The following is a 117,343-nucleotide window of genomic DNA, read 5'->3' on the forward strand; positions in this document are numbered from 1 at the left end:
CATGTATTATTCTAAATATATATATTTTTTTAAAATAATGCTTAAACAAAGTAATAAATTGTACCACTATAAAAAACCAACTTCATCACCATCCCGCACAAAGTTAAACCAGAAGATAATTGAAACTATAAACCACATTGAAGAAAAAACTTAACGACCTGTTGCTCAATTACAAAACGCAAATACAAACAATCTTTCAAAAGATTAAACAAAAAACTTTTAATAGCCATTATAACAAATTTCTAACAAGAACAATCTTTCCAAATAAGCATTTTGACAAATTTCTAATAGGAACAATTTTTCCAATGATTGTAAGAAAATTTCTTAATAGGAACAATCTTTCCTTTGCAACATCATTTTCAACACAACTCAACCTACCACTAAATTTATTGCAGAAAGTTGAAATTGCCTTTAAGCTCTAAAAGATTTAATGGCCTTTGCAACATTTAGGAAATCATGAGCCTAAGAAAAAGGAATAATATATTCTAAGTAGAGAATCTTTAATCAAAACTCAAAATCCCAAGTATTCAACTCAAATTTAAATATCCATACAATCACATAGAAAATAAGCAAAAAAAAAAAAAAATCATTTCATACTACTCCCGTAATCAGATCTTTAACCCAAAATTTCCATCAAATACCAACATGATTGAGATTAACGCTATAGAAACACCTAAAAGCCTTAGTTATTATCATAACGCTAATTTTCAGAACATCCAACCAAAAATCATTCACCAAATTTAGATTAACATCATGATACAACCACTCAAATGCCAAAAAATTACAAGATGCTTAAAATGACAAAGTGAAAGACATCCTGTGGGCAAAGTTGAGAGATGGGTGGCTGTTGATCATTAATTAGGAAGTTTGGTTGAATAGGAAAATAAAGGACAAAGGTTAATGGTCATAACCATGCCTTCCAACAAAGGGTTATAAAAGAGATAGCTAGGATATTTTCATTTTATTTTTTACTCGGTTGGTGGTTGCTTGGTTTTAATTTTGGATAATGGTGGGAAGAATGGCCGCTTAAAAAAATTAGAATTTAGAGGGCAAGAATTTTCTTTTTTCACTTTTTTTTTTTTTTGTGGGAGGTGTGAATAATTTTTTGTCTTTTCAATATAAAAATAAGAATTAGTCAAAATTACTACATTATACATAATTATTTTTGAAGCTATTACATAATTTACCATTAACCAATTAAAAACATTATTAGCATAGAAGTAATGACTATTTATCAGTGAAAAATCTAATAGTGTCACAAATAATACCATAATTATGACTAAATAACAAGTTGTCACAATTACTTATGGAATTATTCCCACTAGAAATACAATAATAGTGATTAATTTATATATCATCACTATACACATTAACAATAGAGACCACTTCATGTATTGTCACTATTACATTTCATTCCCACCAAAATTCAACATGAAGCCAATTTGTATACTTTACTAGTGACAACTTTACTGTGACTAACAATTTTTTGACTCCATTAATATATTAACAATGACAATTTAATTATGATAAAGATTAAAACATCACAATTATTAATATAGTAGTGACCAACTAATAAGACATCATAGTTATTGTGTCGTGTAAAAATTTCGTCATAAAAAATCTTATATTTGTGACGAAAGTGCTCATTGTCACAAGAAAATCGTTCCTAAAAGACTTAATTATTGGCATGGCCCTCCTAAGTTGATCATTAACAAGGATTGAGAGAAGTAATGCAAGATTTCCAAACTTCTTTTGGAAGGCCTCCTTGGCAATGACACCCCATTGGTTCCAAATATTAACTAAATCACTAAAATCATTTTGTTTGATACTGAGATGGATTTTGGTGAGTAGAGTAGACACATAATTAGCTGACAAGCAATCACCTCCTTTATGTTGAGCTTCTTCAAACTTCATTCTTAAGCATATAAGGAACTTTGATAGGCTCTTTACGGATGTAATTAAGATTCTTTTTGCTAAGATTATTTTGTGGCAATTAGTCCTTATGATAAATCTAACGATGCATGCATGCATAATAAAGTAAAGAAGAAAAAGAGGTTAGTCAACATAACATAATATATACAAGGAACATATTATATAAGAAACGATATAAAAGGTTAGCATGCAAATTATATATACAAGGAATAATAAATTTATAAGAATAATAATAACTACCCCATCATGTGTTCTATTTACGTTTTTCTAACAAAAAAGAGGGAAAGGTTCTAACTTAGGTTTGGATCCTCAGGGTTCATGTATATGTTGGGTTCAAAGGCTTGACAATATAAACGCTTCCAAATTGTTCCTTACATCATCGCCTATTATAGACTAGTAAGGCACCACAATCCTCGTTCACCATTATAAGCTCGAACGAAATGGTTCAATTTAAGTGGAAATATTTGCTAGTTTACACGAAGCTTATCACTTGATGAAAGTGTAGGTACTCGCTCCCTCTTAATAAAGGACAAAATCCAAGTCTAGAGCTTATGCATGAATGCAAAAGTGGTGTGTGTAAAAAGATATGCCATACAATAAAATAAATTGATGCATATAAAAAATCTATGAAACAAAAAAAAAAAAAAACAAATAAATTAGTAACATGAAAATCATAAATAATTACATAATAAAACCATCAAAGCAAGGCTTAAGATAACATATAACTAACCAATGACTTGACTCTCTAATGTCCCTAGTGGAGTTACAAAACTATTGTAATGTTTAGGTTGGGAACCTACTCATTAGACATAAAAATCTATAAAGTCACCACCAATCTTTTTTTATCTAGGTATGATTGGCCATTTATGTGAATCTATCCTTTTTAGAGTTAACCTAAGTGTAAACTAAGGGTCCCTAATATAGATACTTCATTTTGTCCAAGAATTTTTCTAGAATCAAAATGGGCTTCGACTGTAAAATGGGCCCAATTAGGAAACTTTAGGCCTAATGGGATAAAAGCCCAAAAATTTTAATTTTAATTTTAATTCGATTTTGATTTGATTTTTTTTTTTATCTAATTTAGTCCCAAGTAAAACAAAAAAAAAAAAAAAGTCAAAAGTCAAAAGTCTTAAAAAAAGTAAAAAAAAAAAGGAAATCAAATAAACAAAAATGTGGGATTATTATGAAAAAGGAAATCCATAAATTCAGTTGTGAATTCGACTTTGGAATCAATCAAATCAAATCCTAAAAGTTAATTAAATCAAATCATAATTAAAATATAGATTCAGTTGATTTTTTCCCAATTAAAAGGGATTGAATCCCTATAAAAAGAAAAGACATAAATCATATAAGGAACAATCACTAGCAATAAGAATTTTTTGAGTTCTTGGGTGTTTTGATCTTGAGTGTTTTTGGGATTGGAAAATTTTTGGAGGTTTTAATTTTGTTCTAAGCTCTGATCTTTTTTTGGGATTTTGGTTTATTTTTTGTTTGGTATGGAGTTCTAGTCGATTTTTGGATTTTTGGGCTAATCTAGAAATTTTTTAAAAATATTTTGGGACTTTGGAATTGCTGAATTTGGGGTTTGGTTTTGGTTCTTGGGAATTCAGTGTGGAAATCTCAATTTATGGGTTTTGGGATTGATTCAAATTTTTTGTGTTTTTGGAATCTGTTTAAAACTTTAATTTCTGGATTATTGGTATTTTAATTTGATTTTTTAAATTGGGTTCTAATTTCTAAGTTTGATTCTAATATAGGAATTTTTGGGCTTTGGGAAATTTTCTAGGTTTGGATTTTAAGTGCTAGAAATTTTCTGGGTTTAGTTTGATTTTTTCAGCAAAGGTTTGAATTTCTTGATGAGTTTCATGGTGACTAAAGGATTTTGGCAATGGTTTCTAGGTTTCTAGGTTGTTTGGGGTTGGTTTGAATATTCCAACAGCCGTTTAAAGTTTTTGACACTAGAATATATGTTCATCTTAGTTGGTTGAATTTTATGGCAAGGGATTTTAGAGAGAAAAATAAGAAAAATAAATTTAGAAAGAGAAGTAGCGAAAGCAAGTTTGAGGAAAAGAAGGATTTTTTGCTTTTATACCAACTCAATACAATGCTGTTTGGGACTTAGGATTCACGTCCTAGCTTGAATGGATTTGTGCATGAACTCGTTTGGTGACTTGACTCAATTGTAGATTTTTTTTCCATTTTATTTTTATTTTTTTCCTTTTATTTATTTCCATTTTCTGATTTTTTTTCACTGTGTATTATTATTATTATTATTAGTATTACTACTACTATTACTACTACTACTACTACTATTATTACTTATCAAATTAAAGAATGAAGAAAAGAAAAAAAATTGGTAAGATTATTTATGATGTTTTATTTATTTATTTATTATTGTTATTATTATTTTTTTGCATGATTATTAATTAATTGCATGTTAATTTATATTAATTGCATGACAATTGATATATTATATTATTGCATGATATACTATAATATTGCATGATGTTATTTACATGATAATTTTTTTTTAAAAATAAAGTTTTAATTTTATCAAACTATTGGAAGACTTAATGAATTTTCTTGAAACAAATAATTTTTTAATCCTACTAACATATTGGAGGATAATTTTTGACAGAAAATCTTACCAATATATTGGAAGATATTTCTAAAATTAAATTTTTTTTATAAGAATTAGATTTTGAATCTCTGATGATGAAATTACTAAGAGTATTGCAAATAACAATTTTTATATAAATTTTTAGGCGAGAAATTTTTTTCTAAATTTTACTAACATATTGGAGAATTTATATAAGAATTTTTTATATCAAGATTCTAAGTCTCATTTTATAATGAATAAAGTTTTTTGCAAAAATTAAATAAATATGATGACAAAGCCTTTTCAAAATAGAACAATAGTCTCAATGAATACTCCTGAGGTGAGAAAATTATCTTAAATTGCTACCAAACTATTAAAGTAAGTTTATGATCAATTTTCAATAATTAAACTACTTGGTAAATTATAAATATGTTTTAAAGCTTGGATAACTTGAAATCGAACTGGTACCATCCTTTGGATAGCTACTATAAGAGTACTATAACCTTCCTCACATATAAACACACTTCCAAACCTAAATCTAGTTTTGCATACTAGAATCTACCATTTAAAGATACCTAAGTCAAGCTTAGGATTCTTTTTTAAAATTAGACAGATTCAGTTAGGTAACCAATCGCACCTAAACAAAAAATATTGATGTGACTCCTTTAATCCATGTCTAACGATAGGTCCACAAATTTATATGTTATGATAGTTTAGTAACTCCATTAGGAATGCCGAGAGTCAAGCCAGTAAATAATTTCTTGTTATCCAAGCCCAATTTAATAAATTTAAGAAATTTTCTTGTTTGTGTTTTATTTATTGATTTGTTATTATTATTATTATTATTATTATTTATATTTGTTATTCATTTGCATATGCATAACATGAGCTCTATACTCGAATTCTATCCCTTATGAAAAAGTAAAGTACCCAAGCATTCGTGAGATTTCATGTCTCTATATGGGCTAGCAAAATACTTTCATTCAAATTGAACCCTTTTTGTGTGTAGTCTATGATGGACAAGGATTGGGGTGCCTTATTAGTCTATAATGGACAATGATGTAAGGAACAATTTGGGAACCCTTAGACTATCAAACCTTTAAACCTAGCAAGTAAATAAACCTTAAAAGTCTGAACCTAAGTTAGAGCCTTACCTTTCCTTGTGTTACAAAATCATAAATAGGACATATGATGAGATATTTATTCTGCTTGTACATTTACATATTGTTTTTTTCATATATTATTTGCACACTAACCCTTTATGTTGTTCTTTGTATATATTATATGCATACTAATCTTTTTTTTACTATGCATGCATTCACATAATTAGATTTATCATAAAGAGTAATTGCCATAAAATAATTTTAGCAAAAAAAAATCTTATTTACATCTATTAAGGGCCAGCGAAATCCTCCACTAGCTTGAAAAAAGAGTCTGAAAAGTTGAAACTTGCAAACAAAAGGTTAAAAAGGGAAGTTTAAGCACTCAAACAAGAAAAAGATGAATGGAAAAATTTGTTCACTGACCTTAATACAACACAGTTATCCACCACTGAAGAGTTGGCCTAACTTTTAAAAGAAAATGGACAGTTACAAGCAAAGCTGCAAGAAAGGGAGGAAGCATTCTCTAAAGCATAAAGGCCATCCAAATGTTGAATGAGACTGTGGTTGAAATTGGAATAGAAATATGGGTTGTGAATGAAGAATGTGAGCAAATAAATGAAGCATATGTGATAAAGTATGACCAGTTGGAGTCTTTGCTTGACTAAATCACTATGACTAGTTAAAAAGCCAAGGACATAGTAGAAAAGGTTGAAGAATGGAAAACAAAGGTGTCTTCAGTGAGAGCACATGGCCAAGAACTGTTAGATTTTCTTAATGAAGTATAAAGCCATTATCGAAAAAATAAGGATTTTTTTCCTTAATAAATTCTAGACTTTTCATGGATGTAATATTAGATTTTGTTAAAAATGACTTTAATTCAATTAAGATTTTCTTTGTTAATAATCGTTATGTGGTAAATTCTTCTTATTGCATTCATTGCATCCATACATTCTTGCATTCATTCTTATTATATAATTGAATGATTTCATGAACGTCATTATAAATATGCACCTTAATTATGGTAAATCAAGGCTTTAAAATAGCTTGACCAACTCACCATCAGTATAACACCTGAGCTTAAGCCTTAAGAATGGAGCAAGATAATGCAAGTTGTGTTGAGAAGTTAGAGAAGGCTCTAGAGGAAATTAAAGGGGAGTTAAACAAAATCTCAAAGCACTAGGCAAGCTAAACAAAAAAAAAGGTAGTAGAGCAAGATATTGGCCCTAAAGACCATCTATCGCAAGTTGTTGTTGACCATCTATGTCCTTCTACCTATGGCCCATATTAGGCCCAATCCACCTAATGCATTCTTCTACAACAATTAACATTACCTACAAGACATACATATCCTGATATGCCTTTTACGTCTACTTAAGGGTAATTTGAAAGTTTTGTTAATCCTATCTTCACCAAAAAGGCAATTGAACCAATTCCAATTCTACTCCCCAACTTAGATGACCCAAAAGAAAATGAGAAGTTGAAATTGAAGGCAGTTAAAAGTTTAAAAGACTTGAAAGTAAAACAAAAGATGCACTTGTTAAAAGAGATACTATGGCCCATTAAGGGCATAGACTTTTATAGCTCTATGGATGCCACTAAACTTTGCTTGATTCTAGATGTTGTGATTCCTCAAAATTCAAGGTGCCTGAGTTTGAAAAGTATGATGGTATTAAATGTCATATCACACATGTTATTATGTATTGTTGATAAATGATCACCTACACTGGTGATGAGATATTATTAATGCACGTGTTCAAAGGTAGCCTTATTGGTTCGACTGTAAAATGATATGTCTAGCTAGACTATACTCGTATTCATTCTTGAAAAAAGTTAGCTTGGACATTTATTAATCAATACTATTACATTATTGACTTGGCTCCTGATCACCTTTCTTTACAAAGCATGGAGAAAAAGTCAATAAAATCTTTCAAAAAATATGTCCAACGATAGAGGGATATGACTTTTCAAGTTCAACCTTCTTTGACTAAGAAATAAATAATTATCTTGTTCATAAGCACCTTGAAAACACTCTATTATGAAAGATGATAGGGAACGTAATAAAAAACTTTGTTGATATGATGATCTTAGAGGAGATTATTGAAAATGGCATCAAGAATGACAAGCTTGAGAAAAGAGAGGCCAACAGTACTTAAAAATGTGGGATGCCTAAGCAGAAAGAAGTTGAAGCCTAAGCTAGAAGTTTTGAGGGGTAATAGTTCAGAAGCTATGCTTTATATCCATAACTTGTTCATCCTGCTTACCACCCTACTATTAATAATATTGTATAAGTCCCTTAGCAACCTCATTACCTAACCATGAACAACATCTCTCTAAGTTCTTATCAACCAGTCTTTCAAGCACTTACATATGGGCCTAGTCCCGTCACTACATCATTTCAAAGCCTAATAATCAAGTGAGTGGTTTGAGAAGATCAAGGAACAACCAAGGGAAGCTCGCATTGATCTTATACCTATCACATATATCAAGCTCTTTCTAAAATTGGTTAAGAATGACCTAGTATCTTTAGTTTGGAAATCATTGAAGCCTCTTTTTCCTAAATGGGATAATATTAATGCCACATGTAATTACCATAATAGAAATATGGGTCATTCTATATAAACTTCCCTGCTTTCAAGCATAAGGGACAAAATTTGATCCGAATAGGCTCGATGAGCTTCAATGAATTAGGATAGCTAAATGTCGACAAAGGCCTTTTTCTTGATCATCCAATGGCATAATTTTAGGAAAGATATGAAAAGGTTTATTGGAACTACTTGTCATTTTAAGATTTCTTTGGAATAATTATTTCTTTATGTACTAGGATTTAATTTTATTTTTCATCATTTTAATAAAAGTGACAGATATGATGCATTTTCATGATATTTCCTCTTTTGTATGAATCACCATTATATACTTTTATCTTTTCACATATTTCCTATATCCATTCCCAATTTCCAAATAATGAATGTTCACACAATCATGACAATAGTTAAGGATTCAATTTTAAAAACATCATTCATGATGATATAATTGATAAATCAAGATTGTTAATTCATTAAGATTGCTGAATAACGAAAGATAAATCTGGCAAAGATTTTCACTTATTGAAAGGTGAAAATGATGTAGTACATGATCTTTGCAATGGTTCATGCACAAGTTTGTTCTTGTTCAATAAATATTCTTCATTGAGAGTATTCATGTTTGAAATGAGAAAAGACCATATTTTTTTTACCTTTCACAAAAAGTAAAATTATCCTTTACCACCTCATTTGAGCCTATTATAGTTTTCTTTCAAGAAACCCTAACCAAGAATCACCCTCCACACTGGGAGGTAAAGTTTGATAAGCTTGGAAAGTGAAAATCTATAGTGATTTCAAGGGCAAAGCCTTTTTGTGCTTAAATTTTTCTTGAAAAATGATGAAAAGTGAAAAAAAAAAGAGAAAATAAGTAGAAAAAGACAAAAAGTAAAAAATGAGAAAAAAAAAAATTGATGGAACAAAATGTCAAGGTGCTCTACATGAAAGAAGTAATCTTTGGTTTGATTACCTTTCAAATATATTTTGGGCCTCTTTTATCCATTTCTTTCATAACCTTTCACCCTAGCCTACGTTACATCCTTTAATAGTTTATTTTAATCGAATATGAATACTCGAATTGGAGAATCATGAGTTAAATAAGGCAAGTTTACAATTTAATAATTTTGGATTTTGGTGTCATTGATGGATCAATGGAAAAAGAAATAAAGTGAAAAAGATGAAAAGGAGATGTGCAAAAAAAAAAAAAAAGCAAAAAAAGAAATGTAAAAAAAAAGAGAAAAAAAAAGAAAAATGAAGATTTAAATTAAAACCTCGAAAGGGCAATTTAAGTAAAAATGAAGACTTGAAAACAATTTCATTTAAGGATCACAGAGATATGGATAATGTTTGGCTTTAAGATTAAGAATATCAATAGAATGTGTTTTTGAGAAAGAATTATGAGATGGAGCTTAAAATTGTCTGAATAGTTATTATTATGGATGTTGATATCTTATTTAAATAGTCACAACATTTTGATTTCATTCATCTTTGATATGTTCTTGACTAGATTTTCTTTTGATAATGAATACCTATTTTTCTTGTTTTTTACCAAATGTACATCTCCAGAATGAATTAAGAAAATATTTCATTTTTTCATTAATTAGAATAATGATAAATATGTAAATGATAATGTCCATAAAAAATTCTTCCATTCCTTTGAAAGAAATCCAAGATGACATGAGTGAAAAAAGCTTGAGAATTGATTCGAAAAGGGCAAATAAGATGACTTAGTGATTAATACAATGACAAATTAGTCAACATAACCTATGAGTTGTGATCAGATGAGAAAAATAACATAGATCAATTGATGAAATTTTATCTAAGATCATTAGTGCTTAGAAGCTAAAAAAGAATATACGAGATGGTGGAGTCTTGAAAACCTTGTTACCTCAATCGAAATTTAATCGCATTGATTTATAGATATCTGCATAACACACATTGTGTTTGCATTATTGTTTGAACAAGTATATGTACATAATTTGGTGAATATTTAAATCTTTGATAATTGTATTTGCATCATGGTTGGGGCATACATTTGTATCGTGTAGAGAACATTTGAATCATAGTATGGCATCTGCATTATTGTTTAAGATAATCATTTGCATCATTTAGTGAGAATCTGGATTTTCGTATTTGTATCATTTAGAAAGCATTTGCATGGCATTCATCACATACAAGATTTTTGACTTTGTTGGGAGAAAATGCTTCATAGTGAGATTTTTCATAACAAGGAAAACATTCCAAATTTTTTATAAAGCCTTTCTTTAAAAGAGCATTTTTCAAAAATAATTATGATTTAAAATACCTTCGAGCATAATCACTAATTTTTTTTTAATGAGAATTTTTAAAATTTTGGATGTGAAATCCTAAAATTTTTCAAATGAGAACCTTTGAAGTTTGGGTATGAAATCATAAAGTTTTTGCATGAAAATCTTTGAAATTTTGGATGTAAAACACTAAAGTTTTTCAAATGTGAATATTTGAAGTTTCGAATGTGAATCATCAAGTTATTCAAATGAAAATCTTTTGGGTTTGAACCTCTAAGATTTTAGAATGAGAATTTTTAAATTTTGGATGTCAACTTTGAAATCTTTAATGTGAATCCATGAATTTTTCAAATATGAAACTTTAAATTTTCGATGTAAATCACTAGCAAAAATCTTTTGAATGCAAATCTTTGAATCTTATAGGTCAATTTAGAAATTTTGAATCTTTACAATAATGAAATTGAAATTCATGCGAATCTTTAAGCTTTGCAAACCTTTCAAGGCTTGCAAATCTTTGAAATTCTTGTAAAACTAAATTTCTTACAAATCTTTAAAGTCTTGTGAACCTTTGAAGATTTGTGAATCTTTAAAATTCTTGCAAATCTAAAGTTCTTGCGAAATTCTTGCAAATCTTTAAACTCTTGTGAATTTTTAAATTTTTGAAAATTGAATTCTTGCAAACTTGAAGTTCTTGCGAACCTAAAATTCTTGAAAATTTGAAAATTCTTGTGAAAATGAATTTTTGGCGAAATTGAAAATTCTTACGAATCTTAAAATTCTTGTAAAATTGAAAATTTTTATGAATCTAAAATTCTTATAAATTTGAAATTCTTGCAAACATTTAAATTCTTATAAAATTGAATTCTTGTGAAATCTAAAAATCTTACGAATCTTTCATTCTTATTCTTGTAAATCTAAAAATCTTGCAACTCTTAAAGTCTTAGAATCTGTCAATGAAACCTTGTGAATCTTTAAAGTTTTGTGAACCTTTGAATTTATTGATAAAATTTCTAAATTGTGAATCTTTGCTAAAATTTTTGAATTTTCAATTTTTTCCAAACCTAAACAAATGGATTTTTTTTTTATCTTTATATAGTTTCTATATCATAGAAAATGCACAAAAAAGGGCAATTCCAGACTTTCCATTTTGTCCGAGAATTTTTTAAAAATTGAAATGGGCTTTGACTATAAAGTGGACCCGATTGGGAAGCTTTGGGCCTAATGGGATAAAAGCCTGTAAATTTTTAATTTTAATTTGATTTCGATTTTATTTTGCTTTTGATCTAATTTCATCAAAAGTAAAAAAAAAAAAAAAAAAAAAAAGCAAGAAAAATCTAAAGTAAAAAAAAAGTCACAACAAAAAAGAAAATCAGATAAACAAAAATGTGGGATTATTATGAAAATGTAAACCCATGGATTCAATCATGAATTCGATTTTGGAATCAATCAAATCAAATCCCAGAAACTAATGAAATGAAATCACAATTAAAATACAAATTCGGTTGATTTTTTTTTCCAAATTAAAAAGGATTGAATCTCTATAAAAAGAAAAGACAAAAATCATATAGGAACAATCACGAGCAAGCAAACAATAGCAAATAAGAATTTTTTGAGTTTTTGGGTGTTTTTATCTTGAGTGTTTTTGGAATTGGGAAATTTTTAGAGGTTTTAATTTTTTTTCTAACCTTTCATCATTTTCTGGGATTTTAGTTTGATTTTTTGTGTGGTGGAGAGTTCTAGTTGATTTCTAGATTTCTAAGCTAATCTAGAAATTTTTTTGAAGTTTCTGGGACTTTTGAATTCCTAGATTTGGGGTTTGGTTTTGGTTTTAGAAATTCAGTGTGGGAAACCTTAATTTTTAGGTTTTGGGATTGATTCAAATTTTTTGTATTTTTGGGATATGTTTAAAACTTTAATTTATAGGTTATTGGTCTTTTAATTTGATTTTTGGAATTGGGTTGTAATTTTTGGGTTTGATTCTAATATGTGAATTTCTAGGCTTTGGGAAATTTTTTGGGTTTGGATTTCAATTGCTGGAAATTTTTTAGGTTTAGTTTGACTTTTCTAACAAAGATTTGAATTTCTCAGTAAGTTTCATAATGACTGGAGGATTTTGGCAATGGTTTTTAGGTTGTTTCGAGGTTGGTTTGAATATTTTGACCATTGTTTAAAGTATTTAGTATCGAAATCTAGGTTCATCTTGGCTAGTCGAATTTCACTGTAGCGGTTTTAGAAAGGGAGGAGAAAAATAAATTTAGAGAAAGAAGTAGTAGAAGCAAGTCTGAGGAAAAGTAGGATTTTTTTTTTTTTTTGCTTTTATACCAACCCATTATGATGTTGTTTTGAGACTCAAGATTTGCATCCTAACCCGAGTGGATCCAAGCGTGAGCCCGCTTGGTGACCCAACCCAATTATAGGTTTTTCTTTTTTCATTTTTTTTATTTCTTTTTTTATTTTTTCTCTTTATTTATTTCTATTTTTTTATTTTTTTACTATATGCATTATTATTATTATTATTATTATTATTATTATTATTATTATTATTATTAAATTAAAGAATGAAAAAAAGAAAAAGAAAATTAGATAAGATTATTCAAGATGTTTTATATATTTATTTATTATTTTTATTATTATTTTTTATATGATTATTAATTAATTACATGATAATTTATATATTATGTTATTGCATGATATACTATATTATTGCATGATAATTTTTGTTTATTTTAATTGATTTTTTTCTTTCAAATTTAAAAAAGGGTTTTGAAAAAAATAAATTTCCAATTCCATCAAACTATTGGAGGATTTAAATCTTGAATTAAGTCTTATCAAACTATTGGACGACTTAATGAATTTTCTTGAAACAAATAATTTTTTAATTCTACCAATATATTGGAAGATAATTTTTGACAAAAAAATCTTACCAACATGTTAGAAGATATTCTTAAAAATAAATTATTCTTATATAAATTAGATTTTGAATTTCTAATGATGGAATCACTAAGAGCATTGTAAATAGCAATTTCTATATAAATTCTTAGGGGAGAAAATATTTTTTAAAATTTTACCAATATATTGAAGAATTTATATAAGAATTTTCGATGTCAAGATTCTAAGTCTCATTTTATATTGAATAAAAGTTTTTTTACAAAAATTAAATGAATCCGACGATGGAGCCTCTTTAGAGTGAAACACTAGTCTCATGAATACTCTTAAGGTGAAAAAATTATCTTAAATTGCTATTAACTATTGAGGTAATTTTATGATCAATTTTCAATAATTAAACTACTCAGTAAATTATAAATACATTTTAAGGCTTGAAAAACTTGAAATCAAACTGGTACCATCTTTTGGATGGGCACTGTGAGGGTGTAATATTTTTTCTCATATGTAACCGCACTCTTGAATTTAAATATGGTTTCATAGACTAGAATTTACTATTTAAAGATACCTAAGCCATGCTTAAGATTCTTTTTTAAAATTAGACAACTTCAGTTAGATAACCAATTGCACCTAAACAAAAAAGATTGGTGGTGACTCATTTTATCCATGTCTAGCAATAGATTTACGGATCTATACATTATGACACCCAAAAAGAATATATTCTAATCTACATCAACAAAACAAAGTTTGAGAGTCGATTATGTGCAAGGAAGGTTTTAGCATCCTTTTACACTCAAAATTGATACCAAATTAACTATGTGTTATCTTACCTAAGCCTTGATCAAAGATGATTTTATCATGCAAATTATCAATTCCAATCCTTATATTTATTTACTCACCATGGTGATACAAAAAATTTTATCAAGATATCATGCAATGATGCAATAAATATCATGTCGAAAATATCATGCAATAAATAAAATCATGCCATACAATAAACAACAAACATGCAAAAATATCATGCAATAATATTAAAATATCATGCAAAAATTATCATGCAAAGAGATTAACCATGCAAATATAATATTAATCATGCAAACATAATATAATCATACTATTATTATAAATTATCATGCATAAATACAAATAAATATATTAATAATCATACAATTAATTAATAATCATGTAAATAAACATGCCATTAAATATATAATAGTGCACTTGTAGACATCTCATTTTGTCTAAAAAATTTTGACAAAATAAAAATGGGCCTTTATCACGAATTGGGTTATAATAAATTTTTGGGCCTTAAGGATAAAAGCTTGAAAATCTTATCTTAATTTTAATTTTGATTTTAATTTGATTTTAATTTTAATTAGTTTTGATTTTAGTTTGATTTTGCTTTTAATTTAATTTAATTTTAGTTTTTGTTTAATTTTTGGTTAAAAAAAGAAAGGTCAGAGAATAAAAAGAAGAAAGTGGAAAATCTTTTAGGTCTTGATTCAATTGAATGCTAAGATTTATTGGCCAATTATGAGAAATTAACTTGGAGTTAAATTCATGCAGAAAATAATACGAAATTGTGAAATCCTAGATTCAATAGAATTAAAATTTTCCAAGTTTGAAGAGATTCAAGCCCTATAAAAGGCACCTCCAATGTGCAAAGAAACGAGGGAAACGAGGGCAATAACGGGAGGCAATTCACAAAAAAAGTAGGGAGAAACGAGGCAATAGCAGGAAGCATCAAGTAGTCGCAGCTTCCAAAAATAATTGCCAGCAACAAGAAGTGCTCATTGAGCCACATACAGGCAGTGACGTAACCAAGAAACAAAGAATAGAACTTTCAAAACAAAAATGAGTTTAGTATTCAAATAGCTTGACCCGCAGGTATGTTTTAATTTTTTGTTTTTATTAATTGTGATGTGGTCTGCATTTTTTAGGTTTTATATTTTTACATGAATAATTATTTTATGTATGATTTATATATATTATGATTAATTATACATTTATTTGCATGATGATTATATATTTATTTGCATGTTTTATACTGTTAATTACATGATAATATATTTATTTGCATGTCTTATATTGTTAATTGCTTGATTATATATTTAATTGCATGATTATATATTTAATTACATGTTTTATATTATTAATTGCATGATAATATATTTAATTGTATGATTTATAACTTTAATTGCATGATCATATATTTAACTGCATATTTTACATTGTTAATTGCATGATTAGATATTTAATGGCATGTTTTATATTGTTAATTGCAAGATTATACATTTAATGTATGTCTATTTGCATGATTGTTAATTTATTTGTTTGTGTGATTGTATGATTATTAATATATTTATTTGTGTGATTATTATTATTGCATGATTTTATATTTATTGCATGATATGATATAATATTAATTTTGAATGATATCTAATTACATATTTTTGTATTTATTGTATGCATAATTGCATGATTATATTACTAACATATTTGTGTAATTGTATTAGATTTGCATGATATTATGTATTTACACGATTATTATTATTGCATGATAATTAATATATTTGCATGACATTCTTGCATTAATATTTTAGCATGATCTAGGCTTGATATTATTACATGATATTTGATATGAGTTATAATATATTTGCATAATAGTTTGTGCATGATATGATTTAATATTTATTGCATAATTACATGATTACTTGATATTTTGATAGAATTTTTGTACCACTATGTTTTGTAAATAAATAAAATGATTGAAATTGATTTTTGATTTACATGATAAAACAATCTTTGATTAAAAGCTTAGGTAAGATAACACATAATTAATTTGGTACCAATTTTGGGTGCAAAGGGGTGCTAATACCTTTCCTACACGTTAACTAACTCATGAACCTTAGTTCTATTGATGTGAACCAGAACCTATTCTTTTTAGGGACTCTCAACTTAAGCTTAGGATAACTTTAAAAATGATAGATCCACAGATGTGGCCAATTACACCTAGGTAAAAAATATTTGTAGCAACTTCATGATTTTTGTGTCTAATTGGTAGGTTCTCCCAACCTAGACATTATGATAGCAATTAACAATATAAATCATCCAATTAAATTTATAATCATGCAAATAATAATATATAAATCATGCAAATAGACATGCAATTAACCCTTTTTTTTTCTCATCCTTTAAAATTCAAATATATAATTAATAAATTATAGAATAATAAAAAAGATAGAAAATAAAAATATGAAAAGAAACAAAAAATAGAAAAATAAGAAAGAAAATAAAATAAAATTGAAAAATGAAAAAGAAAAAGAAAAGTAGAACGATGCAATTTAGGTCGAATCTTACTAGGTTGGCACGCGAGTCACATGTAGATCTAGGTCCCTAAAATAGCATCAGTTAGTGCTTGTATAAAAGCCTAAAATTTTGTTTGTCTCATACCTGCCTCGTTTCTTCTCTCTCTAGATTAATTTTCTCTGATCTCTCTTTAAACCTTCAAACGTATTTCCAAAAACTAGCCAAAAGTGTAGATTTTGACACCAAAAAATTTAACCGATCATCGTGAAATTTGAACTCTTCTAGAAGTAAACAAGAACCCAAATCCAACTGTTGCCTTTTCCATCCAACCACCATAAATCTCATCGAAAACTTCAAATATTCGTCGAAAGATTCAAACTTAAACCCAAAAAATGCAAAAATTTTCAAAAAAACCAAAAATTCAATCTCAATTCTAAAACAACCCCAAAAACTTAAACAAACTCAAAATTAAATTGAACAACCTAGGAACTTTAGTAAATTTCAAATTAACCCAAACCCAAAAAAAAAAAAAAAACAAATGAATCCAGAAATTCAAACAAATTTAACCAAAATCCAAAAATTCCAAAACGATTCTAAATTAGAACAATTCCAATTCCCAAATTTTAGAACAAACTTCTAGATTCTTCCAACAATTTCAAAGATCAGAACCAAATTCAAAAGACCTCAGAACTAGGATCTTGAATTCCCAAAACCCAAGAATTGAACTTAAAAAATTTGACGCATTTGCTTGATTGCTTATTGTTTTTACCTACTTCTTACTTCTTGTTCCTTATGATTTTTTCACAGATTGAAAGGTCGTTATATAGTGATTGAATCTTTAAAGACTTTTAATTCTTATAGAATCAATGAAAATTTTCAAGATCCAATTATTTGTGATCTTCCCCTTTTTGAGTGAATTGCAACCCAAGTTTTCCAAAAACAATTTAGTCAATAAATTTCACAACTTCAAGTGAATCTAAGATCTCATCTAAATCCCAAATTTTCCCAACAACAAAGCCCCAAGTTTTTTTTTCTTTTTTTATACTTTTGACTTTGACCTAAAACAAAAATTAAAATAAAATTAAAATTAAAATCAAAATCAAAATCAAATTAAAATTAAAACTAAAACCAAAATTAAAATCAAATCAAAATCAAAATCAAATTTAAAATTAAGATTAAGATCTTTTAGCTTTTAACGTTTGGGCCCAAAAAAATTTTTATTAAGACCCAATTCGCAATCAAGGCACATTTCAATCTCATTAAATTTTCTCGAACAAAATAAGGTGTCTACAATGTTTTTAAAAAGACTATGTTTGACAACTCATTCATTTGATAAAAAATTTATTGAAGGGCTCTCTTTGATTGAAAAAAAAATCTACAAAAAAACTATGTTTTTGAAAGTAGAAACATAGTCTTTGATTGAAAAAAAAAATTACAAAGACTATGCTTTTGTAAGTGTAGACACCAAATTTGTTATGATATTTTCTAATCAAGTTTCGGTTTAATATATGTCAAATATTGGGTCCTTAGGTCAAGGCCAGATTTTAATTCAATAAGGTTAGGACCCGATTTGGATCGGGCCTAAGGCTCAATTTCGTTCTTTAGGCCCAAAGCTTACTTATCTTTTATTTTATTTTAACATTAATATTAATTTATTAATTAAACAAAAAAAATAAAAAAAATAAAACAAACAAATATAAAAACAAACAAAAAATTAAAAATTAAAAAAATAGAAATAAGGGGTTGGTGTATGGCACCGTTGCTGCCCCTGTCCAGCCCATTGTTTAGTTTCCTCACCAACCACCCGACCAGCTATCCCTACCTTAACCAACTCCCTATCTAACCCTTTTATCCAGTCCCCTCACCAGCCACCTGACCAGCCAACCTACAACTTACCTTTGTAGCCACCCCTACAGCCACCACCTACTCACCATCCCAGACACCTAACCTCTTATAAGGCATCTAACTTCCACACCTAAAAACCTCTATCAGATGGATTTTCGAACACACCCAAAAACTCCAAACACCGTTCCTTCCCACACCTAAAAACCTTAAGCCATTCCATACCTAGAAACCCAAACGCTTAATCCATTAAAAACCAAGAAAAAAAGACACTATAAAAACTTGAAAAAAAAAAGGCAATATAGTCTTTTCCGCTTAGGGAAGGAACCATCAGCGCCAAAGCCTTCCTATAACAAAAAAAAAAAAATCGTCAGTTTAAGTTTTCAAAAAAAAAAAAGAACTCAAAAACTTCAAGTCTCGATCTACGTCGATTAGGGTTGTCTATCACAAAAAAAAAAAGAGATCGAATCTAAGAAGAGGATGTCAAGAAAAATTTTTAAAGGTTTTTTTACATTTTTTGGTCAGCGACGACAACCGACAACCACCAATAGTGATGCCAATAGCGACTTCAGACAACGGCTGGCGCAGTGGCACCATGCCTGTTTCTAGCAAAGCTAGAGAGAGTTTTTTTTTTAGCTGAAAATTTTTTTTTTGAATGAAGGGTGAAATGAATTAAAAAAAAAATTGACCTTTATAGAAAAAAATGAATAAGCAAAACGATGCCGTTTTGGGCATAGGAAGGATCTGCACATGCTCGTAACCTAATCCGAGATCCACATAACTTGACCCGTCAACCCACTTTAGCCAGCCTTCAATTGATCCAGATGAACCGCCAATGAATCAGTTTGAATTGGTCTGAATCTTCGACTCACTAAATCGACTAGATCAATCGTTGATCAGACCATTGACTGACTGGTTCATGTAATTTTTTTTACATTTTTTAAAAATATTTTTATATCATTTTAACTTTATTATTATTATTATTATTTATGCATGTTTTAAAACTGTTAGAATTTGTTAATAATTAATAATGATAAGTATATGTTGTTAGAATAAGTATATGTTGTTTTATAATAATTAATAATAATAATAATTATAATAATTTGTTAGAATAAGTATATGTTGTTTTATAATAATTAATAATATGACAATAATAATGATAATAATATTAATAAAAAAGTGATTTTAAAACTTTTAATTCCTTTTAGTACTTTTTTTAACCCAAGTGTTAAATAAAAAATAATAAATAATTATAATATAAAATATAAAATGATTATAAAATTAACTAGTAATAAAAAAAAATTCTCTGTCTAGATATTGGAGGGAATATAATCATACTTTAAATAATGATAATTTTACTTAGATATTGGGGAATTATTATTATAAAAAAAAACACTAAATAAATTGATAATATTATTAATATCAGATTTTCATAAAAAAAATTTAACAATTTTTTTAAAAAATCATAAAAATCAAACTTGCTCCGAAAGTCCGCTTAGATGTTAATGGTTTTTTAGAGATGTTTGCCTTTTTTTTTTTAACTTAAACCCCAAGCCTCAAATCCTAAAATCAAAACCCTTAAACCCTCTAAATCCTAAAATCGAAACCTTAAACCCTCTAAATCCTAAAATCAAAGCCCCAAGCCTCAAACCTTAAAATCAAAATCCTAAAACTTTCAAACCCTAAAATTAAAGCCCCAAGCATTAAACCTTTAAATCAAAACCCTAAAACTCTCAAACCCTAAAATCAAAACTCCAAACTTCAAACCCTAAAATCAAGCCCTAAACCTTTTAAAATCTAAAACCAAAACCCTAAACCCAAAACTTTCCAAACCCTAAAACTCAAGCCTTAAAACCTTTAAACCTTAAAATCGAAACCATAAACCCTAAAATCAAAACCTTAAACTCCAAACCCTAAAATCCAAAAACTTTAAAATTTGAAATCCCAAACTTTAAAATCATAAACCCTAAATGCAGCACACAACCTCGAATCATTATAAAAAAGTTGCCAAATCTTAAAACCTTGACCTAAACCTATACTCAAAATTATTTTAAAACTCTAAGGATACGTGTGAAAATCTCACATGGAATGATTTCTTCTCGAATGTCACCTAAATGATGAGGTATTTAGGAAACTTTATTTCATTAAGTTTTTCATACAAATCCCTAATTCATATTAATAATGGGATTAACAAATAAAAAGATAATAGTAAATTGGGGTCTTAAATATAAACAATTGCACCTAAGCTTTGCCTAGATGTTAGAGAGCCGAGGTGACCTTATTATACTTAAGAGCTAAACTTTAAAATTGCATTTCATCATTGTACATAACATTCATTGGCATATACACGTTATCATGTTATTGTTGGCAAACGTTTGCATTTCCCTGTCTTTAATTTTATTTATTACTTGATAAATAAATGTTTCATAACAAGGGTAATACGTATTTTAAATTTGTGACAATATAAAATAAAACAAAAATAACATTCTGAAGGAAATAATTCTTGGTATTTTGCCTAGATATTGGAAAGTCATCAATAATTATCTTTCACTAAGAATTTTTTTTTTCATTTTAAGGAGTATTGCGTCAAATCTTAAGCGAAAAAAGTTATTTTAAATTTTTTCTAGATGTTGGAGAATTTTAAGATAATTCTTTAACTTAAAAGATTTTCTCAAAATTCTTAAATAAAGAGTTTTAACAAAATATTTTTTTTTAAATGAAAAGGATTATTATTAAATTTCAAATTAAAACTATTTCATCCAACACCAGAAATAGCACATAATTAAATTGGTACCAATTTATGGGCATTGTGAGAGTGCTAATCCTTCCCCATACGTAACCGACTCTTGGACCTAACCTAGTTTTCGTAGACCAAAATTTATTTTTTTGATAAACTTTAAACCCACTTTTATAGTTTTATTAAATAGATAAGCTTTTTTGTGGCCAATCACACCCTAAAAAAGATTGGTAATGACTCTTTTTATTTTTTTTCAATTTTAAAATTTTTTACGTCTGGCGGTCACAATACCGTTACGACAGTAAGTTAAAACATGGTTTTTTATTAAAAAATTTATAAAGACTATGTTTATGAATGATGATATGTAGTCTTTGATTGAAAAAAAAAATTACAATGATTACATTTTTTAAAGTAAAAACGTAGTCTTTGGTTGAAAAAAAATTCATAAGATAAATTTTGCTCATGTCCTTTCCACAATGCTAATCATTTAAGCTGCTAGTGGCAGTTTCATGCTTTTTTTTTTTTTGGCTTTTTGGTTTTTTTTTTTTTTTTTTTTTTTGCTTTGCAAAAATATGTAAGAAACAAAGGGGGTAGTTATTCCTTGATTTAACCAAAAAAAGAATAAGAAAGAGGTAGGTAAAAGGTTTAGATTGTAAATCTATCTATACTAATAATTAAAACTATCTCCATAGTCTTTGAAGCATTGATTTGAGGACAGCTATTCAATGTATTTAAAAAGAATTCAGTGTTAGATTTGGGGATAAAAAGTATAAGATTGTTGTATTTATTTATAGATATTGTTTGTATTTAAAAAGAGTTGAAGATTATTTTAGGAGATAAAAACGTTGGATTGGGGTGGTTGTTGTTAGTTGTCTATTAGTGTTATAACAACTCATTCATGTGATAAAAAATTCAATTGAATGGTTCTTTTTTATTGAAAAAAATTTATAAAGACTACATTTTTTAAAATAGAAACATAGTTTTTTATTGAAAAAAAATTATAAAGACTATGTTTTGTAATTAGAAGCATGGTCTTTGATTGAAAAAAAACATTTACGAAGACTACAATTGTGAAAGTTGATATGTAGTCATTCATTGAAAAAATAAATTTATAAATACTACATTTTTTTAAAAGTAAAAAGTAATATTTGATTAAAAAAATTGTAAAGATTACGTCTTTGTAAGTAAAAATGTAATCTTTGATTGAAAAAATTTTTCTACAAAGACTACATTACATGTATAGAAATGTAATCTTTGATTAAAAAGAATTTACAAAGATTGCGTTTCTTAAAATAGAAACTAATTCTTTTATATCTTACATCTTTTATATTACTTTTAATAATTAAAGTAATAAAAAAATTATTAAGAGTAATAAAGAAGATGTTAGAATTGACTGATAGAAATGGTGGTAGGTGGGATGGGTGCGAGCCCGTCTATCTTTTTTCTTTTGAAAAACAAAATAATTTGTTTTTCTTTCTTTCTTTTTCATAATTTTTTTTATTTTTTTATTTTTTATCCATACAATAAATTTTACGAATTGCAAACTTCCATTCACCATCTCTTAGGCTATTCACGTCGCACTCTCTCCTTAAAGCTCTTTTTTTTTTTTTTTTTTTTCATTTTCTTTACTTCCTTTCCCTGCATCTATCTTTCACCAACTTCACCATTGAGTTGTTTTTCTTATCTTTTTCCTTTCTTTCTTTTCTCTTCATATTCTTCTTCGTGACAAATCGGTATCAATCAATCAATATCTACCTATCCATAAGTTAAAATTTACTCATTTTTACTATCTTTAATCAATTCTAAAACCATTCGCATAGCATTACTAGCTTTCTTCTTTTTCTTTTACAAGAAAATTTTAACTTTTTTCATTAAAAAAATGAGATGGGCTGGAAATGATGACTAAAAGATGGGGAGAAAAAATAAAAGATTCAGGAGTAATTACAGAAATATAATAGGTGAGATAAAAGACTTTAAAAGGAAAAAAATTTGAATGGATTTTACGGAACAATCGATAATATTAGTCTTCCTATTTTGACCAAGTTTTACCTCCCGTTAAAGTATTACGCTGTAACATTATTTATCCCCTTCAATTTTTTTTCTTTAATTTTTTAAAATTTTTTAATCATAAAGATGGTCATGACGTTCGGAATTTCTCTTTTAACAAAACTACAAAATAGAGTATTAAGATAAAATTATATATTAATTAATATTATTATAAAATAAATAATTAAAATTTTTAATTTTTAAATTAATAAAAATATAATTATTTTTATCTAAATATTTACTTAAATATAAATAATAATTAATGCTAAAAAAATTTATGTATATTTAATATTTTAACATTTTAAATTAATCAAAATATATATAATAATTTTTTATCTTAATATTATTTGAATATAAAATTATAATATATTGAAAAAATATATTTTATATATTTTATATTTTTAAGTAATTATAATTTTTTAACTAATTATTTTTACATATTAAAATTTTCTTTTAGCTAATTATTTTTATAATAAAAAATAATAAATATTTTATATATTAAACAATTATTTTTATGAATTATTTTTTATCAAGACATAAATATTAAATATTTATGTTATATTATCTTATTTTGTAATTTTCTTTTTTATTTGTATTTTCTTCATGTGATTTTATTTTTCACTTGCAGGAGAACTTTTTTTACCTTTTCCCATTCTTTACTTTGAAACTCTGCTCTTGAATTTTTCTTTAGATTTTCACTCTTAAAAGAGACTATAGGCCGTCATTCTTTGTATTTTTTGGATTCTCCGTTTCTTTCGATTTTGATTCTTGCTTTTTCATTTTTTGGTTTTATATTTATTTAATTCTATTTTTTACCTCTGTAAGAGAAACTTTTTTTTCGATTTTTCTTTGCGTTTAAATTGCTATTATGTCTTCTAATTTATTGGTGGGATGGGCTCCTAATAACATGGGGTTTTCAACCAAGAGATGGAGAAGGCTTTGGTTTGGGTTTTTTTTTTTTTAATATCATTATTTTTTAGTTATTTTTTTTATTTTCTTTTAATTTGTGTTACGATAAGGGTCAAAAAGAGGTTCCCTGTTCTATTTTTCTAATTATTTTTTCTTGATTTTTCTGTAGTGGTTATGGGCAATTTTATCAATTTTACTTTGTAAGTTCTTGCTCATTCTCATGTCAAAGCAAAAGAATGCTTATCTATGTTTTTGTTTCTATGCTTTGAAAGCATTTACTGTGAATCATAATGTTGAAATCGACTTTTCATCGACTTTTCATTGACTCTAAACTGTAGCCAAAAAATGCGATAGAGTTGTTATAACTTATAAATATGCTGGCGGGTTTTTCTATTCCATTTTCATAAATCATTCTCAGCTTTAGTTTTTCCCTATTTTTCTTCTAGGTTTAGTTTTGTCCCTCTTTTCATTTTTTTTTTTTTTTTGCATTTATGATTTCTATTAGTTTATTCCATTTTGCTATGTCTATTTGATATTTGTTTAAGATTTTTTGAATTCAAAAAGGACATCTTATCTTAGCATTTCATGTGTTGCACTTTTTTGTTATTTTGACTAATAATCATTTGATTTTATAGAATGACTCTATTTTCATTTTTATTGTATTTCATTTATTATTGATTCTTGATTCATGTAGCTTTTTTCAATATTTATTTTTTCATGTAATGTTGGTTATTTTTTTGAAGATTGCTCGAGCATTTGATGGTCTTTGTTGTGTAGTTAAAAAATGGAGGTCTTTTATTTAACTACTTCAAATGAGTGCTTAGTGATTGTTTGACATTTTTTATTTTTCTTTATTTTTTATTTTGTGTTTTTTTATTGTTTACATGCATTTTTTTTTCTTTTTACTGCCTGTTTAATAGACTTTCTTGCTTATAGGTGCTTACCAATTATTTTTTTGTTTGAAGTATTTATTTATATTCATTTTGATAGCTAAATTATGTGCTTCTTAGTTGTCTTTGGGTGGTTATCATCAGTCAACTACGTTCAATAGGTTAGAAATGATGGAATATCTTAAAACTCGAAGAATTTGAAATAGACAAAATTAAGATATCTTATCTGTTTTACCATCATTTAATCCAAATATGTCTCGTAATTTTAGAGAAAGACATTCAATCAATGTAAAAAAAACAAAGTAATTTGGTGATTTTATTTTTTTTACTTTATTTTTTATTCAATTTTTTAAATTAGATTACCATTGCTTGACACAAAATTTTACTTTCCTTCCTTTCTTTATGTTGCAGTTTTGCTTACTTTTATTAATACATATTTTTTGGTGATTTTTCACAGGTGTTAGATAAGTAACTTATATTTCATTAACTTTATTTTATTTTTGTGAAAAATCAATTCCTAACCAGATTTGATTAGCTATTATTCATTTAGTATTTTGGTTATTTTCTAAATAAAAAGGATTTGGTTCATTGACCAAATTCTTACTAGGTAGTTTCCATTAATTGTTAGAGGATTTTTAGGTGATTTGTTATTATCTTTAGGACATCAAGGGATTTACCAGATTTGATATTTTAGTTATATATATATATATATATATATCTTTTTATACTCTAGAAAGTTTCTTAAGAATTTATAAATAAAATTTTCATGAATTTTTTTATGGTATCAGAGTGTTCATCTTGAATCATCAAAATATATATTTTTTTCCTTTCTATGTACGCCATGGCCAGCAGCACAAGTATGTCTAAGCCCTCTATTTTGTCTATCACTGGTCACAAACTCAATGGACAAAATTTTATCTAATGGTCTCAATCAGTGATGATGTTTGTCTGTGAAAAAAGTAAGGAACATTATCTCATAGGAATAATTATTTCACCCAACAATGATGACCCGAAGTACCAAACCTGGAAGTTAGAGAATAACATGGTAATGTCATGGTTGATCAATTGTATGACCAATAAGATTGGTGAGAATTTCATATACTACAAAACTATCAAAGAGATTTGAGATGCTGCAAAAAAAATCTACTCTAACATAGACAATATGTCTGCAATATTTGAGATCAAAAGCACTCTACATGACCTGCAACAAGAAGACTTCTCTATCACGAAATATTTTAATTCCTTAACTCGTTATTGTTACCAATTAGATATCTTTAAAGAAATTTCATGGAAGTGCCCTAACGATAGCCAACAATATAGGAAAATAGTGGAGAAGAACCGAGTTTGTAAGTTTTTACTTAGTCTAAACAAAAGCCTTGATGATGTTTGTAAGAGAATTCTTAGCATCAAGCCATTACCTAGCATCCGAGAAGTTTTCTCTGAGGTTCGTTGAGAAAAGAGTAGAAGGAAAGTGATGTTGGGGATCAAAATTCAACCCTTGCTACATGAAGACCAAAATCCTACCAAAGTGGTGAAAATCGATAAAAAAAGTAATAGATCTTAGTGTGACCATTGTCAGAAGGCAGGACACACACAAAAAAATTGTTGGCAAATCCATGGGAAACCTATTGACTACAAACCACGTTCTACTAGAAATTGAGAGAGTCATGGAAATTTTGCCACCACTAAGACAACTCTAACACCCCCAGAATCAAGCCTGTTTAGCAAAAAGTAGTTGGAACTCTCTGTTACACAAAAAAGTAACTCTCTCAATGTTCTACTTGTGGAAAGTGGAAAATCAAGATCTTGGATTGATTATTTAGGTGCATTGGACCACATGACTAGTGATGCATCAGTGTTCCATGAATACAACCCATGTTCTGAAAACCTCACGTTCAAATAATAGATGGGTCACTTTCCTGGGTAGTCAGGACAAGTTCAATCATTATTTCAAATGACATAACACTTGAATTTGTTCTTCATGTCCCTAATTTAGATTGCAACTTTTTGTCTATTAGTAAAATTATGAGAGATCTTAATTGTGTTACTAAATTTCTTTCTAATATGTGTGAATTTTAGGGCTTAAATTCAGGGAAAAAGATTGGCAATGTTAGGATATGCTAGACTTTATCTCCTTAGAGATGAAGAATCTAAGAGACAATCATAAAAAGTGCTTTTTCGATTTCATCTTCTAGTAAGAGTAAAGAAAATACAATCATGTTATGGCACTATCATTTAGGACATCCAAATTTCTTATACCTCAAAAAATTATTCCCTGATTTATGCAATAAAGGTTTCAAATCTTATCAATGTGAAATTTGTCAGTTTTCAAACACATTCGCAATTCATATCCAAGTCAACCATACAAATCAACTCATCCTTTTTTTATGATCTATAGTGATGTTTGGGCACCATCGAGGGATTACAATATTACAAGCTCTACATGGTTTGTTACCTTCATTGATGATCACACCAAAGTTACATGGTTGTTCCTCTTAAAAGACAAGTCAGAGGCTAATTCAATATTTAAAAATTTTAACAAGATTATGCAAACTCAATTTCAAGCAAAAATTCAGGTGTTCAGAACAGATAATGGCCAAGAATACTATCACTCATTTCTTGGATCTTACTTGTTAAATCAAAGAATTATTCATCAAAGCTCATGTACTGAAACTCCTCAACAAAACGGAGATGTTGAGCAAAAGAATAAACACCAATAGAAGTTGTAAGATCTATGATGCTAGCCTCTTACGTCCTAAAACATTTATAAAGAGAGGTAATCCTAACAGCAGTCTTTTTCATCAATAAGATGCCTTCTCGAGTACTAAAATTTCAAACCCTTTGTCAAAGTCTTCTCAAAGCCTACCCCCATGCCCAAATCATTTCCTCCATACTAGTCAAAGTGTTCAAATGTACTCCCTTTATTCATATACACCAATAACAACACAATAAACTAGACCCCAAATCATTCAGGTTTATATTTCTTGCTTACTCACCTAACCAAAAAAGTTACAAATGGTATTCACCAACTACCATAAAGTTTTACACTTTTATGGATGTTTTCTTTAAGAATCAGCCATTCTATCCCAAAGCCAATATTTAGGGAGAAAGTTCTGAGGAATATCAACTTTGAGAGATTAAGCCACCATCTGATCCTTCCTTTACTTGTCTACCAATTCAAATTCCCATTCAAATAATTCTTCTTCTTTTTTTAAGTCAACTAGTCATCTTGAGTCTCTAAAATCTCCAGAAACTGAGCAAAAAACAAGCAATGGTAGCTCGAGTAATGCTAAAGCTGAATTTCAGGCTACGTCTCATGGAATTTATGAAGGAATTTGGCTTGAGAGAATGCTACAGGAACAAAAGAAGTCAACTGGGAATTCAATGAAACTATTTTGTAATATTAAAACAGCTATTAATATTGCCAAAACCCTATTCATCATGATTGAACAAAAGATGTAGAGATTGATCACCACTTCATCAAAGATAAGATTGAAGAAGATGCAGTCAAATTGGTCTACACACTAACAGAACATCAGACAGCTAACATTCTCACCAAGGCTCTTCATCATGGCAATTTCGAGAATTTGAAGTCCAAGTTGGGTATGATTGATATCTACCACCCAACTTGAAGGGGTGTAAAAAACTAATTCCTAACCAGATTTGATTAGCTATCATTCATTTAGTATTTTGGTTGTTTCCTAAATAAAAAGAATTTGGTTCATTGACCAAATTCCTACTTGATAGTTTTCATTTTTGTTAGAGGAATTTTAAGTGATTTGTTATTATCTCTAGGATATTATGGGATTTGCCAGATTTGATGTCTTAGTTATATATATCCTCTTGTACTCTAGAAAATTTCTTAAGAATTCATAAATAAAATTCTCATGAATTTTTCCAATTTCCTTATTATATCTATGTTTATTTCAAATTTTGCACGTTAAGATTTTTTGTATAGTTGGTTAGCTAATCTTTTTTTTTAATTTTTGTTGATTATAGATAATTATTTATGTATGATTAGTGTAAATTTACGCATCTTCTACTAATATTTTCTAAGAAAATTTTACCTTTGTTTTTTGGCATGAAATTTGCTGTCAAGTTCTTTAAGTTGTTCATGAAGCTTCAAGTTCAGCTGGCTTCCTTTTTTTATAATTATGGGTAAAAAGTGATCACATGTTTTTAAAATTAAGGATTTTTACATGTAATATAACGAAGTTCATTGTTTCATTTTTAATTTTGTTCTTTTTTTTTTTTTTGTTCTGCAACAAATTTTTTAGCTGAATTTGTTAGTGAAATGAGTTGAACTATTTGTTCAGCTTATGCGAGGAATATTATTGTTCACTTTATTCTGATATACCAAATCATAAGCTGAAATTATAAATAGATTGTGTCATAATGCTTTTGAGGAATATAAACCAAACTTTTGGATTATGTGATGACATCAAACTATTAGTTACATAATTTGTGTTAAATTTCATTCGAGTTACGATTATACCTATTGCACATACTGATGAAAAGTCTTCGTTTCCAATGAAAAAATCTTCATTTCTAAGATCATTTTTCAAATATGGTAAATGGCCTTTTCTTTTTAATAGAAGGCAATTTTCAGTCAAATTACGACAATAAACGAAATAAACCAAAACAAAACTCTAGACACTATTGGTATATATTTGCCATAAACTATTTTTACATATGGTCAATTATATATTGCTCTATCGCGAGCAACATCCTGATAAGGACTAAAAATACTGACCTTCAATGAACATAACCAAGCAATGAATGAGATTAAAAATATTATGCACAGGAAAAAAATTGATAACTTGCATTGAATTTTAAGGCGTTTTGTTTAATATGTTCTTTTTACGTTACAATACTCAATTTTTTTTCTTTATACTTTTATTTACCCTTTTCTTTGTTGCAATTAAGTGCTTATGTTTGTCACTTGCACTTAATTGTAGCTATTAAATACTGATCAATCCCAAGGTAAAAACTTTTTATTTTTCAATTTCTTTTTAAATTAGTCCAAAAATATTTTATATTTAAATGGTGAAACATAATAATCTGACTATGACTATAGGTAACCATATTGAAAGAGTAAAAAATTGTGTATTAGTTAAATATCAAATTAAATAATATGGCCATATGTTTGTTGACTTAAGAAAATATTGTAGCTGTTGCTAGGTGTATGAATTTGTATTTACATTGACATTTTTTAATAAATTAAGAGAATGTTACTGAAATATATCAGTATTTTTTGCATTGATCTCCAATTTTTAGGAATATGTTTTTATATTTAAGATACTAGAAAGATGTTTGCTTCAAGGGCACATGGACCTTTCTTGATGCCAACTTTATCACAACAAGGAGATTTCCCCGTGGCCTTACTTTCAAGTTAATTTCATGTCTTTTGCTTTTCTTTTTTTTTTTTCTCTTTTCTTATCTATTTTTTTTTATTGCTTTCAATTATGCATAACACTAACGCCTGTGCTCTTAAAATAAAACAACCATTTCATATTATTTTTTATTGTCTATTCACATGAAAATTACACTGTAAAATAGAATTGAACATTATCATTTAATTTTTAATTATTAATATTATTTCAAGCTCTAACATACTATCCATGTTAATAGTGGATATTGTTTTGATAAACAAATTTATTGTCCATGATTGTTTGGTGTTTTATCAAGTACGATTTCATACTTTGCCACAAAGGAAAAAAAAAATTTTTTTTTTGTAACTTGCAATATTTTGTGGTGTTAATATTTCATGTCTATGATATGAAACCTTAAAACAAAGCACTTTTTGTTCATGGACTATTATTGTAATCCGATGATGGAACTTCAAATCAATTTTGGTTAATTCATGAATATTCAAATTTTATAATACAATGTTTTTTTTTATTATTTTATCATTGATATTTTAATTATCATATTATTATTCTATTAAATATTATATTATTTACCTATAAATTTATCAAATTAAACTTATATGACCGCAGCAAAACGAGGGACATTTCTAGTGATTATAAATAGTCTCCAATTTTCACTGACAAAACTCATTGTTAAATAATACTGAATCCAAACCAGAACCAACAATGAAAAAGATTGTATGTACAGTAAGTGGTGCACAAGAAGAAAGAGTTTAATTTTTTTTTTTTTTAGTATAAAGAGGTTGCAATCTGAGTTAAGAAAAAAGTTGCATGTGTTGGGATATAAACTTTAAACTTGTGGAGATTTGAACCTCATTTGTATTAGATATCACTTTTTAAAAGTAATTACATGAATCAATTGAGTTAAATTTTGATTTGAAAAATCTAATTCTTTTGCCTAGAAAGAAAAGACACTTAAAAAAGAAAGTATAATTAAAGACATAAAAGGTGTAAATGTGCTTTTTTATATGAACCCATACAATGATAACCCTATAGTATTCTTTATTTTTGTAATTATAGGGAACATTTATAGTGTGTATACATATATATATATATCATCTATATATTAAAGTGCGAATTATAAAAATATTAATAGTGATCGATTAAAATATTTTAAATAAAATTTTAATTCTTAAAATATTAAAAGTGAGTGATTCAAGTACCCTTCATAAAATTTTTAATAAATTTTAATTTAAATATTTTTATTATTAAAATTTTTTATTATTATTAACTTTTTTTATATAAAATAAAAATATTGATTAATCATAGTTGATTTCTCATTTCTGGTCTACTTAATTAATTAGCTGTCATTCAAAGCATTTATTTCATGTTTTTGTTGTTTCCTTCTTCATTGCTATAAATAATTAATATGTAGGTAACACTAACATAAAGTTCAATTTGGTAGAAAAACTTAACTTGAAATCAAAATGAAAAATTTTAGTCATACTTTCGGTTTGATTTTTATAAGCAAATAAAACACTAAAATAGTATAAACATCAATGAGAGATCAAACTTGGCACTGTTATTTTTTTTATAATTTCATTGTAATTCATTATTGTGTTTTAGAAGTAATTGAATGTGCACGTGTGTTTTATTTTTTATTATTATTTTAATAACTTCGTTATTGGTTTTCACTTCATATTAAATTTGTTGAAATTTAAAAATAAAAGTGTATTCTATAATTAAAATAGAGGTTTAATGAAAATTTTAATTTTAAATAGATACTCTTTTCATTATTTGTTCCAATTTTATAAATTTATTTTTATGTATAGTTAAAATTTTTTTAATTTAAACTTGAAAAATACATTAATAATTAACTAAATTCTTTATTAAATTGCATCACTAAATCTTAAAAGATATATAACATATATGTCGTACAAAACTTTTAAGTCATATGATGATATGCTTCTAACTAACATAGACTGTTAAGATCGAAGCCAATTAATAATATTAATAGTGAATTTGTCATTCCTTTCAATACGAGTAAATATAATTATTTTTTAACATTTAAAGATATTAACTCTAAAAGTATAGACCTAAATATTCTAATAAATTTTTAAATTAATAAAATTATATTTAAATATATATAACTTTTATTAATTTATTTTAAATTAACTAAAATAAAAAATAAAGTTTATGTAAAATTAATTTATTTAAAATTATAGTTCTAAAACTATTAAAGGTGATTGACTAAAATATTTTTAGTAATTTTTTTATAAATTTTAATTTAAATTTTTTTTATTAGTAGATTTTTTTATAATTAGACTCAAAAATGCTAAAAGTGCTTTTTTTGTCATACACTAAAAGTGATTGACTAAAATACTCTTAATAAAATTTTAATTCCAAAAATATTAAAATTAATTGATTAAAATACTAAAAATAAAAATAGAATGAATCAAAACTTATTACTATGCATAGCAATAAGAAAATTATATGGAGTTTAAATTTTATTGTTGTAAAAACAATTGCACATGTAGTTTATATTGATAAATAAATTCAATAAAGTTAATCATAATTTAGTCATTAAAACATATTTGGTTTTTCTATCTTTTGCATTTCAATTTTTTGTTTTTAATTGATTTGCTAATTATATATGTATGTTAATAATTTTATTATTTGTATATTTTATGAGTGGATCATTTGATCATTCTTTTGTACAAATCATTTGATCATTGATAATATAATTAAATCATTTTAGTCACTTGGAAGGGTTAGCATCATAAATGATCCTTAAATTGTAGTGAAATGTCCAAGGTGGTACCTGAACTTAAAAAATTCCTAATGTGATATCTAAATTATGAATATATAATTAATGTGGTACTCACTTCTGATACGATTAGTTTTAAATAATAACATGTGACGAAAACAAACAACCATCCAAGTATTACATTGGTTAACATATTTATAATTCAGGTAGCATATTAAAGATTTTTAAAGTTCAAGTACCACTTTGAACATTACATTATACTTCAAGGGTCATTCACAACATTAACCCCACTTGGAATAAATTTTTAATATATATATCATTCTTATAGTTTAACTTAATCTCGATAATTAATTTATCTTTTGTATTTTTTCTCTAGAATTTTATAATTTTATTCCCATGACCAAAAAAACCAATATCAAATTAAATACAAACCAATTGCACACACCTTCCACAAACAATTAGTACTATGTGATTCATTGAACATTTTGAACACTTTAATTGGACTTTCCATAGAATTAGATAATTCAAAAGGTGGTGGAATTATCAATTGTAGACACCGTAATTGGTCGAGCCTAAGCCCATGGGCCTAGTTCAATAGGGTCTAAATTACTAAGCCCAATTATCTATTTTTATTTTATTTTTTAGTTTATATTATTTTATTTTATTATTTTTGGTTTTATCTTTTGTTGATTAATTTATTTATTTGTTTTATTTGATTTTTTTCATTTGACTTATCTTTAGCTTTTTGCATTGTCAAACTAGGTGATAGCAGATATAATAAAAACGGAAAAAAAAACAAAAAATAAAAAATAATAAAGATTCTGCCACGAATTGGTTGGCAAGATTGTAGTTGGATTGTAACAGATAAATCTTATGTTTGTGATAATACAAAATTTTTATCAAAGGAGGAGGCATAGTCCATCAGGAACTTTTCTGCCTACTCTCTATAAATTCACACGTTAATCAAGTAGAAAGGAGGTAAAAACACAAACATAGATAAAAAGACAAAGAAAAGCACACGAAAGTAGCCAAAAATTTTTAGGAGAATTTTTTAAGAAAATTTAGCAATTTTTTTTTTAGGAAATTTTTGAAAAATTTTCAGATTCAAACAAAATTTTTTTTATTAAACTTACATTTTTTAGTAAAATTTTCTAGTTTTCGATGACTTTTCCTAGTTTTCAGTGAAGCATTCAACTAGAATTCTTTCATTCTAAAAAGAGAGGGAGAGAAAAGAGAAAGAAGAGAGGGAAGGGACAAAAGGAAATCTGGCAAAAAAGAAGATTTTGGCCTTTTATATAAGTGTGAAACGGCATTGTTTTGAAGATTAAAAAAAAACCAAGATCTGCATGTTTTATCGCTGGGCTACCCAACCCGAGTGTTTGACCTTCATTCAACCCACGTCCCTGTCTTTGGCTCCAGCTGAGCCAAGCTGCAAATCAAGCCACTAAGTCAAGTTTCTGGAGCCATTTCTGCCTAAAGCCGAGCCATGTCGCAATCGCCAAGCTGAACTGTTTATGTTTTGATTTTTTTAATTATTATTTTATTTATTTAGTTAGTTATTTTATTTATTTAAAATATTTTTGTATGATTAAATTTTAGAAAAAAATAGAAAATATAAAACAAGAATAAAAATGTTTTTTTAGAATAAATAATAATTATCCAATGATGAAATTTTAGATATTTCAAATGGTAAATTTCTAAGAGATTCCTAGGCAAAAAATTTTTCTAAATTTGTTCCAAATGGTGGAATAATTTAAAGAAAGTTTCAATATCAATAATTAATATTTTATTTTCAATTCAAAAAAGCAAAAATTAAAAAAATAAAAATTTAATAAAATTTTTGGAATTAAATACTAATTATCCAATGATGAGATTCTTAGAAATTTTAAATGATAAATTTTTTAAGAAATCTTTAGGTGAAAATTTTTTCTAAATTGTCCTAAATTGTGGAATAATTTAGATGAAATTTTAATAAAAGTAATTGTATTTGGTCCCAAAAATTAAAAAATAAAAAAATTTTTAAATTGACCCAAATGGTGAAAAAATTTTAAAATAATAAATAAAAATAAATTTCGAGGATGAAATTCTTAGTAATCACAAATTGTTGATTATCTAAGAAATTTCTAGGTAAAAAGATATTTCTAATTTTGGCCCAAATGGTGAAAGAATTAGATATATTTTCAACAAAAAAAAATATAAAAAATTCTTAATATAAAATAATTAAATCTTTTTTCGATGACGGAGCCTTTTCATGAAAATAAATGAGATTCTTGAATACTCTTAAGGTGAAAAAATATTTTTAAAAAATCTACTAAATTGATAGAGAATCTTAAAATTTATTTCTAATATTTAAACATTAAAATTTAAAACTATTAGAATCAAAACTTTAGGATAAATTTAAAATAAAATGCTACCTTCCTTCAAATAAGTATGTCAGGGTGCTGTAACCTTCCCCATATATAACCGAACTCCAAAACTTTGTTTTAGTTTGTAGACCTAAACTTATTCTTTTAGGAACCATTAGTCAAGCTTAAGAGCTCTTTAAAAAGATAAATTCATTAGGTAGCCAATTACATCTAGTTCAAAAAAGATTTATGGTAACTCCTTTTGTTAAGTCTAACTATAGATTTAAATATCTATATGTTATGACATCAGTAACTCTCAAGACCAAATTGCCATAAGAATTATTCACCTTTACTAATTATATACTTAAAAAATATAAACATAATGCATAGTTTATTAATTTCATTGTTAGCTTAAAACTTTTTTCAATTTTTTATATGCAATTGTATTTTACTAATAGGTTTGAAAATATATACACTAATCATTCAATAAAATTATCAGTAAAGCTTTTCTTAATATGTACAATTTCACCTTAGACAAAAAAAATATAAGAATATCTTTAAAATATTAACTTAATAAATATTTTATATATTTATGTAATTTTAATACTTGCGTTAATATAGTAAGTTATGATTTTAATTTATAATTACATGTTAAACTACGAATAGCAAATTAAGAGTATTTACTCATTGTTTTTCAAGTCGTCTACACTTAAAACCCTTTTTTTTTTTTTACTTTTCTTCTCTATTTTACAAATTACATCATTTAGTATACATTGCAATTACTTTTTTTTTGGATACACGCAAATCAACAATAATGTAATAGTAGATAATTGATAACTTATTAATTAATCATTGAAAATTTAAAAGTAATCAGTATAATTTAGTAGTAATCATCAATAATTTAATAATTAATCGATAATAACTTAATAGTAAATTATGGATAACTTGGTAGTAAATTAGTGATAACTTAATAATAAATAAATGATTATTTAGTAGTCAATAATTGATAATTTAGTAGTAAATCAATAATAATATATAGTTTTATGTAATAGTTTAATAGTAAATCAATTATAATATAGTTGTAAATGTTTAACAATATAGTAGTAAATTAATAATAACTTATTAAAAAAATAAGTAATAACTTACTAGGTAATCATTGATAACTTAGTAATACATGAATGATAACTTAATAATAAATTAGTAATAACTTTATAATAAATTATCAATAACTTAGTAGTAAATCATCAATATTTTAATGGTAAATCATTCATATTTTAATGGTAAATCATTAATAAATTATTAGTAAATCATAAATAATTTATTACTAATATAAATCATTGATAACTTAGTAGTAAATCATTGAAAACGTAATAATCAATCAATGATAACTTAATTATCAATCATTGTAACTTTTTTTATACTTAAAATTACCAAAAATTTAACCTTGGTTACTATTGCTGGCCATGCAAGAGTACCGTAAGTGTACTGGCCACACAAGTAGTATAGACTAGAGATATTCCGAGTTATCATCTTCTCATGGATTGGGTTTCTAGCCTATGATGAACTATTGTCATTGGACATTTAAGCTATATTTGGATTTAGGGAAAATTTTTGTTTAATAAAACTAAATTAATAAAATTAAACCTACATTAATAACTAATTAAACCTAAAAATTATGCCAAATGAAACTTTAACCCTAATTACTAATAAATTATGAAAATTTCCTAAATTAACCCTAAAACTTACTAAAAGTGGAAAGTTACTTAAAATAGAAAATTCTAAAAAAAGAAAGAATCTAAAACCTAACTAAAAAGGTTCCAAATTAAAACATAGACATTATAAAGTAAAATACAATAATTATTCATGCATAATATGAAATTAAATTGAACAAAAAGAAATAAAATTGCAATTTATCCTAAATAATAACCTAACCCATAAATGACATGTCAATGACTGAACATAAAGGTAAATGATATGGAACTAAAATCCTAAAATGAACTAAACGAAATTTTTGGGCTATGGCATACACAAATGTAAGAAATTATAAATCTAAATTATCATGCAAATTAACAATAATTAAAACCAAATAAACATGTAAATGAAGCTTAAATTGACTAACAAACAAGCATAAATGCAAGCATAATTGGAAAGGCAAGTTAAAGGCACAAATTAAAGACCAAATTTAGCAAATTTAGGGGCTGGAACAAAACCTGGAACAGCAGCAAAAATTAGTCCCTAAAACCAAGTAAAAAGACAAATGCAAGGTCAAACATTTTATAAATAAACCCTCAGTGGACGTAGACATTACCCTACCATTCAAGACCATAAATACACATGATTTAAACATGAAAATGACCTAATATGTATCATTTAACTACTGCACCCAAAATTAAAAACTTATCCTAACCAAAAATTTAAAATAGAAAATGAAAAGATTGAATTTCAAGTAGGCATTTCATCAAACACTTAAAATAGTGACATGTAAACAACTAAAAAAAAATGCAGCCTAAGCTATATGGCAGCAAATGACATAAACAAGACTTGAATAATAACCTAAAGATGAACTTTTATAGTGCTGGAAATAGCCAACAGTAAACTACACATTACCTAAAAAGAAAAATAATAAAATAAAACATAATGGATCACTAAGTGAACCTACGAGCTTTAATGTAAGGAAACATAACATGAGATGCATGGCAACATTAAAACAAACATCATGAACTTAAAATAGACTTAAAATGCATCAAAAAAGCTATAAGAACCAACCCCTAAAAACCGATTAGAATGTGGACAAAAATAATTTTGAAAATGCATCATGATAAATAAGAACAATATGGACCGCTTGCATAACTCAAGATACGTGCATGATATTTGTTATAACGTATAAATTCATAGATCTATTGCTAGACATAGATTTAAAGAGTTGTTACCAATCTTTTTTTATGTAAGTGTATTGCCCATTTAACTAAATTTATCCCATTTTAAAGAGAAGTTTCAAGCTTAACTTAGGTATCTTTAAATGATAGATTCTAATCTACAAAACTAAATTTAAGTTTAAAAGTATAGTTATACATGAGAAAAGTCATAACACCCTCTCAGCGTCCATCCAAATGATAGTACTAATTTGATTTCATATTATCCAAGCCTTAAAATATCTTTATAATTTACCAAATAATTTAATTATTGAAAATTGATCTTAAAATTACTTTAATAGTTTGGTAGCAATTTAAGATAATTTTCTCACCTCAAGATTATTCATAGAGACTAGTGTTCCATTTTGAAGAGACTCTATCTTTGGATTCATTTCTTTTGTAAAGATAAAATTTAGAACTTTGGTAATGAAATTCTTATCTGAACTCTCCATTATGTTAGTAAATTTTAGACAAGATTTTCACACATAAGAATTTACATAGAGATTATTATTTGCAACACTCTTAGTAATTCTATCATTGAAGATTCACAGTCTATTTTTATAAAAACAATTTATTTTCATAAAGATTTTCAAATATGTTGGTAAGATTTTTTGTTAAAGATTATCATCCAATATGTTGATAGGATTGAAAAATTACTTATTTCAAGAAAGTCCATTAAGTCCTCCAATAGTTTGGTAAGACTTAATTCAAGATTTAAATCATCCAATAGTTTGGCATTATTGAAAAAATTTTTAAATACCTTTTCTTAAATTTGAAAAAAAATTAAAATAAACAAAAATTATCATGCTAATAATATAACTATCATGCAATAATATAATATATAAATTATCATGCAATTAATTAATAATCATGCAACAATATAAATAAATATATTAATCTTACCAAATTTCTTTTCCTCATCTTTTTAAATGTAATTAATAATAATAATAATAATAATAATAATAATAATAATGATAACAACAACAACAACATAGTAAAAAATTAATCAAAAAATGGAAAATAATAAAGAAAAAAATCAAAAAATCAAAAACAAAAATAAAAATAAAATAAAATAAAAAAGAAAAAACCAACGAGCGGGTCAGGTTGGAACATGGGTCAACCAAGTCACACATGGGTCAGGAACACTTCAAAATGATGTCAATTTGGCTCAATATAAAAGGTAAAATCCTTTTTTTTTTTCAGACCTATCTTCTCTTCTCTTTCTTTTTAGTTTAGTTTTTCTCTGATTTCTTTCTAAAAGTTCTTACAAAATTCAATCAACCAAGCATATCCCAGATTTTGAAGCTGAAAACTTCAAACAGCCACTAGAATATTCAAACCAACCTAGAAACAACCACCTAAAATTCTCCAACCACCATGACCTAATCAAAAAATTCAAACCTTCGAGCCTGAAAACCCAAAATTCAAACCAAATTCCCAGAAAATCAAAAACAAATTCTAGAAATTCACCAAATTCTTATAACCAGCCTAACAAAAATCAAAATCAAATCCAAACCCAGAAGGCCTCAAGGATTAAACCAAAAATCTTCCAATAATTCCCAGAATCCAAAATTGAACCAAAATTTAAAATTTAAAATTTAACTTCAATAGTCATCCCAGGACTCAGAGAATCAAAATCCAAAATTTTCAAAATTAATTCCAAAATAAAACTACACCCAAGATGATTCCCACAAATCACTAGAATATTGACCTAGAACCCAAAATCAAAACCTTAAACTTTTAACAATGAATTCCTAGAGCGAAACCCAGAAATTAAAACCACTGAATTCCAGAATCAAAACCTAGTCTGTATATGCATTTTTGTGTATTGCTTGATTTTTGCCAATTGCCTCCTATATAATCTTTGTATATTTTCTATATTTCTCCCCTTTATGTTTTTGTTTGATTGGGTTTGTATAGGACTTTTTACAAAAATTTTTGAAATTTTCATCGAATGCCAAGGATTTCATGGCCTGATTTATTCTTTCAAAGTTTCTTTTTTACCCCATGGTTTAGTTTCTGAAGTTATTAATTAAATTATTTCATAAACCTGATTACTTAATTAGTAAAAAGAATGAAAATTTTTGTACCTTGATATGAAAATTTTTATACCTTGATATGACTCTCGTGGATAAATAAGGTAAGAAAAACTGCAAAGAAGGTAAATAATTGATTGCTTTTCGGAAATTTGATATGATTATAACAATATGCATGCTCATCTTGGTGATGATTCTTCGCTAGTTGGGTTACATGCAGGTAATTATGTAGTTAGAATGATATCAATCTCCATTTTAAAGTAAAATACATTGAGAATTTTATTTGTAATTGAGGCAGTGTTGGAAATTAACATAGCATAAGTAACTTTTTTTTATACAACTTAAAAATTAATTCATTAAAAAAATCAACTATGAAAACAAATGAAAGAACAAAAAAAAAACAAACAAACAAACAAATGGATCTAATAAAAAAATTAAAAGTGAACCTAAACAAAATAAAAGTATTGAAACATATCTTCAAATCAACACATACCACACATAAGGCTATTATTCCTATTTATAATGAAATTGAATGTTAAAAATTAAAATTAAAATTTAATTCGGTAATTTAAGATAAATAATAATAATAATAGATAAATTTAATTATTCATTAATTTAAATTTATTTATGTAAAGCAAGCAACAAATACTATTTAAGGTAATGTTGCTAGTCCCGTAAATGAGAAAACTGAAAGGAGGTGTTAAAACTGTTATAACTATTATCAATGACCTTTCCTTAGCGTTGACCTTTAAAATCTAAATGATGTCTCACATCCAAATGGTCTGTAAGTTTTTGAGTTTTTTCCTAAACAAAGGTACTTTGATATCTTATTTCTTTAAGTGGGATACTTTTAAACTTTATTTTTAAAAACATATAGTATTATACAATTCAATTCCATGTCAGCATGCAATCCCACGTCACTTTCTTTTTTTATCTTCTCTCCCTTTTACCATTATAACTATTCATCTCTTAAAAAATACATAAAGCTTATTAGATAGAAGACAATCATTGCAACATTGTAACATGCCCTAACAACAAGTATAAACTTACCTTGTTATTTGATAATACTTATCAAAACCAAAAACCATTAATTGAAAAAGGTGCGGGACTTTGAGGCCAAGCATAGAATGTTCCTGGATTCTTGAGAGCACCAAATAATTTTGGGCATCTTCTGGAGTAGATCTAGAGAGTATTGGAGTTTCAATCTGTATCCAAATAATCTCTTTTTTTTGTGCCAACAAGAACCTATTCATCTATTTCTTTTTTTTTTAAATAATTATTCATCTCTTTTTAAATCTTTATTTTTTGGGCAAGAGTTAGGATCTCCTTCACGAAATTTTTTGAATGATTCTAAAAATATAAAACCATCACACCATGATAATTCACTTCCCATCAAATAAATGCTCTTCAAATTTTATTTTATAGTTTTTTTAAAAAAATTTTTATTTCTTCCTTGTTATACATCTTTTGGTTTTAATCTTAGATTTTTCCCTTCTCTCTTTCCCTCTCAACATAATTTGCAATAGTATTTGTCTATATTCCATGGAGTCTCTCCCTTTTATTTTTCCATCTACTTTCTTCACAGCCTTGCTGCTAAATTCAGTTCCAATTTCAGAGAGTTAAGGTCCTGAAGTATTGTCAGGATAATGTTATACTTTCACTGGGTTCCTCGCTAACAAAATTCGTAAACAAGAAAGTTTCTTTTAGACATTTCATTGAACACCCTTTAAACATCAATAGTTTGATTTTAGTAAATAACAATGCATGAATATTTTAATTCAAATGAAAAGAAGATAAAGAGAGGACGATATGATGAATGAAAAAAGAAGAGAAGATGAGGCTTTTTCAATATATGTGTATTTTAGAATTTTTTGACTGAGTTAAAACTAATTAAATAATTTATCATTTATTTTATTTTTATATAATTTGTCATATATATCTGACATGGATTCCAAGTGTATTGAGAATTAAGTTTAAAACTATTCTAATTTATAAATAAGATTATAGGGTGCCTTATCATAAGAAAAAACTCGTAAGTTTTTTCTACATGTAATAATAATTACCAAATTATCGTTCCATTTATAGAAAAACAGCGTTGATATAAAGGTAAATGTATATAAAAGAAAAGTCCTTAATCCTTAGTTCTTACTTTAGATAGTTGAATTTCTAACTCTTTCTACGAATCATCCAATAAAACACAAATCAGCTGATTATTTCACAAACATGTAAGTGATATAGTTACACATTAAATTTTTTCTTAGACAAAAAATGATGGGTGACTGTGATGTGAGTGAAACAACAAAAAATTTTCACGGACACCTTCCATTCCTATTTCAGATGCAAAGTTGGAAATGGTAACAATAAAATTATAGGTAACTATGACTGGGATTGATAATGCCCTGTGTTGTTGTCATGTTATATTTATAACGCAATGTTTACATGATAAAGATTACATATATGAATACAAATGTGATATACAAGGTATATATGATTGAATTCAAACTTAAGCTTCCATGTTCAGCTACTTTCATAACTTCAACTGGATTTGATTTCAAATCTCTTTCCCCTTCGATGTACCTTCACAAGTTGGTGGAACCATTTGTGACACTAATCTTAGGCAACAGAAACTGAAATGGAGCTTTGAGTAGTGGCTTTGTAAGTGCGTCTGCTAGCTGATAGACTGTTGAAGCATGTGTAACTTGTAGTTGTCCTCGGTTGACCTTTTCTCCAACAAAGAAAAATTGCGAGCCAAAGGTTTCATATCCTTGTATATATAGAACTGACATTATCACAATTGACGTGGTGAATCGAAAATGTTAAGTTTGAGCTCATTTAATAAGGATTGAATTCAGGAGACTTCTGAAACAGTTGCAGCTATGGCCCTATCTCTGCCACAGTGGAGGATCTAGCCGCTGCTTTTGGTTTCTTTGAGCATAAGGAAATAGGTATTGTCAGTCGGTATGCATTGAGTTTTTTCTTGGTTCTGTTGGACGTATTACAGCCAAAACCTAGACCCAAAAGCAATCTTTTCAACTCCATTGTCAAGGCCCAAACCCAATCATATTTATAAGAGGAATCCCATAAACATGCAAGGTCATAGATATCATACTAATCAAACACCAAAATATTATATTAATTCAAAATAAAACTCCAAACGGTCTTCAAAAATTATAGTTTACAAAACCGAGTTTTTGAAATTCACGTGTTACACTTGATCAAAAAATACAATAGTATTCTAATTTTATTAAACATTTCAAGTTCTATGATAATAAAGGATAGATGAAGTCTTGCAACATAATCTTTTGTCAACCACTTAATAAGCGACCAGCATCCTCTCAATTGGATTAAGCATGCCACAAAACATTCAAAATATTAACTAAATGATTCGAAAATATTTTAAGTAATCTTGTATTTACAAACATATTTTCACAAACCAGATTCTTAGATTACAAAACGAAATAAAATATTACAAAATTATAAATTTTATTAGTTTTCCGTAACATACTACAACCACACATAACTCCTATGGTATAAGTCAAAATCAGAATTGTCCTTTTAGTGCAATGAGACAAAGGTTTATCAAAAGCAATTGGATCAATACACTAACAATCATAATTAATTTGTTAGTACAATGGAACAAAACAAAAATTATAGTAATCCCTTTAATGTAATGGGACAGAAGTATATCACCAATAGTATGATGAATAAAAATTATTATTCTCAACCAGTGACATGATTCAGAACCTGTATTTATATCACAAAGTATATGTCAACATGGCCAACATTTAAACCCCATTGGCAAGGTCAAAGCATTGACATACTAGAAGACAAAATAAATCACATTTTTAGATTACCCAAATATAGAAAACAATATTCATACATTTTTGCAAAACTTATCTCGTACAAAGCTAATTTATATTTTTCTTTTTCTTTTCAAAATATCTTATACAAAGATCACAATTCGTAGCTAGATACATATACGCATATTTGATACACAAATAAACTCATGTTCAAAGTCAAAACAAAAGCACATATAGATTTAAAGCAAAAACATCACATATAGACATAGCTTGCATGCTTAACCTAATTTAATAAACCAAAGGGATAAAATATTATATATAATATACCAAAATCCAAATTCACATTAAGGTTGATTTTGAGGGAAAAAAAAATCAAAAGGATATCAAATCACTTATCTAATGCGCTAACTAAAACTTAAGCAGCAAATCACAGATTTAGAGAAATATTTGAAAACCAAATTTAAATCAAAAACATAAATTTAACAAGACAAACTTTTCATTGGTTATCCTAAGCAAATTGAGTTATGTGAAAGCATTCATAACTAATTGGAATTATTTGAAAGTATTTTTGAAATATAAAAATAAATTTTCTTTAAATATAGCAAAATTCCTAAAATTGAAAAAAAAACATGAAGTTAAGATTTAAAAACACAAAAATTAGTAGTAATATAAATTTTTATAAATATTTAATTTTAATATTTAATAGTTATCATTTTTGTATGTTTGAATCTAATTTATTAGTCATTTAACAAAACTAATAGCATGAAATTAATACAGTAAAAATATATTAAAATAAATAAAAATTTATTAAAAATAATATGACTAAAATTTATATAATTTATAACTAAATATATCAATTGTTGGTTGAAAATCATTTTTAAAATAATTAAAAACAAAATTTTCTCAACTCTGAAATTTTTTTCATTTTGCAAAACACAAATTTAAAGTAAGAATGTAATATTTAGAATTTTGTTTCGACAAAAATGATTTTTAATTTTTGTTTAATGAAAACATTTTTCATTTTCATTTTCTATTTTCATTTTCTGAAAACATTTTTTATTTTTTGAATTTTAGAAAACATGTTTGGTACACAAAATGAAATTTTGTTTTCAAAAATGAAAATTATGAAAATGTATTTGGCATGTTCATTTTCAAAATGAAAATTATGAAAATAATAATTAAATAATTAATTAAATTGCAACTTTTAAAAAAATTTAATTAAATAATAAAAGCAAATTGCAATTAAAATAAATAAAAAATTCAAATAAAAATTAATTCATAATATTAATAAAAAATGTACTTTGATATTTTACAACTTACATCACCTCTTAATTGTTTTATTTTTTGAAATCTCAATTTTGCTTATAACTATTTCATAAAGATATAGCAATCTCTTCTCTAACTTGAGCCATTTCAGCTGTTTATAACATATCAAATGCTATTTTGCTCATTGTTTGAACTAGTAGAAGTTGCTTCTATGCTATCAAATTCTTACATGTTTTTTCTTTAACCCTCTTCAAACAATTCATCTTTTTCGACTTCCAACCTAATGAAATTATGCACAATACAACATGCTTTTGGTATATGACATTGTTTTCTAAGATGATAATTAGGCATATCCCTCAATATGGCAAATTTTTTTGTCAGTACTTCGATACTTCATTCAATCACATTACGAATAGAAGAATGTCTTATATTAAATAATTCTTCCTTCCCTCTTAGTTGGTACTTACTTATAAAGTCTCGTGCATGATATCTTTTTCCATGAAATGCCGCTAAAAGTCCAGGTATGGTTGGCTATTCGGCATCCATTACATAATATTTACCTACAATATCATAAGAAATATGAAAATTACATAAACAACATTAACCAATTAAGTAGTTGATAGAAATAATTATATCAATTAAAATGTATCAACGCTTGGCACAGTAGAATTACTTAATATCGCATTAAAAAAAACTCTTGTGCCATGAGCAGTTCCCTCCCATCTAGCACACACAAATGTAAAAAGCATGTCATGAGAGCAAGCTACCATTACATTCTATGACATATTTTGCTTTCTATTTTGAAATGGTACTTGCTTCAATGCATGAGCCTAAGTAGATATTTCAACATCATTAATAGCTCTAATACAATCTTTAATTAATAAAAATATATAAATATACAAATTATAGTTCAACTCAGGCTCTCTTCTCGTCATACATTAGTGTAGACAATAATTTGGGGAAGAACAACTCAATAATTTATACCATAAATTGGATAAGTAACTAGTGAAAACTAGCTCAACCATCTTAATCATACGGTAGTATAAATAAGTATCATATTGGAGTTAATCTAGGAAGGAAGACCGGAGGATTAAAAGGCATCAAAGTTTGAAACTTTTTTGGTGTATCATATTTTTCTATGAGCAATTATTGATCAAATACAAACTCTTACTATTTCCTCAGTTGTAATAACATTTCTATGGTCGATAATTAATTGAACTTCTATGGTTGATAATTAATTGAACTCGTTCCAACTCTTTGTGCAAATTCCCCATTTAATTGGGTTTGGACGTATGATTTTTTTTTTTCTTCATTCTGATTAAGATTCTATGTTTAAGAACTATTTTTTGTTATAATAAATTGTTTTACCAAAATAATTAATTGTTAGCATATTGATCCAATCAAAACTTTTACCATAATTTGTTGGAGATCAATTTAAATGTAACCATAACTTGCTTGCTACTGAATATCTGTAGTGTTTTAGATAGATACTTGCTAGCTTTTATTTTTTTGGTTGGAAATAATCTTGCTGGAATATAGTATGTTTGTTAAGTTGGACCAATATTTGGTGATGTGATAGAGTATATTCTGATTGTGTTTGTTGAGTTGAAATTTCAGGATTTCTTGTTGATGGTAAACTAAATTAATCCTAAGTGTTATGGGATGTCAGCAATTGTAAAATTTTATTGCGTTATTGTGAAAATTGACCAGTTTTTTATTGACCTTACGTTAGAACAAGTTTGTAAAGGGAATAAGATAAATTGGGTGTTCAACGAATAGGTATAGGTTCATATGGTTGAATCATTCAATGAAAAATAGGCAAACATAATGCAAAATACAAAAACAAAAAAACAAAAGGATTATAGTTTACGAGAAGAGAAGTAATTGAAAATGGAGTTAAAATTTTTTGGTCTATTTTAGAGAGAGGAAAAGTGAAAATCCTTTTAGAAAGAGAAAACAATCTTACAAGCGAGTTGCGAATGTAGAGGTATTATTTTGTAGACTTATGATTCGAACAACTTTTTTTTTTTCAAATTTTGATTTGTTTTTATTTTCTTAAAAATATTTTTTATTTTTTCAACCAAACAAGTTTTTTAATTTATTTTCTATTTTCAGTGAAAATGAAAATGAAAAACAGCTTTATTTTCATAAACCAAACACACTAAATTTTGAAGGCCAAAACTTTGTAAATCATTTCAAATAGTTCATATTTTTTGAATTATAGATTCATAAAATTTATTTTAAAGTTTCGATTCTCTTAACCAATAGATCATCTAAATACACCAATTATACCACTAAAAAATATATTTGTTTTACTATAAAAATATAACCTAAACTGTTAAATGCCCATTTTTTCAACCAATGAAATAGAGAATTTCGACGACGCAAAATTGAGTTACCAAAACTATTGAATGCCCATTTTTTCACAACTTTAAAAATTAGTAACTCTTAAAATATACAACCAAATAGGTGCAACAAAAACCAGTGAAGAAGTCTAGAAAAGAGCTTTCGATAGGTACCAAATATGATACCAAAAGACCACCGGAAAACTGTCAATAAGATTTTTTTTTTTTCTTCTATTTTGTTTTTTATTTTATACTAATAACACTCATGGGCTAAATCAACTGATTAGCTTATAATAAACTTGGCTTTAGATTTTAAAAATTTATCCTTGAAGGAGTATAATTTACAAGGCAATGGAAAATGTGTTTTCAGTCTTGTGTGTAATGTTGTTTTGTGTATTTTCAAAGAAATTTACATGATATTTTGGATAAGGTTTCTTTATTTCGTTTATAACACATATATTCGAATTTTATTGCCATAAATTTCTCTTAATAAAAAAATTTATAAATTAATATCTCTTCTAGGGGAATTCTGTTTTTAAAATCTGCCCTCACCGCAAATTTAATTTAAAAACAAAAACCTTGTCATATCATACCCAACAATATGCAGTCCCCGCTTCAGCTTTGAAATTTCACCATTTTCTCTTCTGGTCAATTGGCACCGGCATTATTATTATTTTAAAAAATATATATATTTGAGGTAGATAAATTATTTAGTTTTATAAATTAAGATAAAATATGTCGTATTTGATAATTTAAAATAAATAATTATAAATTATATATTTGAAATGATATTAATAAATAATCACTTATAAAATTTAAATTTAAAATTTTTTTATTAAAAAATACGAACTTTAATCTATTGATCCAATCATTTAATAGTGGCACCGGCATTATTATCAACAATAAAATACCGGAATCCAGGCAGCTAAATCATGGAAAAACCAACAGCTAGCCATCTTTTTGATGCATCTAAATCTATCACCCGAATTCTAGGTTCAGCTAGACTCTAAAAGACTATGGTTTTGAAGAAAGCGTGACATAAAAGTTAAACAGAGTCACGTTTGACAATTGCAGAAGATTTCAAGTCAATGGAAGCTTCATATAATTTCGCTTTCTGCCTCATAAGCTCATGTAATGTAAGTTTCTCTAACTTGATCCAACAGCCAATTCAATTCTGTTGAATGTCAAAAGTTTTCCAAAACAGAAAGAGGAAGCAAATAAAGCCACAACAAAACAAACAAGTTTGCAGGCAAGCTTTTATTACACATGCCTGTATGACTTGAGAGTCCAGTTCAGCCCCAGTTGTTGCCTGTTGGGTTTCGGTGAAGGTCACCTAAATCCATGTTCCCTGCCGAAAGTGAGCCAGCCTGGACATTGTCAACGACCATAAACACCCCTAACCCCGAGCAAGCACACCCACTTTCATTTATACATTCGAAGAGGTAACTTGAGGCTACAATTTAATGGCTACTACTCATGGTACATGTTATATCGGATAAATTATATGATTAGTAACTTATTTATACTTATTTTTTAAATAATTAATAAACTATTAAACTTTTTAATTTAATTATTAAAGTAATAAATTTTGAATAAATATTTTTTTTATCATTTAACCGTTAATCATATATTAACATGACATTATTTAATAGCTAATGTACTAATATCACATCAGGTATTATTAAAAACTAATAGTTAAATGATAAAATAAAATACTTAAAATTTATTAATTAAATTAAAAACTTTAATAATTAAACAATTATTTTAAAAAATAATCATAATTAAATAACCAATAATATATTTTACCTACACTATAACCATACAAAGATAAAATCTGTAAATCAGATCCAATTTTTGAGTACCTTTTAGAAAAACCTTGTTGGGCCTAATTTTTTACCCATGACAGCAACATGTAATGAATGAAGCTCGGTGGTCTTCCCTCGTGGCTTTACATGACTGCAACTTTTAGCCCCACTTTTGACTCTCTTGATCTGGAACTGGATGCAAGGGAAATAAACTTTGAAATTGGAATTTGCATGTGAGGGACAAAATCATTATGCAGCCTAGCTATAGAGAGTACCGTTCTCTGGAAAATTATCAGCATGACAAAATTCATGGTTAGGCTATAAATGACACTCGGGTGATAATCCAAACCGCCATAGTCTAGACGGATTAACCATGCTTCTATCCATTCCCTATTCTGATATTTTTGACTTTCAAATCCCAATACCCAATCACTGTCAACTATTTACATGTTAGAACATTGGTTCCAAAGCCTTAATTAAAAGTGGGCATTTTATGTCTATGAATTTTTTAATTTTAACATAAAGTTAACATTTAAAAGTTACGAATTTTAATGAACTTAAAAATAAATATATGTGAAGGTGCATAAATCATCCTCCCAAATCTAGTTTCATCAGACAATCATCATTTAACCTGGCAATTGGCATAATCAAAGTCTTTGTAAAAAGCAGTGGAGATGCAATTTGTTTGGATACTTTTCGTTACTTTTTTTCTCTGAAAAAGTAGAAATTTGTACAGTAATACAGAGGCACCGCATACTAAATTTGTTAAACAATTCGCCAAGTCCTGCGTATGCAGTTTCTCCTCGGTTCCAATCCAAAAACAACCCTCTTTATTATCATGCCAACCACCGTCCTTTGTTTTTTTAGATAGAAAAATTCATAAATGTAAGCTTCTCAATATCAATGCATTTTTATGAGTAAACCGAAGGAAGAGTACTAAATGGAAATCGAAAAAAGAAGAGAAATAAAATCTGGGGCCCATGATGGGGAAATTGGTTAATAGCGACATGAATGATAAAATTCATATGAACTACTCTCATTTACTGGCCTTTCTCAACCCCATCCTCTTTCGAGAGGCCACATTCTAGTCACTTTCGGTCGGCTTATAAAGGCTAACTCAGTGCTCAAAGCTTCATAGTACGATCCCATGCTAAAGAAAAAAAAAATGGATGCTTATAGCAGAAGGCTACTGTTTTTGATCTTTGCATTTGCATCAGTAAGTGGAGGGTATGCGCAAGAACCAACCACTCTTGTTCCAGCAATCATAACCTTTGGTGACTCTGTGGTAGATGTCGGCAACAATGACTATCTCCCCACCATCTTCAAGGCTAATTACCCGCCTTACGGAAGGGACTTCCCAAACCATAAGCCTACCGGGAGGTTTTGCAATGGAAAATTAGCCACTGACATCACTGGTAAGTAGAAGGCTAGTCAGCTGTCTTTTTTCCTTTAAGTAGCTGAAATAGAATGATAAAAATTTTTACTGAAATTCCTTCTTGCAGCTGAAACTCTGGGGTTTACAACCTATCCACCAGCATATCTTAGCCCAGAAGCATCAGGGAAGAACCTTCTCATTGGAGCCAATTTTGCTTCAGCTGGATCTGGCTATGATGACAAAGCTGCCATGATCAATGTGACATTTGAATCTTTAATCTTATGAAAATCTTATAGTCTGAATCTCAACGTTAATAGCCTTGCAGTATAAAGTTTCGACTTTCCTTTTTTTTTAATCTCCTTTTTTTTCATATTATTTGCAGCATGCTATCACATTGACCCGGCAGGTAGAGTATTTCAAGGAGTATCAGGCAAAGCTAGCAAAGGTCGCTGGCAGTAGCAAATCAGCATCCATCATTAAGGATGCACTGTATTTATTGAGCGCTGGAAGCGGTGACTTTCTCCAGAACTACTATGTCAATCCTTTACTTAACCAAGCCTATACTCCAGACCAATACGGCTCATTCCTTATTGATACCTTCACAAGTTTTGTCAAGGTATATAATTGCTTGCTTCGTTCTGGTAAATCACTTTTATTAATTGTGCGAGCACAAGCATGGCACACTCCATGGAATTGTTATTATCGCTTTGAACAGCTGAATCTTTAATAAATTTTGGGTGCTTTGATTGACAAACAGAACTTGTATGGCTTGGGAGCCAGGAAAATTGGAGCTACTTCTCTCCCACCATTAGGTTGTGTTCCCTTAGCAAGAACATTGTTTGGTTACCACGAGAAGGGATGTGTCTCCAGGTTCAACACCGATGCCCAGCAATTCAATAAAAAGCTAAACTCGGCTGCAGCCAATCTCCAGAAGCAGCATCCTGATCTTAAGATTGTGGTTTTTGACATTTTCAAGGCACTTAACGATATTGTTAAATCTCCATCAAACTATGGTAAGGACTAAGGAAAGAGCTTTCTCCATGTATTAGCCTAGTAAAAACTCTTTCAAATGATGAATAGAATTGATACATAAGCAATTGATTGTGAGTAAACTCACGACTCTGCTTTGGTAGGGTTTGTGGAAGCAACAAGAGGCTGCTGTGGAACAGGGACAGTAGAGACAACCGCATTCTTGTGCAATCCAAACACACCTGGAACTTGTTCCAACGCCACCCAGTATGTGTTTTGGGACAGTGTTCACCCATCTCAGGCTGCTAATCAGGTCCTTGCTGATGCATTGATTGTTCAGGGCATTGCCCTCATTTGATTCCCAAGGACAGTCTACTAGGCCTTGGTAAACTTTACTAAGCCTGCTAGTAGTGTTTTTCCGTAAGCTTGATCAAAAAATTATTCATACTGCAGAATATTGTCTTTCTAATCATGTATGCCAGAAAATTCAATGTCTATCAAGATGATTTTAATTAGTTATGTGACATACTGTTAAAGAAATTGCGACCAAGGATCTTCAAGTTGATTGAGGAAAATGAAATTGACATTCCTTTTTCTCCATGTATCCTCCTGTTTTGTTTTCCTTTACTTTTTTCTGTCTACAATTCCTAAATGTATCTTAGGACCAAAAAATGAAATGATACAATGTTGGGAAAAATTGAACCTCAAAGAAAAAGATGTAGAAGAGAGTATATGAAAAGGCCGCACAATCAGAAAGCTCCAGATGTTCTTCAGAAAACAATCAATAGAAGGGCACATGGGTCGCCAAATGACCAGAAAGCATATAGCAATGATTCATACATCAACAGCAAGTGATTGGCAAAATTGAAAAACTACTAAGGAAAACAGTACTCATGTTAGAAATGTATAATGACACCAGCTAATAGCTCAAGCAACAGGCAGATTGGGGGTTGGCTAAAATAACAGCATCACTACAGGTCCTAGCATTTGCCTCCTTCAACCCTTGAACTGACTTGTCTTGCACGGCCAAGGAATTTGGAGAATTAAGTAGATTGAGTACATCAGAATTCTTCATCTCCTGCAGCACTCCTGTTACCTTCGCTGCATATTCAGGCAGAGAGAGGGAGAGAGAGAGAATTTATTAGATAACATTAAAAAGAATAGGCATGTATACATTGACACATTCTCCTAAAAGAAGATATTCTACTAGGAAATATAGATCTCAAGCATGAAGATTCTCTACAAATGGGTGTGTTACATTTTCATTGTTCTTCTTATAGTTTACGGGGGATGTTGCAGCAGTAAGAGATTGGATAGCTGCTACTGCAACAGAGGAATTTTCTGCCGGCTCACACGTTTTGTTCCCCTTGTTCCTGAAGGCTACTTTCTAACTCCCAGAATCGACATGGTAAGCAAATAACAAAAGGAAATGGTATATGAAAACTTGTTATGAGATTCCATTAGCAAATATCAAGAGTCTCCAAATTAAAAATCTATCATTTGAAGGAAAAAGGTATCTCATACATGATGTTTGTACACCCACTGGTCCCAATCTCTTCTGATCCAAGAATTGCCCGGATGCATTTGTCTCATGAGATCCTGTTAAATCATGAGCAATGCATGAATAAATTCCAGAATGGAGCTGCAGAATAAAAAACTAGTTTCTAAGAAAACCAAGAGACATGCTTACGCATGAGAAGTTTTGCTGGTCCTGTGTTGTAGCAAAAGGATACTGAATGCCCAAGTTTGCAACAAAATGCTGACATAAGGATGGCTGGCTCGGGAGAGGGAAAAGAGGAGCGCAAGGAGGGGAATTGAAGTAAAGTGGGTGGAACTGAGGAGTAACAGCACTGCAACTAGATTGATAAGAGGACTGCATGGGGATGTTTTGTACAAAGTAGTTCTGCAATGCCTTAAAGCGATCTTGTTTGCGCTGAGCTACTGCCACATACAGATTCATTCCCTCAAAAAAAATTCCTAAGCAATTGCAAATTCACATTAGTAACCACAAAATGTCCCACAAAAATCTTCAAAAGAAATCACAACTCAAATTATGAGGACATAGGAAAAGAGGCAGAGAGAAATTTGTCTCACCATTAAGCCCATGCAAAGCTGCCATCGCTTCTTCAGAAGAGGAGAAGCACACAAAGCCAAATCCCTTACTCATTCCACTTTCATGGCGCATCACCCTTGCTGAGGTTATTTGTCCAAATTGGGCAAAAAGTTGTTTTAATTTTTTGTCATCAATGGATAGATTGAGGTTCTTCACATAGAGATTTGAAGCCTTCAATTTCTCAAAACGGCCGTTGAAGTTGTCCTTGTACGTATGTTTCAATAGCTCTGTCCTTTCAGCCTTCTTTTGAGCCCTTCCAACAAACAAATTCTTTGAACCTGATTAAAAAATCAATTTTACTTATGTAAATGATTGATCTTTTTTTATGAATTGCTAAATTTTAAACAAGGGGAAACAAAAGAGTCATAACAAGACAACTTTTACCCAGTTGTACACCATTCATGACCTCCAGAGCCTTCTTAGCATCATCTGGGGATTTAAAGCTGACAAACCCAAAACCTCTTGAGCTCCCCTTGCCATCCTTCATGATTACAGCGCTGCAAACCTTCCCATATCTAGAAAACATTTCTTCAAGGAGATCCTCTGTTATTCCATCAGCCAAATTTTTCACATATAGATTAGTGAACTTCTCTTTTTCAGCAGCTGCTGTCCTCTCGCTCTTCCTGACAAATTTGGACACATATCTGCCAAGGAAGTGCAACAAACAAATCAGGCATTAGCTTAACAAATCAACAAAGCAAAAAGATTAAAGAAATAAATGAAAACCCTTTCCATCCAGAGGTTAGAGTGGAAACAAACAAAAGTAGAAATGTCTGGAGGGAAAACAGAGCTGAATGACAGAGAAACTTTATGTATAGAATCAAAAGCAAACAGGAAACAACTGAAGTAAGTTGCATGCTAAAACATGAAAAGGATGGATACAAGAACCATCACAAAATAAAAGCACCAATGTAAGTTAATCAAAATTATAAACCCAAAATGCAAGAATTCAGCTGTCCATGGAGGAAAAGAGAGACAAATACAAGCAAATTATTCATTTTTGTCTGTTGGACTGATTTTGCAGGAGAAGAACCTACAATCCAGGATAGAGTATAGAACCTCCATCTTTCTGCATCTTAATGAAATTGTACTACCATCTGACGTCATTTAAGTGACTATTTTGGAGGCTGCGAAATCACACTAAGTGTAACTATGTAAGGTAGGAGATCTTAGGCCTCATCTACATCTTGGAAAGAGCCATCAGTTTATTCTTATCATCAACTCCTTTCTTCCTCTGTCCATTTTCAAGAATCATAATAAAACTCAGAGGAACAACATCATTCGGGCATTTACACCTTGGAATTTGGAAGTTAGGAATTAGGATAATCAAGAGAACTATAGCTCCTCAAATGAGCATAATAAGGAAGCCACAATCAGAAAAGATTTTGACCCATAATCTAACAGTTAATACAACTATACAAATATATTACAAAGGAGATATAAAGGTTGAAAAAGAATACGAGAGAAATGAGATCAGAATACTTACAACTTCTTCCCTTCAAGCATAGTATTATGGAGAGCGGTCATGGCAGCCATAGCTGATTCCTCAGAATCAAACTGTACAAATCCAAAACCTTTACTCTTGCCATTTTCTTCGGCAGTTTTACAAGAAAGAATAGTCCCATAACGGCAGAAGATTCCCTCCAAGCCAGAAGAGCTGATAGAAGGCTCCAGGTTCTTGACAAAGAGATTGGCAAGACCAATCTTTCTAGGGAAAGGATCTCTATGACACCACATTATCCTCACTGGTTTTCCCTTCAGGTCAGTGTGGTTTAGACAAGCTAAAGCTTTAGATGCTGATCAAAACAAAGGATAACATTAATATATATGATTCTACAGAAAACAGAAACGCATAAAAAATAAAAAGGAAGACAAAGAAACCTAGAATTCTTGAAAAAATAGTCCACAAAAGAAATCGTTCGAGAAAAAGCGAAAAGAAAACAAGGCAAGAAGCTAAGAACTAACCAAACAATATGAACAATGAAACTGCCAAGCTTAGTTGAACAGATTCAGAGAAAACAATGTGAACCAAACAAGAAATTTATGTGAAATACAAGCTTTTTTTACCTAATGAAATGAAGGAAACTCATGCTGAAAACTGAGTTCAAGAAAACAAATGCATGAAAGCAAAGAAACAAGTTAAAGAGAGACAAAACAAAAAAAAAAAAAAAGAAACCCAAATTTTTAACATGAAACAAAATGAAGAAAAAAACTCTCCTGGAGAAGTCGAGAAACAGAGAAAAGAGAGCTTTAAAAAGATCTCAAGAAACGAAGAACCCAAGAAAGCAAAAACGAGAGAGTTACCATGAGAATGAGTCAAGAAGTTGACGTAGCCATAACGAAGAGACTTTCTCGTACGGAGGCATCGGCAAAGGCGAAGAGAAGCGACTGGTGCAACGGCAGAGAATTTGTTAAAGAGGTCAGCCTCTGTAACATCCGGGTCCAAATCACCCACGTACAATGACGCTCTCTGCATAGAATTCCACCCTCCTCCTGCAACTGTTGGCGCCGTTAGCGGCAATGGCGGAAGAGACGACGACGGTGATCGTTCTGACGCCATTTCGTTGTTTCGTTTGCTTAAACCCAGAGAGAGAGAGAGAGAGAGAAAGGAAAGAGATGGAGGGGTTTTGCTTTTGGTTCGTTATAACGGTGAGGTGGTGGTTTGTGTAGTAGGGCAATGGCGATTTGGATTATTATTTTGTACGGACCTAACGCGAATGGAGGCACTTTCATACTTGAACACTCGCTTCATCCTTTTGACACGTGTTTTATTATGAGATATTAAAATATTTAATGTAATATTTAAAGTTTAAAATTTTTTTTAATATAATACTTTAATTACAATTTTATAAATTAATATAATATTTACTGTTGATGTAATTAATTTTAATTTTTAAAATTTATATATCATATTAAATATTTTATTATAATCAATCGTAACTTTAATAATTTTTATAAAGTTCAATATCAATATGAGTTTCATATTTTTCAACTTAAAAAACTAATAGTACTATTATTTCATTTTTCAAATAAATTTGGTAATTTTAAATGTGTACGATGACATCATATCAAAATGATTAAAAAAAATTTAAAATTTTGATAAAAATTATATATAAATTTAATAAAAATTAAAATATATATTTTATATTTAGTATATTAATACAAATTATAAAACAATAATTTATATATTTTATACGTATTTAATATAAAATAAATACGATATAAATATACAAATTATTATTTTTAAATTTATATATTAATGATAGAGTTTTCAATCGAATTGTCATGTAATTCATTTAAAAATTAAATAATTAATTTCTAACAGTAAAGTATATATTGAAATGGTAATTTAATGTTAAATGCTTTTTTAGGTATTTCTATTTTGATTTCCAGCCATAAAAAGTGACATGTTACATTTGGACTGACCATGTGCAATGACAAGCTATACATATCACTATACTGTCAACTAATATTTTAAATGATGCTTGCCGCTTTCCTGTGAAACTTTGCTCTTGGTGTTCCTGGTTCTTTTAAAACTTCTGCAAACTTCACCAAGTCGGATTTCGGAAAGCAACTGGAATCTTGTTCGCGTTGGGGGTCAAGAGGAGAGTCAGAAGCATCATCCTTTCCTAACATGAATCTTTGATATCCATAAGAACTGCAGTCGCTATTCCTTCGAAACTTTTCGACATCTTTGATATGATCAGAGTTTAAACTCTTCCATCTTGGTACATCCAAAGAGGTTCTGGATGAAATCTGAGATGGAATTTTAACTCTATCACTATGGCTTTGTAGCATGGTTACGGAAGCATTCCCTCTACCTGAACTCCAAATTGGAGAATGGACTTCTTCTGGATGATCAGTTTTGCTTGTTGATGAAGCCTGGCTCTGATGATGACCATCTTTTCCCTGCATTAGTATACTAAGATTCTTGAAAAACTTCATTTTTCCTGAATTGGTGGTTTTTGTAGCAGATGAATTCTCAAATGAAGAATCATCTAACTCTCCAGTATCAGTACCATAGGAAGCTTGGGAAGAAGACCATTTATCACAATCAAAATCTGTGGTATCCATCCCCGTATCCCCCATTCCTTCAGTATGTGCATATTCAAGTATTAGTTTTTTGGCTTTCTCCTCCGACTTTGGGCTTAGGCTTTTGCTTAGATCTCTAGCAACTGTTTTACCAGTAGGGGGTTGATAATTCCTCAGCTCGTATCGTAAGCAAGCATTTATCCAACGGAGATACACCATTTCTTCAACATCAGCGCATCTATCTGCTTGGAGCTGCTCATTTTGCTTTGTCAAATCTTCGTTTTCTTGCTTCAAACGGTTGCTCATTTCATTGAATGCTTCTCTCTGCAAACAAACGCACCCAGAAAAATAAATCCAAGAACAATAATATTAGTAACAATGTAAAGGAAGAAGATTCACCAGAAATGAACTGACTACCTCAGGATCCTCCAAAAGAGAATTTGCAAGGATTTGGGACAAGTCCAACTTCCGAGCCAGTTCAGAATTTTCTATCTCCAATCTCCTATTAGATTTCCTCAATTCTTCTGCCTCACCCTCCAAAACCTTTAGCCTTTGTAAATTTGATTCAATATCTTGATTATTTGCAGGAGCCTTGAGTTCTTGCTCTTGCAATCTAGAAACCCTTTTTTGAAGGTTTAGGATCTGCTCCCTGTTCTGCTCAGCCTCATGTTTAAGTTTCTTCTTAAGCAGCTTAATTCTGGATCTCGCACTTTCAAGCTCAGCTACAACTTTCGCATGATCAGCGACTTGGCCCTCTAATCTTTGGTTTTCTGACTGTAAGGACTCAATCTTTAAAGTGAAAAGCTTAACCTCCATATTGTTTATCTTCAATCGGTTTTGGAGCTCAAAAACTGTTGTTTCTTGTTCTTTACAGCCATAATACTCCAGCAGCTGGACCTCGAGATTCTTCTCCCTCTCCCTAAGCACTCTTACCATATTTCTGAGGTGCTTGATCTCTTGCTCATAATCATCCTTTTCAGCACTAATAAATATTCTTGAAGTGTCTAGATCTGACTTTGGTCTTTCTACTTCCTGCTTAGGTGAAGGCCCAGCACAGACAGAAAAGTCAAATTCCTCAACAAGATCATTAAACTCTGGCAAGAGAAATAAATCTGCACCATGTCTAATGCTAGAGGAAAGACAAACAGAAGCATTATCAACACTAGTTCGTTGCATAGACATTTCTTCCTGCCAGAGGGAAACCAAAATATCATATTCAGGAAATAGAATCAGCATAGGCATATATATACCTAGAAACTAACATCATGCGCCACATATTCAGTGCCCTAGTCATATTTACACTAGATTCACAACTGTTATGAAATTGAAAGGTTTTTGCAGATATAATCATTTAATCCCCAAATTGGATAAGTATGAAGAGGGAGGTTAATCTTACCCAAACATGACAGAAAATTTGACTTTTTACCCTAATGAGGATGGAATGGGTATGATTTTAAATTTTCTACTGGGCACAAGCACGAAAATGGATAATATAGCACCTGCCCCTTGCTCGTACCTCATATATATTTATATATTTAATAAATTAATTTCTTATTTAATAATATAAATTTTATTTTAGATTAATTAAAATTAATATATTTGTATTTTAAAAATATACATTTATAAAAAAAATTACATAAATGTGCAAGATAAAAATTTTAAAAAAAAGTTAAAAAAATAATTTTTATTAAAAAAAAAGCTACAAGTACAAAGATTACCAATATCCATTAAATACCTACATGGGATAGAGCTAAGAATGAATTTGAAATACTCGTTAAATATGAATACGACGATTGATATAACATGGGAACGAATTTGGAATACCTATTAAGTATAGGTATGGCAATTGATATAACATAAAAAACCAGTGATGGAGATGGAGATGGAGATGAGAAATGATATACCTGTTCCATACCCTACCCATCGACATCTCTAAGAATGAATAGGTAAATATTGAATAAAAATTGATTAAGGCATAAAGCAGACGTGCAAAAGCCTGCTGGTACATCTAAATCATATAATGAAAGGCATATTTGAGCAGATGATTTAGGAGGCCCCTGTAAGTTCCCAATTTTCTCATACTTTCCCACGATTGCCTTACAGACCAAAAAATGCAGGCTTCATCTTGTGCTTTAGTTGAATAAAGTAGATAATTATTCCAACTATCAATGGCCCTTTCATTTCCACTAAGATCAGCCAGTTTTATTTTACGGTATTTTGGTCCATTAAAACAGATAATCATACTGTTAAATACAATTTAAAGATTTATACAAGGCAAGTTTCCTTTCTACTTGTTAGGAAAAACTATATAAATATAAGGCTTACCCCTCCCCTTTTCTCCAGTTGATGAAATACCAACAAGAGATGTCACCAAGGAGGGAACAAAAGGTATATGAATTTAGTATTATCTAAACTAACAAAATTTGAAATTGATCCAAAAACGACAGTAAATGTTTTAGACTTTACTATTACCCAAGAAAACTTACAGGGTCAGAAGTTGGTGATATCTTTAAGGCCTGAAAATCATCTTCACTCTGATCATTTCCGCCGGAACCAAACTCACTGCGACAATCTGTATGATCAAAATAATAACCAAGCTCAAAATCCAAAAAAATTAATCAACACCAAAAATGATCAAGAAAAGGCTAAAACGCAAACCTGAAACATGCAGTGATGGAGGAGGAGGAGGAGGAGGCAAAGATGGTTTGGTCTTTCGGGTCCTAAGTCGAGAAAAAAGAAATCCAGCAAAAGAAAGAGCAACAGCCACCCCAAATTTCACCAAAAGAGGCCTTAAATCTCTCTTTTCTTTTAACATCATAACTACAAACATTTAATTTCGATAATAGTATTTATGAACCCAGATAAAGCGAGAATAATAGGTCCTCTTCTTCATCATCTTCCATCTACATAGTCAAAAACTTAAAATTAAAAGAAAAGAGCAACAACAACAACAACAACAACTAATGATGAACAAAGTAAGGCAACAAAATTCATATGATCCATTTCATAATTAAAATCTAAGAGGCAACACAAACATAGTTTGAACTACATATCCAAAATTAGAAAGATTGACAAATATACAGATAAGAAAAGAAATTGATTATTCATAATCAAATAAGCCAATATTAGCGACCTAAAGATAATATAAACTCAAAAAGGAAAAAACCCAAAAACCAAAACATAATAATAATAATTGTTTAACCCACCTCAAATTAACAGCATGGAAAAAATAAAGTCAGAATAAGGAAAATAAGATAAACCCATTTTAATTTAAGTAAAACCCATTGTGTAAGAGAAACAGAGGACTTACTATTAAAGGAAGGATCCTCAAATGCTTCAAAGATCAATAAGAATCAACACAACAGTAACGTCTTTGCTTATTTTATTTTGTTTTAAAAATTTCTAATACGAATTGGGGCTTTTTTGAGGGGGTTAATTTGGGTGTCTGATATAGAGCAAAACAGGGCATTTTATTACAGTTGCACATGATGAAATATGATATTGTATGAATAAGTTAACGTTTGGGTCATTTTTGGTTTCTGTCTTTTTTCATGTTTGAATGTGATGTTTAAAAAAGTAGGTTGAAAAAGAGGGAAAGAGAATGGAGAGTTTGATTTTGTTTGTTAATGGTGTATAGTAAGTCTGGATTCTTGGCTGATTTGATTCCAAGTAGAACCGCTGCAATTGAAACCAAAAAAGATGCCCCAATATTTTTTAAAGTTGGTTCCTTTAATTAATTGTTGATCACATTTGATATGTTTGGATCGCCGGGATTCTTAAGTCCGCGCCCAAATACTATCCGATATTTTTTATTTTTATTTGATAATGATAATAATTTAGAATAAAATATTACACATTAATTATTAAATCAAATTTAAAATCTTTAAAATAATATTTTCGTTGAAACATACATGGGTGAAGCATGTATTGGTAATTTAGTTTTTTTAACATGTATTTTTTAAAATAAAAGACTGGTTGCTTTTATTACTTAATTAGCTTAATAATAATAACAATAATAAATAGGTTTAGTTTTTTTTTTATAATTTTTTTTATAAGAAAATTTTGAAAAGAAATAAGTTATTTAATTTTTTAAATCAAAATAAAATATATTATACTTGACAACTTAAAATAAATAATTATAAATCGTATATTCGAGATGATTTTAATAATTGTTCATCAAAAAAAATTTAGATCCAAAACTTTTTCATCAAAAAAAAAATTAATCAATTGAAACAACTATTTATCAATACTATAAATTTTGGACTTTGGATTTTGCTTTCATATATTTTTTACGGTTGAATTTATTCCTCAAAAAAAATTTAAATATATAATAAAGTTGAGATTTAGATTAATAATTATATAATTTATTAATAAAATATTAAATTCATAATTTTAATGATTAAAATTTAATTCACGTCAATATCAAAGGTAAAAAACTGGAGACTTTACAGATGGAGTCATAAATCGGTGGAAGACACGTGACCATAACAGCATGTAAGCCAATGTAAACACGAAACTATAATGTGAACGTTGATCCACGAAACTCCCACAATTGTTCGTGATTAGGCATGCATATTTGTCACGGATCGAGACTTAAGTTTTAAATTCACGTAATTTTGAGATTTGAATATTCACCCTTTCAATATTTCAGATCAATCTTTCTGTTACAGTTCATATCCTTGTGAGGTATTATTCGTTCTGACCCATTTGATCTCATCCGGGACATTCTCTAACACGCAACCTTACATTCTCTAACACCCAACCTCGTGACGTCCTCGTTACAGAGGTTGGTTATCCTGTCTATCTCCCTCGAGATGCTTGACGTGAATCAAACAGTTTAGGACTGGTTCTGATACCACTTGTCACAGGTCAAGACTTAAGCTTCAAATCTGCGTGGCTCCGAGATCCGAGCATTCACCCTTTCCGTGTCTCAGATCAGCCTGACCGCCACGGTTCACACCTTTATAAGGTATTGTCCGCTTTGATCCCCTGACCTCACGGTTTTATCCTACAAAAGATGACTCACAAAACGAAAATGATGTGAACCTTTTTATACCTCAGTGACCCTCCTATTATGTTCGATGTGGGATTCATGACTCCTCCTTAAGTCCGTGACATGTTGATGTGCCTGGCTACACTAGTGTCTAAACTTGATAATTTAAATTTAAATAGGAAGATGATATGAAAATAAAATATAAAATTAATATAATTATAATTATATTATAATTATTATATATAAATTAATAAAATAAAATTTTACATTTTATATTTTTATATTAATATAAATTATAATCCATAATTTTTATATAAAATATAATATAAATACATAAATTTTAATATTTTATATGATATAAATTCACAAATTACTAAATCTAATAGTATCAAGTGATAAGAAAACAAGTAATTGAGAAATACAATTGCTTTTACTAATTTTTCTCATTTAATATGATAATAATGTATTAATTAGATATTTTAATTATAATTTTCCATTTATGAATAAAAATTATTCAATAATTATAGTCATATCAGGTTACAAATATTAGAAACAAATTAACGAAATAAGTAATATGATTGAAAGAACTTATATTTTAAGTTTTATTTGTTTCAAGAAAAATGACTTAAAGAAAATAATTTTTAAAATTTTTAGCGTTTACATGATAAAAAATTAATTGATCAATAAAAAGTTACTTATTGATCAACAAAAAATTAAATCATCTTTTAGAAAATTGCCTTCCCTTACATTTTTTAGAAAGGAATTGTTTATAAATAAGATTGCTTTATCAAGCTCGTGATCATATTTTTACTCAAGTTGAATCTTACACATGATTTTTTAAGTTTCGATTTAATTTGATCCAATCTTAAATAATGTTATATTAATAAACAAATATTTTTACTTAATTTTACTTTAAATTTTTAAAATATTAATATTTTAATTTTAAATATTTTTATAATTTTACTCAAGTTAAGTCTTGAACATGATATTTAAATTCAAGTTTAATTTGACCCGATTTAAAATATTATTATATTAATAAAATATTTTTATTTAATTTTACTTAAAAAATTAACAAATTAATATTAAAAGCCTTTTGGTATTTTAATTTTAAATATTTTAATTTTATATTATTAAATATAAATATTTTTTATATTTGAATAATAATAGTATTATGTTGTTATTTTAATAATAAATATTAATATTAATACTATTTAATAATTTTTATTATTTTAATATTTAATATTATTTAATAAATAATTAATATTATTTTAATAATATAAGCTTTTTATCATTTTTAATTTTTTAATTTAAAATATTTATATTTATATTTTATTAACTAATGTATTTATATTACTATTTTAATAATAAATATAAATAAATAATATTTTTATTATGATTTAATAATAGACATTTTTAATATAAAATACAACTATTTTAATATTAAATATTACTATTTTAATATTATTATAGTAATATTTTAATACTAAATATTATTATTAAAATTAAATTATTTTAAAAAAATTAATAAATATAGCATTAGATTATTTCAATATATTTATTATAATTTTTAATATTTTAAGCATTATGTTAATACTACTAAAAAAGCAAAGTTTTCAAAAAATAACAAAACAATAGAAAATATTTTTTGTTAACTTATTCAAATAACAAAAAATCCCAACTTAGAAAAAGAAAAAACAAAATTTTGAAAACATATTCTAAAAATCAATGTATACGAAACAAACAAAAACTTAATCAAAGTTCTAATTGATTTTAAGGTTTTGATTAAATTTGTAATTGCAAAAAGCTTAATTGTAATGTGTTTAATTATGTAATTTTCAAGAATGAGGTTTAAAAGTTTTTTTTTTTAAAGAGATCATAATTTAAAAATAAAAGAAAGAATTGCAGAGATTTAAGTTTCAAATTTAATGGATGTGAGCAACAATTAATTGAATTAAATTTGAAGTTTTTTTTTTAACTCTATAAATAGTGTAATAAAGCTAATGTAATGTACTCAAACACTTCTGCCCCTGTTCCTTGATCAATTATGCTTTTATACACCCAACGAAAAAGTGATACTGGCCCCTAAGACAGCTATTTTGATCTAATATTCTTCTTGGCTGAAATATTAAGAGAATATGTTTGGATCGAGGGAAAGGGAAGGAAAGGAAAGAAAAATAAAAGAAAGTAATGGAAATAGGAAAATATTTTTTTTGTTTGGAAAAGCTTTTAATTTAAAAAAAAAAAAGGAAAGATGTGAAAATTCAATAAGCTTTAATTTTTTTGTAGTTTTCATTTTTTTAATACTTCAATTTAGGGGAAAAGTTGAAAAAAGGAAAGCTAAAAAAATCTTATTTTTGTAAAAAGACTATTATATCTTATTTTTTTATTAATATCAAAAGCTTAGTAAAAAAAAAACTTAATCACATCACAATTTTCTTGTAATTTTTTCAAAGTCATCTTTTTTTTCAAGTGAGTTTCATATATCTCTTTCAATATAAATTTTTTTTATAATTTTTTGTTGATTTGATCTTGATGAATGATTAAATATGAATAAACATATTTTTTAAGTTTATGGGATGTCAAAATGATAATGTACTGAAATTTTGATAATAGTCAACAAATCCATCAATGCATATTTGTAAAACATCTTTTTGTTTCACTTGATTAAAAATCATTAATATAATAGCAATTGTGAAGCTATATAAGATAGCAAATATATTATGATCCAAAAGTACACTATAAAATCACAAGCAATGAAAAATTATAATTTGAAAAAATTATTATAATGAATCATTTTTTTTTTTCACTCTTTATCTAAATAATGGTTGTTAGAATTTTTTTTTTTTTTTTTTTTATGAATTTTAATTATCCGAACAAAGAATATATGTATCATTTCTTTTCCTTTGAAAAATTTTCTTTTCCTTTCCTTTCTTTTCATTTCTTTTATTAATATTTATCTAAACATAGTGTAAGTTCAAACTTGAGGAAGAAAAAGAGCCTTGTGCTCCTTGCTCAGTTCATGATCCTGAGTATGACCTGGTTAACTTCTTTTTCCCTTCCCTGTCAGAGGATATCTAAAGATTGGACAATTTGAAAGAGATGATTGAACCAAAGGAATGCTACTGCAGTCCCAGCTCTGCCAATTGGGTTCCATATGTCCATAAACTCAGTGGTGGAAATGCACAAACCAAGAAGCCAATGAAATGCTTTCCAAAATTAGAGGACGTTTGCACATTATACAGTATACAAGCATAACCACTCGGAAATTTTACAGCTTCCCATATTTCAATGGACTACAATGCTGCCCAAAGCAACGGGGTGTAATTTACAAAAAAAATCGTATGAATGCCTGTCAATAATGCAGAAGATGGAGAAGAGACATTCAGGAAGCCAGAAGTATGGACTATGGAGAAACAGCAGATATAAAAAATCAAAATTCTCCAGTGCCACAATGGCACAATTGGGTCCATATAGAATGTCTGTTTCTTTACTTGATTGCTAAGTCCTCAATTCTCCCCTAGTTCTTCCTCTGCCTTCTTTTCAGAGAGCTGTTTTGGGCTGAAGAAGCTTGGCTGATTGGTTGATGACAGGCACCTTGCCCACATCCTGTCCATGATCGCTACCTTGTTCTGTCTTTCGGTAATCCGCTGCACATTTCCATGTCTTATTATATCACATCAACTAAGGCCTTCTTTTAAGCACTATATAACGATTGAACGAACAAAACGGAAAGCACTCTCTAAGAGCTTTAATTCCAGCTCCTATTTAAGCCATGGATATGCATGTAAATGAGCAAAACATTCAGGAAAAGTTTGTGAACATGTTTGATTTCTGTTTGTTTATATTCATTTATTTAATTTAACAACCAATCATGATAAAGTTAAATGAACAGATCATAAACATATAAAGTTCATTCATATTCAGTTTGTTTATATTCAAGTATAAAATAACATATTAAATAGTTCATGAACAAACTTGATTTCTATTGGTTTATTAAGCTTAACAAATGATCATGAACAATATTTTAGGGTTCATTAATTAAATGAATAGATCAAAAACATAGCAAAACTAGTTCATGCGCGGTTCACTAACAACCTATCCATGGATCTAGAAAATGTATTAGCAGGCAAATGTAAGTAGTTTTATCTAACTTCTCTACAAAGAGAACGTAACATCAGTCATTTTATTAAGGAACTTACATGGAATGGTATGTAAGCATGTCTTCCATTAACAGGGCCAACAGTGAAACCTGTGTACCCAGCCATTGCACCATGAATGGCACCGTGAGCAAGGAGTGTGCAGTACTCATTATCAGAAGCATTACTTGGTATCGCACGGATCATGTAAGTAGGATCTGTCAGAAAACGAAAGCAGTGCTTGGTTACACTATTTAATATGGACCAAGGAAAATATCAGCAGACACTAATGAATATGAACATATATATAGGTTTTCACCAACTAACCTATATATTTGAGATTTATGTTCATCTTTTGGTGCTTATTGAAGTGGTCCTGCAACATAGAAGACAAACAAGTATAATGAGGCAGCAGTATTTCAGTACTATAACAGATTGAAGAATGAACAAACATTGAAAAATGAAAACATCCCATCTCATTTACAAAAATCGATGGATTGCTGATAAATGCCAAATGGGGGTGAACACTAGATCGACCTAACATGGATCCTACTGCCAACTTAAAGAATTTTTATCGACGCCAATGAGAGAAAATCATATATCACAACACCTTGAGTTAAATATATGAATGCTCACCAGACAATGGTTCCTACTATCAAGACCTAAATGGTTCAAACGCTTGTATGAAGCAGACAAGCTCCGTATACGAGGGTTGCAAAAACATTTTAACACAAATAAATTGTTCTAAAAGCATCTCTACCTTTTTGTTCAAAAAAAAAAAAAAAAAGCATCTCTACCTTTATTTTCTGTGATATCCAAAAACCAACATCTTGGAGGTGCTTGTTCCCTGAAGCATCTTGCTTCTTGTCTATGGCACAGATGTTTTCAGAAAGAAACTCTTGTCCTGCACCTTCAGCTACTACAATAACCATGTGCCCGTTTTCTTTTAGTCTTTTTTCAATATATTCAAACATTCCACCAGGTCCTTCAAGATAAAATGGTGACTCGGGGATCAAGCAGCAGTCCACATCTCTGCTTGCCAGGGTAGCGTACATTGCTATGAACCCTGTGTTTTACATAACCATAAAAACATAGAAACAATATGAGAATCTGATGAAACAATGACATTTCTTCAAAAGAAATACACATGTAGGGTACAGAAATTTAAAGCATATAAACACAGCTGTTAGCATTTTGCTACAAATTAAAGAATGCAATCTTCATAAGTCTTTCCAAGACACTCAAGGAAACATAAATTCTTGAGTATCAAATTACAGTTGAAATTTCAGAATAGCAAGAGTGCAACACCATCTTTGATACTAATATTTCAAATCATCTACACGAAATAGCTGCATAGATGTGTAAAATTTACCACTGTGCCGGCCCATTAACTTTACAAGACCAATACCATTCTCAACACTTTCTGATTCGACATGGGCTGCCTTAATTGCTCGTTGAGCCTCTTCAACAGCAGTGTCAAAACCAAAGGATTTGTCTATAACCTGTTAAAAAAGGTTGGTAACATTATTCAAAATCAGTCTACATGAAAATATCAAGTGAATGAGATAGCGTGTGCTAATTCTGCATGCTATTGTACCGGAATATCATTATCAATTGTCTTTGGAATTCCAGCTACTGCAACTTTTAGGCCACGCCTTCTAATCTCCTGCATATAAAACAGACTATTTGTCTAATCTCCTACATATAAAACAGTCTATTTGTCCAAAACAGCTTCATAAAAAGTTCTGCAAAAATTACATATAAAATAGTCTATTTGTCTTAACTTGGAACTTCAATTACAAAATCCAAATCAATTACCTCAAAAATCACAGAAGCCCCTTTCTGAGTTCCATCTCCCCCGATGATGTATACCTGAGATATATCTAGTTTTAAACCTTTAATGTTCAAATCCACATATGGAATTACTTTTCCAAAGGTGAGGCACTGGCAGGCGGTATACGTTGAAAATACATCAAATCTTATTTGTATAAAGCACAAATAACAGACCAGAAAAGATCAATACATACCTGATTAATGCCTCGATCCTGAATGCTATCAACAATCTTTGAGGTATCATGTCCTCCTCTTGATGCTCCAAGGATGGTACCACCACGTTTATGGATGTCATTTACAACTTTTGGTGTCAAAGGAATTGTGTTTCGAGCATAAAAACCTTTGTATCCTAACTAGAAGAACAAATTGGACTCGACCATTAAATCAACTACACAAGTTAACTATCTGAAATAAATGAACAAAGGATGTTTGCATACACTTACTTCAATCCCAACAACTCTAGTGACGCCATACATGTGGTATAATCCACAAACAATTTCCCTAATCACGGTATTTAGACCAGGGCATAGACCACCACACGTTACAATACATGCATCAACTTCATCAGATTCAAAGTACACCTGAAACCATATAACAAATGAACATCACTGTTTCTGAATTTGAATAAGAATAGGAAACCCCAAAACTATTAAATTTAAGAAAAAAAAACTCCATTTTCAAACCTTCTGACGAGGCCCCGCTCGCCTGAAATGGGTTCCTCTCGGACTATCTTTTTGAACAACAATCTGTGCGTAGAAAGCAGAAAAGCATATTCAGAAACAACGACAAAAATTGCTGTGATGCAATGAGTTCAATTTGTAGACTAACACAACTATGGAATCCTCCATAAAAATAGGCTCATTTCCCATGTTTTTGTGAAAGTGATATATTTTGATGCAGAAAAGTAAAGTGAACAAAAATTTTTTACCTTCTGGGCAACTGTATCATCAACACTAACGAAGTACTGCCTGGTGAAACAGAACAATTAATTTCACGTAAAAAAAAAAAAATCATTTAAAAGAAATTGCATCGATAATCGGACTATTCCATGAAAAAAAAAAAAAAAAAACTTACTTCACAACTGAATATGCAGTATTGTCTTGCAACGGATTCGGATATGTCTGCCCCAGTTTAAAAAAAAAACAAAAAAAAAAAAGAGAAACAGAACACAAATTTCGGGTAAATGAAAATTCCATTTTCTTTTTATTTTTGATAAGCTGCTTTCAAACAGAGCCTTAAAGATTAAATATTAGTAATAAATGGAACTATAAGCTGACCAGTTTATGCTTGAATTTTCTCCATAAATTTACTTAACTTTTATTGTTTTCTTTGAACTTTCATATAGAAACCGAACAAGTAAGAGAGAGAAAGTTCTTTTATATTTACAAGGAGGTCAGGGATATAATCAGACAAGTGAGGAACATCTTCGAGAAGGTAACCACAGTCGCCGGAGACGATTTTGGGCTCGGTGGTGGTGGTGGAATTGCCCATTACGTCGGTGGTGTTGGTGTTGCCACCTCTGGGACTTCTGGAACAAGAAGAAGGCAAGGTGGAGTAGCAGCGTCGGTGATCGGCGGTTGCAGGATAAGTGTTGGTAGGGTCGAAGCACCGGAACTCGGGAGTACTAAATGAAGCAGAGCTGGAAATGGATTCCTTGACAGAGGAAGAGAGAGGGAGGGGAAACCAGTGTGCGAGAACTGGCGCGAAGATTGTGGAGGTATTTATAGCCGTTGATAAGGATACCCATTGGGCATTGGTCGGTAATAAAAAATAAATGAAAATAATACTACAAATAAATAATTAATTAAATATTAGCAATAGAATTTTATTTTGTTTTATTTTTCTGTTAAATATATAAGTTTCTAATTTCTTTTGGTCAACACTTTGGGGATCTTCTTGAAAGTTGAAAAAGAGGCATGAAGCAGGCATAAGGTAGAAGGGAGGTTTTGGCAATCCTATGAACATGTTTTTTCCTTTTTTTGGTATTTGATAAATTATTAATATAATTTTTTAATTTTATAAGTAGAATTAAAAAGATTTATATATGTTTTATTTTTATAAATATATCTTAAAAAATATATATTATCTTATTAATTTTGTTTATTAAATCCAAAAACTTTATTAATAATATATAAAATAATTTTTTTCAAAGATTATATAAAATTTTAGACTAAATCTTAATCTTTAAAAATCATTAAATCGATAAGTATATGAAAATATTTTTCATTAATTGATTATTGACTAAAAGTAAGTGGAATTTGCTCTCTAACATAAGAAAAAAAAATAGTATTAATTATTAATGTTTTCTTTTAAGACAAAAGTGTTAGGCATGTTAAATTGACAACATCATTCATTCATACTAAGAAATTAATACTAGTAAAGTACATTTAATTAGGAAGCCGCCGAAGCATGGTTTCATGAGTCTATCCTAGCGTAACCATTCATGCCGCAGAAAATTAAGAACTCTCCTCCACACCTTTGGGCTTCCGTGTAAAAAAATTGCTGATGGTCAGACCATCATTTAATTCATTAAGTTGGCCATCCAAATAATATTTTATTATAATTAGATTCGTGTTTTTATTGTAAGATTTATTATTATTATATTTTAAATATAAAAAAAAAAATTTATATCAAAGTTTAACAGATGATAATATATAGACAAATGTAAGTGTATTTATTTTTAATATAAATTATAATTTAGTTATAAATAAATATATTTTTTATTAAATTAAAATATTAAATAATATATTTATTAATATAATACATATATATATAAATATAAATTTAATAAATAATAAATTATATTTTTTATATATTCAGACAAGAGTAAGGGAAAAGTATTTAAAACTCCATATCAACTTCACCTAAATTATTCCAAAAGATAAAACTCAACTTAATATCTATCTAAAAAAATGATTTGATCGTGGTGAATCAAAACTCATAATATATAAATAATATATAAGTTGTTTTTATTATTTTTATATTTATTAATTTTTTTTATAAAATTTATCTAATAAAAATTTTTTAAAATAAAAAAAAATTATTTAAAAAATCCAAATAAAATGACACATAAATTTATTAAATTAAAGTATTAAATAATTTTTTAATAAAATACATATATAAATATAAAATTAAATAAATAATAAAATATATATCTATATATATATACACCAATAATAAGATAAAAGATAAAAAATTTTACTTTTATTCGAACTCGATTAAAAAAAACCTTAACACAATTATTTACAAATTAAAAGAAAACACACTAATTAATTAGAGTAAATTTAAACCGATTAGATATATATTATTTGTTATACTTATTTTAATTAACTTTTTTATTACAAAATTTATTTAATAAAAAATTAAAAAAAAACTCAAAAAAATCAAAAGTACTAAATAATAAAGAAAATAAAAAACAAGAAGGTATCTCGTGAACACGTGAGACGTGGGCAGAAAACTTTAAATCTGTCACCAATTCAACCCCATTATCAAAAAAAAAATCTTGATACAATCTTGATTTAACAAAAAAAAAAAACACACTTATATGATGCATCGATGTGAGTTAAAATCAATAGAATACATATTGTTTTATCATCTTTACCTTTCATTTTTTTATAAAATTTATTTAATAAAATTAAAATTAAAAAACTAAATAATAAAATAAAATTTAGATTTAATAAAAAACAAAAAAAAATAGAGTTTTGGAGGATGGGAGGGGTGCCAAGTGTACACCATCTTCTTCCTCCCATCTCTACAAAATTAATTGTATAAATAGATTCTAATAATTAAGCTCAAATATAAAAATATAATTTTTTTTGTAGAAAAAGAAATGAAAAGAAAAATGACAATGTTATTTTATACTTCAGCTGTTGAAGTTCTTGGACAGCCCAGATAGGAAAAGGCCCAGTAATTTAGGTTCACTTAAAAAGGCCAAAGCCCCGTTAAGGAAAAGCTTTAATCCAAACCAAAACTTGTGTTTTGGGTCTTGGCGATTTGGCCTTCGATGCGACACTTGGGAGGTTTCCATTTTTTGTTTTTCAATTTTTTTTATCCAAAGGGGTAGAAAAAGGGGGAGCTAAAGGGCTGATATGATCCTATCCTACAGCCAGGTTCCCACATATCAGATGCTGAGATGGCAAAGATCAGTAGAGAGAATAAACCTTACTGAAAATGCATGTTAAAGCAGAGAACCCAAACTCCTAAACCCCCAAAATACAAAACTGAACGTCTTATTCGCTTCTTCTCATATAACAGCCACCACCTTAGCCTCGAGCTTTTCTCTTCTCTTCTCTTCATTGTTCCTCTCTTACATACAACTAATAAAGAACTTTTACAAACAGTGAGGAGAGCCCCTAAAACCTTAAAAACTACGAAAATCAGACCATGTACAGAACTGCTCTTTCACGTTTCAGGGCTCTCAAGGTCAGTTTTTTTTTTTTTAACTCAAATCCATTTCAAAGCCCTAAAAATTTTCTGTTTGTTTCTCAGAAAATGCCTGAAAACAATTTGAAAGGCGACCCAAAAAAATTTTAGTTTTTGTCGCATGGGTTAAAGAGCCATTTCAATGCCCATTCAATCACATTGTTTTTCTAACTCTTGTCGTCGTCCAGCTTTTTTTTTTTTTCTATTGTGCGTTTTATGCAGTGAACTGATTATTGCTATTTGATGTTTCTATATCCATTTATGAGATGATTTTTTTAGTTAGTTTGTTAAATTGGGTTTTTTTTTTCTCCCTGTTTATGCCACATTTTAATGCCTTTAAATATAAAGGGGCGTTTGCTTCGCAGAATTTTAGATTTCGGGGGAAAGTGTGATATCGAAAAAGTTTAATACTTGGGATTTTATTTGATTTTCAGGGCCTCTCATAATCAAATTTACTCTTTGGTTGGGGTAATAACCAGAATCTCCTTGACAAATTGTAGGCAACCTTTCATTTTAAGTTTTTTTTCTTTTAATTAAATATACCCAATTACAGCATTTAACTAGACATCAAGCCGTAATTGCTGTATTTAAATAAAAATATTAATTATGCCGTTTGGAATAGCTGAAATTATTTGTTTTTGTAAATATGTTAAAAAAAAATCAAATAAGATGTTTATTCAAAGAAAACGCATAAGGCGTTTGTAAACACAAAACACCTTATTTGAATGGGCTTTGTAAATATGTTGGAAAAAGCATTTAATAAGGCATTTGTTCAAAGAAACGCCTTATTTGCTTTTGTAAAGATTTTGAAAGATCATCTATCAAATAAGGTGTTTGTCAAAACAAAACACCTTATTTGAATGGGTCAAATGAGGCATTTGTTCAAAAAAAAAAAAAAAAACAGTTTATTTGATGCTTTTGCAAAGATTTTTGGAAAAAGCATAAAACAAGACGTTTCAAGGCACCGTAATTGATTATTAATTAAGGCATTTCTTCATTGAAACGTCTTAATTGCCATATATTAAAACTAAATAAAAAAATAAAGCAAATTAAAAAAAAAACTAAAATTAAGTTTCAAACTTGTTTTTCAAAAGGGTAACGGATATGTGACAAATTATTTATTTAGATCAAATTTGGAAATAAAACAACTTTTCCCTTGGAATCCTAAAATACAGCAAGAGGTGGGTTTTTGATTCTGGGACTTTGAGTATTGTTAATAATCTAATATTTTTCCCTATAATCGGATTACCCTGAACCAAATGTGGGAAACAAATATCCACCATTAAGATTTCAATGAGAAAATTTATGAATTCGTATGAACCAAACACACTCTAAATGTTTCGTGATATTAGTATTTTTTGTTTCATTAGTCTTTCTTGGTGATTTCTTTAGGTTTTGAGAGAATGTGAAAATTAAAAAAAAAAAAGTTAGTTTTTTTAATGAACATTTTAGCCAAAAAAGCCAAACATCAAATTTATGAAGAGTTCTAGATTCAACAGAAGCAATGGAAGCTATATTATAACCCTTTCTTTTCTTTGATTGTATATTGTTTATTTGTTCTCCTTCAACTACAGAATGGTGCTTGCTTTAAGTACAGTACTATGTTTGTTAGTTCATCAAATAGTTGCCTCATAATTTTAACGGTTGGCTTGTTTTTCTTTTTCTCCACTTGATGGAGATGGTGCTGGGAAAAATTCAACTGTTGGTGTGTTGGTTTTCTATCTAGTCACTTACACAGAAATGCTTTTTGAACATTTGTGAGTAGGGCCGCTCTGTGAATTTGGCAGCCGTCAGATATGCAACTTCAAGTGCTGTTGTTCCTTTGGACACACCATTAGAAAGTGTTTCCCTTCCACCCCCCTTACCTGATTATGTTGCACCTAGTGAAACTAAGGTCAAAACTCTATCTAATGGTGTGAAAATAGCCTCAGAGCAACTACCGGTACTGTAAATTTCTACTCTTCATTTATTGAACTGCTATTTCCATTATTAAGTGTTGCTGCTACTGCTTTTTGTTATTTGTTTCATTGGTTATGGTGTAGTAAAGTTCTTTGCTTGTTTCATCAGACTCCTGCTGCTTCCATTGGCTTATTCGTTAATTGTGGTTCCATTTATGAGACACCAATATCATCCGGTGCCTCCCACTTGCTGGAGCGAATGGCATTCAAGAGCACAAAAAACCGCAGCCACTTGCATATTGTTAGGGAAGTTGAGGCAATTGGAGGTAACACATCGACCTCAGCCTGTAGGGAGTGCATGGCATACACCTTTGATGCCCTTAAGACCTATGTTCCTGAAATGGTAGAATTGCTTATTGACTGTGTTAGGAACCCTGCTTTTTTGGATTGGGAAGTTAATGAAGAGGTAATTTTTTTTATCTTTGCCAATTTTCTGATTAAATTGACAGTTGTGTTTTTCAAAATTCTTAGTACAAGCAATCACTCAGTTCGAAGAAGCTACTTAGGTTCTAGTTTGTCCAGTCATGGAACGAGATATGTTTGACACTTTCTACCCTTTTCAAGTGATAACTGTATCTGCAAATGTACTTAATCTGTTTGCACCCTTTATTTGATAATTCAGCTTGGAGTGTTTTGTCTTGAAATAGTGTTGCATGTTGGCAAAGATACGTTCAGAAGATCTTGACATGGGACAACAACTATTTACATTTTATTGAATAGTATAATAACAGATATTGTTTAAGAATACTCTTTTTTTTTTTTTTTGTAGAATGAGAATGAATCATGCACATGCTAAGTAACGTTAGTTATATATGTAGCCAAGGCAATAGCTTGTGCTAAATAGTCATTGCTTACTTCCAAGAAGGGTGTCTCATTTTCTAAGCTCCAATCTCTATTCAACTCTGAAATTAAAAAAAAAAAAAAAGTTATGTTACATCTAAACTTAACCAACGAATCTCCACTGCACTTTCATAATTGTGTAAACTGATAAGCTGAAACCTACCAGGACAGTCTGAGAGGAAACAAGTCTTGTGTTGTGCCTTGGAGCAGCCCACATGCCACTTTGTTGTAGAAGAAGCATCCTATAAATCTCAGCTTATGTTTGTTTAAAGCATTGGTATTAGAAGTACCGTTGCTTAATTTTCCATATCATTATTCTTCATATTAATGACCTCTACCATTCTCTGTATGAGCAAGTAAACTTACATGCTCCTATATCTAGATTTTTGGTTGAGTGTGTATACCTATATATGGGACAGTCGTCTGAGAATGGGGACTCAATGCTTTGGCCATTGATAATAAGCACAGAACCAGGATTTTGTTCCTTTTCTCTTCATTGGGTTCTGCGACCATATTTTGAGTTTTCTATATACCACATTCTTGTACAGTTGCAAAAGGTGAAAGCTGAGTTAGAGGAAGTTTCGAAAAATCCTGAGCGCATAATCTTGGAGGCAATTCATTCCACTGGTTATTCTGGTGCACTGGCAAATCCTCTCTTGGTTCCTGAATCAGCACTAGACAGATTGGACGGTAGCATTTTGGAAGAGTTCATTACTGTGAGAATCTTTTCTATGCTGCTTGTATCCCTGCATGTAGTTTTACATTTGTAGCACAATTTTTTTAGTACTTTGAACATGAGACTTTTTATTTGATTGATACATGTTTCCATTTTTCTTTATCTGTGTTTATTTTGCGGAATGGTGGTTTATTTGATGGTTTCAGGAGAACTATACAGGGAATAGAATGGTCCTGGCTGCATCTGGCGTTGAGCACGAAGAGCTTTTACAGATTGCTGAGCCACTTCTTTCTGACCTCCCAGCAGGACCTTACCCAGAGGAACCAAAATCTGTTTATGTTGGTGGTGATTTTCGTCGACAAGCTGATTCACCAGTGTGTTTTACCATTCATCTGATATAAATAAAGTTTTCTTTACATAACTTCCTTTCCCCATTCCCCCCCCCCCCCCCCAAACCCCCCAAATAATTAAAAAAAGAAAGAACAAAAAAACTCTCTTTAGAACTTCCAAGATTTCTTCTTGTCATAGATTGAAAGTTTTGGTTCTGAATTGCAGAGTACCCATTTTGCTCTTGCCTTTGAAGTACCAGGTGGCTGGAATAATGAGAAAGACTCTGTCACTCTGACTGTAATGCAGGTGCTGCTTTTTGAACTTTGCATCTTGAATTGTTTAATTCAGTTAGAATTGTGTATGCCCTTTTTCCTTTATTTAAGATTTACACAGAAACTTTTGGATCACACATCATGTGTTGAAAAATCTTCAACTTTATTTTTTAGTTTCTGTTGTCATTTTATATGATTCCTGCTTGAATGTTACTAATGATTCTGTTTGACCTACAGATGCTTATGGGGGGAGGTAGCTCATTTTCAGCTGGGGGTCCAGGGAAAGGAATGCACTCTCGGCTATGTAAGTTTTGCTTTTATCTGGCATATAATTCTCCTTGCTTGACAATTTGCATTTGATTTTAGCTGATGTCATTTGTCAGACAATTTGTCTTGCAACAGTCTTGCATTCTTCCTGTTAATTGTGAAATATCACTAGTTTTTGCTTGTATTACATGCTGAATTTCTTTCATGCTTAGGTAAATATGTGCTTACTTTTCCTTTTCTTTGTTATGTTTGGAAACAGATCTCTGTGTATTGAATGAGTATCAGCAGATTCATTCTTTTTCCGCATTCAACAGCATTTTCAATAATACTGGATTGTTTGGCATCTATGGTAGCACGGTAAGGCTATCATTATGTACTCTTTTTCATTGTCTGTTCGTGCAAAACTTGGTAGCATTGTGTAAGCATGTATATGCGGTTGTTCATGCATATAGATGCGTGCATGTTGTCTTTATTTATAGAACTTTATAAGTGTTATCTCTTAATATCTTTCAGTAATGGATATTTATCTTTCATAAACTAATTTAATTAAGTGGCATTTCTTTAGTTGGGTCTGTCAATAATCATTATCTTGCATGCTACACTTTGTAATTACAAAGAGTTGACTGTGCTCATTTTTTGTGCCAGAGCTCTGATTTTGTGTCAAAAGCAGTTGACATAGCAGCAGAAGAATTAATTTTATTGGCAAGAGAAGGAGCAGGTTTGCTTGCATTTCTCTTATTTCGCCCTTTCCTTGGGTCACTTCTTTTCATGGAAAACTCTTTAATTTTTGCTGCCCCATTTTTTTTTTTTTTTTGAACTCCTTTTAAAAGTTTTTGAACCCATCTTGGTGGCAGTTTCTCATATAATGATAAAGCGTGCACAACAGGCCACAAAATCTGCCGTACTAATGAATCTAGAATCTAGAGTATGCTTTCCTTCTCTCTCTCCCCCATCCCAAAATGCAGAGTTGTGCATTATTCTAGCAATCTCATATGTTAATTTTTTTTATTAAAATCATTTCATTATTGCTTTAGTTTTCTTTGTTCTGTTAAAAGACTTCTAATATTAAATCAGTTGTATTTTTCAGACGATTGTGGCAGAAGATATCGGAAGGCAGATTTTGACATATGGAGAAAGGTGTGTTTATACTTCAAACTCCTTTATCTGTACCTATCCCTATGTATTCGTGCATGATTTCCTACACCAAATCTAAAGGTATGTTTTGACCTGCATACGACATTCATGTGAGAAAACAGTTACAGAAAACATAGAATTATGGGGTTGTGATATTTAATTCCAGTTACAAGTCTAATTTTCATCATGTTTAGAGATTTTATCAGAAAAAAAGTTGGCACTAAAATCTTATATAGTTTGTTTCTTAGAGTGTTTTACCCCCAATAATTCTTTGGCACAATTGTATTATTGATTGCCCAAGCTCCAACCAGAAACCTTTCCGAAAATTTTTCCACCTGAAAACATGTACCCTTCTACAGAGGTTATCCACCTGAGGTTGAAGGGTCTTTTACCTTTCTAAAATTGGGTACTATAACAATGCTTTTATGAATATCAAAAAGTTTTTGAATAAGTAATTAACTTAAACACTTATTGTTTGAGAATGGCTGTATGAGCGAAATTACCTTATTGTGAGTTTTATGGTTAGTAAAAAATTTCTGCTGTTTTATAAAATGTGAAATTCATATTGCCAACAACTATGTGGTCTGATAGTAGAATACCAGACTCTTAGTTTCAGTAACCAGCGTTTAAATCCTAACAGCCTCAAATATTAAAAAAAAATGAAATTCATATTAATTGTCACTCTATAAAATAAGTTATCTTTATGTTCCAGTCTCCAATTTGTTTCAACATCCTTTTTTTGCTTATGCAACCAAAAAATCCAGCGATGCTAATCATCCTTGATATGGTTACTTTGGCGAAAATGTCTTACATGGTTACCTTGCTAACCAGTTTATGTCTAGTCTAGACTGGCCACAAAAACTTGTTTCCTGTTCTTCTCTCCTTCAGTGAGGTTGCACTGTGTTTTTCAACCATTTTAATCATTAAAAGAGAGCTCCCTTAATGGAATATACTTTAGTCATTTTTTTAAGTACATAGGAGGCCGTAATCTAAGGATAGGAGTTACAAGTGTTGGGAGTTGAACTCTAGACTTGCGAGATGTCACTTTTTAATAGTGATTGCATGAATCAACTGAACTAAACTCTAGAGTTAATAGGATTAATCATTTGATACTATGCTTATCTACTTGTGTTTAAAGGAAATTATATTTACGGTGACAAAGTGTCAAAAGGAATTGATTTAATGTATAGGTGTGTTGTTTTCTTGTGGCACACTAGTTTCTTACTGTAATTTGCCTCATGAAAGGAGTATCCGATTTGTTTTGTTTTAACATATTTTATCTTATATTTCTTCTCAGGAAATCCATACAGTCGTTTTTAAAGATGGTAGATGAAGTAACTCCGCACGATATTACTGATCTGGCTGGGAAGATTATATCGTCGCCTCTAACTATGGCATCTTATGGTGATGGTAAATATCTGATTTCCTGGGAACTATTTGATCCAAGTCTTGTGATCAGATTATGAAATTCTTTACCCTTCTTGCTTGGCAGTTGTTAATGTCCCCAACTATGAATCTGTTAGCAGCAAGTTTCGTGCAAAAGGAGTGTACCCATGAATTCTGAACCAGTGATAGAGTTTACAATGGTGGCAATCATGGCAGCCATCCCCACTGATAAACTTTTTGCCAGTCACTGAAATTTCATTAGCATCTCAGTTTAAATTTGATTATTGGGTTGCGTTAAGTGCAGCTTCAGTGTGGATTTTTGAAATGTTTAAGTTCGAACCCAACATTGTTAGGCTCAGTCCGTCCATAAAGACCCAAATGGACCCATCATCTTATACAAATATACAAAAGCCAAAACTATTTTAATATGGATGATCTAACATTTTAACATATGAATGGTCTTTAGTAATCGTCATGTGTTTTAGATTTATTGTTATATATATATATATATATATATATATATATATATATATGTATTTATATTTATTTATTTATTTATTTTATATAAATTTTAAAATTTTCAACGCATTAATTATTTTTATTTTTCTTTAAATTTTTAATTGACTTATCTTTATTTCTAATAAAATATCTTAAATTATAGATATAGTATTTAAAAAAAACATGTTGAATTTTAAATGAATTCATTATAATTGATTTACATAGATTATGCCTAATTTAATTTGCATTAACATAAAGCTTCTTTATTTTCTTTTGTACCAAAAAATTCCATTATAAATAGGAGATTTTGATGTAATCTAGCATTATTTACAAGGTTATTTTCCAATTGCATTAGCTTTAGATTAGAGTAAACCTATCGTACTCTTCTGCAATTACAATTTGTTGTTTTTCAATAATTTATATTTCAGTCTATGAGTGTTTTGGTTAGTTTCAATTTGACCATTATCATGAAAGAAAATTTAAGCTAAAAACAAAATAGTGCTCTATTGTGTTTTACAATTTTTACCTTTAATTTTTTTTTTGTTTTTTTTGTTTTTTTAAATTCTCAAGTCTCAAACATGAAATTTTAATTTTTCAAACTTAGTTTTTCTCACCAAATTTGTAAAAATGATTTATTTGTATTTTTTGCTTAAAAGTGTAAATATCACCATTAATTTTTGTCAATTATATGTCTTATTTTTTAATAAAAAAATACGAATTAATTATAGGTAATTTTAAATTAAGAGTACTTTATGTTAGACAATTATGATAGTCAATAGTTCATAGTGAAAAGTTGCTTTGAATATTATTTTTTAAAATTAATGAACGTTTATTAATCACCTTGTATTCTTTCCTTAGGTATTCAAAACTGTTATTAATAAGGTTATAATAACATATGAGCATAATTTAAGATGAATATTAATAAAATAGATTTTGATTGTAAATTGGCTGCAGAATAAGTGACGAATAACTAAATTTTTCACATGTCAAGAAAGTAGGTGTAATACTTTGCCCAAATGATAATTAGGCTAGACTATTATTAAAGTTTATTAATTTAATTAAAAGGGTTCTTTCATTTTTCTTAAGTTAGAGAATATAAAAAATCAAGTTAAAGATTCAAAATCAAAAAATACAATTGAGTTATTCTCTTAAAGATGAGTATATGACATTTTTTTTATTTAAAAAAAATATTATACTGGTTGCTATTATTTGAAGTTGAAGTTATGAGAGAAAAATCAAGAAAAATTATTAAATCTTTTCATAAATCTTCATGATCTATTTAGGTAAATTATTGGGTTTGTTTGCTTTATGTTATTAAAATTTAATGCTGATTATTAAGTGAATTTTAATGGTTGAAAGTAGAAATTTGGGTCTTTAAAGATTCAAGAAAAAATTTTATTTTTTGATGAGATACTATGCTCTATAATAGTGAATTAAAATAAAATTTTGCATTAATTGATAGATTATTACTATAAGTATTATTTATTGTTGAAAAGCTTATTGAATCTACTTTCCAACAAAATAAACGGAATAGATTTTGAATTTTTATGAAGAGTTGCCTAATTGTTATTTAAGGATATGCAAATTGCATGTCAATAACATTAGTCATGAATTATGAAAATTGTCTTAAATTTTATACGAGGAATTAAGGATTGAGCTATATATTTTGAAAAGGTTATTAAGTCTACTTTTCAACGAAATAAACAAAATTAAATTTGGAGTCTTCTATGAATAAATATATAATTTTTATTATAAGGTATACATGCTGTCTGACAGTAGCATATGACGTAATTTGTAAAATTTATTGCAATTAATCTATAAGGAATTAAGAAATGAACTATATATAATTAGAAAACTTATCAAATCTAGTTTCTAATGCATTACAAAGATCTTAATTTTAAGTTGGATATATTGAGATATGGCTGTTGTAGTGAAAGGAGCTTAGGCTATCAATATTAGTGAATTAAGTTAACCCCTGTATAACTTAATTGTTTTCAGTATAAATGATCTCAAAAAGGGTTGATTAATTTTTAATATGTTGAAATGATATTGAATAAGCTATTAATTATTTTGAAAAAAAAAATTAAGTGGTGGAATCGAAAAGATATAAGTAGAATCTCACATATTTTATTTATTTTTTAACCTATGTATATATGTATGTTTCTAAATAAGTAAATGTTTTATTTCTTTATTTTCAATATATGAAAATATGATTAAACATATGATTATTTTGTATTTTTGCTATGTGAATGATGAATTATGTTTATAAATGAAATGAGCAAATTATTTATATTTAAAGAAATATTTTATGATAGCTACGTTTTTACATCCCTGAAAAATAGGATCATTAATATCAGAACTAGTTCTACGGCCCTAGTGTCATGATGTATATATCCGTAAATCTTTGACTTTATAGAGTCGCCACCAATATTTTTTTATCTAGATACAATTGATTACCTAATTGAATCTGTCTTATTTTAAAAAGAAGTCGTAAGCTTAACTCGAGTAGTTTTAAAAGATAAATTATAATCTATGAAACCAAATATAGGTCTAGGAGTATAGTTACGTATAGAAAATGTTATAACACCTCTACAACATCTATCCAAATGATGGTATCAGTTTGATTTCATATTATTCAAAACCTTAAAAATCTTACCAAATAATTAATTATTGAGAATTGTCGTAAAATTATTTCAATATGTTGGTAATAATTTTAAGATATTCTTTTATCTCAGAAGTATTTAAGGAAAATTATTTGTCACATTTTGAAAAGGCTCTGTTATTGGGTTCATTTAATTTTCTAAAAACCTTTGTTTGTTATAAATGGTATTTTTGTGAGAATCTTGATATTAAATTTTTTTAAAAATTCTCCAATACGTTGGTAAAATTTAAAAAGAATTTTTCACCTAGGAATTTATATAAAAATTGCTATTTTGTAATGCTTTTAGTAATTCTATCACCGGAGATTCAAAATTAATTTTCATAAAAATATTTTATTTTCAAAAATATCTTCCAATATGTTGGTAAAATTTTTTGTCAAAGACTATCTTCCAATGTGTTTGTCGTAACAGTTTTGTTGACTATTAGATAAATTTTAAAACAAAAAAGAGTTGTCACAAATATTTTTTAGTTAGGTGTAATTGGCTACCTATTAAAACTTACATTTTTAATAAAAATTTTAAAATTAATTAAAACGTTATCAAAAAGATAATTTTGATATATACGAAAATAGTTACATATAGAAAAAGATTAGCACTCTCACAACGTCCACTTAAAATGGTACAAATTAATTATGTGTTTTCTTTTAATTTTTACAACAAGATCTTAATTTTGATATTTAAAAATTAATTTTCTTAAATTTTATTACAAATAATATGTTTATTTTTTAATATATTTTTCTATTTTTGAAAAATAAATAAGAACATTGCATATTGAAAATTTTTTGAAATATTCTAATACTTTGGCAATATTAATATAAACGTTCTCACCTAAGAAATTCTTAAAAATCTTTATTCGGGATTCTTAAAAATTCTATTCTCGATGATTCATATTTATCATCAAAAATTATATTTAATAAGTAGATTGTAAAACATTATATCTATAATTTAAAATCTAATAATATTTTTTAAAGTTTATTTTTTAAAACTAAAACGAGAATCATTATCGAAAATTATTTTAAATGCTTCAATACATTGATGGTATTTTAGATAAATTTTTTTACTTAGAGATTTTTAAAAAATCACTACTCGAATTTTTTTAGGATCTCATCCTTGAAGATTTTATTTTTCATTTTCATTTTTATTCATCATTTTTTAATAATTATTGATATTTAAAAGTTATGCAATAATATAATCATTTATAAGTTTATTTCTTAAAAAAATATGTACTTTTATAAATATTTTATATTTTTATCTTTTATCCTTTTTTAAGAAAGTTATTCAAATTAAAGAAAATAAAAATCTTTGTATTGAAAAGATTTTTTAAATATTTCAATACTTTTATAATTTTTAAAAATATTTTTTCATCTAAAAAATTATAAAGAATCACTATTTAAATTTCTTAGAGTCCCATCATAAAAAATTCGTATCTACTCTTAATTTTATTTTTTTCATCATTTTTTTAAAAAAATTTATTCTACATTATTATGAATCGTTTGTGAAAATTTTTTAAAATGCAACCTCAATCAATCGCAAACAATTTCATTTATTTAATACCAAAATATGTAAAAAAATAAATAAACACATGAACAAATAACACTAAAGCAAGATTTACTATAAATTGGGCTAGGATCCAAGTTAAATTGATTTGGTCCAAATAGTTACTGCAACTTCGGCCAAGTCAATGATAGGTGGAGGCAAAAGGTTAGGCTACTTCCAGGTGAATGGGCCAGAACTTGGACCCGTTTGGATCAACAATCAGATCGGGTTGGTTGGGTCCCAGGCTGGATCTTAGTCCTGGGCGAGGTGGCCCGTCTCTATTTCTTCTTTGGTTGGCTACAAAATCTCTCTTTTTAATTCATCATTTTCCTTTGGGCTCTTAAAAAAAGCCTAATGGCCCTCTCTACAAAATTCCAGATCCTGGTGGCCTCGCAGTACACACTGCCGCCGTTGCTGCCCGTTGTCAATGAACAGCTCCGCCTTTTTGTTTTACGTTCATTCCTTTTTCCTTTTTTTCTTTTCCCTTTCTTTTTTTTTTTAAGAGAGAGACTAACTTAACTTTTTTTCTTCCACAGGGTGTGACGCTGCTTTTCCTCTTACATCTCCTTTCGCATAATCTCTTTTCTCTCCCTTTTTTCTTTAAAAAAACTGAAACTGATTTTTTGTTTCTAGTTTTTGTTTCACAAAATATGCTTGGTGCTGCGGTTTCTTTCCCATAGGGAGGACTGTAATTTTTTTTTATTATTGGTTGTAACAGGTTTGAAGTTGGATTTTTTTTTTTGTTTTTTTTAGGTGTTTTCTTGGTGATTTTCGATTGGAGAACGGGTTTATGGTAGTGGAGGTTTAGTGGGTTTCAGCTAAATGCTCTGGTAGTGATGGAGAAGCTAGGATTTTGGCTAGCCGATAGGTTCTTGTGGAGGGCTGGTACTAGGATCGTGAAATGGGTTTGGGTATAGAACTGGGTTGAAGACAAAGGTTTTTGGTACCTTGGTTGAATATGGGAAGGGTTGTTGCGTACACTATGGATGGAGTTGGTGAGTGTGTGGGTGAAGGCTGGGCTTGATGTGGGTGAAGGTTGAGGCAAGACTGGGTATACGCCATGCAGGTAAGGGTGGGGAATTAAAGGTGCTTGGCAAGGGTGTGGGTCCCGGGTGGAGTTTAAGCTGGTTTCTGGTGTTGTTGGGTTGGACGGCACTGGTGTTGTTAGGTTGGATTGGATTGGTGTTGTTGGGTGGTCTGTTCCTGGGGGCTTGGGTTTTGGGGTTGTGAATGCTAGGTGCTTGGGGCGGTGTTCTGCCAGGGACTGGTTGTTTAGAAGGTTAGGCGATTTGGCTGGATGGAGGTGCGAGGCTTGTTCTTCAGGGGTTGTGAGCAGCTGGGTTTGAGATGTACAAGGGGCAGTGATGAGAGGCTGGGTTGAGGCTTGGAGGGGCTTGGTGAGGGTGTGAAAGAAGGCAGGGGTTCGAAGATGGGCGAATGGAGTTTGTCTAGGCTGTTGAGGGGGCTTGGTGCTTGCAAAAAAAAAAGAATATTCGACCTCCCTTTTGCCAATGGTGCATGTGAGTTTTATTTGTGAGTTAAGGTTGCAACAGTCTAGGATTCAACCGCTCCTCCAAGTTGCACAGTAGTGGCCAACAAGTTATTGATTACAAAGTGCAAGGTAGTGGCCAACAGGTTACTGATTGTATAGTAGTGCTTAAGAATTTTGGCCTCATATGGTCTGAATTGCCAGCAGTATTTTTGCTGTTTTCTTTTTTTTTTTTTTACTTTTTTTTGTTTTTATAATTTAATTTTAAATTTTTTATAATTTTTTTGTTATTATTCAAGTTTAATTAATTTAATTAATTTCAAATAAAGAAATAAAAAAAATAAAATTAGGGTTTTAAAAATTAATCTAGGCTTGAAATTTAATTTGGATTTAAATATGAAGTTTGGGCCTTTAAGCTTGAATAATCAAATTTTGAATTGATTTAAATTAGGTTGAATTTCATATTATGCAAATTGATTTGAAAATGATTAATCTAGGACAAATAGGAATGAGTTTAATTTAATTAAATCCAATAATGTTAACCTAATTTGAAATGTTAAAATCAAATTAAAAAAAAAATAAACAAATTTGAGTTGGTGATGATAAAATTAGGTATTTATAGTCTTTTCTTTTTCACATATTACTTTGAATTAAGTATAGGATAAAGACATAGATGACAATTTTGTTAGATGCTAATGATTTAAAATTTTTTTAAAAGTTTTTTTTTTGTTTTTGATTTTTTTGGTTTTTCTTGGAGGTTTTACAAATCTCAACATTTTTAAATGTTTTTCATATTAGAAGCATTGAAAATTTGAAAATTTAAAATGTTTTGTTTAAATATTTATAGATTATACTTGAAAGTCTTAAAGATTATGTTCAAAAGTTTTAGAAATTATATTCGGGGTTTTACAAATATTAAAAATCTTTGAATGTTTCTCATATTAGATGCATTAAAACTTTGAAAATTTAAAATATTTTTGCTTGAAAGTCTTGAAAATTATGTTTGGAGATCTTAAAGATTATGTTTGGAAGTTTTAGAGATTATGTCTGAAGGTATTATAAATCTCAATATTTTTGAATGCTTCTCGTATCAGATGCATTGAAACTTTGAAAATTTAGATGTTTTGCTTGGAGCTCGTAAAGATTATGCTTGCAGGTCTTAGAGATTATATTCGGAGATCTTACAAATCTCAATATCTTTGAATGTTTTTTTGTATCAAAAGCATTAAAACTTTAAAAACTTAAAAATATTTTACATTGAGGTTTTAAAAATTATGTCCAAAAGTCTTAGAGATTTAGGTGCCAACTTGATTTTGCTTAATTTGATTTGAGTGTTGTTAAACTGGGCTTAAGTATCATTTGGATGTCAGAGAAACTGGGTTTAAAATGTCAACTAAACTGGGTTTAAATGTCAGCTAAATTAGACTTAATTTGCTAGCTAAGCTGGGCTTAAGTGCCGGTTAATCTAAGCTTAAAATGATAGCTAATCTGGGCTTAAAGATCTAGGTACTAGCTTGACTGGGCTTTGTTTGATTTTGTATCATATTTGATCTTTTTTCATTCATTTTTCAACAGCCCTTCCGTTTTTTTGCAAATTATTTTTCTTTCAATTTTTCAAATCTTTTTGACATTTTAGTCTATTGTCAAACACTTTTTTTCTTTTTTTCATCTTTTTATAATAGACTTTTTTTTTTTTATCTCTTTTTGTCTTTTTTTTTGTTTTTGTTATTTTTCCTTTCTTTTTTTTTCTTCTAATATTTACAAAGTTAACAAACGCATTCATGATACAAACATCTATTTTTATCAAATGATGTAAATGCAAATGTCAATGCGAATGTGAATACAAGAATACAAATGCTTGATGCAAATATAGGTGATTTTTTCATAATACAAATGTCAATGTTCTTTTCATGTAAATGCCCTTACAAATACTTTTTTTATGATGTAAATGTAATGATGCAAATGCAAATGCTTTGGTTATGATATAGCTTAAGGTGATGTAAATGCAAATATTTTTTTTGTTTTTACAATATGCAGATCAAATGTCTTTCTCATGATACAAATGCAAATATTTTTTTCATAATGCACATAAAGTAATGCAAATGCGAATGTCTTTTTTATGATGTAGATGTGAATGTGGGTGCGAATGTCTTTCTCATGATGCACATGCAAGTGATGCAAATGAGTTTTTTTTTTTTTTTACAACATGCAAATTAAATGTCTTTTTTATGATGCATATGTAAGGGATGCAACTGTGAATTTTTTTTTTTAATTTTTTTAAAAAGATTTTTGTTCAAATTTTCAATGTTTACTCTTTACCACAAATGATCTCAATATTTTGTATAAAATGCTCAAATAATCTCTGAATTTTTTTAAAAGTGATCACAAAATTATCCCACATAAAATATCTTCATAATCAATGAGAAAAGTCAAAAACCCATAACTTTCAAATCTCTTAAAAATTGATGATTATTATTTGAAATATTTACAGATGTGGGCAATTGGCAATTCAATTCTTTTCATTAGTGGGCATATATCAAAGAAAGCTCAACAAGGGTTGCAAGGATTACTTCTTGGGCTTATGAAAGAGATAATTTTTTTAAAATATTTTTTTTATTAAAAATATGATATTTCAATATGTGTCAAAATTAACCATTATTTTTTTTCAAAAAATAATTAGGAAAAGCAAAAGGTTGATTTTTTCTATTTTCATTCTTTAGTGAAATTTAAAGTCCTTAATGGGTATTGATCCTTAAAAAAGTTTTGCATCATGATTTTTTATTCTAGATAGAACTTTAAAACTCTAAAATTCTTTTAGGGATTAAGAGTGCCTTTAGCTTTAAATTGCTTTTTTAAAGTTTTCAATTTAAAGTTATATTTTTTTATCAATGAAGAGCTTAATAAAATCTTGCCAAATACTAACAAGTATATACAAAATTTCAAAGACATAGCTCTTTAATTCAAGAGTTTGCATTTGATCAAAATGAACTTTCCAAGGTATGTAATATAAGCCAAGGTTCAAGATTCTAAAAGAATAGATAAATAGGCTCAAAGTATATTATTCAGGGTAATTAGGCTAAAAATCTTACAAAGCATTCTCTAGATGAAAAGCCATGTATTTTTTTCTTTACTCTTTCTTTTTTGAAAATATTTAACTTCAGCTATAACATTATGCTTTCTTCAATTCTATCTCCATTTTTTACTTGAGATTCTAATTGATATTTCATTCATTTTATGTCATGGACTCTTATCTTCAAGGTGTTTGTCTTTCTTTTTTTGCTCTTTCTTGAAAACATTTGACTTCAATTTTAGCAATCTACTTTTTTATATTCTTGGGATTCTAATTGTAACTTTATTTACTTTTTGTCTTAGACTCTCATCTTCGAAGTGCATATCTTTCTTTCTTTGCCTTTTTTTTTTTTTTTACTTTTGCTTTTTCTTTCTTTTTTTCTTTTATTTATTTTTTTTCTTTTTTTTTTGAAACAATTGATTTCATCTTTAGCAAACTACTTTATTATATTCTTGGCATTCAAACTGAAACTTTATTCACTTTTTACCTTAGATTCTCATTTCCAAGGTGCATGTTAAACGCCTTTAATATCAAATATTTTTTTTGAAATTGGTCTCTTAAAGATATTTTTATTTTACCCTTAATGTAAAAGAAAATCCTTGGTCGGCTTTTATTTTGGAACAAAAAATTTAATAGGTTCAAATAGGTAGTAAGTGAATAATTTTTCTATACATGAAAGATATAAAAAAATGGTTATTCATCATTTCAAACATGATCACTTGGTTAAAAAAGTAAATTATTTGAAAAAATAAATAAAAAGTTTTTTTTTTTATTTTTGTGTTATAACCATCAATCGTTTTTATATGACTGATGTCTTATCTTATTTTTCACTCAAGGTTCTTATAACAATGAAAATCAGGTTATATAAGCTGTTTCAAATTTTATTGCACAGTTCATAAAAAAGTTCATTTTGGTTCTAAACTGCCTGACATTTTTAGTAAAATGAGGGGAAAATATTAATGCATGAGACGAATTGTCTTAGACGAGAAGAAATTTTACTTCTTTTAGTAAATGTGCCTTAAGACGTGAAACGTGTGCTATTTAAGAGAAGGTTCAGGCATTTTTCATGTCTTATCAAAAGAATTTAAATGATTCAATCATATTGACAAAATTTAACACATATTGAATTATCAATTAAAAAATTTGAAATAATATCTTATTTGATTTTCAAAAAATGATTATTATCTCAATGTATCAAATGATGCGAAATGCTTATTTAAAAAAAAAATTGATGATTTTGAAAATTGCTTTTATGGGACTTTATTCTCAAACAATTACGAATCAATTTTTTTTTTTTATGTTTTATAAAGCAGTTTTCATTTAATGATTTTGAAAATTAATTTTGTGGGACTTTTATTCAAACAAATGCATATAAAAAAAATTTCATAGAAAAATCCAAAGCATTCATTTCTCCAAAATAAATTCTAACAAGAATAATCTGAATAACTCCTAAAGATACATGTCATACACAAAAGATCAAAGGTTCAAAAGAAAATCATCCTATCCTGATCTTTCAACACTCGAGACCTTCTTTCACATTTCAACTCATCACATTTTGTAATGGGATAGAGTCAACTTCTATTGTTCCATTAGTTTTGGAGTCAAAATACCACTTTTGATAAAATCCTTAACCTTTTCCTTCAACTATTTGCATTTTTTTAGTTGAATAGCCAATTGTTCTCATATGATAATCACATTTGTCATTAGGATCATAACTTTTTGTTGATGGATTTAGTATTATTTTCGGAGGCATAGGAATAAGGTACCGACCTTCTATTAGCAAAGGTAAAAAATGAGAAATAGGGATTGAAAGTTTCTTTTGGTCTTTTTTGGTTCTTTATTGGTCAAGTGGTAGATTTAAATGTAGGAACAAGATTGTAAATGGTCATCTAAGGATAAAGATTTGCCAAAAAGCGCAAATACTGGCAAAGATATAAGCTTTGAGAGATTCTGCCTATGATAGGGAAGTGAGGTTGATGAAGAGGATAAAGATTAAATGGGATGAAATTTTTAGGTAGATGCCCCTTAAATGTGACTGCTTGCACCTTCTCTTCATTCTTTTTTGATGTATTTTTTTCAATATCTATTGTATTTTTCAACTTAATCCTACAATTCTTGATTACATTTTCTATCATTTCTTTAATAATCACCATGTCAACAAAATTTTTAGAGATATTTCCAATCATTTTTTTGCAACAGGAAGTATTTATAAAAAATTGATAAACATAATAGTGATTTTGTTATCTAACAAAGGTAATTGTACTTGGGCTGTCATGCCTCTCTATTTGTATGTATATTCCTTGAAAGTTTCAATTGACTTTTTTTCTATGTTCTGTAAGAACAACCTATTAGGTACCATATCTTTAATATGCTTATATTATGCTAAGAAAACCCTAGCTAAATCATTTCAGGAATAGATCTTATTCGGTCTAGCTGGGCATACCACTTTGTTGCAGACCCAATGAGACTATCTTAAAAGCAATAGATCAATAACTTATCATTGTCATTTTTCGACAGTATATAGTGATGTGTGCTCAAAGGTATTTCATTTCATCATACTTTTTCAAATTTTGGAGTTTTAAATTTTGATAAAATGACAAGATCAGGCACTAAACTAAGCTCGTTGGCATTAACACTCCCATATATATCATGGCTTTTAATTACTTTCAGTTTTTTTTCCAACAAATTATATTTATCTTTTATCACTATATCTTCTAATGAATCCGATACCCTTTTTAGTTGCTCACATACTTTAAGATCTTTCATAGTAATGAGGTCGTAGGCAATAAGCCTAAGATTGACATTTATCTGAACTTAAGGTAACTTGGTAAAAATATCAATATAAAGTTGATGAGTTACTAAAGATGCTTATGACTTATGGGGGTAGTGAACATATGAATTGCAAACCCATGTGAATATGATAGTTCTTCAATAGTTGTTTCCTCACTTGCCCTATGTGTTTTAACAATTCTTTTTCCTTTTGTCAAATCTACTAACGTCTATTTTAATTCTGCTAATTGTCTGTCCATGTTCTATTGTATTCCTATAACTATTTTCCTAATCTCCTTGGGCCTTATCCATTTTGTCCATCTGACTTGCATTTTCATTTTTCACGATTTTGGTACAAGCTCAAGCATTGTAAATGCATAAATTTAACTGATCTTGTTTCCTAGGATGCATTATCCTTGAACCTTTTATTAATTATCCAATAGTCAGAAATGCATGACATGAATTTTGTTATTAAAACTTTCAAAAGTATCTCTTTGAATTGAAGATTCAACAAAAGTATATTTACAATCATCATTCTTTTTCCTTAGCTAGCATGAAAAACAATTAATTCAAACAAATTATGCATAATATGTAAGTCAAATTTTATTATTATTGAGAATGAGATCAAATTTTCTCTTATATTCAAGTTGGGTTATTTAAGGACATTCTTTTGTTTCAAAAGTTTGGTGAAAGAATATTTACAACCATACTTTTTTTTCATGGGTTTTTTTTGGTGTACCATTATTTCAAAAAAATTAAATGTAAACAAAGACATCCATTTATAGAAAATTCAATCAAAAGAGGTTTTCATTCATTCCCAAAAGTTTCAAATCCATCTATCATGAACCATCTTAGGACTAAGGCCATAAAGTGTTAGACTTGTTTTTACTTCCCTTTGCCTTACCTAAAAAATCCAAAAGAAATTGATTATGATTATTGGTAGGAATGGTCATTTGCTTTAAGGCTTCTACTTTTTATTCATTATCTTGGCCAATTTTACTATTGCCTATAACACTGCTTGTTATCTCGGTATGGATTGATGAAGGATTTTTGTAAACAATTAGCTTCATTTCAACATCAAAACCTAAATATCTGACTTTCATCAATCTCTATACCCTATATTTGAAAAATATACAATCTTCCAAAAAATGACTTACAATGTCAAAATGGTATTCATATTAGGCATTAGGGTTGTATTATTTAGGATAAAGTGGTTTGAGGGGTTTAATAAGGATAAAGGCAATGAGGTAGTTTTCTCGGAGCAATGGGTATAAATCTGTGTAGAACATAGGTATTGGGTCAATAGGGGTTTTTCTTTTGATGTTATGAGAGTTTTTATGTTCTATGGTTAGTTTGCTTTGTCGAAAAAGAAAGGTAGTATAGTTGGTCTTGGAGTGAATTGAAAAACTCTTAGTTAAAAATTAGATTGAAAAGGTGTGATAGGATAACATATGCTGAACAAGTGATTATAAAATGTGAGGTGGTGGATATGAATTTAGGTGTGAAATTCTCGAATGTTGCATAAAGTTTAAAGGCTAATCTTGGGTGCTTGAAAGGGAAGTTGAAAGCAATCATGACAAGGATCTAAGTGAGGGTTTGGACTTAGGATAGTTGGTAAGGGTTGTTTGAAGCTAGGTAACTCTATCTTGAAAATCAAACTTTTGAGTTCAGTTATTTGTGTAACAAATTCACCCATTCCTTTCTTGAGCTCACCTAAACTTTGGTCATTATTCAGATTATCCAATGCCTTAGTATGCTCGAAAAAAGTGCTGGAACCAACATGAGCCAGTTGATATTGATTTAATGGAATCGAAAGTGATAACGATCTTTAAGGAACAACAAATTTAACCACAACACCATTTCTATCAATTGAGTAATCTATTGTTTCATCTTTCGAAACTCGAGTCAAAATTCTCTTGATTCAACTCCAATGCCCCAATTCTTGTTTCCAATTGATCTTTCATTTTTACCATTATAATTCCCACCTAGATAGATATTTTATTATGGGCCTTAGACAAAAAATTCTATATTATTACCCTTATTGAATGAATGCCACAAAAATATTTTTTAACTTACATAACACACAAAGCATGTTTATGAATATGATGATAATGCCAAAAGAATGTCATGAAACATCAAACTACCTAAAATAATGAATTTTTATATGTACAGGCCCCAAATACTAAAAAATTTCTCATCTATAAATGTGTATGCAAGAAATGTAATGTTATATTATAGGGATGGTGGGTTATGAAATGCAATATATGTTATATAAAACCCTACTATTCATGAATCCATATGCATGAAATGTAATGACATACTTACATAAGTGATAAGATATATTCCTACAACTAACACCACCTACTTGTATGAAAATGCACTAACCTATCATTTGCATGAAATATGTCTTCATGAAATGCAATGTATATGTTGTGTTGGCTTAATAAGGTTGACATTGCCTTAAGATATGTAATGAAATGGAGTACATGCACTATCTATTAAGATGCACATGGGATACATATATCATTTATCAACACATGCATGAAATTGATTGCATGTACTATCTATTGATGTGAATGAGACAAAATACATGTATTATCTTATTATTTTTATTTTTTTAAATAATAAAAATGTATACAAAAAGATCAACTAAAAATGCAGAACATGAACAACATTCAAACTTACAAATTCTATTTTTTTTTCTTTTTTTTTTAGAAAAAAAATTCACGAACACACATTTTTTTATCACATAGAATAACTAGAATTAGAAGATTTTTCTCTTTTTTCATTATTTTTTTATTAACTAATAAACAAAGAATTTAAGAAAAACCCTTATTTTTGAAAAAAATTGTTTGTTTGTTTTTTTAATGTTTGTTAGATAATGTTAATTTTTTTTTCATTTTATTCTAAAATATTTTACAAAAATGCAAATATTAGATTACCACCAAATGAATGAACTACATGCCAAAAGAAAATTTTCTTTTCCCTTTTTTCAAGAAAATGCTTTCTTTTATTATCTATTTCTTTTATTTTTTAATTTTAATGCAAATTTGGGTTATTTCTATAAAAAGATCGACATGGCTTTATACAAAATTGGTCCCCTAAGGTTCACTATATGTTGAGAGAGGATTTGATTGTTTAAAGGTTCCCAAATTGTTCTTCACTAGCATCCACACAATATTACTAAGAAACCTCAATTTTTACCTATTATAAGCTATGAACAGAAAGGATTCAATTTAAGTGGGAACATTTCACTTGTCATTTCTAAGGTTATCACCTCACGAGAGTATAGGTACTCTACTTTTTCTTAAAAGGGACAGAGCTTGAATATAGAGTTCATGCGTGATATAAAATGTGCCATCGTGTGCGTGAGAGAAAATGATATCACAATTTCTATCCTACATGCCCCATAATTTATTAAGAATAATATATATAATAATGGACAAATGACATAATTTAAATGAAATGCTTGAAATTTTTTATTACTATTGTTATTTTAAAAAATAATATCAAAATAAAAAAATTAAGGTTAAATACCAATTAAGACCATTAAATCAAAATTAATGATAACACATAATTAATTTTATGGCCTGACTCTCTAAAAAAAATGACTTCCCTAATAGAGTTACCAAGCAGTCATAACGGTTTTAAGGATCACTAGATGAATTTAAAAATAAAAAGGAGTCGTCACAAATTTTTTTTGGTTACGTGCAACTGGCCACTTATTAAAACTTATCTGTTTAATAAAAATTTTAAAATTAATTAAAACTTTATCAAAAAGTTAATTTTTAGATTTATGAAAACAGTTTGAGTTCATGAGTCAGTTACATGTAGGGAATGATTACTACCCATACACCGCTTGTTTAAAACGGTACTAATTAATTATGTGTTATCTTTTAATTTTGACAACAAGATCTTAATTTTGGTATTTAAAAATTAGTTTTCTTAAATTTTATTACAAACAATATATTTACTTTTTAGTATTTTTTTTATTTTTGAAAAATAAATACAAACCTTGCATAATGAAAAGTTTTCGAAAATATTTTAATACTTTGGCAATATTAATGAAAACTTTATCACCTAAAGAATTCTTAAGAATCTTTACTTAAAATTTTCAAAAATTCTATTCTCAGTAGTTCACATTTATTATCAAAACTTATATTTAATAAGTAGATTGTAGAACATGATATTTATAATTTAAAATCAAATAATATTTTCTAAAATTTATTTTTTTAAACTAAAACAAGAAATTGTTATCGAAAATTATTCTAAATTCTCTAATATATTGGTGATATTTTAAATAAATTTTTTTATCTAGAGATTTTTAAAAATCATTATTCGAACTTCTTTAGAATCTAATCATTGAAGATTTTATTTTTCATTTTCATTTTTCTTCATCATTTTTAATAATTATTAATATTTAAAAGTTATGCAATGATATATTCATTAATGAGATTATTTCCTAAAAAATGCATACTTTTAGAAATATTTTATATATTTATCTCTTATCCTTTTTAAGAAAATTATTTAAATTAAAGAAAATAAAAATCTTTGTATTTAAAAAAGTTTCTAAATATTCTAATACTTTGGTAATTTTTTTTAAAAAAATTTTCACATAAAAAATTCTCTAAAATCACAACTTAAATTTTTCGAAATCCCATCATCAGAAATTCATATCTACTCTCTATTTCATTTTTGTTCCATCATTTTCTAAAAAAAATTATTCTACATTATCATGAATCATTTGTGAAAAACTTTTGTTTTTTTAAATGCAACATCAATTATTCGCAAACAATTTCATTTGTTTAATACCAAAATACATAAAAATAAATAAATAAACATATGAACAAATAACACTAAAGCAAGATTTACCATAAGTTGGGCTAAGATCCAAGTCAAAATGATGGGTTGAGGCAGAAACGGACCAGGTTGGGCTACTTAGAGGTAAGTGGGTTAGAACTTGGACCGGTTTGGATCAATAGTCGGATCGGGTCGATCAGGTCACGAGCCAGATCTTGGTCCTGGACGAGTTGACTCGTCTTCATTTCCTTTTTTTTTTTTTTCAAGCTATAAAATCTTTTTTTTTAATTCATCATTTTGCTTTTGGCTCTTAAAAAAAAGCCTAATGGCCTTCTTTACAAAATTTCAGATCCTAGTGGCCTCGCCACACACACTACCACCATTGCTGCCTGTTGTTGACTTATAACTTCGTTTCTTCTTTTCTTTTTTTTTAACATTCTTTCCCTTCTCCTTCTTTTCTTTCCCTTTTCTCTCTTTTTTTTTAATAAAAAAGGGAGACTAACTTATCTTTTTTTTTTCTTCCACAGGTTGTGGCATTGCTTTTCCTCCATCGCTGTTTCTATCTCAGACGGTGGTGCCGTGGATGGGTGTTTTTTTCTCCCACTTTTCTTTTTCGCATAATCTCTTTTCTCTTTTTTTTTTTTATTTTTAACTGAAACTGATTTTTTGCTTGTTGTTTTTGTTTCACAGAATACGCTTGGCATTGTGGCTCCTCCCTAATGGGGAGAATTGTAAATTTTTTTTTTTTATTATTGGTTGTAACAGGTGTAAGGTTGGATCTTTTTTTACGGTGGATTTTGCTTTTTTTTTTGGATAGTTTCTTGGTGATTTTGGTTGAAGAATGGGTTTATGGAAATGGAGGTTTAATGGGTTTCGATTGAATCCTCTAGTAATGATGGAGGAGCTAAAATTTTGGCTGGCTAATGGGTTTTCGTAGAGGGCTGGTACTAGGATCGTTAAATGGGTTCAGGCATAAAACTAGGTTGAAGGCAAGGGTTTATAGTGCCATAGTTGAATATGGGAAGGATTGTTGTATGCATTTTAGATGGAGCTAGTGAGAGTATAGGTGAAAGCTAAGGCAGGGCTAGGTATGCACCGTACGGGCAAGGGTAGGGAATTATAGGTGCTTGGCAAGGGTTGTGGATGCCAGGTGGAGCTTAAGCTGGTTTCTAGTGTTATTGGGTTGGACGTGACTAGTGCTGTTGGGTGGTGCCAATTTCTAAGGGCTTGGGTTTTATGGTAATAAATGCTTGGTGCTTGCAGCGGTGCTCTACTAGGGACTAGTTGTTTAGAGGGTTAGGAGATTTGGCTGGATAATGGAGGTGTAGGGCTTATTCTCCATGGGTTGTGAGTGGTTGGGTTTTAGATGTGCAAGTGGCAGTGATGAAAGGCTGGGTTAAGGCCTGGAAGGGCTTGGTGTGGGTGAAAAAGAATGCAGGGGTTCGAAGATGGGCGAATGGGGTTTGGCTTAGGCTGGTGAGAGGGCTTGGTGCTTGTAAGAAAAAAATGGATGTTCAACCTCCTTTTGCGAATAGTGCATGTGAGTTTTATCTGTGAGTTAAGGTTGCAACAGTCCAGGATTCAACAGCTCCTCCAAGCTACAAGGTAGTGGCCAACAAGTTATTGATTGCAAGGTGTAGGGTAGTAACCAATAGGTTATTGATTGCAAGGTAGTGCTTGAGAATTTTGGCTTCACATGGCCTAAATTGCCAGCGTAATTTTTGTTGTTTTTTTTAATCTTTTTTTATTTTTATAATTTAATTTTAATTAATTATTTCTTTATAATTTTGTTTGTTAGTATTCAATTTCAATTAATTAATTAATTTCAAATAAAGAAATAAAAAATAAAATTAGGGTTTTAAAAATTAATTTGAGCTTGAAATTTAATTCAGACTTAAAATTGAAGCTTTAGCCTTTAAGCTCAAATAATCAAATTTTGAATCAATCCAAAGTAAGTTGAATTCTAAATTATGCAAATTGATTTGAAAATGATTAATATGGGACAAATCTGAATGAGTTTAATACAATTAAATTCAATAATGTTAACTCAATTTGAAATGTTAAAATTAAATGTTAAAAAAAAGAACAAATTCAAGTTGGTTCGGACAAAGAAATTGGGCTAAAGCTAACTTGAAGTCCCAAAGAAAATTAACTTTGAAGGCCTGGTTTAAATTAAACTTTGACATGAGCTTAAAATGATAGGCTAAGTGAATTGGGATTGGGATTTTGCAATTTGGAGCATAGGCTGTTGTAGACTAAGCCAAATTAGGTTGATAATGGGTTTCAAATTGAGTTAAATGACCTAACTAATTTCCTTCCCAAAATGTCGTAGTTTTAAACCTCTATAAATCTTCACTTTTTTTGTTTTCTTCATGTTTTCCTTCATTCTTTTCTTTCTTCAAACCAATTTCTCTATCTCTATCTCTATCTCTATGGAAGAATGAAAGCTAGCTGGCCATTCAAGCTAACCCAAAAATCGATGAACATTAGTCATTGCTACCGTCGTAAGTCACCATAAGCCATTGTGCTCCGCTATCGATTGATCATCGATTTAGCCCAAAATTCACCAAAAACTCATCTCGACCTTCTCATCTCGGCCCTGGGGTCAGTTCTAATGATGTAGATCTAAAAAAGAAGTTGCGATTTTTTCATTGTTCAATCACCATTTTTCCCTGTCCCATTTTACTGATCTTTGAGTATGGTGTTCCACTTCCTTCGTTCTATACTTTTACCATTTTTGATCTCTCAAAAGTCTTCTCTACTGTGGGTTGTCACCAATGCTGCCACTACAAAGACAAAAATTTATGAAAACTCTTATAACTTCGTATTTACTTATATTTGATTGTTGTGTTTTTGGATTTGATGATATTTTTGCTTGCCTTATTTTTATGGCTTATTGATAATGTATTTTGATGGAGCTTATTCTTTTTGTGGCTAGTGAGGTTGTCGATGATGAAAGGGCTATTTTGGCTTTTACTTTAGTGGTTTGCTCTCTTGGATTATGGTTAGTATTGTAAGTTGTTGTTGATTGATTGTGTTGGCTTTCTGTTAAGTTGTAATTAATATCTAAGGGTTATGTTGCAGATGATGGTTCAGCTAAACTAGTGGTAAGGGTTGGGTTAGGTAGTGGAAAGCAAAAACCATGGATTGGAGAAGATTTTATTGAACCAATTGCTTTTCCTATTTGGTTGAATTATGGTTTTTGTGGTTGAGTGAATATGGTGCGAATTGTTGGTAATGATGGATTAAGGTTGATAAGAAAATTGAGAGTATTGGGTTAAAAATGGCAATGGTGATTATTTCTAGGTTTAGGGTGGTAGAAGGTATGTTTTGGTTGATGCTTTCTGTGCAATTTCTCATTGGTTGTAATTGTGCTTTTTTGTGTAATTTTCCATTACTTGCTATGTAAATTCTCTATTTCATCTCTAATTTCTCTGTAATTATCTTGCTTAAATAAGTAACAAAATTCAAGATAAAAAATCATATTTGGTTGAAGGGATTTTGATGCATTATCTTCTTTAATTTCAACCTTAATCCAAACAACTTTATCCTTTAGCTTAAATCCAATATCACAGTTTATCATTTTGTTTATCCCTAAAATAAAGATAATTACAAGAGTGAATGGGCTTGGTCTAGTTGAAAGTACAGACTTAGCCCAAAACTCAAATGGTAAATCCAACACCATACAGGTTAAGTTTTAAAGCTTAATTCAAACTAATTCTAAATAACCTCGAATAAAATAAAGTGTTTACAGCTGCCTCTTTTACGTATTTTTTGTGAAACAAGAATTGTGCAAAGATATAGATATTTATTACATTGGGGTGTAGCTTAACAACAATTACAAATTCTTAAAACTTTAAAGATTCACAATCTAAAGTATTCAAGAACTTCGAATTTGACAATTTGGAATGCAAGTTGAAACTCAAATATTCATAAATTGAGTTTAAATAATCAAAATTTTGAAATTCAAAGGTTCATAATTTAAATATTCGCATGGTTTAAAAATTCACAAATATTGAAAATTCGCAAGAAATTTTAGATTCTTCAAACTCACAAGATTTTCAAATTCGTAAGGCACTCAAATTTGCAAGAATTCCAATTCATAAGTATTGAAGATTCACAAGTATTAAAGATTCATAAGAAATTTTAGATTCTTTAAATTCACAATAATTTTTAGACTTGCAAGACGCTCAGATTCATATTCAAGAGATTCACATCCAAAGTTCAACTTAGGGATTCACATCAAAATTTCAAGGCTCACACCAACATTTAAAGATTCACATTCAAACATTCTAGAAGTTCACACCAAAGGTTAAGATTTTTATTAAAAAAAACTTCAAGGATTCACTTTTAAGATTTCAAAGATTCGTATTAAAAAATTTTAGAGATTCATACCCAAAGGTTAAAGATTTTCATTAAAAAACTTCAAGGATTCACTTCCAAAATTCACATTAAAAATTTTAGAGATTCAAATTCAAAAATTTTAGAGATTCACACCCAAAGGTTAAAGATTTTCATTTGAAAAACTTTAGGGATTTACTTCTAAGGTTTTAAATATTCTCATTTAAAATTCAAAGATTCTTATTTGAAAATCATACTTAACATTAAAAATGCTCATTTGAAATGCTCCACAACTTTAAAATTCTAAATGTTTTCCTTATAAAATATCTTCCTTATTTGAGAATTCAAAATCTTATCTTAAAAGGCTTTCTTCAAAAAGTTTAAAATTTCTTCTTATGAAAATTTTCAATCTCATCATAAAAGTCAAAATTTTATATATAATGAATGCCATGCAAATGTTTTCTAAATGATATAAATGCAACAATTCAAATTCTCACTAAATAATGCAAATACATGTCCTAAAGAATAATGCAAATGCTATACTCTAAATAATGATTCAAATGTTCACTGCATGATACAAATGCTTGTCCAAATCATGATGCAATTATCAAAACAAAGATATAAATATTCACCAAATTATGTACATGTATTGTGCAATCAACAATTTAAACCCACTATATGTAATACAGATGTCACTAAAATCTAGGCCATGAAATTTTATTTATGGTAATAAAGTTTTCAAGACTATAGCATTTCATACTTTTTCCTTTTTAGCTTCTAAGCACTAACACTTTCTGAACAAATTTCATTCACTGATCCATATTATTTCCATTATCTGGTCACAATGCATAGGTTATGTTGACCAATCCATCACCATATTCATCACTTATTGACCCCATTTGCTTTTTCAAATCGTTTTCTCAAGTTTCTTTCATTTTTTTTCATTTTCTTTTTGCCCCTGTCACCCTGGATTTCTTTTTAAAGGAATGCATGAATCTTTTATAGACATTATCATTCATTCATTCATTATCATTTCAATTCATAACAAATATAATGCAATCATATATTTTTTTAATTTATTCTAGGGATGCAAAATTGAGAGAAGACAAGGTGAATTAAAAGAAAAGGTAACAAATACAAGAATGAGTCTAGTACAAAAACACATAGGCAAATAAACAAATTCAAAGCATGTCACTAGGATAAGTATTTGAATGGTAAAGCAATATCCAACAATAAATATTTAGACATTTTTAACATTAATCTAGAATTTTTTTTTCAAAAACTCATTCCATTGACTTTTAAAATCATTTTCAGCTCATTAAACTTTGCCTTTAGTTTGGAGAATCTTCATATGACATTAGTCTTCCACATATTTGTTAGCTCAGATGTTTTTCTACCCAAATCTCTCCTTCGAGTTTTCAAGTTGAGTATTCTTTTTCTCTTTTTTTATTTTATTTTATTTTTTTTCATTTCATCCATTATTAATATCTCCCACACATCAATTTATAAAACATGAGAATATATCATGATTCCATAATTTCATTACAAGCACGCTTCAGCTCAATATATGATCATTTAATTCAAGTATTTATATTTGATTAAAATAGACTTTTAAAGATTGTAATGTAGGTTATGGTAAGAGATCATGAAAAAAATGGATAAAATAGGCTTAAAACATATACTTAAATGGTTCAAACCAAAAGATCATTTCTCATCATATAATGCAACTTGGCATTTTGCCTCATTCCACATCATTTTCACATTTTTCTTTTTCATTCATCTTATTTTTTTATAAAAGAATTCTAATTATTTTGCTCCAAGTCATTTGTGGCATTTTTTTTTTGTAAAAAAGGTTCTGTTTTTTTTTTTTCCTCCCTATCTTTGATACCTTTTATAATCTTTTGCATTTTTTTTTTTTTCAAATAGGTTTCTTCCCAAATTTTACCCTCTAGTGTGGAAGGTGATCTTTGACTGGGGTTCTTTAAAAATAAAAATTATAATAGGCACAAAAAGGGTAGCAATAGATAATTTCATTTTTATGAATGTAAAAGAAATATTGTCATTTTTCATCTCGAATGTGAATACTTTCTTTAAAGATCATTTATTGAACAAAAAAAAACTCATAGATCGTTATAAAGAACTGCATGCTTTCAAGATATGTCTATTTCATATCTACTAACTAATTTTAACTCTTTTCTGTTCTTCATAGATCGAGTTTATCAATGTAAAAAAATTTTCAAAATTAAATTTCAAAATTATTGTTATAATTGTCTAAACATTTATCACTTGGAATTTGATAATGGGCATAAAAAAAATACAAAAAATAACAAAGAATAGAATAGTGGTTTGGATGAAAGGAAAAATGTAATGAAATGCATCATACTTACCCTTTTATTAAAATTATAAAAAGTAAAATCTTAGTGCATAAAAAAAATCTTAACATTACTCTAAAAGAAATCCAAAAATGATAAACAACTTTTAACCAACCTTTTTGTATCCTTCCCTAAAACTATGTCTTTAAGTGATTAGGCCAAGGATTTTTATTGATATTCAGCCTTCCTAATTCCTCGAAACTCACCAAGCTTACTTAAATCAAAATTTGTATCTTGTGTTTAAAAATAGGACAAGTTTCTATAAAGTAATCCATATTCCTATTATGGTAATTATATGTAGCATTAACATCATAACATTTGGGATAAGGCTTTAATGGTTCTAACTAGACTTTAGGTACCAGGTTATTCTTGATCAATTCTAGGAATAACTCAGTATAAGTCAGAGGAATAAGATCAATACAAGCTCTTTTTTGGTTATTTTAAAATCTCTTTAAATCATTTACCTTGAAGCTAATGTGGTGATATGAGTAGGCTTATATGCAAGTATTTGAAAGGTTGATTGTTAAGTTAGTGGATAAACTAGTTATGAAATAGGTTGGTAAGAGGCTTACGCAACACTATTAACTATAGGGTAGTAAGCAAGATGAACATTTGATGGATAAGGAGTATAGCTTATGAATTATTGCCCCTTAAAATTCACAACTTAAATAGGTGGTGGATAGAGAGCATAGTTTATGAATTATTGCCTCTTAAAATTCACAACTTAGACTTCAATTTTTTTCCTTTTAGGCAACCCTCATTTCTTGGTGGTTTCTTCTTCCTAAAGTTTGTTACTCTTGATAACATTCTCAATAATTTCTCTTGAGATTATCATGTCAGCAAAATTTTTTGTTGCATTCCCTATCATCTTTTTATAATAGGGTGCCTTCAAGGCGCTCACAAACAGCATTGTAATTTTTTTTTTATTTAAAGGTGGCTAAACTTGGGTAACTACATCTCTCTACCTTTTGGTATATTCTTTAAATGACTCAGTCACCTTCTTCTCTATACTCTGTAAAGAAAAATGATATAAAGCCAAGTATATGATATGTCGGTACTGGGTAATAAATGCCTCTGTTAATTTTTTTTACCAAGCAATACGAGCCATGTCTAGTTAAACGTAACATTTAACAACAAAGCCAATAAGGCTATCCTAGAATACATGCATTAACAATTTTTTATCACTAGTATAGGCAATTATTTTTCGACAGTACATGATAACATAAGTTATAAAATATTGTGTACCATCATACTACTCAAACTTTGAGACCTTAAATTTTGACAAGATTATTACATATGGGACTAAGCATAAGCTGGTTGCATCCATTGAGCCATAGAAATCCAGCCCCTCGACTGTTTATAATCTCTTCTCCAACAAGTTCATTTTATGTTCAACTTATGAGCCTTTTAAAGCCCAACTACCTTTAGCTTCAGCTTCTTTTTCTTTTTTGGATCATCTAAGTCAAGAACTTGGATTGATTCTACTCCTTTTTCTACAAAGGCAGGATTGACATAACTTTGAAAATGCAACCTAAATTAATGTGAAAGCCATTCTAGGGTAGCTATATCTTACCGAAAATGAAAATTGATGTTGAGGAATTTCTTGAGTGGATAGGCTTAAGATGGACCATACCTAAGAAGGTTTAAAGGCTTAACAATATCCTGTGATGATGGATAGTTTTTAGGGTTGGCATCTTCTTTCACAGCTTTTCCCTTATTTAATTTATTTAGGGTATTAAAATTTTTTTTCAACTCTCTTCTAAGCTTTTCTTGGACCTTTTCTATCTTTTCAAAATGATAGGTATTTTTTTACTCTATTTATCTAGCTTGGGCTCTAATGTTGTATTGATAGTGAGTGGGTTAAACTGGATTTTTAGACGTTAGAGCTATCTTTGAACATTATATACCACAATTAGCATGCTCATATTATTAAATGCTTAAAAATTTTCAAAACCTAACTTGTTTAAGGATCCTATATGCATGAATGAATGAATACATTGAATGTTTGGCACAACAAATTATGATGAATAAACACATGAATGTATATACAATAATGTATAAATGGATAAATAAATGCATGTGTTAATGTATTTTTATATTATAATGCATAGATGAATGCATATGTTAATGATGTTCTATCAAAATATGACATACAACAACTTAACAATAAATAATAGATCAACTAAAATTTAATATAAATTTGGTACAAATGAAATTCAAAAAATCCAATTATATGTCCTAAGTAGGGTTACATTCTAATAATTTGGAGACATGGCTCTAACCTAAGGTTAACTTTTTATGTTTTACTACATACGGTTTGGGTTAACTCTAAAGGTTTTCAAATTATTTCGCACATCATTGTCCATCACAGACTAGTACGACACTCAAATTCTCACCCATTATAAGTTAAAAATAAAAAAAAGTTCAATTTGAGTGAGAGCGTTTCTCTAACCCAAGCGGAGGCATGAAATCTCACAAGAGCATAAGTATTTTATTCTCTCATAAGGGACAAAGCTCAAGTGTATAGCTCATGTTATATAGATATAAGTGAATGACAGAATATGGTATAATTCGAAACAAAAAAAATTCAAAAAAAATTAATAATTTTAACTTAGGCTTTGGATAACACAAGTTTACTAGCCTAACTCTCGACATATCCAGTGGAGTTGCTAAATTGTTATAACGTATAGATCCGTAAATCTATCATTAGACTTAACTTTAAGGAGTCGTCACCATTTTTTTATTTATTTATGTGCGATTAGCCATTTAACTGAATTTGTTTCATTTTAAAAAGAAGTCCAAAATTTGACTCAAGTAGCTTTAAAAAGTATATTCTAGTCTACGAAATTAAATCTAGTTTTGAGAGTATGGTTACACGTAGGAAAGGTTCTAGCACTTCTATAACACCTATCTTAAAAATAGCACCAGTTTAATCTTATATTATCCAAAGCCTTAAAAATCTTACCAAATAATTTGTTGTTGAAAATTGTCTTAAAATTACTCCAATATGTTGGTAATAATTTTATGATATTTTTTCACCTCAAGAGTATTCAAGAAAACTATTTGTCATGCTTTGAAGAGGCTTTATCATCGGGTTTATTTAATTTTCTAAAAACCTTTATTTGTTATAAGTAGTGTTTTTGTGAGAATCTTAATATTGAAATTTTTTTTAAAATTCTCCAATACATTGGTAAAATTTAAAAAGAATATCTCACTTAGGAATTTATATAAAAAATATTTTTTTTGCAACAGTTTTAGTAATTTAATAATCAGAGATTCAAAATTGATTTTCATAAAAACACTTTATTTTAAAAAACATCTTTTAATATGTTAGTAAGACTTTCTATCAAAAATTATTCTCCAATATATTGGTAGGATTTTATAAAAACTATTTATTTTTTTTAATTTAACTTTATTTGAAAAAAAATTATAAGATTTTTCAATATATTGGTAAAACCTTATTTTGAAAATAAGATTACAAGCCCTTTAATATGTTGGTAAAGCTTTTTTTTTTAAATTATTTTTTAAATATCTTTAATCAAAACATGTAGATAATAAGCAATGAAATATATAAATATATATGATAAAAAAAAAGTTATACCAATAATTAGGTTATATAAAAAAAAATCAAAACATGTAGATACCAATTTGAAGTCCAAAAGAAAATTAACTTTGAAAGGCTGGCTTAAATTAAACCTTGACCTAAACTTAAAATGATAGGCTAAGTGAATTGGGCTTGATATTCTACAATCTAGAGTGTGGGCTATTATAGACAGTGCCAAATTAGGTTAGATAGCGAGTTTCAAACTGGGTCATTTGACCCAACTAATTTTTTTTTCAAAATGTCGTAGTTTTGGACTTTTATAAATCCTCACATTTTTTCTTCATTTTTTCCTTCTTTTTTCTTTCTTTATAAACCAATTTCTCTATCTCTCTCTCTATGAAAGAATGAAAGGTGGCCGGTCACTCAAGCTAACCTAGAAACTAATGAACATCCATCGTTGTTGCCGCTATAGGTCATCATCGACCACCTCACTCTACCGTTGGCCAACCATCGATTTAGCACAAAATTCACCCAGAAGCTTATTTTGGCCTCTTTATCTTGGATTTAGGGTTAGTTTCTCACAAATCACCTTCCAATAGTGTAATTCAATCACCTTTTTTCCCCATCTGATCTTGTCAATCTTTGAGTATGTTGTTCCACTTACTTTGTTCTACACTTCTATCATTTTTTATGTCCTAAAAGTCCTTCCCACCATGGGTTGTCACCAGCACTACCACTACCAAGATAAAAATTTGTGAAAACTCTTATTAATTCATATTTACTAATATCTAATGCTGTGTTTATGGATTTGATGACATTTTTACTTGCCTTTTTTTATGGCTTATTGACAGTGGATTTATATTGGGTTTATTCTTTTTATGGCGAGTGAGCTTGCCAATGATAGAAGGGTTATTTTGGCTTTTACTTTAATGGTTTGCTCTTCTAGATTATGGTTAGTGTTGTGGGTTATTGTTGATTGATTATGCTACCTTTCTATTAAGTTGTATTTGATATATGAAGATTGCATTGCAAATGATGGTTCGTTTAAACTAGTGGTGAGGGTTGGTTTAGGTAGTAGAAGGTAGAAAGCAATAAGTTGAGGGAGATTTTCTTAAGTTGATTACTTTTCCTATTTGGTTGAATTGTGGCCTTTGTGGTTGAGTGAATGTGGTGCGAATTATTGGTAATGATGAATTAAGGTTGATAAGGAAGTTGAGAATATTGGATCAAAAGTGACAATGGTGGGTTTAAGGTGATAAAAGGTGTTTTTTGGTTGATGCCTTTTGCGTAATTTCTCACTAGTTGTGATTGTGCTTTTCTATGTAATTTCTCACTAGTTGCTATGTAATTGCTCTGTTTTCTATCTAATTTATGTGTAATTTTCTTGCTTAAATAAGAAATGAAATTCAAGATCAAAAATCATATTCAGTTAAAGGGATTTTGATGCATTATCTTCTTTAAATTCAACCTTAATCCCAACAACTTTATCTTTTAGCTTAAATCCAATATCATAATTTATCATTTTGTTTATCCCCTACAAATAAAGATAATTACAAGAGTGAATGGACTTGGTATGATTGAAAGTCCAAACTAAGCCCAAAACTCAAATGGTAAACCTAACACCATACAGGCTAAGCTTTAAAGCTCAATTCAAACTAATCTTAAATGACCTCGGATAAAATGAGATGTTTATAATTGGCTAATGGGTTATAGTAGTTAGTATAGCCATGATCATACAGCCATGCTAATGTTTTATAATAATTATCGTAAGGTCCCGGCTAACGGATTATAATGTTAGCAATTATTATAAAGATAAAATTGTCAATACAACCAATGTCATAGGTTAGCAGTGATCGTAACTAGTGATAAACTAATGATAATGATAATTTATGATAATGATTTTTAAATATTGATCCATGATTTGATTTTATTACGATATTTGAATGACAGCATATTTTGTAATGATTTATGAATTGACATGTTATAATATTGATTTATGATCTACAAAATGTTTGACATAATGATGATTTTTGAAATGTTTTGACAGTATGATTTGACAAATATTTTGAATGATTTATATGTATGTATGAAAACAATGCTTGATCTGATAAAGTGTGTGAGCCTATACTTACTAAGACGTGATTTGCTCATTCCTCTTTTTCTTTCTCTTTCTAGATGAATAAGTGATAAGTTTCCTTAATTTTATGAAAAGCTAAAAAATCAAAATGAAAAAGATTATTTAGTCGTTGTAGATAAAGTTAGCCAATTAGATCTTATGAAATAGTTTTGTATTTTTATTAGTTTGTATTTGGATATATGAAGATTTATTATCAGTTTATTGAAGAATTTTAGAATGATTAAAAGTAAAAGCTTCATATTACTTTAGAATTTTATTTCAAGGTAATATGATCGTATTACATCTCGGTTCGAGGGCATAGCAATAGGTTATCCATGTAAAATAATTTTAAAATATTTAACATAATTCACTCGATACATTTTTAATTTTAATTAAAAATTGTTGATTTATTATATTTAAAAATTTACTTTTAAAGCACTATATAATTCTATATTACTATATCTTAACAATTTTAGTTTTAACAATTTTAATGCTAATCAATTGTCACACCTTCATCCAAAAATTTATAAAAGAATCTCTAATGAAAAAAATTTGTATTAGAGAATGATTTTGAGATGACGAAATTTTAGTTTCTGGGAATCAAAAACATGATTGACTATTGTTTAGACATTACTTGAATTCAATAAACTACAATTTGAATTTTCTCTAAATTTGATGATAATTACATAAATATATCAAATGTATAATTAATTTATTTATTATATTGAAATATACAAAATTTAAATAAAAAACTAATTATATAAAGTTTGAATTATACATACACTTAAAAACTTATATTATCAAAATAAAAAAAATTATATATATATAGATTTATTGATATATGAATATACTCACATGCATCGCCCGGGTTTAAAATTAGTATATATTAATGTACATTGAACAAACTTTTATGTTAACATGCATTTTATTTATTTTAATTATTTGTATAATATATAATTAGTTATTGATTTATAATTATTATTTTTATATTAACATTAAAAATAACTAGAACTAGTCATCATTATGTTGAGGTAGATTAATTATTTTAATATAAAAATAATAAAAATTAAGTAAAAAAATATTATAAAAATTAAAATAATATATATAGTATTACGTATATTATGATTACAATTTTTTATTATTTTTTCTGGTTATATTATAAGTGTTGTATTTTTTATTACTTAGTTTAAGAGTTTTTTTTTTTTTTATGAAAGATATCGTAATTTAAAAATAAAAAAATGTAAAGATTTAAAATTTAAATTTAATGAATATAAGCACGGAACAATTGAATTAAATTTGAAGTTTTTTTTTTTTATTTGTATAAAGCGTGTAATAAAGTTAATATAATGTACTCAAACACTTTTGCCCCTGTTCCTTGATCATTTATGCTTTTATACATCCAACGAAAAAGTAACACTGGCTCGTAAGACAATTATTTTGATCTAATATTCATCTTGGCTGAAATTACCTCAAATATCATAGAAGCCTCTTTCTGAGTTCGATCTCCCCTGATGATGTATACTTGAGATATATTTAGTTTTAAATCTTTAAATTATATTTGATACATAAGATTATGATAAAATAAAATAAAATGATATTATAAATATGATTAAATTAAATAATATGATCTTATTTTATATTTGATATATGTAAAGATTATGATAAAATAATTTATTTATTATCAAAATTATCTTTTCTTAAAGTTTATATTATTTAAATTATTGATATAATTTCTAAAAATTTAATTAGACATATAAGTTTAATCTTATAAATTAAAAATAATCATCTTCACTTAGGGAAGATTGAATAATCTTATATCAAAAGGATATTAATCATCTTTATAATCCCTATCTCTCTTTTAAATACAAATCAAACAAGATATAAGATAATTATCTATCATATCAATAATTTTACATATCAAACATGACCTTAATGATCAAATCCACGTATGGAATTACTTTGCCAAAGGTGAGGCACTGGCAGGCAGTATACGTTGAACATACATCAAATCTTATTTGTATAAAGCACAAATAACAGACCAAAAAAGATCAATACGTACCCGATTAATAACTCGATCTTGAATGCTATCAACAATCTTCGAGGTATCATGTCCTCCTCTTGATGTTCCAAGGTTGGTACCACCACGTTTATGGATGTCATTTACAACTTTTGGTGCCAAAGGAATTGTGTTTCGAGCATAAAAAACTTTGTATGCTATCTACAAGAAAAAATTGGACCCAACTATTAAATCAACTACACCAGTTAATCATCTGAAATAAATGAATAAAGGATGCTCTGCATACACTTCAATCCCACCAACTCTAGTGACGCCATACATGTGGTATAATCCACAAATAATTTCCCTAATCACGATATTTAGACCAGGGCATAGACCACCACATGTTACATACATGCATCAACTTCATCAGATTCAAAGTACACGTGAAACCATATAACAAATGAACATCACTGTTTCTGAATTTGAATAAGAATAGGAAACCCCAAAACTATTAAATTTAAGAAAGAAAAAAAAAAAAAACTCCATTTTCAAACCTTCTGACGAGGCCCCGCTCACCTGAAATGGGTTCCTCTTTGACTATCTTTTTGAACGACAATCTGTGCGTAGAAAACAGAAAAGCATATTCAGACGCAATGGTAAAAATTGCTGTGACGCAATGGTAAAAATTGCTGTGATGCAATGAGTTCAATTTGTAGACTAAGACAAGTATGGAATCCTCCATAAAAATAGGTTCATTTCCCTTGTTTTTATGAAAGTGATATATTTTGATGCAGAAAAGTAAAGAGAACAAAATTTTTTTACCTTCTGGGCAACTGTTTCATCAACATTAACGAATTTCTACCTGGTGAAACAGAAAAATTAATTTCATGTAAAAAACAAAAAAATCATTTAAAAGAAAATGCCTCGGCAATCAGAATATTCCATGAAACCAAAAAAAAACCATACTTCACAACTGAATATGCAGTATTGTCTTGCAACGGATTCGGATAAGTCTGCCCCAGTTTTTTTAAAAAATGAGAAACAGAGCATGAATTTTGGGTAAATAAAATTTTTTTAAAAAATTTTTTGATTAGCTGCTTTCAAACAGCCTTAAAGATTATATATTAGTAATAAATGGAACCATAAGCTGACCAGTTTATGCTTGAATTTTCTCTATAAATTTACTTTACGTTTACTGTTTTCTTTGAACTTTCATATAGAAACCGAACAAGTAAGAGAGAGAAAGTTCTTTTATATTTACAGGGAGGTTATGGATATAATCAGACGAGTGAGGAACATCTTCTAGAAGGTAACCACAGTCGCCGATGACGATTTGGGCTTGGTGGTGGTGGTTCTTGAATTGCCCATTACGTCGGTGGTGTTGGTGTTGCCACCCCTGGGACTTCTGAAGCAAGAAGGCAAGGTGGAGTCATAGCATCGGTGATCGGCGGTTGTAGGATAAGTGTTGTTGGGGTCAAAGCACTGGAACTTGGGAGTAATGAATGAAGCAGAGCTGGAAATGGAATCCTTGACAGAGGAAGAGAGAGGTAGGGGAATCCAGTGTGCGAGAAGTGGCGCGAAGAATGTGGAGGTATCTGTAGCTGTCGATTAGAGGACACATTGCGGATTGCTCGGTAATATAAAATAGAGAAAGATTGCCGTGAAGTATCACAGTAAAGCTCATAAATTTTTTTATTAAAAATGAGTAAATAAAAATTTAAAGTAAAAATTAAAATTAAAAAATTTTACTATATAAGTCAAGCATGTAAAATTTTAAAAAAATTAATATATTTTAATATATTTATTAAATAAATATTTTTAATAAAAATATTAATAAATTTTTTAACGTTGAACAAATATATTAATTTAAATTATAAATAATTTTTTTAATAAATTTTTTTACATATTATTAATTTTCATATTAAATATTATTAAAATTTTTTATTAAATTATTTATTTATTTATAATAAAAAATTTCACAAACTTCATTTATAAAATTTCATATAAGTTTTATCTTATAAAATAAATGAAAATAATACTACGACTAAATAATTAATTAAATATTAGCAATAAATTTTATTTTGTTTTATTTTTCTGTTAAATACATAAGTTTCTAATTTCTTTTAACTAATACTTGGAGATTTTCCTGCAAGTTGAAAAGGAGGCATGAAGAAGGTGTAAGATAGAAAGGAGGGTTTGGCAAACCTATGAACATGTTTTTTTTTTCTTTTTTTGGTATTTGATAAATTATTAATATAATTTTTTTAATTTTATAAGCAAAATTAAAAGATTGATATATATTTTATTTTTATAAATATATCTTAAAAGATATATATTATTTTATTAATTTTGTTTATAAAATTTAAAAAATTTACTAACAATGTATAAAATAATTTTTTTTAATTATATAAGATTTCAGACTAAACCTTAATCTTCCAATATCAGTATATAGATAAGTATTTAAAAACATTTTTCATTAATTGATTATTGACTAGAGTTGAGTAGAATTTGCTCTCTAACATAAGAAAAAAAAGTATTAATTATTAATGTTTTCTGATTCAACATTTAAGACAAAAGCGTTAGGCGTGTTAAATCGACAACATCATTCATTCATAATAAGAAATTAATACTAGTAAAGTACATTTAATTAGGAAGCCCCCAAGGCATGATTTCATGAGTGTATCCTAACGTAACCATTCATTCTGGAGAAAATTAAGAACCATCCTCCACACCGTTTGGCTTTCTTATAAAAAAATTGCTGATAGTCAGACCATCATTTAATTCATTAAGGTGGCTATGGAAATAATATTTTATTATAATCAGGTTCGTGTTTTTGTTGTAGGATTTTATTTTTTTAAATTTATTTTAAATATAAGAGAAAATTTTTTATATCAAATTTTAATGATAATATATAAATAAATGTAAGTGTATTTATTTTTTAATATAATTATAATTTAATTACAAATAAATACATTTTTTATTAAATTAGTATATTAAATAATATATTTATTAATATAATACATATTTAAATATAAATTTAATAAATAATAAAATACATTCTTTTATATATTCAAATAAGAGTAAGGATATAATATTTATAGTTTAGAATGTGTTACATCTCACATTGAATAAAAAAAATTATTTATATATAGTTTAAAAGAGATTATTTATGTTATTTAAATAATTAATCTAAGTGTTGAAGTGAGTCAAATCATTTAGGCTTATTAGAGTTTTTTTAATGAGTCAAATAATTTTAAAAATCAAATATAGGCACTTGGTAACTTTAGCTTATTTAGTAAATAGTTATTTTTTATTTTTTTATTTTGAAATATTATTAAAATATTATTTGTATTCTAAATAAACATATTTGAATAAAAAAAACAACATAATAGTCCAAAATATGATTGTTTAAATAAAATTTATTTAAACAAAAAAACATGACCATATAAAATGTCATGACTTTTTGAATTAGTTTGTTTTGTGACTGTTCATTTTTTATAAATAAATCTCTTTACCTGATCAATTTTGTTACTTTTAATTTGAAATTTTTTTTAAAATTTTATTATATCTTATAAATATAATGACATTCACTCCTCAAAATCATATTCCTTTTTTCTTATTATTTCTATTTTCTTAAATTTTCTAACACGTAGCACCTTAAACTCCATCTTGACTTCACCTAAATTGTTCAAAAAGACAAAACTTAACTTAATCTCTATTTTTAAAAAAATATATCAATTTGATTGTAGTAAATAAAAACTTGTAGAATATAGATTATTTTGTTATCCCGACATCTATTAATTTTTTTTTATAAAATTTATCTAATAAAAAAATTTTAAAATAAAGAAAATGATTTAAACAAATCTAAATGGAGTGAGACATAAATTTATTAAATTAAAATATTAAATTATTTTTTTAATAAAATACATAACAAATATACAATTAAATAAATAATAAAAAATATATTTTATATATACTAAGAACAAGGCATAAAATCAAAAACCTTACTCTTATCCAATCTTGTTTAAAAAAAAAAATCAATCCAATTATTTTAAATTAAAAGAAAATGCATCCATTAATTGGAGTTAACTAAGCCCATCATATACATGTTATTTATTATCTTTATTTCAATTAACAAAGGAAACCCAAAAAATCAAAAGTTTTAAAAGATAAAAGAAAATAAAAAAAAAGAAGATATTACGTAAATACTTGAGATAAGAGGAAACACTTTAAATTTGTTACCGATCCAACCTTATTATCCAAAAAAAAATCTCAAACACAATCTTGATTTAAACAAAACACAGTTATATGATGGATCAGTACGAATCAAAACTAATAGAATACAAATTATTTTATCCTCTTTACCTTCATGATTTTTTTATAAAATTTATTTAATAAAAAATAAAATTAACAAAAAACCAAATAAAAAGTTAAAATAATCAAATAAAAATAAGATTTAATTAAAAAAAAATAGATCTCCTTCCTCCATTCTCTATAAAATTAATTGTATAGATAGATTCTAATAATTAAGTTCAAATATAAAAATATAATATTTTTTAGAAAAAGAAAAGAGAAGAAAAGTGACACTGGTTTTTTTGTACTTGAGTTGTTGATGTTCTTGGACAACCCAGAAAGGCAAAAGCCCAACAGTTTCGGTTCACTAAAAAAGGCCAAAGCCCCGATAAGGAAAAGCTTTAATCCAAACCAAAATTTGTGTTTTGGGTCTTGGCAATGAGGAATGCTGGGAACACTTGTTTGAACCACCGCCTTTTGACACGCGAGCATAGAAGAAACCACGTCACCTAGTTTTTTAAGCTAAAAACTTGTGACCGGATGTTGGCTTTAGTGCTTTACTCCTCAAAGTTTTGTATAAAGATTAAAATGCCCTTATTATGTTATGTTGGCCTCAATCTTTTTTTTTTTTAACAAAAACTTTTATCTTATCATAATTAGTTTTATTTTAAAATTTTTTTTATAAAAATAGCAACTCAATCATTTTTTAAAATTTTTTATTACACAAAAAACTAAATATAATATTATTTATATTTTCTCATTCAAGATATTTTTTAATCACTATTTTTTTTTAATCAAACATTCAACAATCTATAAATTTAAGACAATAACTCAAACAAAACCATGAAAGTGAAACTTTAAAAAAAAAAAAACTAAAGAACACCTATAAACTATCATAAAATTTGTACTTAAAAATTTTTAAACTATAAAATTTAATTCTTGATTTTTTTAATTTATCAAACAATACCTCACTTAAAATGTAAAAAAAAGATGAATCAAATAATAGAAAAAATACTACTATAATATTAAAGCATACTTATTTTACAAAAATAAAAAGAAAAATAAACAATCATTTTACTCTTAAATTATATTCTTCAAAATAGCTTATGATAGATAATTTTTTAATTAAATTTTGCAACAGGGGATTGGAATAGAAAGCTTATGGCATTTAACCAAGATTTCAACCAAAATATATGCCTATTAATTATTTTTTATTTAAAAATTATAATAAAATTTTATTACTTCTATTTAATAAATCACTCATTGTTTTCATTAAAATTATAAAAGAATTTTAAATTATTATAAAAACATATCATTTATAATTATCAATCATGCATAATCATAAATTGGATTATCTATGATCTATGGAAATAATATATGAA

At 28.3% G+C, this 117,343-nt stretch overlaps 4 protein-coding genes and 2 pseudogenes across 9 annotated transcripts; 2 read left to right on the plus strand and 4 right to left on the minus strand.

The window, feature by feature from the left end:
• Positions 1–50,827: 50,827 nt before the first annotated feature.
• Positions 50,828–52,682, plus strand: LOC111280782 (GDSL esterase/lipase APG-like). The gene is made up of 5 exons (XM_022868251.2): positions 50,828–51,153; positions 51,241–51,371; positions 51,496–51,729; positions 51,871–52,126; positions 52,247–52,682. The coding sequence occupies exons 1-5, from the start codon at positions 50,886–50,888 to the stop codon at positions 52,438–52,440; spliced, it is 1,083 nt and encodes a 360-aa protein (XP_022723986.2). The 5' UTR covers positions 50,828–50,885; the 3' UTR covers positions 52,441–52,682.
• Positions 52,683–52,832: 150 nt separating this feature from the next.
• On the minus strand, positions 52,833–56,856 carry LOC111280783 (polyadenylate-binding protein 6-like; annotated as a pseudogene). The gene is made up of 8 exons (XR_016335144.1): positions 56,500–56,856; positions 55,682–55,991; positions 54,580–54,839; positions 54,177–54,473; positions 53,773–54,059; positions 53,606–53,681; positions 53,312–53,531; positions 52,833–53,197 (listed from the first exon to the last, which is right to left on the minus strand). The product of XR_016335144.1 is annotated as a polyadenylate-binding protein 6-like (transcript).
• A 687-nt stretch (positions 56,857–57,543) lies between these two features.
• LOC111281318 (uncharacterized) lies at positions 57,544–61,933 on the minus strand. 2 transcript variants are annotated; one of them, XM_022869043.2, is made up of 5 exons: positions 61,538–61,933; positions 60,886–61,130; positions 60,714–60,799; positions 58,645–59,259; positions 57,544–58,551 (listed from the first exon to the last, which is right to left on the minus strand). In XM_022869043.2, exons 2-5 carry the CDS (start codon positions 61,055–61,057, stop codon positions 57,670–57,672), a joined length of 1,755 nt encoding a protein of 584 aa, XP_022724778.2. In that variant the 5' UTR covers positions 61,058–61,130; positions 61,538–61,933; the 3' UTR covers positions 57,544–57,669. The 2 variants fall into 2 exon arrangements, with proteins under 2 accessions (XP_022724778.2, XP_022724777.2); XM_022869042.2 differs by having other exon boundaries at positions 58,645–59,415.
• A 4,497-nt stretch (positions 61,934–66,430) lies between these two features.
• On the minus strand, positions 66,431–70,980 carry LOC111280804 (ATP-dependent 6-phosphofructokinase 6-like). Its single transcript, XM_022868286.2, has 13 exons — positions 70,576–70,980; positions 70,264–70,310; positions 70,118–70,157; positions 69,873–69,935; positions 69,633–69,770; positions 69,384–69,542; positions 69,175–69,228; positions 68,954–69,022; positions 68,729–68,858; positions 68,154–68,422; positions 67,684–67,732; positions 67,420–67,574; positions 66,431–66,867 (listed from the first exon to the last, which is right to left on the minus strand). The coding sequence occupies exons 1-13, from the start codon at positions 70,678–70,680 to the stop codon at positions 66,727–66,729; spliced, it is 1,419 nt and encodes a 472-aa protein (XP_022724021.2). The 5' UTR covers positions 70,681–70,980; the 3' UTR covers positions 66,431–66,726.
• Positions 70,981–73,423: 2,443 nt separating this feature from the next.
• LOC111280321 (mitochondrial-processing peptidase subunit alpha-like) lies at positions 73,424–80,902 on the plus strand. Of its 4 annotated transcripts, none has more exons than XM_022867574.2 (13): positions 73,424–73,611; positions 75,377–75,553; positions 75,679–75,975; positions 76,958–77,125; positions 77,292–77,459; positions 77,641–77,721; positions 77,925–77,991; positions 78,214–78,311; positions 78,600–78,672; positions 78,785–78,879; positions 79,042–79,091; positions 80,386–80,498; positions 80,581–80,902. In XM_022867574.2, exons 1-13 carry the CDS (start codon positions 73,573–73,575, stop codon positions 80,643–80,645), a joined length of 1,491 nt encoding a protein of 496 aa, XP_022723309.2. In that variant the 5' UTR covers positions 73,424–73,572; the 3' UTR covers positions 80,646–80,902. The 4 variants fall into 4 exon arrangements, 3 of the variants coding, with proteins under 3 accessions (XP_022723309.2, XP_022723310.2, XP_022723311.2); XM_022867575.2 differs by having other exon boundaries at positions 78,809–78,879; XR_002689020.2 differs by lacking the exon at positions 78,785–78,879.
• A 28,080-nt stretch (positions 80,903–108,982) lies between these two features.
• On the minus strand, positions 108,983–113,289 carry LOC111280586 (ATP-dependent 6-phosphofructokinase 3-like; annotated as a pseudogene).
• Positions 113,290–117,343: the final 4,054 nt, after the last annotated feature.

This window comes from Durio zibethinus, chromosome 28, assembly GCF_047325235.1.
Source record: "Durio zibethinus cultivar Kanyao isolate XHJ-2024 chromosome 28, ASM4732523v1, whole genome shotgun sequence".
Taxonomy (NCBI): Eukaryota; Viridiplantae; Streptophyta; class Magnoliopsida; order Malvales; family Malvaceae; genus Durio; species Durio zibethinus.

Excerpts from the sequence above, each read along its gene's own strand:
- LOC111280782 (XM_022868251.2), top strand. The coding sequence starts at position 50,886 with ATGCTAAAGAAAAAAAAAATGGATGCTTATAGCAGAAGGCTACTGTTT. Across the intron at positions 51,372-51,495 it reads ACAAAGCTGCCATGATCAAT|CATGCTATCACATTGACCCG; the intron begins GTGACATTTGAA and ends TATTATTTGCAG. Across the intron at positions 52,127-52,246 it reads TAAATCTCCATCAAACTATG|GGTTTGTGGAAGCAACAAGA; the intron begins GTAAGGACTAAG and ends CTGCTTTGGTAG.
- LOC111281318 (XM_022869042.2), bottom strand. The coding sequence starts at position 61,057 with ATGTTTGTAGTTATGATGTTAAAAGAAAAGAGAGATTTAAGGCCTCTT. Across the intron at positions 60,800-60,885 it reads TCCATCACTGCATGTTTCAG|ATTGTCGCAGTGAGTTTGGT; the intron begins GTTTGCGTTTTA and ends TTGATCATACAG. Across the intron at positions 58,552-58,644 it reads CTCTTTTGGAGGATCCTGAG|AGAGAAGCATTCAATGAAAT; the intron begins GTAGTCAGTTCA and ends GTTTGTTTGCAG.
- LOC111280804 (XM_022868286.2), bottom strand. The coding sequence starts at position 70,680 with ATGGGCAATTCCACCACCACCACCGAGCCCAAAATCGTCTCCGGCGAC. Across the intron at positions 70,311-70,575 it reads ATTATATCCCTGACCTCCTT|ACATATCCGAATCCGTTGCA; the intron begins GTAAATATAAAA and ends AAACTGGGGCAG. Across the intron at positions 67,575-67,683 it reads CATAAATCTCAAATATATAG|ATCCTACTTACATGATCCGT; the intron begins GTTAGTTGGTGA and ends GTTTTCTGACAG.
- LOC111280321 (XM_022867574.2), top strand. The coding sequence starts at position 73,573 with ATGTACAGAACTGCTCTTTCACGTTTCAGGGCTCTCAAG. Across the intron at positions 73,612-75,376 it reads CACGTTTCAGGGCTCTCAAG|GGCCGCTCTGTGAATTTGGC; the intron begins GTCAGTTTTTTT and ends ATTTGTGAGTAG. Across the intron at positions 75,976-76,957 it reads ATTGGGAAGTTAATGAAGAG|TTGCAAAAGGTGAAAGCTGA; the intron begins GTAATTTTTTTT and ends ATTCTTGTACAG.